Source organism: Pararge aegeria, chromosome 15 (genome assembly GCF_905163445.1).
Source record: "Pararge aegeria chromosome 15, ilParAegt1.1, whole genome shotgun sequence".
Lineage (NCBI taxonomy): Eukaryota > Metazoa > Arthropoda > Insecta > Lepidoptera > Nymphalidae > Pararge > Pararge aegeria.
Genome location: NC_053194.1, coordinates 14958173 through 15102351, shown reverse-complemented (window position 1 = coordinate 15102351; position 144179 = coordinate 14958173). Strand labels below are relative to the sequence as shown.

General features: G+C 35.9%; 1 protein-coding gene across 1 annotated transcript; it reads left to right on the top strand.

Moving 5' to 3' along the window:
• The first annotated feature begins 37039 nt into the window (after window positions 1-37039).
• On the top strand, window positions 37040-117670 carry LOC120629871 (spondin-2). Its single transcript, XM_039898944.1, has 8 exons — window positions 37040-37229; window positions 81328-81596; window positions 103644-103843; window positions 106673-106777; window positions 109328-109507; window positions 114619-114836; window positions 116149-116342; window positions 117220-117670. Exons 2-8 carry the CDS (start codon window positions 81410-81412, stop codon window positions 117429-117431), a joined length of 1296 nt encoding a protein of 431 aa, XP_039754878.1. The 5' UTR covers window positions 37040-37229; window positions 81328-81409; the 3' UTR covers window positions 117432-117670.
• Window positions 117671-144179: the final 26509 nt, after the last annotated feature.

Below are 144179 nucleotides of genomic sequence, written 5' to 3'. Positions count from 1 at the left end.
TTCAGTTGTCGCATATTTTTAGGAATTAACTGTTATTGTACTTTGAAATTGTAATTTGTTGATAGTAATGTTTTAATTTAAATTTTATGTTTTTATGTGTTATGGTATCTTTGAGTGACTTAGGTAGCTGATTAATTAGGTAAGGCATAATGTAGTTTAACCTTCTTTTCCCGTACAAGTTATTATATTTTGGTAGACAGAGTTTAGGATTATCAAGCCTACGGGCTGAATATGGAATTTGTGCTTTTCTTAGATTTTCATTAAAATATTCGTCAACTAGCAATGTCAGTTCTGTTTTTTCATGTATAGGAATAATTTTACAGAAAGCAAATATTTTACGGACATCTTCTTTAAAGGTTATTTTTATTTTATTTGGAGTTATTTCTTTTAAAATTCGCAGTTGTAGTGTGAATATTTGATCAAGGTGAGTTTTATAAGTTCTACCGTAGCTTGACAACCCATAAGAGATAATAGATTCGGCTAGTGATTTGTATAGTAATAAAAGTGTTTTATAAGGCATTTTGTATTTAATTAGAGAGAATTTAGCTAAAATTCCTCTAAGCCTATCACATACATGATTAACATGGTATTTCCACTTGAGTCGATCATCTATGACTAGCCAATGGCGCCACAGGTACAAGTCATTGGATCAATAGCGGTTTTAACATGAAGGCAATGGTGAGAATGTGCTATCAGTTTTGGCTTTGACTTGCTTCTGTTATGACTGGAGCTGATGTATATTAATTTAGTTTTATTGGCATTAAGCACTAATCCAACGTCGTGAGACCACTTTGCCAGTGAGTCAAAATCAGCTTGCAGTTGCGAAAGTGCATCTTCAACATTATTCCCTGCAGCAACAAGGCATGTGTCGTCGGCAAACTGATAAATCTCACACTTTTTGATGGTGAATCGATTATTTGTATAGAGTTAGTTGAAATGACGGGACATAGACTTTTCATTTCTCATAAGATAGAAAAATGTAGTTTCAAATGTAAGATTTAAATTGTTGATATTGGAAAAGAGCAACTGCTGAGTTTCTTGCCGGCTTCTTCTCGGTAGAATCTGCCTTCCGAACCGGTGGTAGAGTCACTACACAGACAGACTTGACGTTTCCAAAGTGCTTATATTAGGCCTACTTGAAATAAATTACTTTTAGATTTTGAATTTATTACCACAGGAGAACAAACGGTGTCTACGGGATTTGTAAAAAAAAAAACATAATAAACGCGGGCAAAAACGCGGACATCGTCTAGTGAGGATTAGAATTCCGAAACAAAGCGTCATCAATGATATTGTCATTACGAACTTTAGAACACCTTAAAGCGATGCTAACCTATTAAACAGTGGATGATAATAAAAAAATATTAAAAACCCCAAAATGTTTTAATATTGCTACCAAGATTGGATGAGGTCATTTATTGAACCGGAAATTTAATTAAAAATATGTTCTTAGGTGAGTATATTGTGAACTGTTGACCCGGTAAAGTAATCAACGCTAACCCGGATTTTCCATACTGATTCGACTCTACGTAATCGGCAAAAATCAAATTTCGGAAACCGTCACTCACGATCCGATTCCGAATTTAAATTCGGGAATCGGTAAACGAGTTGGAGATTAAAATTCAGCTTTCGCCAGTAGTGGCGAAAACGGTAATTAATCTTGTCTAACCCTTTACCGGGATGGCTGAATGTCGCTGGAAAATCGTTAATCTTCCGAACGTCCCATATCTGGTCACGTGTACAAATACTGTGTCAGTGCGGAAATATTATGGCGTGTTTACGCTCTCCACTTACAAGTCGAGCCTAATTTATAGCTCTGTTCTCGGAAATGCTGCTAGTTTTTTTTGCAAAATGGTTGAGCTTACTTACGGCAACCTTTCTTGTACTCTAAGTTTTTAAGTTATATCCATGTTTCCCTCTCTGTTGAAGCGGCGATAACCCTGAAATATCACCTGATTCAACGGTAAAGAAACAAAATCGTGAGAAAACCTGCACACCCGAGAGTTCTCCATTACGTTATCAACGTCATGTAAAGTCCACCAATCTGCACTGGGCCTGCGTGCATTCTCACTGTGGGAGGAAACCCGTGATCTGTAGTGGGTTCATGATGATGATCCTTCTATATCCCCATCCATATATCCACCATTACTTGACTGCAATCTCACCTGGTTATAAGTAATGATACAGGTGTGGTAGTTATATTAAACAGAAATCGATTAGGGGTACCTAATCGATTTCTACACAGCATCGTACCGAAACGCTAAATCGTTTGGCGGCATGTCGTTGTCGGTAGGATGGTAACTAGCCACAGCCGAAGCCTCCCAGACCAGATCAGAAAATATCTTAAATTCCCTCCTATAAGACCTCCACGCGTTCTCCACTGTGCCAATAATCCATAATCTTTAATATTAATAATAATATATTATATAGTTATATCTGCAAATGGCGACTGGGGTTCCGTGGCAATTGAGTGGCAGCCAAGATGCAGAAAGTAGTGTTGCTGGACTCGGCTAGGATAGTCCGCCGATTTCTAGGCCCGTCGCCCTGACCCCCGGCCGTCTGGTCTCCCCTGCCGGGGTGTAATAATCTCTATGTATCTAAGTAAGTATATTAATGTTGTTTTGACTCATTTTAAGTATTTATTTTGTACACGGGCGTGAGAGTAAATCTCGAATGTTGACTTTACAATGAATAATTGTTAAGTCACAACAATTATTCATTGTAAAGTCAACATCTCCTGAGGATGCTCCAGTTTCAGAGCGAAACGTGCGTAGAGGGTACATTCCGGGGGATCTGTTTGGTGTGGAGTATACGGATTGAAGTAATTATAAATTTCACCATACAGATTCTCCTGCTACTCGCGGAGTGCAGCAAATTAAGCTTAATTTTCATAATATACTCGTACCACCTTTCATTTAATTTCAGTACCAATAAAAATTAAATATCTATGTCAGCATTTAATATCAAAAAAGGTTAAGGCAAATTATGAGTTGCAAAGCAAAATTAGCAAGGGTAGGGTGTCGTAGTATTTATTTATTTATTTATTATAGAGGCTCCAAAACGTCTGGACCGATTTCAATGAAACTTTCAGGGAATCTGCGGATTGACCTGGCGAGTAATCCTGTAAAGTTTGGTGACGATCAGAGCACTTAGAGCTCTCTATTTTGAACTGTCAAATACAGCTTTTATTTACTATGATGATATTCTATTGTTGGGTGTACATTGGTGTAGATAATGATCTTCACCCGCTCGAGAAGAGAATAGAAGAAAATGAATACGGAGAGAAATAAATGATTTAATATATTATGAGACTTAAATTAAAAATTTTGTTAGGTTATAGTTTAAATAAAATAAAGCAAAATCTAGCCCGGCGAAGCAGGCTGGGTACGCTAGTATATTATGAAAATTAAGCTTAGTTTTCTAAACTCCGCGAAAAGCAGAAGAATCTGTATGGTGTAATTTATAATTTCTTCAGTCCTGATACTCCACACCAAACGACCCTCGGCAATGTACCCTTTACGCGCTGTTATACCATTCCGATGCTACCCATTAGCTGACGACGTAGTAAGCCCCTTCACTCCTCTGACCAACGGGAGACCTATTATATATATCTTAAGCCTATTTTTCAGTTAGTCTTAATAAAACATGGAGGTTTTCGTTATTTAAGTTCTATTTGTTATATTCTTTTGTTTAACTGTTTTTGATTTTATTTTATTTGTAGTATTAATGAATATTTTTTTAAAAAGACCTCAGCTACGCATTTTATAACAGCACGTTTTGTTCCAAAACCGGAGCATCTTCAGCGGACAATTATATCCCCGGGAAAAGGATAAAAATGTACCTTCTGCCACAGCTTTATCAACTCTCAGACTGACTGACTGACTGACTAACACTGGCGCATAAGTGGAAATAATATCCAAATAATATATGTGTAATTGTATAAACTTCTCCTTTTCCATGTTTCAGTAATTTAGCAGGTTGATATATTAATTATATCCCTTGTCAGGGGATACAATTTGGGGATATAATTTTTTATCCCCTGCAGGAGATGTTGACTTTACAATCAAAAATTGTTAAGTTAACTAGGAGTGGGTAAATAAATCCCTACAACCTTTGACAAACTGTAGTGCAACCGTTGAAAATACGACATAAATATTCAGTTAAGTCTGAAAACTTCATTCGGAATCTTCTTCGAATACTTTTTTCGAAGGAACTTTGTTATCCACTCTTTCAATAATCGAATATCAAAGCTTCGCAAAAAACACCTGAATATTCCTCCAATTTCACACGAGAAATTCCATGCGAAGCTTTAAAAAACTACTATCTCCGCTCTTTCCGTAAGTGACTTAAGTCACGAATTTCCTCAACCCGTAGTACGACATTGCTTACCTTACAAGCGTTGACAATTTTCGAGTGCAGACATACCTTTACGTTAGTGGAAAATGGGCATGGTTCATGCTTTAAACGAATACATTCTTGTTTTAAGTCCTTCTCGGTCTTTGGTCGAGGGTTTGCCGACGTACTCGGCTGATATTAGATGGGATTTTTTAATGTTGGTTTTAGAATCTTTTTTGAGCTAAGGCTTGCCATCTTGGATTAAAGCGTAGCGTTGGGTGTGAAACTTATGTCTAGTGCTCCGTGGACTATGTGCGCAGTGCGAAAGTATTCTCTCTTCCTGTAGCATCGCTAGGTTGGTCATTATGGTTGCCACTTGCACCTGCAGTTTCCAGTGCTGGGTGGGTGATCGTAGGATGAATATGCCAGCTCTCCCGCAAGTCCTGACCTTCTTATCTACTGGAGCAATGTGAGGTGAAGCAGCATTAACTCAATATATATATAACAAATATAAATAATATAGAAATAAATACATACACACATTATAGTAGTATTACCTATTTATGTATTATTTAATATTGTTATATGTAGTTGATGTAGTTTATGTTATGACATAATTTAAAGTTTCGCACTATCCCGTTTCCATAATCATTTATTTCCTTCTTTCATAATGGGTTGTCTGGAGGAGATCGCTTAAAGCGATAAGACCGTCTTTGCGCATTTTTATTTTTCTCATATTTCTGTTTCCTATCTTTATCCCTTAACTGTGTTCAAAAAACTATTCTACCACAGAACAGCGAGACGCCGTGAACGATGGCATTTTTTTGCTGTATAGGACAAATGAAGCGCTTTTCATCTAGGTACGAATTTGATGCGTACCGCTAAGACGCCTGGAACTCTCTTCCGGCAACGGTGTTTGCTGCCTCGTACAACCTGAATGCTTTTTGAATGAATAGGCAATTTCTAGACCAGCGCGCCCCAACTTAGACCTCATTATTGCTTTCCTCATTTGGTTCAAGTCGCAGCCAGCCGCGACTTGCTGCATTGTCTCCACCTGGCGTGGGCAGAAGACAAATGTATCCCTCGATTATAGCCACTCACAAGGGTTTAAATTTGCCTGTCGACCTGCCAAAGCACGGCCGCAGGTGAACGGAGAAGTATACAGCATGTAGACATTATCAGTATATCATTTTCATATTATTTCTACCCGTGCGCCGATGCTCGGAGAGTAGATAAAACTGTGGGAGGAGATATAAATTTTGTCCTTTTGACGTGGAGAAAATGTCTTCTCACAGCACAGGCACAAATTATATCCCCTGACAGAGAGATATAATTAACATGTCGACCTGCTAAAGCACGGGAACTTAGAATAGGAGAAGTTTACCCCCGTTTATTATCACACATATATTATTTGGATATTATTTCGCCAGTGCTTTTAGAGTTGATAAAGCTGTGGGGGAATATACATTTTCATCCTTTCCCCGGGGATATAATTGTCTCCTACCCATGCTACCCGTGCTGGGACTGTCTTTGCCCTCTAGTACCTAGTAGATACCTTGCCGTAAGTCTGTACATTATAGAGTTTAATTCATAAATGTTTCCTTTACAACAATTTCAACTTTATAACAATGGACATTTGGTGAATTTTACTTTATCGTAAAAGTGTTTCGATTTTCAAAAACTATCGACGTTTGTGAGTAAAGAGATCTCGTGCTACGCTCCTGATATTGAAGTATCCATGTTTACAAAATGGCTTCGAATAAAGTTTCTAACTGATTCCTATCGTGCCGGCGAACAGTGAGCGCGTATTATTATCAGATAACACGAATATTGTTTCTTGAAGACTAAAGTTCTGAGGTAGAGTTAGTTTATTGTACCATAAAATTGTACCACAAACGGGGTCTGGCTTATAGCTTTCTGGGGAGTTAAATTTAGACAAAATAATACTTCGAGCATTGGTTTTAACTTTGATCCCGCATGTACGATACAAACCAGCATTTTAACAGTACAGTTTCTACGATTCCGTTCGAGTTTGTTTCGATTTTTGTTAAAAAAATTTTAATGTATATTACCCGATTACTCGAATGCACTTGAACAGATTTGAAAATTCTTTTTTTATTTTATGACATACTTTCCCATTTAAATTTTATTAAAATCGGTCGAGCTGTTATTAAAAAATCAACAAAGTAGCAAATTTTTGTCTATAAAGTTCATTTTTTGGTGTGCACTAAGAAAAGTATTGATGATACAAAAAAAATATTAGTACTACACGAATAAAAGTACTCATTATTACCTACAAAAAAGCCTGCGAGGGAATATATCTAACTATTATATTTAGGTCACAATAGTTTGTGTTCTAAAATTTAATTTGATCGCCGGTAGAAACAAGTATTTTTAGTTGTTGTAGCTTTTTAGTTCTTGGGCGTTGAAATCGTTTTTTTTTTTTATTTATCAAAACCACTTTTTGATGTACAATTTTGCCAAGGTTTATTTTTTCGTTGACCTCGCAAAGAGTTCCCGCTTTTCTTTTCGATTTAAAAAGTACCCTTTGTACAGGGCATCCATCCATCCATCCATCTACAGGGCATAACCTGTCAGTGTTAAACTTAATTTAACTTAGCTTTCGCAATACTAGAGTATACTAGTATACCTAGAATCCTAGGGATGAAACACCCGGGTATTAATATATTAAAGCCTTAATTACCTAAGCTAAACCAGTCTTGGCAAAGTTTTGCATAAAGATAGCTTGCGACCGTAGGTCTTAATTGCGTGCTACGATATAATTACGTCTAGGTTACTAATTTCTAGGTACCTATAACTTCCTCGTTGATCTAGTGGTTAGCATGTTCCACCACGGATCCCGAGGTCTTCGGTTCGAATCCCGGGTTGGAATAAATAAATAAGGTATTGTGTATTATGAAAATTAAGCTTAATTTGCTATACTCTGCAAAAAGTGTCAAGTACTACTATCCCTAATGGCGACCCTGCCATGATATGAGGGGAAGTTGGACCTAATTGAAACGTATATTATTGTTTAAAGTAGAGGCAATACATCTTTATATAAGCATACCACAAAATATACAATGGAATTCGGCAAAGCAGCGCCTGCTTCTCTAAATTTCTAAATTTTTAGTTATAGTCCGGAGTTAGGCAGTGACAACCCCCGTGCTTTGGAGAGCACGTCAGGCCATCAGTCCAGGTTATTATCACTTGATTATGGTAAAAGTCGTTATACCCCATCAACCCGCGTTGGAGCATCGTGGTGGGTTTATGCTCCTTAACCGTTTCTCCTCTGAGAGACGAGGCATGTTCTCAAAGAAATAGAACGAGAAAATAGTTGGCATCTTAGTCCAACAAAAGAGACACTAAGAATACTTGTTATTCAAGGGTAAATTCAAAATTTAAACACCACCAACTTTCTATGTTTTGTAGTACATTATTTTACTAGTTAAGCCCTTTAATTTGATACGCATATTGGGAAAAAAATGTAATTCGCAATTATGTCGTGGTGCCCATCTTTGATTTGAATTTTATTATATTTTATAATATTTTACTAGTCCAACCCTTCCATTTGATACACAAATTGAGAGAGTTGTGAAAATATATATATATACTAATCCGCTATTTTGAAGCTGCAGCAATATGCCACAGACAGACACACAGACACGTTAAACTTATAACACCACGTAATTCTGACGACGTGGGTTAAAAAGTAACAGTTCCAGAAGGATTTTCGAAGTCTCTGGCAACGGCTAAACATACGCAACGAGCGCTGCTATCTATTATTTCAGTACCTATTCAAAATTCGAATAGGATTTCAAAATTCGAATAGGATCTCAAAATTCGAATAGGATTTCGTCATTACAATATAATGTGCGGGGTACAACTAAAGGCCTCCAATGTAAATAAAGGGAAAAAATCTACGTGAAAAAATGTATCGATTGTTTGCAATAACAATGTCCCAGCGTATGTTGCGGACGCGATCGGAATAAACAAGGGGTTTGTGTAAAATGCATTACCGGGCCGCTCTGCTTATCTATTTGTGAATAATTTAGCAGGCCGTTGTTATACTGAGTGCGTTGGGTGAGATTTTTGTGCGTATTATTTCAAATCAGGAATAAGGAGATTCGTAGAAGAACCAGAGTTACCGACATAGCTCGAAGAGTCGCTAATCTAAAGTGGCAATGGGTGGGGTACATAGCTCATAGAACCGATGAACGTTCTGGAATAGCGACCACGCAGCAGTAAACTTAGCGTTGGTAGACCCCAACGAGGTGAAAAGATGGTATCAAGCGAGTCGCAGCAGGACAATGACCTATGTCCAGCAGTGGACGTCAATTATGTTGTTTCTTTCAAGGGCAATACTTCCGGAAAGTTTTGCAGCCAAGCAGAATTTCCGTGTTCTGGTCTTTAGGATGTGATATCCGGTGTTATTACAGACACATATGGCTTAAAACCTACACCTCAGGCGGTATTTCCATAGAAGCCGAAAAACCGGGCTTGCGTTACAATCCCTTTTAAATTTTGTCCGACTATTCCGAAATGCAATTGACAAAATAATTAACACTTGATAGCAATGAGGATATAAACACAATTCTTGAACTTTTGCTCCACAATATGCCTTTCTCTATGTTACTGCAAGCACTACGTTACTCTGGCAGGTAGATTCGGCGGTAGCAACCAGCCGAACGGGGACTTAGAGATCATGACGAGTTAAATTTGTCCTTTGGCCTCAGGCACAAAGTGGCGATTCATAGGACGTGTTCTTTGCATGCACTGCGAAGTGTTGTTTTATTTATTTATTTTTCTTTAATTGGAAATCCAACAGGTGTACTAAATAGCTAACAAATTCGTTGACTTAAAACTAATAACAGGTTTCCAAAGATAAGTTTTATATAAACAAGGGTACCTGATAGAACCCAGCAAAAATGCAGCAAACTATAGCTAAAAATTTAGTTTACCTAGCATGCAACAGTTTATCTACTAAGTTGCGACGTACACTATTCATATTGCCATAAAATAAATCAATTTCGGGGTCATTGTAAACAGAAGTAAGAAGGCGAGAGACACGGTTTACAAAATAATTAAATCTGTTCTTAGATTTAGTTAAGGGTACGTGCAGAATCTTTTTATGTCTAGGTAATCTTGAGTTTTGTTTATAAGGGCTTTTCTACAGTTGATGGCCATCGATTATTTTTACTGTAAACAATCCAAATGTCACCTTTCTCCATATGTTTAGAGAAAGAAAAAGATAAATCATTCAATACCAAACTAATAAATTACCATCTAATACTTATCTATACCGCTTTATCCTCAACTATTCTTACATGAAATTGCTTCCTTCCTGCACAGAGTGCCAATAAACAACTATCGTAATATACAAACTAAATACCATCAAAGTAAGTATTTCCTCTAACAGCCTTACAATATCATCACCCCCATAGTTTATTATAGGGATAACATTGAAATTGGGATGTAACCCATACATTTCAAGTAAATGAACACCTCAGGGAGTCAATCGTCTCCGTTGCTAAGCAACAAGATGCTACCCCAGTTCTCTACTTGAAGGGGAGAAGCGGAATGCAACGTTAGCTTCTGTCAAAGTATTGGACCATTAGGTCTTCAAGATTTAATTATGAAAGTTGTACACATTCATTCCGAGTAATTGAATATAACACCTCAATGAGTCAATTATCGATGTTCCTTGGCAACAAGAAGTAGGAAGGTCTACTCGTAGGGGAAAACTGAACGGTATTTGGGTCAAGAGGGTATAAGAGTATAAATACATAATACAGGTGTCATTGCAACAGGTTTATGAATATTGTAAACGTCATATTAAGTTAAAACCATATCCGCTAAATATCATAAATCCGCGTTAAATACCGCTTTAAATTGAATTTTAATTGTTTGTATTAAAAAGTTTAGAATTAAAGGGAAGGAATGATCCTCTTACTGGGTTAATTGCAAAATTTAATCTCTAAGAGGAGTTTTCTTGTTTGAATGAGTTATTGTAAAAAACGTGAGGTAATATCAAACTTTTCGCATTTAACGTGAATGTCGTGTCTTCTCCGAGCTATGTTGCTTGACGTGATCCTTAATTGAATGAATCGGCTTGTTTATTTTGTCTGTGTTTGTTTAGGAGATAGTTTCTGCCTTGGCTCAGTTCGAGAGAGGCTTGGTTTGTTGTATAATTTGGTAATTAGTAGGTACAATCCTCTTTAGAGCAGCCTGTATAAACATGCGTTGCTTTTGAGAAGTGTCGAGGTTGTGGTTATGTTATTGGCTAAACTACAGGGTGTTCTGGATGTATTCCTTAGCAATTTATATGTTTGAGATATTCAATAGAGACTCAATAGTTCAAATTAAACGTTTGAATCCGTTGATCAAGCGGACAACTTTGCATTCCCGCTTGGATTTCTGGTAGCTTGGATAATTGAATATCTTCCTTATCCAATTAAAATTTTATATTTAAATTTAAAATTTAAAAAACACCGACTTTCGATATAGTCTACTTGTCAAGCCCTTTCATTCGATGCTGATATTAAGGGAGTTGTGAAAAAAATGTAATTTGACATTTTGTGTTTGCAGTCATCTTGGATTTGATATGTATCATAGTGTATGGTATTCTACTAGTCACGCGTTTTCATTTGATTTCCATACTGAGAGGGATAAAATATTTAGGCGACAGCCATCTTGGATAGATTTCATCAAACATAGCTAAGGACACTTTCTATTAATTCACCTTTCAACCAAGAAAAACAAAATCTAAATCGTTTCATCCATTCGAGAAATGCTTCGCCACAGACAGACACAGACACAGACATATCAAACTTATAACACCCCGTCGTTTTGGCATCGCGGGTTCAAAATTGAAAATGGTGTGCGAGATGGAACTGGCAAAATTGCTAAAATGTGAACGCCACAACCCAGTGGCGTGCATAGAGGGCATGCACAGGGTATGCAGATGATATAAAATGAAAAAGTCTCCAGTAAGAGTTAAAAAAAACTTAAGGATAGGTATTGTAAGCCTACCCTTAAGTATTTATAACTCGTACTGGAGATTTTCTTCATATTGTATCATCTGCATACCCTGTGCATACCCTCTATGCACGACAATGCCACAACCACAATACTTCGTTAGGGAGGTGGTCAAACACTGTAATACACACTGTAATACACACTATAATATAGCTCAGTAGAAGTCGCGAGCTTATCCCAATTTGTAGTTTACTTGCTCCAATTATATGTACTGCAGATTAAAATGGGAATCGTACAGTGGCTGTTAAGGCTCACTATCTCGCTCAATAAAGACGACTATTATTATTTATTTATCTACTCTAACTCATATTTAAGTATTTATGGTATGTTAAAATATGTATTAGATTATTTATTTTTTATATTTATCAATAGTATTGTTATTTGTGTAGTCTGGTTTATGTATTAATATGTAGTTATTCGTATGTATGTTCTACATAGTGTACCCCACCTATTCGTTTTTCTTTTTTGTTTTCCTAATCCTAAGGTTGCCTAGCAGAGATCGCTACTTAGCGATAAGGCCGCCTTTTGTATCCTGCTTCATTCTTCGTGTGTTTGTTCTTTTTTTTTCGTTTTCTGAGTGGTGTACAAATACAAATAAATATATCCTTATAATAAAACTGTAATAAATAGTTTTATATATAACAAATAAATAGTTTTATAAATATGAATTTTGATTATATACCTGCCAATTCCTTTTTAAATTGAACCTATCACTTAGAAGTTGCGACGGGTATAGACACGCAAAAAGCAAAAAAAAAATGCTGCGGGCCGCCCGGCCCCGAATAACATATTTTGGATTAAAATTGCGCGAGTCAGCTAGTAAATAAATAAATGGCGTGTTTCACCAATTAATGCTACCCTCTTGTCCCTACTTTTAAAATAAGAGGGAAAAAACATCTTAGAACAACGACCAAGTGGGCTTCTAATTAGGAATAACGAACAAAGAAATAATAAGAATTAAAATTTAGGCTGCTAATGCTATAGAATAATTAATTATTCCGTTACAAACGTCGAGTTTTAATAGAAAGCGTGTAATTTTACTTGAATATTAATTGGGGCTTAAGAAAATCATCCTATTTAAAATAATGAGGCCTAATTAAGAGGCATATATATCAGTCAAGTTAAAAAGATAAAACTCTTTTTAAATTGGTATATATGGCTTATACGGGGTTACTTTTCAAACATTCGTAATTTTTAAAGAGAAATTTTAGCATCTTTCATAATCAACGGTGAAATGGTAATAATAGATTTTATTAGTTCGAAAGTACATTTTTTTTCTTAAATTACTCTAAACCCCAAACTAGTCCCGTGTCTTGGGAGTTGGGGGTCAGTCTTCCCATATGTGCATAGTGATAAAACACAAAGAATACATATTTAGAGTTTTAGATTATCAACATTATGTTGTATATAAGTGTTTGTGTGTGTGTGAATGTGCGTAAACTATGTTCGCATTTCTGTTTTTATATAACTCCCACACTCAGTGGCGTGCATAGAGGGTATGCACAGGGTATGAAGATGATATAATCCAGAAAATCTCCTGTCAAAGTTATAAAAAAATTAAGAATATACATTGTAAGAGTTATTAAAAGCCTACCCTTAAGTATTTATGACTCGTACTGGAGAGTTTCTTCATTTTATATCATCTGCATACCCTGTGCATACCCTCTATGCACGCCACTGCCCACAGTCAAATACGACAAAATTACTTAAAGCCAGCCAATACCGTCTTGGTTAACCCTTGACTTAAATCCTTCAATCTCACCTGTTGGTAAGTTATCCTAAAATGTTAGCGGGCTAACCTGTAAGAGGTACAGCAGTTATAATAAACCGATAACGTTAATTATCAGTTTGTACCCGACATCGTACCAGAACGCACAATCTCTTGGCTTAGTAACTAGCCACAAGTCAAAATCTCCCATTAGACCAGACGAAAGAAAACTCAGAAATTATTTATTCAAATTGTCCCAGCCGGGGATTGAACCTGGGACTTCTGTCCTTAAGACCACAGCGCTCATCACTACGCCACAGAGATCGTCATGGCCATGGTTCCTAAATTAAACCAGTATGGGAAACATTTTAAAATGCAGCGCTCTAACCTAGAAGAGGTTCTATTACGTTTTATCAAACTTATCCTTATTCTAGATTAATTGCTAAAATTATGTTGTCTCCAGAAAGAAATTCCAAATCCCAAGTTTAAAATTCTTTATTCATAGAGGCCTATCACAAGCACCTATGAAACATTCATACAATTTATGTTCACATAATTGTAAGGTGAACGTAAGGTTTCACCATCAGGGGATATCTTATGATGTCAAAAGTCTATAAAAATGTAAAAACTGATAGAAGTCGCTTGTTTAAATCTATTAATTAAGACTTATTTAGGAGAAACAATGGTTGAAACACTGTATGTTCTACAACAAAGTACTTTCTAAAAATAGCATACCACATTGTTTACAACCTTATGACGTCACAAGACTGTAAACAGACAGTTAAACAATAAATAGCGTTTGTGACTACGTAACTTTGGCTCGGAAAAGAATTATTTTATGTAACAAATATCAGTTGTAAAATATATCATCATCAGGGAATCTCAATGATTTCATTTGGCAATTTCGTTTTACAAAACTGTGTAAGGTACAATATTATTATCATTTGCAACTTACACACTTATCGTTATTCTAATTTGATTGCTAAATTATATTGTCTGCAGGAAGAAATGAAAATCGGTCAAGACTTAAAAACGAGCAATGCTCCAACAATTAGTGAGGCCCTCTTGCCTCTACTTGTTAAAATGAGAAGGGAAAAAAAATCATCTGAAAAGAAAGATCAAGTGGGCTTGTCGTTTGGTATACCGAACAAAGAAATAATTAGAATTATAATTTAGGCTGCTAATGCTATAGAATAATTAATTATTCCGTTACAAACGTCGAGTTTCAATTGTTCGCGTAATTTTATTTGAATATTCATGAATTATAAAATTCAGCCTGTTTAGGATGATGAGGAAAGTAGACAGATAGCGTTAGGAATTAAGCCTATGTAGGATAATACAGCATGTATGCTATGCTAGTTAGAAAGAAAGAAAACAAAGTAAGAAAAATGATTTTTTTACATTACGCCACACCTTACAATATCGACGAAACCACGTATGTTATAAATAAGTATGAATAAGTTTACTACGAAAACACACATCGCCATCTAGCCCCAAAGTAAGCGTAGCTTGTATTGTAAGTACTAAGATGACTGATAACTATTTTTATGAATAATATACATAAATACTTATAATATACATATAAACAGTCAGACACTGAAAAACATTCATGTTCATCACAGAAACATTTTCCAGTCGTGGGAATCGAACCAACGGCCTTCGACTCGGAAAGCAGGGTCGCTGCCCACTGCCCCAATCGGCCAAAATTTCGTCGTTATGTGTGGAAAATGTTGCCAGCTCGGCATTGTGCTGCATGCGCCAGGACAGTTAGGACTTAAATTTCTCTTTCGAGGGCCCCGAGTCAGTTCCCCGGTACGTCTATCAAACTTCACGGAGTTACGTGCGTTTTAAACGATGAAATGTCACTTAATTTTACGGTGACTGAGAATATTATCGTTATGAAACCTGCATGCCCTACCGGCCCTTGACTGCTGCCTCACCTAAAGAAAGTGATGATGCGATCACCTGATAGAAATATTATGTGTATAAGTGTGTGTGTGTGTGTGTGTGTGTGTGTGTGTGTGTGTGTGTTTGTGTGCGTGTGGATGTGTTTTTATAACGGTAATTCCCACACTCAAATACGTCATTTAAGTGAGCCCCACTACAAAACCAGCCAATACCGTAACCTGTTGGTAAGTTTGGATAGAAGCAGGCGCTACTTTGTGGAAATCCATAATATATTATGAATACATGACTTATCAATTATTTATTGTAAAGTTAATATCTCCTGAGGATGCTCCGGTTTCGGAGCGAAACGTGCGTAGAGGGTACATTGCTGAGGATCTGTCTGGTGTGGAGTATACGGATTGAAGAAATTATAAATTCGCTATCGCTATTAAGCGATAAGGCCGCCTTTTGTATTACTACTTCTTTCGATGTTTCTGTTTTTGTTATATTTTAAATGTTGTGGTATACAAATAAAGAGTTTAATAATAATAAATAAATTACACCATACAGATTCACCTGCTGTTTGCGGAGTATAGCAAATTAAGCTTTATTTTCCTAATTTGTTGGTAAGTTGATGCCGTCTCAGATGGCAACGGGCAAACCTGTTAGGGGTATGGCATTTGTATAAAACCCATACCCCTAATCGGTTTCTACGCGACATCGTACCGGATCGCCCAATAGCTAAGCGGCTCGTCTTCGCGCGTGGAGTGGTAACTAGCCACATCGAAGCCAACCAGATAAAATTCAGAAATTATAAAGTCTATGAATGGTTTTCAGTGTCCTGGTGTTTATTTGTATATTGTAAGTATTTATGTTTATTATTTATAAAATATATTCATCAGTTAACTTAGTACCCATAACACAAGCTACACTTACTTTGGGGCTAGATGGCGATGTATGTACTGTCGTAGTATATTTATGTATATTACTAGCAGGTTAGCCCGTTACCATCTTAGCCTGCGTCGTCACTTCCTATCAGGTGAGATTGCAGTTACAGGCTATTCCAAAAAAAAATAACCAGAACAAAATAGTTCCAATTTTGTCATAATGTTAGATATTTTGTTAATTTCCCAGCACTATGCACTCGTAAACATACACTATTGTTCGTTTCATGGTACAACTAGAGAATTTCCCAGCGGACGCTAGCTGCCCCGGTCCGTACAGATTGCAAATAATGCTACTGGTATAAGCTTTAATATCTGGCAACAAAAATATCTGGTAAACTGCACTTGCATTTTACACCTTCTTAGGATTCCTTTGTAAAACAAAGAACCTATATACTTTAGAAATTGTTAAGTAAAAGATATGAATTGTCGTTCTAGAGGCGTTCTTTAATATATTGTGTCTAAGATGAAAATAAACCAGCTCACGAACAAAGTAGTTATTTTATTATTTCATTATTATGTATTACTAGATTTACTTATGACACTTATAGACTTATTCTAATCGGACAACCTTCCTCTGCCAAGCCGCACTTAGAATGCCCCTATCTTTTTCTTTTCCCCCCGTTGTAAACTTTCCCACCACCGCCAAAGCAATCCCACCGCCAACTCACGTTGACCAATCGGAAGAGAGCTAGGAATTGGCGGATAACTGACTTAACTAAAATTATACAAAAATACTAAAATTATTAAACTTTTAAGTCAATACACCATATTAATATTTAAAAAATAGACGTAAATGACTTTGAAAATGACATTAATAATTCAATTTATAATATAATTCAATGGTTGGATGAAAATAATTTAAATATTAATATTGACAAAACCAAATTTATTCAATTTGAAACAACTAATTCATATCAGCCGTTACTAAACATACATTATGACCAAGAGCCAATAGAAAACGTAGGAACTATAAAATTCTTAGGTATAACAATAGATAAAAAACTTAATTGGAAATCTCACATAGACACTACTTGCAAAAAAATTAACAAATTTGTATTCGCTTTACGAAGAATAAGTCAAATTTCCTCCATACAGGCTTCCTTGAGTGCCTACCATGGGTATGTGTCACCTATCCTTAATTATGGTCTTATTTTGTGGGGTAACTCAACAGATTTCGAGAGAGCATTCAGAGCTCAAAAAAAATGTGTCAGGGCAATAACTGGGGCACAGTTTTTGGATAGTGCAAAACCAATCTTTCAAAGACTCAATATTTTACCCTTACCCTGCATGTATATTAAGGAAATGTGCCTATTTGTAAAAAAGTATGGACATTACTTTATAACTAAAAAAGTACAGCAGGCGAAGGATTGTAGGCGGGGTAATAAATTAGTATGGCCCAAAGTAAACCTCACTTTATATAAAAGAAATGTTTATTGTATGGCAATAACAATTTATAACAAATTACCAAATACTTTAATTGACATACCTCTGCCTAAATTTAAGATTAAAATTATTGAATGGCTTATGCTTCATCAATTTTATTCAGTAGACGAATATCTAAAATCAAAGGCTTAAATTATTGTATTTCTAGGTTTATATTTTGGTTTACTTTACATTAATTAATTTTAAGTTGACATTGTAATTTAATTTCATAATTTTTGATACCTTAATATTCTGACATTTTGTATAAATTGGAAAAATAATTTTATAATTAAGGTGTTATTATAATTTGCATGCCATAGAATGGCAGATTGTAGCACGTAACTTATTATGTTTTAGTATAAAAATATATATAATATAGTAAAATTTGTTAACCTGCAATCACGCAAATAAAGATTTGAATTTGAATTTGAATTTGAATTTGAAATAATTACGAAATTAAAGAAATCATTACATGTGTGTTTTATAATAAAACAACCGACATGCTTATTTAATATGCAGATAATATTATTTAGTATGCAGGTATATAAAATACAGTTTTTGATGTATGCAGGTAGGTGCATCAGAAGGTTAAAGTCTAAGCTAGTGAATTAGGATTAGGAATTAGGATAATAATAACAATAAAGGACTTTGTTTAGAAAAGTGGGAAAAAATTATTTTATTGTCTCATTCTTTCAAAAAGTATTAAGTACTTACGTTTGGACTTTGTATCTTAATCTCAACTTATGATTCTTGATCATTACTTAAATAGTTTTCGTCTGGAAAGCGAGACTTCATTAATAGCTTTTGTACTTCGTTCCCAGACTTGTGTGGTGAGGAGAATAACACGTTTTATAAAATGCTTTCCAATGCATTTGCTGTTAAAATGGCTTTTATAGCACAGAATATGCTAACTGTAATATCTACGATCTCCGTTTTAGTGTACATCTACTGGCGGTTTCTCTCGAGTTGGTCCGCGTGTTAAATTCTATTTATTTATTCATTTATTCACAAGACACACCAGCAATTAATTGAAACTACATTCATAAAAAAATTATGTGTTAGAATTACAAAATATGTCTAGTGCCATTACAATAATCAATTATAGGTGTATACAGCATATCTTTGTTATATCCGGTCACAAATTGAAAAAAAAAAAATCACACTTAAATAAGTATCTATTTAACTAAGCATTATTAAATATATTAAAAATAATAATTTGAATTAAGCTATTATAACATATTGATTAATAATATTAAATTAAAATTAAAATTTATAATTAAGATTATTTATATTCAATTTACATACAAACTTTTTTGAAGCAATGTTTTCCCGTACAAACTTTTTTCCCAAGTTTGTTACAAACGTTTATCCCAAGTCCCAACATTAGAATAATCAATTTTGCGTCCGGTAACCCTATTCTTTAGGTTATTGCGAGGGATGCCTCTCTACTCTGACCCACGACGCTGCTCCAATGCGGGTGAATAGGCTATAATGCTGTGACCCGCTAATGGGCTGATACTGGTAATGATGATTATGAGATAATAGCGACTTTAAATGTATTCGTATTTCCCAATATATATATAACGTGTAAATGAAAACCGAAATAATACTTAAGAGGCTTTATTTAATGTTTCTGATAATTATATTTAAAACCGAAACGCTAATATTTTTTAAATAAACAATTGCCATAGTTTTTAATGAAAGAAATCAAATACAGCCCTAACCCCAAATGCAAAAGGAAAATCAAGTAACTCCTATCATTTTTTTAGGTACGCGTCGCGTAGCGTAGGTACTATGCACGTGTCGATCTTTTGTCTTCAATAGGGTTGCCATAAGTAAACCCTTTAAATTTTTAATTTGTTTCTATGGAAAAATAAATGGGCTTCTTTTGATTTAATATTTTTGCAGGGATGATGATTAAACTGGTAACAATCAATGACAATAACATGAAAATAGCAAAGATAAAAGAGAAAGACAGGAGATTGAAATCTTCTTGCAACGACCGCATCATGATTAAAATATAAGAATGTTTCCATATTTATTTGTATGTTGCTGTTTTGCTACATGATTTTTGCTACTTAGTAACTAAACCGATTTTGACTGAATTTGTTTAGTACCCAGCATCTTTTTATCTCAATAAATAAACGGTTACCGGGTTAAATAAATAAATAAATATACTACGATAATACACACATTGCCATCTAACCCCAAATCAAAGTAGCTTGTGTTATGCGTACTCAGATGGCTGATGAATATTATTATAAATAATATATGCATAAATACTTGTACGGGAGCTATGGTGATACGCTCGACCGTAACAATAGGAAGATCTTTCTCCGAGCGAGTGATAGTGCTCGGGGACCGAGGTCCAAACATTCATCTTTGGAAGTTGTTGTAGTAAATTTTTGGGAACACTTCGCTAGCGCGATGCAGGATTTTTGTGGCGCCATCTAGTTCGGTAATGTGGAGACCGCTACATACTTATAATAAGCAAAAGTTGAAGGAATGGTTGCAAGGGACAAGGGAAAAACAACTGTGACAATTTTCAATCAATGTTTCTGATTTTTAAATTTTTATACTCTAATTATTATTAAAATTGCGTGTTTTAAAATTGATTCTGTGTTAATTGCAACCAATGGTTTATAATAATTGCACGCCAGCTAATGGCCATACACTGTGACGTAATTGATATTTAAATGACATCTTTGTAAACGTGTGTATTATGCAAATAAAGATCTATCTATCTATCTAATATACCCATACACTGAAAACCATGCATGTTCATTATACACAAAACAAATGCATAAAAACGGACATCATTTATTTATTTTTATAAAAAAGGAATATAGACAAAATGTACAAATAACCTGAAACCGAACTAATTTTACTGGAGGTTGAAATAAATTCAACTAATTAATTGTGTTCGCTTGTTAGTTAAAAGTTCACTGACAGTCTAGTTACCACGGACATGCCGCAGTTTAATCATTTGATTAAATTTGTAGGTCGAACAACTGGCTTTTAACCATCAATTCTAAACTAACTAGGCACGAGTAGTCCACACTATTTTGTATCTAAAATACTAGTGGTTCACCGCGATTTAGCTTGCGTACAACTTCTGTTAAGTTTATCCATGCAAACTTTCATCCACTATTCTACATAACATAAGAAGTAGTAGTTTTTGTGACGGAGCTCGTACGGGGAAGAACTACCGCCGTGCTTATTCCCGCCGAAAGAACCATTGCTATAAATGTAGTCAGGTCTGTAGGGCGTCGTTGCCGGTGTGTTTATAGGTTGAACACCAACGCCTTAAATCCTAGTTATTACGACGGCCGAGTGGCGCAGTGGGCAGCGACCCTGCTTTCTGAGTCCAAGGTCGTGGGTTCGATTCCCGCAACTGGGAAATATTTGTGTGATGAACATGAATGTTTCTCAGTGTCTGGGTGTTTATCTGTATATTATAAGTATTTATGTGTTATTCATTAAAAAAAATATATATATATTCATCAGCTATCTTAGCGCCCATAACACAAGCTACGCTTACTTTGGGGCTAGATGGCGATGTGTTTATTGTCGTAGTATATTTATTTATGTAATATATATCCTCCTACTATTATAAATGTGAATGTAAGTTTGTTTGTTACGCTTCCGCGCGAAAACTACTTAACCGATCATCATGAAACTTCGAAAACGTATTCTTAGAGGTATCAGAAGTAACATACAATACTTTTTATTAAAAAGATATGTATTTTTTTTTAATAATATATAAATCATAAATCTCATGTATGTGTAGACTATGTAGCAGTACGCTGCGTCCCGAAATTTACCCGGGCGAAGCTGCAGGGCATATCTAGTATATAATATTATAAATGTGGGTGTGGATGTTTGTTACTCAATCACGCAAAAACATATAGCCTTTGCCATGGAAAAAACCATAGGCTACCTTTTATCCCGTTTCCTTACGATGTTCCCGAGGGAAAATTGAAAATTATTAACGAGCGAAGCGTTAGACCATTCTGAAGTCCACGCAGTAGTAGAAAAATATACAGATAAACACGCAGGCCCAAAACATTCATGTTCATGACACAAACGTAATGTAAACATCGTGTCAAAGAGTGGTTGCTCACACAAACCTATGAAGAAACTGAAAAGTTGCTTGAAGTTATATCTTAGTTCGGTAATATTCGCACACACACTCACACACACACACACACACACACACACACACACACTGTTCACAAAACGTTCAAATGATGAAACCTAGTACAAATATGATTACCAGCGTTACCTGCGAATTCATACCTTTGTTTTAAACGAGCCATATTTATAAGGAAAGCACTGTCGCCTAAAACACATGTTTATAGCTAGCTTAGGGACAGTTGATTTCTGTATATCCGTGTTAATTATAACATTATATAAGTTATACCTATTGTGCAGACGTAATTTAAATTGTACCTATGTTTTATTGAACAATAAACAAATATTATTTTTATATTATTAAACATTTTCTGGTTGTGGGAATCGAACCAACATCCTTGGACTCAGGAAAGCAGGGTCGCTGCCCACTGCGCCAGCAAGTTGCAGAACGGATTCCTTGCATGCCCTTCAAAGTGTTGCTTTGTTCATAGGCGATGGTAATAATATCAGGTAAGCCATCTTCATCATCTTCATCAGACTGGTGAACTAAAAAATAAATCTCACTGCTGGGCCTTGTGAACTTCAAAGCATATTATGACATGCTAGTGATAGGACGGCGTGAAAACGCCAGTTTATTAGGCTCACAGGTACTAATATTAATTTCTTGCTAGAAAAACCGAATACCCAACCGCTTCTGTTCGGAATGGGAATCGATCCGAGGACCACGTTTATCGTAGTCGAACATGCTAACACAAAGGTTTAATATTTTTTTCTTTTGTGTATCAAACTTACTACAACAAGCTAAAAAAAAATGGTACTAATACCATTTAAAAAATCGCAATATCGAATATTCGCTTGGCTATGGATAAATGTTTCCATTTCGTGAACAATTTACTTATTTTCTTTTTTTATTTACAATTTCAATTCACAATTTACTTATTACGTGAGATTAATTTGCATGTGACATCACTAAATTTAATTATTAATACTCATTTGATCTGTATTATATATTTATTTATTTATTCGCTTTTCCAGGGAAACAGACAGTACTATTACATAAGAGTAATGTCATATTTTTTATGATATAAAACAATGAAGTTTTCAAAACTTAGTTAATACATAAACGAAAAAATTAAGCAAAAAATGCTGAGAAATCAACTAAGTACCAAAACCGTACCGAAAATTGCGTGAAAAATAAATAAAAAAAAAGCAAAACTTTAAAGAGCTTTTCATACTATTTCGGAAAAATTGTTCTCAAAGTGCCAACTTGAACCAAAAGATTATTTAATTATCACAAAATGGTTGGAATATTACCGAACAACCAAGTTTCACGCAACACTAAAATTTGTGTTTTGTACCATTGAATCAATTAAATCACTGGAATGAGCCAACAGTCTTTGACAATTGGAAGTGTACTGTCAAACCTAATAGCTAACTTTAGGGTGTCGGTTTTTTGTGACGGTGAAATAATTTACTTTCAATTAAAATTTACTCCCTAACGAGCCAAAAGAAGTATTACTTCAAAAATAATTAGTTAAAAAATTATTCTCTTATTTTATAGTGTCATTGTCATTATGATAAATAGGTTTGATAGATTAGCATTCTCATATTATATTATACAATTTAATTTCAGTAACTTTTTTTTGCAAACATTTGCATGCCATTCGTTGTTGATTTCGGTTTGGTATTGCCTTTATTTTGATAAGATCTTCCTCTGTACACCTACAATCATTAATGTTTCATTTGCCAGCCGATTGGCGCAGTTTGCAGCGATCCTGCTTTCTGAGCCCCAGGCCGTGGGTTCGATTCCCACTACTGGAAAATGTCTGTGTGATGAGCATGTATATTTTTCAGTGTCTGGGTGTTTATATGTATATTTTAAGTATTTATGTATGTTATTCATAAAAATATTCATCAGTTGTCTTAGTACCCATAACACAAGCTACGCTTACTTTGGGGCTAGATGGCGATGTGTGTACTGTCCTAGTATATTTATTTATTTATTTATTTATTTGTGTTCATAAATGTACACCTACAATTATTAATGTTTTAACTATGGAAAAATAACGTTTCTTACTAATAATATAAATGTATGAATACATTCGAGCAATTTGCATAAAAAGCGAAATGAAATTACCAACATTTCGGATGCAAATAATCAACAGAATAACTTAATGTCCGGGGTAAAATGGTCCTTACAAACTTTAGACGAAAATTCTCTTAATGTTGTTCCGTGCTTCAACAACAAACAGTTTAAAACGAGTGCTGCTCGTATTCTTCGGAATTCTGAAGCTCTGAAATATTCGAGATGTTTTTGGAATATAGAGTTGACACATTTTCTAAACGCTTGTTGCTCTCGAACACACAATGAACCCAGGAATTTGTGACTTTTGGCCGAGCGTTCTAAACACTAGACCAATGATTGATTCCCACAAACAAGAATATTCCAAGCAATTACTATATTACAAGTATAAAGCATTTGTATATTCACCAGCTATCTTAGTACCCATAACACAAGCTACGCTTACTTTGGGGCTGGGTTGCGATGTGTGTATTGTCGTAGTATATATATTTATTTATTATATTTATTTGTGATTAGTTCAATAACACAATTTATCGAGATAGGTTTACATCCCCGAAAAAAATTCGTTAGTAAAACGTCGCAACCACTAGACAAAGAATTAAGAACGTACAGAAACCGTGTACACGACTAATATTGAAGCATCAAAAACCACTCCACTTTAGTAGTGTTTCTCGAACAGGCGGTTAGTTACTTCCCTCTTTTAATTTAGTATATTAAACTCTTATGTTCTATACGTTTAACGACCTCTCTGGCGCAACGGTGAGCGCTGTGAATTTAAGTGATAGGTCTCGGGTTCGATTCCCGGCCGGGGCAATTTGGACCTACCGACAAAGACGTACCGCTAAGCGATTTAGTGTTCCGGTGCGACGTCGCTTGGAAACCGATTAGGGATATATGACTACCATACTCCCTAACAAGCTAGCCCGCTACCGTCTTACACTGCATCATCACTTACCACCAGGTGAGATTGCAGTCAAGAGCTAACTTGTAGTGGAATAAAAAATAAAAAAACGTTTACCAACAAAAGGGGAAATTGGGAAATGTTTGTTAGGTAGCAACATTACGCGGGTATGCAATGAGACGTGCGCGGGGCGGGTACACTGTTTTTCGACACAATGCGCTGTATGCAATAATGGCTGAATGAAGGTTCTATATTTTCTTAATTCTGTGGTCACTAGAATTTAACAAACGTAAATAAAATCGAAATATTCCGAGCAATATCTGTATTACGAGTATAAAGCAGGTATAATTTCTACAATAATAATGGAAATTATTGAGATCATTTCATCCGAAATCACAGAGCAAAACCTACCAACGAGCCAAATCAACGGAATAAACGTCCGTTCCGTTGAATACTGGGCACAGTTTAATCGTCACAAATTAAAATTCGAACATTTCGGATGGACATTTTCAAAAAAACAAACAGATCGCTTTTATGAATTTGCGATTAATATCACATCAGTTTGCGGTCGATGTATGGGTTTACCGAACGAAATTTAAGTGCTTTATAAATTGGGTAGGGTTTGGGTAAGCTAGTACTGTGACTATAACTTATTTAGGCGTATTATCTAACTGCCTTGTTGGTTGTGTGGTTTGCATGCTCAACAACAGATGGGCACAGAGTTTGATACCTGGATCGGGCCAAGAATACTTATATAGGGTTTTTTTTCTGTTGAAATCTTCAGTACCAACCCAGAGTTGCTCTATTTACGGTGTTCAGCTTTATGCATCGGAGAGCAGTGCACTTAAACCAGATTTAGAGGCGTTAATAAAATAAACCTTATCCGCCTTGTGTTAATGCTTAAATTGGTACACACTTCTTAAGGCAGCTTTCTGGGCAGAGCGATTAGGATTAGCGACTCTGTTACAAGCCATATAAGGTCCACTTTCATTCAGTGTCATTTCATAACGATATTCGAAAACGTTCACACGATTGCGAGCATGTAAACGTTGTACTAAGGGTACAGGTCTTTTTCTCACGTTTCATTTCATTCATCATTATATTTTTAGTTCCTTAGATACTCGTATGACAACTTGATACGTACCTAACGCTCTAAAATGGCTCCACATAATATATCTTCGTCCTGCTAAGACAAAAAAAACGAAGAGCCTAATCTGTGATTCCTTCTCACATGTGCACGAGCAGCCCTGTGCTAAGCACGATCACCTAAAATGTCTGAGAATGGTATGATGAGCTACTGCCACAATGTGTATAAGCCTTTATAGCCTCCTGCAATATGAACGATTATAAAGAAAAAGTCTTAGAAGGATATGATGAGCTACTGGCACGATATAAATAAGCCTTTATAGCCTCCTGCAATGTGAACGATTATAAAGAAAAGTCTTAGAAGGATATGATGAGCTACTGACACGATGTGAATAAGCTTTTATAACTTCCTGCAATATGAACGATTATAAAGAAAAAGTCTTAGAAGGATATGATGAGCTACTGACACGATGTGAATAAGCTTTTATAACTTCCTGCAATATGAACGATTATAAAGAAAAAGTCTTAGAAGAATATGATGAGCTACTGACACGATGTGAATAAGCTTTTATAACCTCCTGCAATATGAACGATTATAAAGAAAAGTCTTAGAAGGATATGATGAGCTACTGACACGATGTGAATAAGCTTTTATAACCTTCTGCAATATAAACGATTATAAAGAAAAAGTCTTAGAAGGATATGATGAGCTACTGACACGATGTGAATAAGCCTTTATAGCCTCCTGCAATAAGAACGATTATAAAGAACAGAGCGATCTACAGTGTATTATTTCATAGAAAATTCACAAGTGCACAATCACACGGTGCACAATTATTTACGTCAGCCTGAACAAAGGCTGCGCAACACATACTACGTCACCTGCACCACCTCATTGTCCTTTGTGAATACGTACGGAATTTTTCATGCAAATGATCGTAGCCGTCGCGGCGGGCTCCTATGCTAATGTGTTTTGATCAAATGCAGTCTTGAAAAACATTATTATGTACATATTTTTGGGTGCTTTGACAAACGGTGATTGAATTATTATCAAAATGCTTGTTTTAAATCTCCTCTGAGTAAATATTATTGGATTTTCGAGGATTCTCGTGGCTGACTGACTGTGTTTAATATTTATAACCGTTAGAATTTTCCTTCTATATTACAGTTTAAATATCTCTGATCAAAACTGGGAGGTAATGAATATGCAATTTGTCTATCTACCTATTAAGATTTTAGCCAATACATATTTGAAAATTTAATGCATGTTCACCAAAATATATCTAAATTTAAGAGAAAATGTGACTGCAATAATTTGAACATCAGAAGCAAAAATAAACTTGCAGTGCAATATACTAGACTACATAAAATAGGTAATTCATTTAAAGGAAATTGTTTACAATTTTACAATAAATTACCAGTTTATATATTGGAGATTTCTCGGAAAAAGTTCAAAGTTTGTATTAAACGTAAGCTTAAAGAAAAGTCCTATTATAGTATTAAGGACTACGTCAATGATAAAAATGCTTGGGTGTAAATTATTGCTCTAACCAGGTTGCTTCTTTAATAGTTTTTAAAGGACAATGTGAGATGGTGATAACAAAAAAAAAAAACAACCGGCTAAGTTTGTTGTGGCTTCTTCTTAGACCAGGGCGCGTTTGGAACCCTCGTAGCTTTAGTTTTAAGTTGACGAATTTATTTATCGCCATCAACACCCTCCTATGTCATATTTTACATGTAATGTACGCATCAAAAGTGCCATCTATGTGCCTATTTGAATAAATAAATATTTGACTTTGACTTTGATCTATATCTATGATTTACTACGGTGAATACTATTAATTTAAACACGCAAATAATTATATGTGAAACAATACATATATTAACGCACAAATAGTAATATTGTAAATTGATTCCTTCATCATCACGTCAACCCAATACTGGCCCACCACAGAGCTCAGGACTCCTCCAGCAATGAGAAGGGGTTAAGGCCGTAGTCCCACCACGCTGGCCCATTGGTGGACTCCACACACCTTTGAGAACATTATGTAGAGCTCTGAGGATACGTTTCCTCACGATTCCTTTTTAACAACAATAAAAGCAAGAAAAGGGTTGCTCATAAAAGAAGAAAAATAATTCTTATAAGAAAGATACTGTTTAACAGGGTTATTGAAGCGGCTGTTTTCAGTCTACTACCTCTCATTTGCAGTTACGTCGAAAAACGGTTTAATTCTTAGCTTTAACTTTTGCAAAGATTTGCCTAAAGTAGTAACATTTCTATACGTCATATCGTGTACTTCAAATTCAAATTCCAATTCAAAAATATTTTATTCATGTAGACCTTATTACAGTCACTTATGAAGCGTTCATACATTTAACATGTTAGACTAATGTTAGTGATGGTGATAACTGCATTCGTTAACTTAAAACTAAAGCTAGGAGGGTTCCAAACGCGCCCTGGTCTAAGAAGAGTCCACAAAAAACTTGGCAAGTTGTTTATTTTTGTTATCACCATCTCACAGTCTAGTTAATGTTGAGCTATGAAGTTAGAGAAATTCATACCCAAGCTTTTTATTATACATGTAATCCTTAATATTATAATAGGATTTTTCTATAAGCTTACGTTTTATATAAACTTTGAACTTTTTGAGAGACATCTCAAGGATTTCATCTGGTAATTCGTTATAAAAAGATATACAATTACCCATAAATGTAATTCAAATTTTATGCAGCCTAGTTAACTGCACTACAAGTTTATTTTTACTTCTAATATTAATACAGTTACAGTCCACTTTCTTTTTAAAATTTGTTATATTTTATGTGTATGTCTTCTTTTTTTCATACAACGCAAGGTTTATATGTGACGTCAAAACTAAATTCTAACCTATCAAAAAAAGCAATTCATTATGAGCCAAATGTTCAAAATTATATTTTTAATTGCATACAAAACTAGCACATTTATATAAAACACTTCAATAAAATGAAAATTTGATCATAATAACAACAAAGAAACATTTCAATATCCGCATTAGTCATTTGTTAAACGTACAAATTACTGCCAAAAACACAATAACAATAACACAAATTAGAGCATGAATGGCAACGGTAGGTTTTACAGTTAGGCATCATTCACACCAAACCTATACCTAATACTACACGTATCAATAAGATGTCAGATTACATATTGAAGTATTTAAAAAAAATTGATCATCATGAAGGAAAGTTGAATGAGGTGCAGATTCGAGGTACCGAAAGAATCTGCACCGTTACGTTGTTGAAATACCATCAACACGTACGAAGCGTTTTGCTTCTTCTTTTCCGGTCCGCATCGCAAAGGCCTGGAATGCTCTCCCATCTTTCGTCTTCCCCGGCGCCTATAATCTGGGTACCTTCAAATCAAGAGTGAATAGGCATCTTCTAGGCAAGCGCGTTTCATCATAGGCTGCATCATCACTAACTATCAGATGTGATTGCAGTCAAGCACTTTTCTATATATTAATAAAAAAAAAAAGGTTGAGCGTTCTTATAAGATACGATAAGAGTCTAGGCCATGGTATTAAGACAGTGAACGAATTCCTCAGTAATTCTTTCACCTTTAAGGCAATTATGCTCTGGAACAATCTGCCTGCTGAAATCCGTGGAAGTAAATCCCTTCCGATATTTAAGTGTCGTCTGAAGGACTACTCCCTCTCTTTGAGTGATGGAATTTGAAGTAGATTCTTTATATTCTTTCTTTTAAATTGTGTGTTAAAATCTACTTATATATATTATGTTTGTTATATATTTACATATATTATGTATATTTTAAATTTATATAAATTATATATGTATTTGTATAATTTTGGTATTTATGTATCAACACTCTTGGCACTATCCCGTTCTCTTGCTGTAAGTCCTATCTTCAAAGGTTGCCTGTAAGAGATTGCTTGCAGCAATAAGGCCGCCTTTGCATGTCTACATTCTGTACTGTATACTCCTTACTGTTTCTTTTCCTGTATGTTATACGTACAATAAAGTGTTTCTTCTTCTTCCGAATTCCATCAAAATCGGCGCAGCGGTCCTGCAACAAACCGGTCTGTTGATTGTTTACGTTTGGTCCGCGGATAAATACATTACATATTTAGACGTTAAAGTTCCTTCAATACACAGGGTATGCAGATGACATAAAATGAAGAAAATCTCAAGTACGAGATACAAATATTTAAGGGTAAACTTTTAATAACTCTTACAAAGCCTATTTTTAAGTTTTTTAGAACTCGTACTGGAGGTTTTCTTGATTTTATATCATCTACATACCCTGTGCATACCCTGTATGCACGCCACTGCTCCTGAGTACAGGTAAGTGATATTGAAGGAACTTTAACGTATAAATGTGTAATGTATTCATCCGCGGACCAAACGTAAACAATCAACAGACAGGTTCGTTGTGTATCTACATACCCTGTTCATACCCTGTATGCACGCCACTGCTGCTGAGTACAGGTAAGTGATATTGAAGGAACTTTAACGTCTAAATATGTAATGTATTCATCCGCGGACCAAACGTAAACAATCAACAGACAGGTTTGTTGTGTATCTACATACCCTGTTCATACCCTGTATGCACGCCACTGCTCAGCAGGTTAACAATAAATACGTTTAAAGTCTCACCGTACGTTCGGTGTAGATGATGCCTTAGAGCATGATCAACTCCACCATTTAGTTCGAACGTTACATCAAGCACTATGTGTTTCAGTATTTACTTGCCGATAAAACCATTTTCACACATCACCGGACACGTAAACAGTTAAACAGCTACATTTGCACCAGGCTCGGAGTCAGGAGAGGGTTAGGTTCAAGTTCTATAATAGTACTAGCTTTTGCCCGTGGCTTTGCTCATGTTAAGTAAAATTTTTGATTTGGTAAATTTCTACTACAAAGGTTTAAAAAGAAGTCTTGCTGCTAATAGAAAAATATGAACGTATATTACTTAAAAAAATCATATTATATCTTAGGTATAACTTGAAAAATAAATTGATAAATGAAGGATTTTTTACAAACTTTCATCCCCTATTTAACCCTCTTAGGGTTGGAATTTTCAGATATAAATAAATAAATAATAAATGAATATACTACGACAATACACACATCGCCACCTAGCCTCAAAGTAAGCGTAGCTTGTGTTATGGTAACTAAGATGACTGATGAATATTTTTAATGATTAATTTTATGTATATAAATACTTATAATAAACACGTAAACACCCAGACACTGAAAAACATTTGTCAGTTGTGGGAATCGAACCCACAGCCTTGGACTCAGAAAGCGGGATCGCTGCCCACTGCGCTAATCGGCCGTCAAAATCCTTTCTTAACGTAGGCAACGTTGTAATAACTACATAGTGGTTAGAGCTTTAATAAGAGTTGTGCGTTGATAGATCAGTCAGTCAGTCAGTCACCTTTGCCTTTCATAGAAGATTAATTGATGGACCAAGCGAATGGCTCCCCTGATCATCTTGATAATCCATTACCCACCCCCTACAGAATATAGGTCCTCTCACAGAATAGGAAGCGTATTGGCCGTAGACCACCACGCTGGCCCGGTGCAGATTTGTAGACTTCACACGCCCTTGGAGCATTACGGAGAACTCCCAGGCAAGCCGGCTATTTTTTCACCATTGAAGCATGTGATATTTAATGGCGTACTAAACTAAAAAAGCACATGACTCCACAAAGTTGCATTTGCGCGTGCATTCGAACTTGGTCCCACAAATAGGAGCCCGAAGTGATAACTACTAGGATTGCATTAAGAGAACTCGATATCAAAATAATATTTAGACGCCGAAGCCGTCCCTGGATCGTATACATAAAATTTTATTCGAACGATTATCGCCGAACAAATTCGGACCGGACTGAATAAAATAATCCCCAACTCTTAGCCTATTTATTTTATGCATTCCAGACGAATGATTTTTCACTCCAAGTTAATTTACAGCCCATTATATTAATTCTGGGTTCGGGATGAATGGTTCTTGGGTGTCTTTTGTTATAAAATTGAATTTCTTTTATAACTTTCAGAATTGGACGCGATATTTCCTTTGGATCGGATGTAAAGTAAAATAAAATCACATTGACCCACGATATCAGAGGTTTGAGACAAACGAAATACATATTCATTTTTGGATGCACGTAAATATTATTTACTATTTAAAAGTCGTCCTTAAATGGTGGTGTTATCACATTGGCGGCGCTGGATCCCACCTCGTCCGATGTGAGTCCTCAAGCACGACAATATTATGCTCGCAATCGTAGAGTCCTTTTCGAGTATCGAAACATTGTATCGCCAGAGTAAAATGGAACTTAGTGGTATTGTTTGAAAGCTAAAATTTGACTACAATTATTGTTAAGCTGGTGTTTTTGCAAATTGTGTATAACAGTTTTTGCGACTTCGTTTTCCACAAAAAGCTCATTTATTTTCCTACGAAGTCATAGAAATACGATTTGACTTTACTTGATTAATTTTTTTATAGTTATAATTAACGTACCAAAAAGTTCACCTGATGGTAAGTGGAAACCATCGCCTATGAAGAGACAGGGCAAGGAACAAATCCTATAAATTGCCGCCCTATGATCATCAACCAGAGACGTTAATGTTGAAACAGTTATTCTACTTGGCGACAGTGTTTTCCTGGACGAGTTCTGATACAAAAAGCTCTACGACTTAACATTTCCGCGCGTGTAAGTCTTAGGCCAAGGGTTCTGGAGTGTTAAATCAAAAAATTATTCGGTTTTGAATACCTAAAATTAGATATCCCACTAACTTTTCGTGCATTTTTTAGTATAGGTCCATTATATGCTTTGTTTGCCTGGTGTAACACTCGACTCACTGTCTCTTTGACTACAATACATTGCATTTATCAAAATTGGTAGCCGCGACATCGCTAAATTAATTTCGGATTCTAAAAGCATTTGGGATGGGTCGATTCGCACTTTTTTGCTGTAGCTTTTGTCTTCCTTTTGTTTAGCCCATTGATTGTTCTGGACGCGAGCATGGAACAATGTCGTTCTCGGAGAACTTAGGCTACGTTCAGATGGCGATATATTTCTCTCCATGACATCGGTGTGTAGCCCTAATGCCATATTACACTCGTAACGTATGTTTTTAGAGTACTGAGGGGACAAATATGTAATGCTAATGTGTTACGCCTGGTAAGCCTGCGTGCGCCGGAACGGTATGTTTGGCGGAGGCACCGGCCATCGCTGCTGGCGGTGCCGAACGGGCGCACCAAGCTACTGAAGGAGGCGCCACTGACGCGCGCATACCCTCAATGTGATAGCCGAGAAGACGGATTTATTTTGTTGCACTCTGAGTGAACTCACAAATATAGCGATTTGGATTTTATCATATACACTATAGTTATATATATTATTAAAATTTACACAACATACTGCATTGTCGTATTAGGATAACTTTTTCCTGTAATGACAAAAATGTAAGATGGGAATAAATAAATATTAGTCCCTTAGTATGAAATTAGTATACTCGCAATCGTAAAGTCCATTTCGAGAATCGAAGCGCTGGTACGCCATTGTAAAGTAGAACTTATCATGATTTCATAAGAGCTCTAATTTGACCATAATTAAATGAATATACAATGACAGTACACTCATCGTCATCTAGCCCCAAAATAGCGTGTGTTATGAGTACTAATATAGCTAATGAATATAATATACTTAAATACTTATAATATACAGATAAACACCCAGACACTGAAAAATATTCATGTTCATATCAACCCATTACAGGGCACATTACAGGGCACGGGTCTCCTCCCACAATGAGAGGGGACTTAGGCCGTAGTCCACCACGCTGGCGCAGTGCGGATTGGTGAACAATATTATAATATTATTGTTTATTTATTTTTATTTATTTATTAGCTTTATTTTTATTTAATTATAGCTTGAAAAGCTAATGTAATGCCGTATTTTTATATCACATAAACCAATGAAGTTTCCACAACTTAGTTATACATATAATACGATAACATTAACCACAATTGCTGAGGAATAAGTAACCAAGGAATAATAACCTATCAAGTGAAAATTATACAAAAAATGGAAAAAAAATTTAAATTAAAACAAAAATGAAAAACAAAAACTTTAAAGCTTATAATACTTATTTTGCCATAATACATTTCCTAAAAGTGCCAATTTTGACATGAAAAATGTCCGTTTCACAATACTTGTTGTTGAAAGCATTACACGCACGAGATAAAAAGTTATTTGCCGAATACCTTGTTATATTATATCTCCTATATCTTCTAGGAAAGCAAGGAATAGATATTTGTGGAGAACGCTTGGGGAGGCCTATGCTGGAGAGCAAGACAATCAAATAACCGGTGTCTAGTATAAAACGTAATTTTGTTCGAAAACAGTTCTTACTTTGGAAATACTAAGCAGAAATAAGTTGAAATATAATTTTTAAGATTGTTAATAAAGGCTTTTACTATATTACTAGCTGACCCGCACAACTTCGTCTGCACCTTGAAAAAAACCTAGAAACTAATTGCAGCGCTACCTACCAGGTGGGCCTGTTTTATTTCCAAACTATGTTATTCGCGGCCTTACGTGTTATTCCCTTCGCAACTTCTAAGCGATAGGTTCAATTTGAATATTTTAAAACTGAATTTGCAGGTATATAATCAAACTTAATATTTATATTACTTTATTTCTTTCGCATTTATAATATTAGTATTTATTGATGTTACGCATGCATTCGATCGTTGTCCCATATGCCTCGCGACTTGATGGGCCAATCGGCCGTCAAATCGATTTCAACCGTCGATTGTAGGATCCTAGTGGTTCAGCAAAGAAGACCGACAACGGTTCCTAGATAACCGAAATTGGAGAACCAATCAGTTTTTTACTATACTTTCGGAGAAGAGTACATTTCTGTACTGAGGATTTCAAGATACTAAACCCCGTAACAACACAGAACTCTCAAAAACTCGCGCGAACTGTTATCATAATATATGCTAACCTTTATTTAGTAACAATGGGAGAGTTTCGTATAAACAAACTTGATAAATTGGTAAGTACAGCGAGGAAAATAATTATGTCTGATACTCCACAAAATAATGCACTTTTATACAACAACATTGCTGTGCAAAACGAGAACAATCTGTTCGCATCAAACGAACCGGAAAGTTTCATACAAATTTTGCAAAATAGAAACAAATGTAGGGCACATTTAAACCTTTGTCGTGAAAAAACCTCTTGACAATGCTTTATGTTTTCTCTTTTATTTTGTTTTCTTTATGTAATGAATATTGCGGCATCAACTCAATTTTTTTAAAGTCCCTAGTACCTAAGTATAATGAGTGAATGACATAACTCTTATTGTACACCGCATAAAAATACAGAAATAAAAATCATGTGGCATTCGTTCGCACACGGCAGAAGTTAAACTTCTGAAAAGCCTACGAGAGATTGAGATGGAAATGGAAATAGAGTGTCTGGAGTATTCATCATATCAACCCATTACTGGCTTACTACAGGGCACGGGTCTTCTCCCACAATGAGAAGGGGTTAAGGTCATAGTCCACGTATTGGGGACTCCACATACCTTTGAGAACATTATATAGAACTCTCAGGCATACATATTTCCTCCTTCCTTTTTCCTTCACCGTTGAAGGAAGTGATATTTTAATTACTTCTAATCTCGAGTATTAAGTTAACAATAATAAACCTTATTAATTTTTTATGTTTTTGCCTCAAACTTAATTATTTTATATTTTAATGTAAAATATAATTTTACATATTATTCAGTTTCTATGTTAACTAAAATAGGAAACAAAATGTGTAATGTATTCTATATCGTTATCTCCTATACATTTATGTTTTGTTACTCTATCTCCTATACATTATGGTTTCCATGGTAACTGAAATAGGAAACAAAATGCGTAATGTATTTTGTCTCATTCTCTACCGCACATTCAAATGTATCTTTCATTATCGTGACGCCTTTTGTTTCATCAAGTATCAAATCAATACGTTCTAAAAAAAAATACATATATATCTTAGTAGACCACCCTGTTGAAATACAGGCTTCAAACAAATCTCTTAAAAGAAGATCTGAGGGAATACCTACCTTGCAGTAGCTGTTATTATTCGTAAATATTCGTTTATATTCTATAGCCGTAAAATATGATCTAAGAATGTTCAAAAACTATACTTAACACACGAAGCTGCATTGAATTTAGTACATCATTTTTCTCACGAAAAAGACGTAGTTATAGTTATTAGATACTACTTTCGGTTGTTAATGAGAAAGTTTGGATTTTGTATTCCAAACCACAACAATATAACGTATTTAGCAGAAATGGTGAAGCCTTTAAATAATACATAGGCTCGATTTATCCCTGAAAATCCAAGAGTTCCCATAGGACTTACTATAATCGAGCTAAAATAACAAACAGGCAAAGCGGTCAAATGCTTCGGGAGTGATGTATGCGTATTTTGAACTCAAGTGGGGCCCAGGTAGAAATAATATTTCTAAAATCGAAGTCTAGTCTAGACTATAGAATTGAAACTTCGATACGTTTCTGTTCGAAACTTGGCACACTGTCATGTGTCTAGATCTTAAAACCAGCGTTTAAGTTTCAATCATACAAATAATTGCATCAATACAGGCCCTACAAACATATTTTAGGACTATGCTAGGAGATAGAAGCAAGGAAAGCACCAGTAGTTTTTAAGTCGGTGCCAAGCAAAATTTAGAAAATTACTAATTAAAATTTTTTTTTCATGGTCCTAAAAATTACAGGGTCTGTATTGATGCAATTATTTGTAATTTTGATACTTAAGCGCATGTATTTAGATCTCGACACATGACAGATTAGTTTTATAATAAAGTCGGTTGTTATTAAATTTTTTTTTAATTATATTTGATTAACCAATACACTACGCATGTTACTTTCGTATTAAAAACGGCTTTTATCAGTTCTGTGGCAATCGGGTCTCTTGGGGGAATAAAGGGGTACCCTAAGGGTACTATACCATAGAAGAACAGAGACCCCACATTATCTGAGTTGCTTGTGGCGTTACATTGAAATTCAAAACTAATATTGAGTTTTGTGCAAAAGTTACCACAAATATGTATAGAATTATTGAATTGATATACATAGTCAGAAAGTCAGTCAAGAATTAGTAAAATCTGCAATTTTTTTAGGACAAAAGCGGTGTTATTTAAACGTGCGATTGTACTAGGATATTATGAATCTAAGAAGTCAATATAATTACTTAGCTTTTGACACTTGAAACTACTAAAAAGCTCTCCACAGACTCACGCAGTTCTGTTATCCTATTACACGTAGCCCACAATAAACATCTAATTCTTTTCTGCGCACCTCTGCACCCGTTTCTGTCCTCTTCTTTCCTATATAGCCCATCTCTTTCCAGTAAAGTTCGGGTTCGGAGCATCCACAGACCACAGCTCCCAGTTTTGCTAGAGAGCTCGTAGCGTACGGACGTGGTTACTGTACGTTCTGTTATCGTGTACACGTTTCGGGCGTGTTTTTACCGGGCACCTTAATGAAAAATTGATGGAAAAGCGGTCCTAACGACCCCTCCTATGCTCGCTGTGTATAGACTGTGCTCTAATTGAATATTGTGCAAGGATATTGATAACATGCCGGGTGCAATGTGAATGGTGAGTGTTACGTTACAGTGCCAATTACAGGTGGATATGATTAAATTGTGTTTGTACATTTTTATTCGTTGAAAACGTCGCATGTTATCGATAAGTTTCAGGGAAATGCCCGTAATATTCTTTAATGCTGAAATACCAGTGTTTTGACCTAAATTATTCTATGTTGACAATGGTTAATAATATTTATAGAAAATAATAAGGCTTTATAATTACTTATTATAACAATTTTCCTATATTCATGTACCTTTGAACAAATACATTTTTTCATCGTCACGTTTGTACAATACCAAAGTATTGTTGGTTTTTTATAAATATATATTATTACGACACGACAAAAAAAAATATTTTCGAGAGAACTACTAGGCCGATTTTATTAAAAATTTTGGTGTTATGTAGGTTCATTTTACGCTTATTTAACAAGTTCTACCTACCGGCACAAAGGGATGCTACAATACTAGTACGGTTACGTTATCAGGATATTTTTGCGACAAAATAAATTGTTGTATTGGTCTGAAATCTGGACGGCATTGGTTTGAAACCGTCTTATTAATCTATTTACGTACTGTCTCCTTGAATAAACTTTGAGAACACATGATTATTCACGTATAGTTAGTTTGTAAACAACACATCTTAAAACTAGGCTATCTTCCCACATAACAAACCATTTATTACATCGATGTTTTTATCATGGGGAAATCCCCGGGGATGCCCTGCGCCACGGGGAGGCGCGGAAATTATATGAGACTCTTACTGACTAACCCCTCACGGCGTTCCAACTTGTCACCTTAGACCTAGGCCACAAGAATGCTTTCACTCTCTTCCACGACCCAGCTAACATCGATAGTATCGTTTTTTTATTCTGGGGCTATCCTCATAAATATCACCGCGCCGCTAAGAAGCTTGAAGGTTATGCCAGACTAACTAATTAAGCTCCCATGGTGTTCCAACTTGTCAGCTTTGACCTAGGCCATAAGAATGCTTCCACACTCATCCACGACCCAGCTAACGACGATGGTTACGTTTTTTATTCTGGGGAAATCCTCATAGAATCATACGTGTGACAGGCACGTCGGTTATGAAGGACCAACCATACCAACTAAAACATAGGGTACTCCAACCAACCGCCATGTGTCTGAGCAACAATTTATTTATTTATTTATACTCTTTATTTGCACACAAATAAAAATACAAATAAAGAATAAAAGAAAACACAGACAGAAGAAGTATACTTATCGCTTTATAGCGATCTCTTCCAGGCAACCTTAGGATAAGGAAAACAAAAAGATAACATACTGCAGGTGACAATAACACTTTCGCACTAATCTCCTTTCAGCTAATTTCGATAGTACTTATTTTATCATATTTATTTGTTCTCGTCTGGCGGTAGGTTCGATATTGGCTAGTTACCGCGCAAAAAACGTACAGTCAAGCGATTTAGCGTTTAGGTACGATGCCGGACAAAAAACGTTTAGGGGCATGGGTTAAATTTAACTGCTATACTTCTAACAGGTTAGCATGCCGTGTAAAAACGATTATGGGTTTAATGTAACTGCTATACCCCTAACAGGTTTGCTCACTGCCATCATCGCTTACCACAAGTTTTAGTAGTAGCAGAGCTTTTTGTGACAGAGCTTTTCAGGGAAGTACTATCGCCATGCTTATTTCTGCCGCTTAGCGGCATTGTTGCAATACTGTGTTCTGAAGGGCGTAGTTGCCGGTGTAATAACAGACACACAACACCTACGCCTCAAATCGATGGTCACAGGGCGGCATGGTGCAGGACGTACTCCTTGCTGTGAAGTGTTGCTCAGTTTATAGGCGGTGGTTTTTTCAATTATCATCTGCTTGGTCCGTAAAATATTACTATAAAAAAGATTTAAAAAAAAAAGACTGCGGGTTACTTACTTGAAGTGAAACAAAAAAAAATCTCTTTAAATAATTCGACAAGTATTCAGTTATATGAATAGCATATGAAAAATAAGCTTAATTTGCTATAATAATATATCATGGAATTCCGCACAGTAACGCCTGCTTCTATCCAATAGTTATGATAGCCTAAAGCTGAAATCAACAAGGGAACTATTATTTTCCTTTTTACACCCTTTCGTGACAATAAACAATTTTGGTGCTTCACATTGTTGTACAAAAGTTCACAGTTATAATCCATAGTAAAATTGGAAATTTGAAACTGGCTCTGTGTCTTTGTTTGTTATAATATAATTCAACGGCTGCCCTGATTTTGATAAAATTTGACACGACATGAAATATAGCTTTCATTCTGTATACGAATAGAGGTTTTATCCCGGGAAGGCACTCGTGAACTGTTTCAGTGGGATTAAAAGAAATACACTTCGTTACGTTATGTACGCTTAAAAGCAAAAGCTATGTACAAACATGTTCATACATGTTTGTACATGGCTAGACGTACCTACATAAGCTATTCTGAGAAAATTCACGTTTCCCGTAGAATTGAGAAAAACTTATTTTTGTTTCGCTTATGTTATGCTTTATTTAATACATACATGCATTTTCTCCATTAATAGAGTTTTTGGTACGTAGGTCAGAAGATCTTAGGTTTTTCTCTTATGAATTTCCCACCCAAGAAGCTCACTTTATAGGCTCAATACAGTATTATTTTGAAATAAGAGATTTAAATATCTTGATCTCCCTAAAATAAAGATAACAGTTCTAAAACAAGAGTTTCAACAATATTAATATAATAATGATTTGTGGTGCTAAGCGCTGTGAGATGGGGTTGAAAGCAAAAACATAATATTATGTTAACCATATTTCTGACTTAATGGTTGTCCGATTAAGTTAAATTTTCTCGAAATGGCAACAATGACCATTACCCATAACGAGAATTTTAAGTAGGTATGTTTTCTTCATTTGAAATAAAAATAAATCTGGCCATTTTAATTTTATTATAACAAATTTGCATTGGTATTTCCACTTAGTCTAGATTCACTTTTTATTTCACATTGAACGCGTCAAAACGTTAAACCAAAAAAAAAAAAAATTGCAACGAAGGCGTCACATACCTACTGAAATCGAATTCGTTTACGTCACGCTTTTAATCAATTATTTACTGGCAATGGTTACTGTTTCGATCCTAGAGTGTAACTTTGCCACAAAAACGCACTCACTAGAGAAAGCTTGAAGTTTATTTGTACAATACAATCTAATATGAAATGCAAAAACTGTCTTTTTTTGTTTGTCTTTCCTTCCTTTACGTCCTTATTAAGTAATAATCAGCTTGATTTTTGGTAAAGAGTTAGTTGAAAGGAACGAGAGAAACTTAAGTACGTTTTATTCTCTCCCAAAGGATTTGAAAAAAAAAACGTTTTAAACGCGAACAAGAGCTAGTTGCAAAATAAAAACTATAGAAACTTTAATTCTTTAACCTATTTTGACGAGAATTTAATGAATTTACTTAGAACACCAATTATTTTTTTGGACCAAGTGCATTCAACTTTATACGGTAGATTCTTTATTAATCAGTATTTACTCTATTAATCAGTATTCGCCTCATTGTTTCTATGTTTTTGTTAACTTCAATTGCATGGATAATTTTGACTTTCTTGATTATCTTTGAAGCTGCGGTGGAAGCGTATATAATAAGTTCGGCTCTATGCTATCTCTATTTTATATCTTTACCCAAAAAATACAAGTTTATATATACAAATGTATATTTATTTGAAGTAGATATTTGCTCGTCTACTATTCACTTTTAAAGATCGAATTTTTACACTTCATACAATTGTTTAGTAATCTGGGTGTACGATTTGGGATATTTTAATTCGGTGGTTACTGTTACGTGCCTTGGAAAGTACGCTGCACGCCAAATTAATGGTAATACACTGTTTCAATAAACAAAGTTATATTGTAACATCTGATTATCTACGTGTATTTATGCAATACATCTTATTATTGTTAATAAGCCGCCAGTCAAATTTGCCCTTGACTGCAATCTCACCTGGTGGTAAGTGATGATACAGATTAAGTTGGTGTCGGGCTAACTTGTTAGTGCATATTGCAGTTATATAAAAAGAATCCCTCTGAAAAATAGGTTAACTTGCCAGAATACACGAGAACAACTTCAGCAATCTTTAAAACCGGAGACAAATATACCTTGTCATGCGAGGTTAGAAGGTCATCGAATAATCCATACTAATATTTAAAAAAACGAAAGTGTGCTTGTTTGTTTATCCTTCCTTCACGCTCTAACTCAGTAACCAATCTACATGATTTTTGGCATAGAGTTAGTTGAAAAGACGGAGAGTAACTTAGCTACTTTTAATCCTGGAAAAAATATCGAATTTCCAGGGATGCTTTACAGGAGTATTTGTATTTCTACACCCAATATCGTACTTCCTTCACGTTCTAACACAACAACCAAATGATTCACCGCAGTTTGCACCGCAGACAGCAGCTAGTAAATAATAAACAGTGGGCAGCGAATCCGCTTTCTGAGTCCAAATCCGTGGATTCGAATCCCACAACTGGACAATGTTTGTGTGATGAACATTAATGTTTTTCAGTGTCTGGGTGGCTATCTATGTACTATAAATATTTAAGTTTAATATTCATAAAACTATTCAGTTATCTTTAGTACCCATAACACAAGCTACGCTTACTTTGGGGCTAGATGGCGATGTGTGTATGGTCGTAGCATATTTATTTATTTATTTTATTTATTTCTTTAAAGGCGAGGGAAGTCTACCAAGCCACACTTGGCCAGCGTTTTTTGTTACACTACAAGTTAGCCCTTTATATATATTATAGTTTGTTGAAGGAAATCATCGTATGCATACATGCTTGGAAGTTCTCCGCGTAACGTTCTTAAAGGCGAGTAAAGTCTACCAATCTGCACAGCGTGGTTGACTAAAGGCATACGGCCTAAGCCCTTCTGGGCTTAGGCCGTATGCCTTGCCTGCGAACCTTCTCACAGAATGAGAACATTGGGACTAGATGGCGATGTGTGTATTGTCGTAGTATACTTATTTATTTTGTTTTCCGTAAGTCCACTACCAACCGCACCAAAATACTATTGCGAGCATTGCTCAGGTATTTGAATACCTAAACTCATTAGCCGAAATCATCAGAAAATATGAAATGTTTTCAGCACTTCTTTGAAATGTCAATGACATACAGGTATTTGCTATAATGTGTAATAGCGTAAAATATCTTTGAAATGAGCGGGACACCTATTATTAGTGCCCGTTTTTTGTGAACATTTTTGCAGTGTTTGTCAGTAGGTGGCTTTACTCGTTTAAAGAATATTAGCAATGCTTTTCACGTGACTAATGTTTCTGTTTTCCTCTCCACTACAGAGTTTTCCTTATAAAGAAGCAACAGATTTCTTTTTATATTATATAAGGAGTCGTGTGCTTACGTTTATATTAAATTTAAATCATATTTCGCTGACAGAAAATAACGTATGGAAAACCTGCATGCCTTAGAGTTCTTCATGTAAAGTTCTCAAAGGTTTGACAGCCGATTGGCGCAGTTTGCAGCGACCCTGCTTTCGATTCAGAGCATGAATGTTTTTCTGTGTCTGGGTGTTTATATGTATATTATAAGTATTTATGTGTTTTATTCATAAAAATATTCAACAGCTATCTTAGTACCCATAACACAAGCTACGCTTACTTTGGGGCTAGATGGCGATGTGTGTATGGTCGTAGCATATTTATTTATTTATTTTATTTATTTCTTTAAAGGCGAGGGAAGTCTACCAAGCCACACTTGGCCAGCGTTTTTTGTTACACTACAAGTTAGCCCTTTATATATATTATAGTTTGTTGAAGGAAATCATCGTATGCATACATGCTTGGAAGTTCTCCGCGTAACGTTCTTAAAGGCGAGTAAAGTCTACCAATCTGCACAGCGTGGTTGACTAAAGGCATACGGCCTAAGCCCTTCTGGGCTTAGGCCGTATGCCTTGCCTGCGAACCTTCTCACAGAATGAGAACATTCTGTAAGAAGGTCCGCAGATCCTCTGTAGAAGGCCGGTAATGAGTGAGATAGTGATGACGTTTGCAGTGTTTTTAGTGTCTTCATCTGACGTTATTTGTTACATTTCTCAACAATGGAATTATAAAAGGAGAAAACAAGAAAATTATAGAAAAAGCCAGGATTTATTTTTAAAGTACCGTCTTTCTTGTAAATACGTTAACAGTTGTCAGTAGGTGCCTCCTTTGTTTACAGAATATTAAGAATGCTTATCACGTGACTTATGTTCCTCTTTTTTCCTTCAGCACACAACAGGAAAATTATTATTATTAACGAACCCATGGTTTCCTTCGCAATGAATGGGACATTTAATATACATGTTGGTTATGCAAGTATAATTATTTCAGTGTTTCACAGTAGATGATTTCATTTGACGCTTCAACTTAGAAAGAAAAAAACGTGAGAGCCGTCACCGGACGCCTGGCAGGTGTGAAACATCGAAATTGTTTTCTTTAAGTTATTGCAGATATTGCATTATGAAAAGATAAAGCATTACGAATTTGTTCCACAAATAAAAAAAAACAACCAAATGGATAACCACTCCTTTTTGTAAGTCGGTTAATAATGACTGTTTTATTACAAAATTAATATTCATTTATTTTTTTATTATGTTTATATGTATTTTATAAGTATTTATCTATATTATTCATTAAAAAAATATCAGTCGTCTTAGCACCCATAACACAAGCTACGCTTACTTTGGGGCTAGATGGCCCTGTGTGTATTGTCGTAGTATATTTATTTATTTATTTATTTATTTTTATTGTTACATACGCAATACAAAAAATTCAATCATATAGCATGGCGATGGGTCGCCACGGCCTGTGTCGCCACGCCAAAAATCAGGTTTACCCTCCGCCTATAGATGTTTCACATCAAAAACAACAAATTGTAAGATATATTAATTTTGAAACTTGTTCACTACTATACAATTCATTCCATGCGTATTTCTGCCGCTAAGCAGCATTGATGCAATGCTGTGTTCCGCTCTGAAGAGCGTGGGTGCTTGTAATTACAGGCACATGAGGCTGAATACCTATGCCTCGGCTTGACACAGGGCGGAACGTTGCAGTACGTGTTGCATGCCCTGCGGAATTTGCTGTATTTTTGGTTTTGCGGCGTTGGTTGTCCGCTGACAGCCAGGTGAACCATCTGCTTGGTACGTCAATAAATACTACAAGAAAAAAAACATAACAAACCTATTATAGTGGCTGTGGTTATAATTTGTCATTGCGAGGGTGTTACGAAATAACAACTCGCACCCACTCTCTGCAACACGTACCAAAGTAGCGGCATATAAAGCAAATAAGCGATAAAACTATCCAGTTTAATAATGAAATAACCGAGTTAACCCGAGCCTGGGCGGTGCACGGTGGGGCATAAATTTCATCACCCCCACCTGTCGTAGCGACCACCGTTTCCGTAGAATTTGTACATTCTACGTCGCTACGTCATAGCTACGCTCCGTGGAAGTTAAACTTACGTTCACATTGGTGCTAATTAATTACTATATACAAGGTAACTTTTTTAGGGTTAAGTTTGACCTTTTTTGTAAAGCGTTTTTGCCAAGTGGTTAGACCTTCAGCATCCCGTTCGTAGGGTCGAATTCGATCCCCAGCACGCAGCTCAAATTTACGGATTTATTTCTTTTTTAATATACATAATTTAAAATAGCACACGCTTAAACGGTGAAGGAAAACAGCGTGAGGTTTTTGTACCATTCTTAAAGGCTTGTGACGTCTACTAATCCACACTAGGCCAGCACGGTGGATAACGGCCTTCTCATTCTGATAGGAGACCGTGTCCTATAGTGGGTTGTTTATTGGTTCATGATGAATAAGCCTTTTTGTATTGCCTTAAGCTTATAACACCCTGGTCGCAGTGGAATATATAATTGCGGTCTAATAGGAGGCTTCTAGTTACCTTACCGAGAAAGACATGCCGCTAAGGGATTTAGATGGGAATGCAGTCAAGGGCTAACTTATAATGAAATTTATATCTTATATCTTAGACCCAGTCTGCTATTGAAATGTTATGTCTGTTGTCCATCAATTTTCGGAATTACAATCCTTTTTAATTGATACCGGTACGCCAAAATTATGTCTGAAACTTTTATTTTAGAATAATACTTTAATAAGCGATGGAAGTAAACAAAATATTTCACATTTGCTAAAAGTGTGACAGATCGATAAAAAAATTGATAATTTTAGTCGGCGCCGAGCCACTTTAGACTTGCAGCAATCTACGACTAATTTTAGTCCTTCTGAACGCACCTTACTGTAGCTATTAAATTTCTTTGTATACTCTGTATACCTATAGCTGGTTGTGTAGCACTGTTTGTTATCCATATTGTTTAAACGTACATAGCAACATGTATTAAATTATGCTTTCTTTAGTCTAGTGGCTAGCATGAACGACTACTTATTTATTACTAACTAGAGCAGCGTGGTAGGTCTATACCCTATAACGTTCTAGCCTACGAATAACGAGGGAATGATACACTCGACTAGACTCAACACTTCTCGTCCTGCACAAAAGCACTGCCTACCCTGAAACTTTTATGTTTTTATTTTGTATGTAATTGTATATATGTATGTATTTATTTCTATTTTATTTATATTTGTATTAGTTATTTATGAATTATTGTTATATATACGGCCGACTGGCGCAGTGGGCAGCGACCCTGCTTTCTGAGTCCAAGGCCGTGGATTCGATTTCCACAACTGGAAAATGTTTGTGTGATGAACATGAATGTTTTTCAGTGTCTGGGTATTTATCTGTATATTATAAGTATTTATGTGTATTATATTCATAAAAATATTCTTCAGTAATCTAAGTACCCATAATACAAGCTACGCTTTCTTTGGGGCTAGATGGCGCTGTGTGTATTGTCGTAGTATAATTATTTAAATAAGTATGTAGTTGATCTAGTTTTTAGGACATATTTTTTAAATATTGCACCATCCCGTTTATCTAATCATTTATTTTCTTCTTTCAACAAGGGTTGTTTTGAGGAGATCGCTTAAAGCGATAAGATCACCTTTGCGCATTTTGAGTTTTGTTGTATTACGGTTTCCAATATTTATTATATGTATCCCTTAATTGTGTGCAATAAAGAATTTATCTATTTATCTAATTTTTTTTTGTTTTAATAATTACGGACTGTCGCTGACAATTAAATCAGAATAGGCTTAAACACACTGGTCTTAAGTAATTCGCAAGTTCCACTTAAAGTCATGCGAGTTCAAACGAGTTAACTGGCAGACTGTCAAATAAGTTAACAATCCCGCTACGTTATTGCAGTGTTTTTGCTAACGATGGCAACGAACACACGGGCAGTCCAACTAATAGCGTTGCTTGCTACAGGCTCTCCTTATCTCACTAGTGGAGTTACAACATTGTGTGTAATTCTGGCGCTATCTTGCTCTTGGCAACCAGATACGCTTTTTTTTACGATCGTCCTTATACAGCTTGTATCCCTATGTAGCGATAAGGCTGCCAAATCGTACCTTCTACCTTACTTGCTCTATCGTTTATCCATTTTAATTGTCGATTTTACTGTGGTGTAGCGAAAAGTTTATTCGAACACATAAGTGAGCAGCGAATAAAAGTTTTTAATCACATCTTAGCGTTAATAACTGGGAACGACTACAAAGCGTGTCGACAGAAGTCCGTCATCAATCCCCTAAAAATCACGACCATCCTGGCGCAACGGTGAGTGCTGTGAATTAAAATAGGAGGTCCCGAGGTCGATTCCCGACGAAGGCAATTTGGGAATTTATTAATTTCTGAATTTTGTCTGGTATGGTCTGGTGGGAGGCTTCGGCCGTGGCTAGTTACCACCCTACTGACAAAGACGTACCGCTAAGCGAGGGATTATGGTAGTTATACCACTAGTAGGTTTCTACGTGATTTTGCATTGGAACACAGGTTAGCCCGCTACGGTCTTAGACTGATAAGTTATGTACCAAGAGGGGAGATTGCAGTCAGGGGCTAACTTGTAGTAAAATTTAAAAAGATCACAAAAACATCCTAATATGCTCGTTTAAATATATTAGATAGATTGATAAATAGTTTACATTATATTTTGCAAACAGTAGTTCTGTTTAGTTCCTACCTCTTCATCGTACTACTACAATTTAATTACGTCAATATAAACAAATTAACTTGCGAGCGGTCCAAAAAGTTGACTTCTGAACTACGTGGGTGTAGTGTTTAGTGTTTTGCCAACGACTCTCATAAACATATACAAAAATTTATCTTTTAAATATACTAGTTTAATAGATAGTTTAGATATATTTCCCAGAGTACAGTTTAGTTTAGTTTTTCCCTCGTGATTCTCCTTGGAACTCAAAAATCTACCTAAATGGTGTCAATTTTATTAAGTTAAAAGACAATGAAAAAGTTTACTGTAACTAGTGCAGAAACTACGTTAGTGTTTTAGCGTTTTGCTGACCACTCTTATATACATACTAGCGGACCCCAGCGCCATCTGTCGGGCTGATTTGTGAATCTAAACCATCCAGGGTGCCACCCAAACGCATACCGAAAAATTCATTCAAATCGGTCCGGCCGTTTAGGAGGAGTTCAGTGACATACACACGCACACAAGAAATATATATATAAAGATTTAAATATTGCTCCTTAAATATATAAGGTAGATATATGGATCAGTTGTACTTCGCAGAGAATTGTTTAGTTTAGTTCTTCCCTAATGATTCTCCTTGGAACTAAAAACAACCTTAATTCATCATCATATCAACCCATTAACGGCCCACTACAGGGCACGGGTCTTCTCCGACAGGGAGAAGGGGTTAAGGCCGTAGTCCACCACGCTGGCCCAGTGCGGATTGGTGGACTCCTCACGCCTTTAGAGAACATTATGGAGTACTCACAGGCATGCAGGTTTCCTCACGATGTTTTGATAATTAAACTAACGCAATAATTATTGCTTGCAGCAATAAGGCCGCCTTTGCATGTCTACATTGTGTACTGTATACTCCTTACTGTTTCTTTTCCTGTATGTTATACGTGTAATAAAGCGTTTCTTCATCTTCTTCTTCTTCTAACGCAAGTGATATTTTAATTGCTTAAAGCGCTCATAACTAAGAAAAGTTAGATGTGCGTGCTGAGATTCAAACTCAGCCCCCTAGAAAGTGAAGTCGAGCTCCTACCCACTGAGCTATCACCGCTTAATTATCGTATACCTTATGCAGGTTATATTTCGCAGAGAAAAGTTTAGTTTTTCCCTCTTGATTCTTCTTTGAAATCAAAGAACAAACTAAATTGCGTCAATATAAACAAGTTAACTGGCGAGCCGTCCAAAAAGTTAACCTCCCCCTGCGTTGTTGCAGTGTTTTCGCTAACGACCGCAATGAACACACGGGCAGCCCAACTAATGGAGTTATTTGCAGGCTCTCCTTATCGCACTCCGACGAAATTACAACATTCCGTATAATTACGTACATTCTGACGCTATCACGTTACAAGAATATCCTTTTATGTAAACAACTTCTAACAACTCTTTCTCTTACCCTTCAATCTATCAACGTAAAATAATCAAAAATAAAAATTCGAATACAACCAATGAGATATAATAATAGAAAGCAATACTGTCTTGCACCCAGTATCTTAGAGAGTAATTTTAGTGCGCGCAACATGAAACTTCTTATTCTTTAATGCGTAGGAACGTTCAAATACCAAGAAGATACTTCATTATAGTCATCATAATGTTAAACAGGGCACCGGTCTCACCTTTGAGAATATTATGGTAAACTCTCAGGCATGTAGGTTTCTTCACGGTGTTTTCCTTCACCGATGAAGCAAGTGATATTTTAATTGCTTTCCACGCACATAAATTAGAAAATTTACGAGCTGCGTGCCAGCGTTTGAACTCGCCTCCCCCTATGGCAAAAGTAGAAGGATACTAATAGTATTAGAAATATGAACTTTGTTCACTCCGCGGCTAATTCAAGAGAGCCTGGCACTCTACCCATATACTATACATACTCATTGCTTTACTCAGCAATTTACAGGAAATAAGAAATGATTAAAATATCCTATACTGCTGCTCCATGAAGCTTAATTTCCTATACTCCGTAAAACGCCAAAAGCTAAAAAAAGGCTGTTACCTAAGAGTAGTTCAACTAACATTTATTATAAAACCGCAATTTATAGGAAAAATAATTGATGTTAAATCTTGTAGTAAACAAATAACAATAAAATGACCCATAATACATTATTGTAAACGACTTTTCACAAGTGGGTCAATACCAAAGTGGGTTCCATACATTTCTGGCGTTGTCCTTTTACAAATCCTCAATGATAAGAATGATACATTATACCTTCAGTGTATAGACAGAATATTTATTTATTCTTAATTTTTAACTATAAATGTTTTATATTAAATTATTTACTTTTGTGAATAAAGAAAAAATATTATTTTTAATACAATTGAAACACTGATGATCATGTTTTCTATAAACAATAAGGCTTGGCGATAAAAAGAACCTACTCAAGGCGTCGGGTTTTTTAATATTTTTAAAACATAATAATAATAAAATTCCACTCGACTTGACCCTAAAATGGAGATAATAACTCAAAAGGAACAACCCTAAATCACTGTACACGGCAGAAGTTAATGGAAATGGCGCGTTAAAGCATTTTTTCGCACAATTGAAAAAATATTTCGAAAGACATAAATTTTTATGAATAAAAAAAAGCTTTTGTCCCAGTGATTAACGTGGTATTCGTGCATTGAGTGCAGTACTGCTGGACTGTTTCAGTATTGTTTGAGTTAAATGCAGGCAACTGTTGTTTTTTTTATATTTAAGCCCCGATGCAAAAAGTCAAAAATAAAAGGGGTTTCGATTTGACCGAGAAACGTCCTCGATGTATATAACAAATATACATTTTTGGTTGTCTTTTATTAATTTTTTTAATCATGATAATTCTTAACTATGCAGCACTTTATAGGACTACTACTCGTAGCTACCAAAAAAGGCTGTTGCCTTCGTCCGCGTTTGTTTTTGTTTTGTAGGAACATTTTATTTGAGAACCGCGTTCCATTCATTTTATTTCTTAAGTATTAATTTTGTATTTAATCTGATATTTCCTTTTTTTGTGTTTTTACTTTTAATTAATTATTTAAATGTGACTTGTTATTTAATGTAGAAAATTTATATAATCATTAACGAATAATTTTCTTCATCTTGGCAGGATATTTATTTATTTATTTATTTACATGTGATACTTATAAAATTTAATTAACACCTATGTAAACATGTTCCATATTGAAGCAAAATATAAAATGTATTGATTGATTCAATTTAGATGTATGTAGTGCTGCAGATATTTTTAAGTTGAATATTCTTGTGAAATAATCGGGTGTAGTTTTTAATGTTACTCCGTCACACTTTAGCTTTCTTTTGGCGCACAAATGGTTGCAATCGGACGAGTACTTTCGGGGCCTATTCGGTACAAACAAACAAAGAGGTCAAACATTATTTCCTCTTTAATATAAGTATATAAGTATCATCATCATCATCATCTCAACCAATTGAGTCCACTGCTGGACATAGGTATTTTGTAGGGAGTTCCACAATGCACGGTCCCGGGCCGCTTGCCTCCAGCGGCTCCCAGCGACTCGCCTGATGTCATCTGTCCACCTCGTTTGGGGCCGACCTACGCTGTGTTTACCGTGCGGGGTCGCCATTCCAGCACCTTAAGACCCCAACGTCCATCGGTTCTCCGAGCTATGTGTATAGATATACATAATTTAAATTCTATTTACATAAAAATTACATTTCTAAAAATAATTATAATGATGATTTTTTTTTGGTATATTCTATGTTCTCGTTTATTTATTTATTCTTTAAAATAATTGTTTTATAAATATAACCTCAAATAAACTATTTAAAACTAAATAAAATCTAAAACGTCCTCGACACCACCGCAGCGAGGCACAGTTCCTAAGATGCTGGCAGCATTGCCCCTTTTATTTATTTAAACTCTTTATTTGTACAACACTACACAGCTAGGAAAACAAAGGAAGAATAATGAGAAATACAAATACTGGAGTAGAATACAAAAGGCGGCCTTATCGCTAAGTAGAGATCTCTGCTACGCAACTGAAGGAATTACGTACAAATGTTATAGAAAATCATAATTTTATTCTTTTTGTATTAGTGAAATGAAATGAAAAATTAAACTTTTATTTCATTTGATACCGATATTGAGGCATTGGTGAAAAATATGTTAAAACAGCCATATTGTGGTGGCGACCTTGGACCTATTTTATCAAACAATTCTAATAACACTCCCGACTAATTCAGCTTTCAAACAATAAAAACAAAATCCAAATCGGTTCATCCGTTCGGGTGCTACGATGCCACAGACAGACGCACTCACACAAACACGACAAACTAATAACACCCCGTTATGTTTGCGTCGGGGGTCAAAAAAAGTTGCCGTCCGTTTAAATTTACAGAATAACCTGTAGTAGGGGTGGCGTCAGGAGCAGCAGAGCTAATTGTGCGGATAAAAGTGAACACAGGACCGGATAGTCGTATAACCTGAGATTGCTCCTTTGATGTGGGGGCAACGCCCTTGTAGGCTGTCACTTACAGAAACTCTACCCTATTTTCTCGTGAGGCTGCTTTAACTTCCAAGGATGTGTGTAGACAACTAGATACGTAGCGAATAATTGCGACTAAAGAATTCCAGTAACTTATGATATCGCGTGTGTAATTAACAAAACATTAGTAATCATAAATAAAAAGTCGATATAAACAACCGACTTACTAGAAACGGACATAAATTAGTGATATCTGCATTTCGTCTGAAAAAGTACAGAAATCCTTTGTGGGGATGGTTATAAAATGATACCGAAGGTAATATTAGATCCACCTTTATCTAAGTTCAAACAATATATTAAAACACATTAAATCAATAGTTTTTACTACACAATTGATGAATTTATTAACGACAAGGCTGCTTGGAAGCATTCCGCTCTCATCTCTCACAAGATGAAAAATTCTAAAGATTGTTAAACCGTATAGTGATGTTGGAAAAACGGGTCTGCTGAGTTTCTTGCCGGCTCTTCTCGGTAGAATCTGCCTTCCGAACCGGTGGTTTGACTACAAACCGACTAACTTGGCGTTTCAAAAGTGCTTATAAACTAGGCCTACTTGAAATGAAATGAATTTTGAAAACAACTGGCTTGAAGATGGTAGCGGGTTTAGAGTGCATGGTAGTCATGCCCCAATTGGTTTGGACGCGACATCGCACCGAAACACTAAATCGCTTAGCGGCACGTTTCTAATCATAAACTTGCCATGTTGTGAAATGACTATTTGGTTTGTGATTAAAACTTAAATAAAAAAGCATTAATATAGCTGTGCCTTGTCACATAAACGCTGTGTGGTTTGAGACAAGGCGAGTAACCTAGTTGTCGTTAACTCGTTAATTATTTTTACTCTAAGTTGATCAATAAAAAAAATATATATAAATACCCCTAACATATCCATAGTTGTAGGTTAACGTACCCAAAGGGACCCTAAAACTGTGAACATGTTAGGGGTACTTATATTAAAATTCATACTCCTTACCGATGTTCTGCGATGGACCAATGCTGATTCGCACATCGAAGAACGCAGGTTTTGGGTAATAGTAGAGTATATAATGCACTGTCATATCCTCCTTAGTCGTTCACTCTTGACAGAGTGGTCGTGTCAGCCAAAGAAAATGTATCATCGTCAAGATGATACATTTTCTTTGGCTACAGCAACGATCTTAAGCGTTTCAGGAACATATGACTATGGAGGTTTATTTCATTTATGTGTATGGACTTGCATATACATAAATGAAATGTCTGTACTTTTCAACGCTTTACAGATTACCTTCTCTCTTTCGTACATCCTTGATGAAAAGAAACGCGGGTCCCATACCTCAAAAGGTAAAAGTCGAAGTCTTACAAGATGTAGTATTAATATTGCGTAAGGGGCTTACTGGGGAGAGATCAAACGAAGTTTCGCATTTTCGTTGTTTGTGTAGAAGTTGCGTTCTCAAAGGGAAAAGGGCAAAACAGTATTCAGGTTCTATATTTCCGAATTGGTCTTTATATATTAACAACAAGCTTTTGCCTGCGTGCTTCGTTCGTGTTTTTTACAGAACCGTTGATAAAAAAACGTGTGTGTACTTATGTACACGCGTTGAAGAAGTTGTACTTCTTTTGAGTAAAAAGATAAAAATCTTTCCTAAAGTTAACTTATCCTTATTCTACGTTTGTAGAAAAACTACACTAACAATAGAAAAAAGGTATTTAATACATTGAAAGTTTTATTATAACGCATTACCTAGTTAAATAAAGTTTATTTCACAAAATATTTCTACATAACTAAAGTCAATAACGTCATCGACCTAATTAAATTGGGGCAACCGAGTTTCACTAAACATTAAAATTAAGGATTTTTGTACAGTGTAATCACCGGAATGATCCCGCAGACTAAATAGCTTCAGGGTGTCGGTGTTTTGTGACGGTGTGCGCGCGCATCGTAAAAAAATACTCGCATCATTTTTCCCAAATGCGCCAAAAGAAGCATAACTTCATATAGCCTATGTTACTCTTCTTCCTTTCAACTACCTCGATTGGTGGCTTAGTAAGGGCGTTAGGTAACGACAAAACAAACAAACACACATTCGCTTTCATAATATTAGTATGGATGGTATACTTGACTTGAGTTTTAATCAAAGCACTATGTTCTTAATTTCTGGTTCGAATACGGATTTTTAAAATAAACACGATGGTATATGAAGTCATATTAGCGTTTACCGTTTAATCACGTTTCAAGATTCAGCTTTACGAGAACCTACATGTGTTTAAAAAGTCTTACTGGTTATAGCTGTTGCACTATTTCGACAGATATTTCGTACGTTTGTAATAGTAGTAATTTCCGTGCTTTATTCATTAAGTTACAATAAGGAGTAGAATAACAGTATTTTGACTTTTGAGTTTAATTTTGTCGGAGCAATATTATAACTAAATTTAGTGTAAGAGGTCTTACAGTAAATTCCATTACAATACGCTGTAGTTTGTAACATGGCGCTTAAGTTAATTATGAAGGCAAAACGATCCTCACCATCCATTTCCCTTAACCCTTAATACCTTTACATAGTGTAAATGAAATACCTACCTGTAAGTTTCACTATAAGTTCAGGGAATTACCAAAGTATATCAGATGGCCGATTGGCGCAGTGGGCAGCGACCCTGCTTTCTGAGTCCAAGGTTGTGGGTTCGATTCCCACAACTGGAAAATATTTGTGTGATGAACATGAATGTTTTTCATTGTCTGGGTGTTTATATATATATTATAAGTATTTATGTATGTTATTCATAAAAATACCCATAACACAATCTACGCTTACTTTGGGGTTAGACGGCAATGTTGTGTATTGTCGTAGAATATTTATTTATTAATTAATTTTGACATATGTTAGAAAACGTAGGAATGGACTAGAATAATACTCGTTTTCAGTTATTATAAATTATTATAAACCCAAGTTATTTTCGAAAAGAGGTATGTGTCCAATAGAAGAATGTTAATAGGCAGATCATGATGACTACACACAAAAAATACAGTTGAATTAAAACCTCCTCGTTTTTCGTGTTCAGCCAAAAAATTGTCTGTCATGTTAAACTTAAGTATGAATGTATTCATTCCCGTAGATTCATACGCAAATAAATGTTTCCACCAAAAATGTAGGTTTCGTTTCATCGTATTTCAAGCGGCAGTGTATTCTCATCACGTTTGACGTAAACAATAAAGCGCTTTTAGACGAAATTGAAAGTGACTCGCGCTGTAAAACGTACGCGAATAAAGCGCTGATGTGTTTAGGCTTTCGTAGCTCCTGCTGAAATGTGGACCTATTTTTAACCGATTATAAGAGAAAAGTGTCTCACAAGACACGATCTTTCGTAGCTCTTGCTGAAATGTTAACCAAATTATTAATCATTGGATAGAAGCAGGCGTTACTATGCGGCAATCCATGTTTCATTGCCATTGCCAAAGATCTGTTTGGTGTGTAGAGTATAAAAATTGAATAAATTATCAATTCAGATTATCCTGCTTTTCGCGGAATATAGCAAATTAAGCTTAATTTTCATAATATAACTTATTAATCGATTACAAGAGAAAAGCGTCTCACAAGACCAGTTTTTTGAGCTCCTGCTAAAACATAGTCCTACTTTAAACTTCAAGAGATAAGAACTGGTCTTATGAGATAAGACCAGTTCTTTGTAGCTCCTGCTGAAATGTAGACCTACTGTTTAGCCGACAAAGGAAAAGCGTCTCAGTTTGAACAGTCTGTCGTTTTTGTCTCTCCAAGGTTATGGTTTTAAATTGATAAGCAATGTTACAATGGGATTTTTCAAACATAGAACCTAATGAAAGATATCTCAAGGATTTTATTCTGCAATTTTAATTTTAAAAACAAATTTACAATTTCCTGTGAATTAATTACCAATTTTGGGTTGCTTATTAACTCCACTGCAGGAATAAACTTGTATTATGTTTACTCCGTGGTGAAAGCCCAGAGGTTGGGACTTCGACTTCACTTTCGGGGAGCAGAGTTCGAATCCGAGCACGCACCTCAAAGTATTTCAATTAAGCAAGTTGAATACCCTTGCTTCAACGGTGAAGGAAAACATCTTGAGGATACCTGCATGCGTGAGAGTTCTCCATAATGTTATCGAAGGTGTGTGGAGTCCACCAATCTGCACCTGTCCAGCGTGGTAGACTACAGCCCAAAAACCTTCTCATTCGGAGAATAATGCTTTGTAATGAGAAGCAAATAGTTTTTGCCCAGCCCATAATCACCATGCTGACCGGTTTATGATCGCAGTAGATGGTATTAGTAGCACAGACGATGCTGCTGCTTGTTCTTCATTTTATTTTCTTAGTACGACACCCACGGGAGAAGGAACGTGTGGTGGTGGACTACCTATTGAATACCAAATGATAAATATTAAATGATAAGATATCAAGTATCACTGCATTCTTCTCACGTTCATAGTAAACAATAACGAGCTTTCAGACCAAATTGAAAGTGACTGGGGCAGTAAAACGTAGGCAGTAAAATGCGTTTACATTCTTTAACATACTTTTGGCATTTGACGCAGGGAATTTAGACGCAAAACTCTTATAAAAATACCACAGTTTATTAATTAAAATATTAGTTTTTTAATTAAAAATTATAGTATTACTTTGTCTGATCGCGGAATAGTTACTGACAACCTACCGATAAAGATATACCGAGCGATTTGGCGTTGGGATACGATGTCATCATCACCATATCAACCCAATACCGGCCAACTACAGGGCACGGGTCTTCCACAATGAGAAGGGGTTAAGGCGTAGTCCACCAAGCTGGCCCAGTGCGGGTTGATGGGCTTCACACACCTTTGAGAACATTATGGAGAACTCTCAGGTGTGCAGGCTACCTCACTATGTTTTCCTTCACCGTTGAAGCAAGTGATATTTTTATTGCTTAAAAAGGCTCATAACTCAGAAAAGTTAAAGGTCCGAACTGGGATTCGAATTGGCCTCCTAGCCACTGGACTACCAACGCTTCTTGGGATACGATGAACCATGTCAAAAATATACACAAATATTTACGATAATATTATAGTCTTGGTATCATTTCCTTCGTAAGAAAATTTGGTACTATTTTTACCTAACCTATTGCTTATTTCGAACTGATCGATAGTGCAAGATTATTTCTGTGTATCTACTTCGGTATCAAATGAATGTTCTACTTATGGACTTATTTGACAGTAGTATCGAAATGGGGCCATTTTAATAAAAACTTCGAAATGGCGGATGAGTACTAGGTTCTCATGAATATGTTAGAGTTGTAAGAATGATGTCTTAATGGCGGTTACGGAAGATTAGGCTGCATATGAGCTAAGTGTCTATACCTACCTTATTTATATATTAATAGGTGCAATTTATTAACTATTTAATTTATTTTTTGTATTACTAATGTAATTATTTTTGTATGCTTTTGAACAAAAATGTCTTTATTGACATAATGAAGCAGTTAGTTGGAAAATACTTTACTTGACATCAATAACAGTCCTTTGCAATACATTCATATTCACCAAACCACCCACCCATCGGTGCATAATTGTATTTTTTCTAAATAAATTGAATAATCCTATACGGGCTATACCACATTACATGATATTAATTTATTTTCGACGGCCGATTGGCGCGTTTTGCAGCGACCCTGCTATCTGAGCCCAAGGCCATGGGTTCGGTCCCCACTACTGGAAAATGTTTGTGTGATGAGCATGAATGTTTTTCAGTGTAATCAGTGTAATTTGGGGCTAAATGGCGTTGTGTATATTGTCGTAGTATAATTATTATTTATTTTTTCCTAATGGTAGATTAAAACTTGTATGCAACTATACGTAATTAGTCATGGGGCTTATTCCGTAGGAGTTGCATAAACAGCTATTTCTGTTTTAACGAGTACAAAGTTAAAGTACTCTGGTATTCAAAGACAATTCCCTTGTATGTCTATTCGTATATTTATTGGCAAAAGCAAAGAAGCGTCGCAGAAATCCCGATACCTACCCGCGTTCTGAAATAGACTTCAAGTAGGTCACAGTTGTCGGTAGCACCAATATGTTCTACTGCGTACGAAAGGTAACAAACACAAAAGTCATAGGAAATTCACCTTTATTTTTATTAGCATAGGTTCGGGTGCTAGCAGGTGTGGATCTTTGCGGTCGGCTGTACGCTTGTGTGCACCTTTGAACGCTGAAAGCACGTTTATTGATAGAGTTATAACCGCTGTTCATATAAGAGCTAGTAAACGATATATTTTTCTGAGTGAAAGTAACTAAGGGAGAATTTTGAGGTAGAAGTAAAACGCCGATTCGATCTCTATTAGGAAATTTATGATGTATTTTTATGTACTATTATTTTGGCTATTCTTTTTACAGTGACAATAATTTTAACAAACTAAACAATGAAAACTTATATAACATACATGATTATTTTGAAATAAAATTTGACTAATAAATAGACATTTCTAAATTTGACTCATATAATTAGACATTTTTGAGTTGACCAAGAAGTTGACATTTACCTAATTTTACTATTAAAACTAAAACTAAATGAATTAATCTTAAATACAAATAAATTGCCTAATTGAATAGATTTGTATCCGTAAAAAATTTTGCACGCCTTTATGGCAAAACATGTTTTGATCAATTGATTGATATTTTGCACCTATTTACCACATATTATGTAAACCATGTTTAATGCAAATAAATGAAATATATTTTTATATTCTATCATTTATTGATTTTCATTTTTTTTTTTAATTCTTAACAATGCTTACAAAAATTAAAAAAACACTATTAAAAATTTATAAGAAAACAAAAAAAAAAACACCCTCCGCTTGCGGGGCTTTTGAATGCCCAAGCAACCGGTGGTCAGGGCTCCAGAGTGAGGAACCTTCTCACAATACGCGCCGTTTCAAGGACTACTGCCTTCTGTATCCGACCCTTGATCCAACAACCAAGCGAAAGCTTCTTAAGATGTTGGTCGAAGCTTCTCGCGAGAAGACCATTGACTGAAACGACGATCGGAACAATAATGGTCGACTCACCATTCCACATGGCGGTAATCTCGTGAACAAGGTCCAAGGACACCTCCTAAATAGTGCCGCCGTGTTCCCATTAACCTAATACGTAGGTGTTAAGGCTCATGCGCCTGTAATTACACTGGTCACCACGTCCATCCGTTCGGAACAAGGCAATGCTTTCCTAATTCTAAGGTTGCCTGGCAGAGATCGCTACTAAGCGATAAGGCCGCCTTGTATTCTACTTCTATTTTTATGTTTCTTTTTTTCTTGTTTAATTCTTAATGTGGTGTACAAATAAAGAGTTATAATAATAATAATAATAATGCTGCTAAGCGGCAGAAATAAACGTAGCAGTAGAACAATCTAGTACTAAGTAATCAGTATTCATTGGCCTTTTCGCACGCTCATTAATACTTCATGTTTAATGTTAGGTATTTTCTTGCCTTTATTGAAACAGCTGACGGCCGACTGGCGCAGTGGGCCGCTGCCCACCCTGCTTTCTGAGTCTAAGGCCTTGGGTTCGATTCCCACTACTGGAAAATTTTCGTGTGATGAGCATGAATGTTTTTCAGTGTCTGGGTGTTTATATGTATAATCTAAGTATTTATGCATATTATTCAAAAAAAAAAAATTCATCAGTTATCTTAGTACCCATAACACAAGCTACGTTTACTTTGGGGCTAGATGGCGATGTGTGTATTGTCGTAGTATATTTATTTATTTATTATTTATTTATTTAGCTACATTTAAAATAAATCAGTGTAGGTAGTAAAGCGTTGTGTTTAGAAAAAAACCACCATTGCAAAGCTGTTTTCGCCCATCCGATTCAAACTTCATATCCAATATGAAAAGTAGCCTTTCTACTGCCTTTATCTCTCTAAGAAAATGAATTTTGCTGCTCCAAAGTTTAGCTCGGTAAAATAAAGTATATGCAAAAAGAAAAACAACAACTATGTTTGAGTTATAGTATCATTCAAATAATCATCTGATATCAATAAGAGGTTATAATTTCGAGGTCACAGATAAACACTCCAATAAGATTTTGTATTGATTTTTTTGGTCGACTACAAGTCAGCCCTTGACTGAGGTGGCAGGGGGTTTAGTGATGATTAAGATTTTAGAGGGCTACCATGTTACCCCCTATGGCAGCTTTAGTATTAAAGCCACAACTATTCGAGTAGAGGGTCTTAGCTCTAAAATATTTCTCACTAAAATTACCGACAAGCTTTTGTTAAAATAAAGCAAGTTTGTTTGCTATGTTAATACTTTATTAAAAGTTATTTCAGAATATCAAACAAAGGCTGTTTTAAAGACAAAGCCAGTCAAAAGACCTCCCGTCAAAAGACCTCCCAGCAAAATACTGCGGTGGCGAAATAACTAACACGACCCGGTTGCGGTTACGCGCTTTTGATGCGGAATTTTTATCATGTATCCAAAAGCGAATATAGTATAAGAGATAGGTTTCACTTATATTTCAGTTAGGAGGTTCGGTGGTGGCTAGTTACCACACGACTCACAGAGACGTGCTGCCATGCGATTTTACGTTCCAGTACGATGTCGCGTAGAAACCGTTTGGGGGTATGGGTTCAGTGGCGTGCACTGGTTTTCTTACCAGGGTATGCATACAGCAGGGAAATTGCATAAAACGGCAAAACACCTCTTATACGATTTATATATCAATTTTAGGGTAGGCAGTGCTTTATTGCATGTATGAAGTGCACGCCACTATATGGGTTTAATAAAACTGCAATGGTCCCTAATACGTTAACCGGCTACCATTTAAGACTGCATGGCAAGGGCTAACTTGTTATGAAAATAAAACAAAAAAACTAAGCAACCATAAAAACACTTATGCGCTTAGAGTGCGCGCGAAAATGTAGTCATGTACAGGTACTTGAAAGTACTTAGAAACACCAGCTCTATGCAGCCTACTTTCCACAGTTTCAGAAGTTCAATTTTTCAATTCTTTTGTTAGGCGAGAGAAATTGAGGGATTATTGCACTCCGCGAACTTTGCAAGTTTAAACTTCAGGCCCAACTGTGGCACGAGAAAAATGGCGTCGGATAAGGCGTGCCGAACTTTGCTATGCAGAAAATTGTGGATAGAGTTTATCATTTTGCTATAAAAACTAGCTGAGAGTAGCATTTCATATATTTTTGATCTTCTTTTTCCTATTATGTAATAATACTTTCAAGTTACTTTTTATTGTAAAATTCGTTATGAAAATATTAAAAAAATACATTCTTTTTATTTATTTCAACATTTTTGTTTTTCTTCTATATTTAAAACATACTTTACACCAAAAAGTAATGAATAGATTGGTGAGGCAAGTTAGGAAAAATTGAGTTTTTTCTATTACGGCCATGTTGTTTCTATCATCATAGCACTATCATCATATCAACCTGATATCTACAAACATCTCACGAGGCTTTAGACTGCATTATCACGTTCCACCAGCCGAGATTTGAGTCAAGGGATAACTAGTATTTAAAAATAATGTTAGGACGTCCAGTGGTAGGGGTAACTAGTATTTAAAAAATTGCATGCACGTCCAGTGGTAGGGGTAACTAGTATTTAAAAAAATGCATGCACGTCCAGTGGTAGGGGTAACTAGTATTTAAAAAAATGCATGCACGTCCAGTGGTAGTGGTAACTAGTATTTAAAAAAATGCATTCACGTCCAGTGGGTATGTAAAGGGTAAGCACATGTTATAAAATGAAGAAAATTTTTAATAACTCTTACTAGAGATTTCCTTCATTTAATATCATCTGCATACCCTGTGAATACCATCTATGCACGCCACTGTGCACATCGTACGTTTTGCCACTTTTGTATCCAACAAACGCTGGCTGAAATAGTTTACTTTCAACACTATATCTCTTTGCAAGGGCGTTGTCTGCTTGTAAAAAACGGAGTACGCTCTAATCGTTAGGCTTCGATAACAATTGGACATTTCTAATAACAGAATATAACGCCCCAGTTTCTACGCACATTCAATAATGAACGCTAGCTCATAACTAATAGAGTATATTATGGACCACGCCACGATTCAACAGTTGTTTGTACAATTGTAATTTATTCATAGGAAAACTCACAGTTGAATGAATTTCTCACAACGCCGAATGTCGTAGGGTGTGTTGGTTTTTTTTTATTTCGGTTTTTTGGTTTTTTAGGAATTAACACGAGCATTTTTATTATTTTTTGGGTATTTACCTAGCCTGTTCATTAAATAGTTGATACAGTTACTTTAAATATCTTGAATTAGGCTAAAATTCACAAGAAGTTGAGGTTGGGTGAGTTTGTTAAAGTCACATATTATTTGAAATCCTAGGAACAGTCTAAACGAAATACGAGCATCCGTTATCGACTGAGGACAATTTTAGGTAAATGAACGTTAGCCGGGTAGAATATATATATATATATATATATATGTTTATATTATAAACATATATATATATATATATATTCTACCTAACGATGCTTTCCTTCAATGTTAAAGCAAGTGATATTTAGTTGATTTTTAAAACGCACATAACTCTGTAAAGAGAGGGGTACTAGGTGAGGATCGAACCGGGTCTCTCGACCTGGAGGCCTATCAATTAAATGTAACATTTGGATATTTTAGACTAGTGATAACGACTAAGACACCGGGAGGTATCTTTGCATCTTTCGAGTCCATACAGGAAAATGCTGTCGTATTTGTAGCGGTCTCCACATTACAGAACTAGATGGCGCCACAAAAATCCTGCATCGCGCTAGCGAAGTGTTCACGAAGAATGTCTAACTTCCAAAAATGAATGAACGGACCTCGGTCCCCGAGCACAATCACCCGTTCGGAGGAAGATCTTCCTATTATTACGGTCGAGCGTATCACCATAGCAGTACAGTATTCATATCAAAATACCCACCAACTCAATGTTATTAACATTGATTTTAATGAAATATAATTTTAATTGCTTCTTGAAAACTATTTAATACTAATAACTTACTACTATTAGGTATTATAACTACTAAGTTTAATATCAATTTAATAAAATATCTAGCAAAAATTAATTTATAGTTATCAAAAGTTTACTTATTTACCCACTTTATTACTGTAACACTAGATATTTCAGTTTATTACTAAACTGTTACATTAGCTTACTTAATTTCTTATTTAGCCCAATGGCTAAGTCTAGCTATCTAGCTATTTTTATTTTTATCGCAATAGCGATAGCATTTTGGGTTCTATGCCCATCAGTGAACAGTTAGACGGCTCATATTTTTTGTAAATATGAACTTTGGTTTATAATTAAATTATGTGTTTACTAATTGTATCAAGACGTAACACTAGATATATTATTATATGGAAATAATCAGCTACCGATTGGCAACGCCTGGACTCCTCTCCAAGTCTCGATGGTTATAATACCAGCATGATGCCTTACTGAACTGACTAACAGAACACTGCAGCCGCAACGCTAGCGCTGTAGACCGGCTGTAATGCTAATCAAATTATTTCTGTGTGCAAGAAGAAGAATTCGACTTTAATATGCGGTACAACTCTGACACGAGTGGCTAACCAGCGTAATCTAATTTGACTCATTAGACTCGAACATGAAAAAGCTTTTACGAGCAAATGATGGATGTATCACTAATGGGCTGTTTAATTAACTACAATTAAAAAGGATTAACTATTTCAATTGGACTACGGATTTCAGTCGAAGCCCTAAACCTTTAATTTATTAGGGCTGATATACAGGTCGACTTGCTCAAAGAGTACAGAAATATTATTAAGGTCTAATTTATAAATTCATCGAAAAATCGATGCACCCGAAATGTGGTGCTGGCGGCGACTGTTTCGGATTCCTTGGACAGCTTTTCAAAAGTCAAAAAGAGGTTGTTGTCGACTGTGCAGATACAAATCTTCAAGGTCTTTAGACATATAACTAGGCATAAACACTCCTTGGAACAAATCGTTGTCCAGGGGAAAGTGGAAGGCAAACGGTCACGCAGTCGATCACCCACGCGTTGGACAGACATTAAAAGTTGCAACACAAACCTCCATAGTACAATGTTCCCGAAACGCTGAAGACCATAACAAGTGGTGGCGCATCGCGGGGGCTGCCGACCAATCTGTCAAGAGTGAGTGACTAAGGCGAGAGAATTTATAAAATGAAATGCACCGAGAAAATCAAATTCTGCGAATTGACTTGGAGCAATCGTTTTTTTTTTCCATCCAGCTCACCATCCGTCCATCTTCCCTTCGGTGAGAATGGTGTTACTTATGATATAAGGAACGTATAGACCGCTGCACTAATAGGTAAAATCCGTTTACAAAGTCTGTCAGTTGGTCATTTAAAACATTATTGAATAGCTTATGGAAACTTAAAATTTCAATTGTTTAACCATCACGGTTAATAAGATGCATCTTGGGGCAGACGGACAGATTGACGGATGGACCTAGGTACAGCGGAATCTTAGTAACAGGGTCCCTCTTTACCTTTTGAAAATGAAACCCTTAAAAATATACGGCCTAAATTCATCTTAGATACTTTTAAGACCGGTAGAACAAATAAACAGATTTGGATAGAACAAAAAAAACAAAATCAATGGCGGACGAAGGCGTAGATAAGGGCTCTAAAATAATATTATGCTTAAAAATGCGATGGTCTTATAGTGGAAGCCTAGTGGCCGATTGGCGCAGTGAGTCCAAGGTTGTGGGTTCGATTACCACAACTGGAAATTGTTTGTGTGATTATCATGAATGTATTTCAGTGTCTGGGTTTTTATCTGTATATTATAATTATTTACGTACATTGATCATAAAAATATTCATCAGTCATCTTAGCACCCATAAAACAAGCTACGCTTACTTTGAGGCAAGATGGCGATGTGTGTATTGTTGTAGTATATTTATATTTATATAGGTGGTAAGATAAAGCATCGTGAGGAAATCTGCTTGCCTGAGAGATCTACGTAATGTTCTCAATGTGTGGAGTCCACCAATCCACACTGGGCCAGCGTGTGGACTACGGGCTTAACCCTTTCTCATTGTGGGTGACCCGTGCTCTGTTGTGGGCAGGTAATAGGTTGAAAAGTATCTACCACGTGTGGTAACGTACTCGAAAACACCGTTGAATGCGAGGAAAACTATTAGCAAGTCAATACATAATATCAAACAATCTAACCCTCATTTATCACAAAAGCGAAAGGATGTGACAGTAACACGCTGATAGAAAATAGTTACAATATCCCTACATCTATAACTAGGAAAATCTAATTGGACTTCTATCGAACATGAAAATGCTTTTACGAACAAATGACGGACAGTGGCTAATGTCCGCAACGGCTGCGTGGTTTTATTAACGAAACCTAAATCACGTATTCTTTTAGTAATTTGTTACTAGGCTTGCGTGTTGTTAGTTTTTATATTTGTTTCAATTTTTGTATTACGAGTACTTTTGATGAAGTTAAATCTTTTTAATGTCTTTTGGATAATGAGTTTAAGATGTAGTAAGATAATCTTCTTAATGATACTTCCATAAATTATTGCGCATCATAGCCTGAAGGGTCTGATGCCAAAATATATTGAGGGATGTGTCCTTCACGTGGAAAAATGTATTCGGGACTGTGTTAAGCAGTAAGGCAGAAAAGCTGAGGATGATGATGGGAAAAATTTTATGGGAGTATCGTTAAGATGATCATGGTCCCATAGAGAGTGATTCAGGGCACGCTACCAAAATATATTGTATTTTTAAGCTATTTATTTCTAGGCTCGCGTGTTGTTAGTTTTGTTTCAATCTTTGTATTACGAGTACTTTTGTTGATGCTAAAACTTGATAATGTCTTTTGGATAATGAGTTTTAAGATACTCCCATAAATTATTTCGCATCAAACTGTGAATGGTGTATGTGCTGCCAAAATGTATGGAAGGCTATGCTAAGGAGTAACGCAGTAAATCTTAGGATGATGATGCGAAAGAATTATGGGAGTATCATTAAGATGATCATTGATCATGTTCTCATAGAGATTGATTCAGGGCACGCTGCCTTTATATGGTGTTGTGTAAGCAATTTCTTACAAACAAGCTTGCGTGTTGTTAGATTTTGTATAATAGGTACGTACTTTTGTTAATATCTTTTGGCTAATGAGTTTATAGAGTTATTAAGATAATCAAATTAATCAATGTCTTTAATTTACTTAATCATATTTATTTCGTTTCAACATCTTCACCTTTTACTTTCCCACAGCTTGGCTCTGGCATCCTAGGAGAGAGTTATTCAGTTAGTTCTTTCACACTGCCCCAACAATGTATTGTTTCTTTTTGCAATTAGTTACTGGGATTGCGTGTTGTTAGTTTTTGTTTTAGTTTCAATTATTGTTCTCGTGCTACAAGTACACATTATATATCTTGTGTAAACCTTTTGGCTGACGAGAAATGGCTGAGAAATATCGGTAAGTATGTAATATCATCAGCTGAATTATTTCTTCAGCCTTTCGAAGCGGATAAGGATTCAAGCCTCTTAGATCTTCTACCTTTGTTTCATACCATTTATAACTTGGTACAATATGACTTCGGATCGGTTGTAGAGTCACTACAAATACACAGACATGACGACGATGAAGACATTCGCCTCGCATAGTACGCTTAGCCGGTTTTTATCATAAATATGCCACTGCTAGCGTTATGGGTTTATGCTCTAAACTTTCTCTACCCTTTTTTTCTACCCTTTTTTTGTAATTGTGACAGTGGTTACATATAAAAAGTATGGAAGTTTAATTAAGATCTTTGAGTCAAAAGACGCAACTATTGAACAGGCATAAGGACAGTCCAATACTTTGGTAAACAAGTGTTCTTAAACTATAATTACCAAACTTAACAAACGGGGCAGATTCCTTTTGTTTTTAATCCCATAATTATACGAGTAAGCGTCTACGTAAATACCTACCTATTTCAGCCGAAAGTAGGTAAGTAAGTAAGCCTTAGCTGGTTAGACTTAATACAATGAATTATTTAAACTTCATTACACTCTGTGTAGACGAAATTCAGAACTTGAAGTAGTTTAATACCTCATATTTATGAATAGAATACGAAAGTTCGGAGCAATGTATTTCCCTAGGAGTGCGGTGTTTCCTTGGAAATATGGCTCAGCGGTTTTAATTAAATTACTTTGTAATGCGACGTAGAATAGTCATTTTAGGTTAATCCAACTGCCTTATTGTTAGCAAAGTTTAAGAGGTACACTCTCATTTACCTCTATGCATATTATAACATTACTAATTATTTGATGTTGGTTATTCCGGAATCCATTGATATGAATATGAACTTCTAGGCTTGTCTATTTTGCGTACATTCATAGTTTTATGTCATACGGAATCTTGCTATTATATTATATTTATATTATAAAAAAAGAGCTGTCCGATCAGCATTCAAGCTTTTAAAGAAACAGGTATACTTACAGTAGCTTCGCAATATATTTTATTTGTGTTTATATGTAAAATATTTATATATATATATTTTGTATTTTATATTTGTATAATTTAAAATCTTATTTATTTCACCACCTACCTCTTTTCTATGTTTTTTCCTTTTACGCCATTGGTTGCCAGGAAGAAATCGCTATGTAGCGATAAGGCCACCAAATTGTACTCTCTTTATATGTATTTATATCTTTGTAACTACTTTTTTTTTTTCTTTGGTGTACAATAAAAGTGTATTCATTCATTCATTCATTCATTGTAAAACAAAACATTAATTTTTATAACAAAAAGTGGATACAAAAAATCTACTTACTAGAAACAGTCATAAATTAGTGATATCAGCATAGCGTCTTACGAAACTGAAGACCTTTGTGGGGCTGTGTATATGCTTTTATAACATGATACCGAAGGTAATATTAGATTTACCATTACATAAGTTAAGAAAGGTTTAGGTTACTATACTATTGATGAATTTCTTAATAACAAGGTTGCCTGGAAGCAAGCCGCCCCGCTTTCATCTCACACAATATAGAACAATGATAGTTAAATTGTAAATTTATGTTGGTAAGCTAGTACATAATATGATTAACAAATATAAATTAAACGAATATGGTATATAATAAAATACTTTAGTACACAATAAATACTAGAAAACGTATTATTTTATATCTATCATTTATTATTTTTCTTTTTTTTTTTTTTTTTAAATTATTAACAATGCTTAAGAATAAATTTATAAAAAAAAAAAAAAAAAAACTTCCACCCTCCGCTTGCGGGGCTTTTGAATGCCCAAGCAACCGGTGGTCAGGGCTCCAGAGTGAGAAACCTCCTCACAATACGCGCCGTTTCAAGGACTACTGCCTTCTGTATCCGACTCTTGATCCAACAACCAAGCGAAAGCTTCTTGAGATGTTGGTCGAAGCTTTTCGCGAGAAACGTTATTATTAAAAGGACTGACTTGCGTAAGCTGTAAGTCGGTATAACTAGCTTACAAAGTTGTTTTATTACAAAGTTAATATGACAGCAGTGCTGGTTTGCGCCAGAAATAGCCATGGTGGTAGCAATTCCCTGGACATGCTCTTACGAACAACTCTACTATTAAAATCTTGATTCTTTTTGACGGCAGAGTTGCGCAGTGGGCAGCGACCCTGCTTTCTAAGTCCAAGGTCGTAGGTTCGATTCCCACAACTGGAAAATATTTGTATGATGAACATGAATGCTTTTCAGTGTCTTGGTGTTTATCTGTATATTATATAATATATTGTATCTAAATTCATGAAAAAAATACAAAATATTCACCAGCTGTCTTAGTTAGTACCCATAACACAAGCTACGCCTACTTTGGGGCTAGATGGCGATGTTTGTATTGTCGTAGTATATTTATTTTAATAGAAGAAAAACGAAGTTATAGGCAACATTCAATTTGTAATAAAACACATTATTCAAACGTCAACCAGTTATTAACCTGCCTACAATACGGAGTCATCTTTTAATATTCTATCAATTTTCGCCTAAATTATACTGTAGCTGAATTAAAGTCCCAATTCAAATGTAGGCCGGTCCGCAATGCACACAAAATTAAGCTCTAACATCCTCTTAATTAATCCCATAATGCTCTGCCAACGCAGAATGATAAATTTTCCCGGCGGGTACGTACAATGGAAAGCTTTCAAAATGTGTGTTTTTCTCAACATCGAGCAACGTATATATAATCATTTAGACCTACCTAACGCATCGCTCAGAATTGAAGTGGTGATGGCGCATTAGGTAGCTCGACCTCACTTTCGGGGGGCCGAGTTCGAATCCCAGCAGGCATTTCTAACTTTTCTAAGTTATGTGCGTTTTAAGTAATTTAAATATGCTTTGCGCAGTGCGGATTGGTGAACTCCACACACTTTTGAGAACATTATGTAGAAACTCTCAGGCATGCCAGGTTCCTCACGATGTATTCCTTCACCGTTAAAGCGTGCGTTATTTAATTGCTCAAATAAAAAGCGCACATAACACTATAAGTTCGAGATATCGGCAAATTATCGATTTATATTTAACCCAATTTACGAGAAACTACCGTCTCGTAAATCCGGCTACTCGTAAACTTATCACGCGTGAATACAGCCAGTGAATGAAGGCTCATTAAAGTTATGTATATTTGATGCGGGAATTGATATGGGCAACTGAAATTCGCGTAACGTAAAGCTTAATTATAGCGCATTTATCATCATCATCATATCAACCCATTACGGGCCCAACACACGGGTCTCCTTCCACAGTGAGCAGGGGTTAAGGCTGTAGTTCACCACGCTGGCCCAGTGGAGATTGGTGGACTCCACACACCTTTGAGAACATTATGGAGAACTCTCACGCATGCTGATTTCCTCACGATGTTTACCTTCACCGTTGAAGCAAGGGATATTTAAATTACTTAAAACGCACATAACTTAGAAAAGTGAGAGGTGTGTGCTGGGATTCGAACTCGGCCCCTGGAAAGCGAAGTGTTACTCACTGACCACCAGCAACAATTATCACCGACCACAATATTTTTTCTCCAAAAAATGAGTGCATCGCTGACACTCGTTATAGGATACTTCTTACGACACCAATCGATTACGAGGTACCTACAGTCAATGTTTCGAAAGTTATAACACCTGAATATGGAGATCTCTATTATTTTACGTGTTTGTTTTATTTCACATAATTTTACTGTATAATAAAATGTTTTCTGTACTGTTAATGTGGCAATTGGTATTTTATCCGACACGCCAATAAAATATCTTTATTTACTCAGTACACGTTATGTTTCTGTTACATAGATCACAGTGTAAATGACGCGCAAAATTCGTATGCGCATAATATTTTAAAGATATAAAACGATATTTTGTGTGTTTGTTTATTTGTCACCTTTGTTCGGCTCAACAGCCGAATCTTGTCGAAATTTGGCTAAGGTATATTCTTGCATTCGGAAAATGGACATACGGAAAGGAGTGGCGACTTTGAGGCGGATATAAGGTATTTAAGACAAGGAAGATGCTGCGAGTACCTATTTTAAGAGGCCTAAAAGACGAAATCTCTTACAACAACTACAGGAATATAAAATTATGACAGACAGGCAATCATAAGATGGTATTTTTTCCATTTGTTACGAAACCTTGAAACTTTTAAAACAAAAAGAATTTTACACCAAACCATATTCTAACATGATTTAATTTTAATCACGTTTTGATGTACCAGTGGATTTGTATACTGTATAAATTTCTTTGTGACATAATCAAAATCATTGTCAAAAACATGACAGAATGAGAGGCGTTGATTGATGTCAGGTGTCATAAAATACCTAATTCTAATAAAGAACTGTATTTCCCGTAAGTTAACTAGCAAATTGGTGATAAAGTAAAAAATTACTTTCACATACATAATGTATGACGTACCTAACTACCTACCCTATACGTTACAAAAATAAGTACCTAAGTATTTTTTTATCATCGCATGACGGGATGTAATGATACGGTAGTAATTACATGGAAATATAATTACGAGTTCATATAACGACACAGGGTCACATAAAAAATGTCTTGCGTTTAAGTTTGAATATCCTACACATATTTAAAAGCCAACCAAAGTGTTAGTGAGAATACTAAGAAAATCTTACTTTCATCGTCATCATCATATCAACCGATTACTGGCCCACTGCATAGCATGGGTCTCCCACACATCAGAAAGGTTCAGGCCATAGACCCCACGCTGGCCCAGCGCGGATTAGTGGAGTCATTATTAAAAAATATGTTTAGATCTTGCTGGAAAACACTATATTTAAAGCACAACACCCAGATAAGTTAGCAGTTAGCATATATTACAAACCTGGGTGGTTTTCTGATGCTAGCTATAAGTATTTTTTTTTGTAAACTTTATATATGTAAATAAATAAATATGAAAAAAAAAAAAAAAACATTTTAATTCTAACAAAAACCAATTTTGCTATGCTTCAAAGTACCAGGAGTTTATCGTCTCAAAACGTCTCAAACCTTATGGTTTTGAATCTCATAGAACTTTAGGAAAGTTTATTCGTAAAAAACCCTCTTACAAATACCTATGTTAACGCACTTACCTACACGATATTAGATTAGATTAATTTAGACCTTTGATATGGTTTTAGACGACCTTCAACTAATTAGGTCAGTACGGAGGTTTATTTTCATCGTGGGATTTACCTTTTACTAATGCTATCAGTTGTGATATCAAGTCGTGATAGGACTTCGAGTTCACTTTCGAGGTGCCGAGTTCGAATCCCAGCAAGCATCTCTATGCGTTTTAAGTATGCGTTTTTAATGAACGGAAACATCCATAATGTTCTCAGAGATGTGTGTGTGGAGTCCACCAATCCGCACTGGGTCAGCGTGGTGGACTACGGCCTTAACACCTTCTCATTGTGGGAGGAGACCCGTGCCCTGTAGTGGACCAGTAATGGGTTGATATGATGATGATGATGTTTATTGCTATCAGGCCGACAATCAGTTGGAAATAACACAGTTGGAAATAATACATCTAGGTTTAACACTATTGATGAATTTTTTTAATGACAAGGTTGCTTTGAAGCAAGCCGATCCAAATTGTCCGTAGAACCTGCCTTCCGATGCGGAGGTAGAGTCACTACAAAACATACATACTTGACGTTTCAAAGGTGCTTATATTAGGCCTTGTTGCAATAAATTTAGTATTTTGAATTAAAAATCATGTTCTTTCTAAACAGTAACATGGTGTAAGTGTTACAGTAATTTTGAAATGTGACAGATATGTTAACAAATGAACGAATATTTGTCATTTAAGATATAATTAAAATTATATTTGAAACACAGGTAAACATTGTGTCGGTGGTTATTTTGACATAAATACGGTCTCCAATGTACTTGTCTTGTTTGAGACCCAGACAAAACAAAGATACCTTCAGGTATCTTAGTTGATATTAAAAGCTTCACAAGAATCGCCCTTAGGTATCATCCCTTTGTTTCCACAACGCGTATACTTTCGCGCCGATCACGTGTAAACGACCAAGCGAGGGCGCCGCAACGCTGTGGGAAAAATGACAGCTGACATGGGTCAAGATTTCTTTGTAGCAGCTATTTCCTTTTAAACCTTCGAAAATGTTACGACTGATTATATTATGATGGCCTGGCACAGTGGCTCAAAATGCTGCCTTATAAGTAGGAGGTAATTAGGGAATTCATAATCTCTAAATCGGTTCAGGAACTTTTGCAATCGGTTGCCTACTGATCATGTTTAAACAATGCACAGTGGAAATTGTTCACGGGTCGATGGAAAGGGTAATAATATAAAAAGGGTACTACTTTAAGGTTAGTGCGGTGCTGTGGCGTGCACGGGGTTTTTGACCAGGGTATGCATAAATAAGTAAGATGGCACGAAATGATAAAATTCTTCTCCTTTATGAGCCATTATGAAATTTTAGAGTAGGCAGTGCTTTTGTACTTGTATGAAGTGCACGCCACTGGTGCGGTTGATACCTTAAGTGGCATATGCCGACGACAACCCGCAAATGTAAAAATTTGGGGTCAATAATAATGAATCTCCTTCAGCGTGTATTTAATTTAGGTGACCATATGACCATGACCCAGGGAAAATACTTAAGCATGAAGGTTTTCTTACGTTGTTTTATTTATTTATTTCATTAGATATACCAACGATGCACTGTATTATCATTACTCATTTTAGATTATAGTTTATTGTCCGAGTACAGTTATCACTTACAGTATACACAACATTGATGTGAGTCCGTTTAAAAATAATAAAATTAAGTTAAAAGCAAAAATAGTAAGAATAAAAGAATTAATATTAAACAAATGAAAATAATGATTAAAATTAAACAACACTGTTAAAGCAAGTGATATTGTATTGCTTAAATATTAAAAAAGCACTGACTACTTACCGTTGAGTCAGGATAAATTACAATGAATGAATGAATACACTTTTATTGTACACCAAAGAAAAAAAGTAGTTTCAGAGACAGAAATACAAAGCAAGAGAGTACAATTTGGTGGCCTTATCGCTACATAGCGATTTCTTCCAGGCAACCAATGCGTAAAAGGAAAAAACTTCAATCGAAAAAAGGTTCAATCTGTGATCTGCGATCTGAGATCAGCGGTGAGACACTGGGATGTTGAAGACGATATTGATCTAGAATTCACTCGCTCGCTCATTTCACTTTTTGTAAGTTAAGTCCACGGGCTGAACAAGCATACTAACATCCTCACACACCGTATTCTTTAAGAACCTTTATTAATAAAAGTAAATCAACTTTCTTTTGAAGTTAAAAACAGAACCTTAGAAATAACGATTACCTTTAAGCTTCTACACGAATTGGTTGAGAGGTTGAACACGTGTTAGAATTAAGGGATACATTTCGGAGCAAATAGCCGCTTTAATGGAGCTCAATGACCTAACAGTGATATCTTTGGTTGCTTATTGGAATACATATCTCAATCTATCGAAAGATAGTAATAATGAAGAAGATTTTGTATTTTAGTTTGAACTCTTTAATCTCTGGAACGACTAGAAATATTCGAACAGTTTTAGTATTTTTTACATTTGATTACCTGGTCAATTTTCGAGGCAGATGGTTTACTTGGTTATAAAAGTGTATATTATGAAAGTGTTTGATTCTTTAATGAAATTTGGTATAAAATTTTTAGGAGCTCTTAAAAAATCTGATGAAAGATTATTTGTCGTGACGAAGAAGATACTATCAATTCGATGAATAAAATATTTTTGATTTTTACATTTGCTAGCTTAATTCTTGAGAAAAGCGGGCGGGGCCGCTTTGTAATTCGGAGTATATTATTAGGGTATTTAAAATAAAATAGAATCAAAAGTAAACAAAAAGACGTAAACAGTTGTAAGTGTACTCTGTTTGTGACAGTTTCTAAAAAAAACTGCCAATAAAAGTACCCTAAATCTATGTAGCACATGGGACGCGTGCGGTGAAGATGTCGCTAGTTTCACGCTTTTTGTTCAACCAAAAAAAATATACACATGAGCTATATGTATACACAATAGCTTCACATGAGCTATATGTATACACAATGACACAATGACGCATGTTTCCCGCTTTTGGTTCAAACAAAAAGTTCACATTTTCACCTAAATAAATAAATAATCTACGACAATACACAAATCGCCATCTACCCTAAAGGTAGCTTGTATTATGGGTACTATGATAACTGATGAGTATTTATTTTTTATAAATAATATACATAAATACTTGTAATATATAGTTAAACACCCAGACAAAGAAAAACATTCATGTTCATCGCACAAACATTTTCCGGTATTGGGACATCGAACCCACAACCTTGGACTTGAAAGCAGGGGCACAGTATTCAAATAGCTCATGGAAAGCGCATGGTGTCGGTGACACGAGTTTCACGCTTCAGGTTCACCCAAAAACAGCGCGTCTAAAAAGTTTTCACTTCTAAAAATTTCGCGAATTTGAAATAATGTGGAGTAAATAACGAAACATGATAAAAGTTCACCAAAAAGCTTACTCAAAAGAAAACCTGAGGTGTAAACAACAATTACTTATAAGCTTCTACACTTTGTTCAGAAGTTGAACACGTGTAACGATTCAGGCATCATTTGGGAGCAAATGCCCGCTTTAATGGCACTTAAAGCAATAACAAAGAAGTTTTTGGTTGTTTATTTGAGTATAGCAAATAAAAATGTAGATTTAGCCATAAAAATAATGAGGTAACTTAACTATTATAGTTACATGTCGCTGTTGCCGCTTTTATAACGGATTTTTTACAAATCCCGTGATATCCCGGATAAAAAGTAGCATATGCATTTCATCTAACTATGCCAAATATCAAGTTGGTCAGTAGTTAGGGCGTATCAACCCATTGCCGAAGCACAATAGGGCACGGGACTCTTCCCACAATGAGAAGGGTTTCCGTAGTAGTCCACCACGCTGGCCCAGTGAGGATTGGTGGACTTCACACGCGGTTGAGAACATTATGAAGAACTCTCAGGTATGCCGGATTACCCGCGATGTTTTTCGACGCATAGGAATTACGAAATAATTAACATATATTTGTTACAGTGATTATATAAAGTAGGAAAATAATTAAACTTTTGATAACTCTAAATTCATATTGGCCAGATATTTTATTAAATTGATTAGGTATTTTACTAATACGCTAATAATGATTATTTAATTAATAGATAGTTTTCAAGAAACAATTAAAATTATATTTGATTAACAACCACTGTTCATGACATTGAGTTGGTGGGTATATCGATATATATACGACTACATTATCGATACACTTCAGTCCTACATGGACTCGAACGATGCAAAGATGACTCCCGCTGAAACGTTATCATATTCTTTCGCACTTATAATATTATATTTGGAATAGGAATGTTGTTTTTATTCTTAGTTGATATAGTATTTGAAACTATGGTTTAATATTGTAAGCTCACCAACTGATTTGAAATTGACGCTAGCTTGTGTGTCATTAAATTCAAACATCTAAATGTTTTCGACGTGGCGTCATAAACAGTTTTAGAGCATAGACTCACCATGCTGCTCCAACGCAGACTGGTGGGCTTTAACGACTATTAACAAAAGTAAGTGATAATAACCGGGACCAACGGCTTAATGTACTCTCCAAGACACTTCTTTATTCCGGGCAGGTACTGAAATTCAAAATTCAAAATTCATTTATTTCAAGTAAGCCTACTTTATAAGCACTATTGAAATTACTTTACAAGACATGCCATCCATACTAACGGTGCAGTTGTATTATTTGTCGTATGTACTAATCTGTTTTTGTCGTCCAAGTTCCTATTAAGTATTTTATGTATTGAATTTAGTGCACAATAATGTTTTTTTTATTCTTTTTGTCCATAAAAAACCTGCACAGAAATACAGATCTATTTGTTCCGAGACAGAAAAGATAATTCGTGCGTAGTAAAAACCACACAACGTCGTATATTACTAAAATATATAGGAGAAGGAAAACGCGTCTATCATGCCCGTTTTACCCGCAGACATGGGACGACCGCAAGAGATTTATGATGTCTACTGTCTGCGCCATAAGGCTCGATGTTTAGCCATAAACACACCCACATTACATAATACTGAAAAACTATTGCAAGATAGCTTTTGCACGCAGTTTCTTTTGGGATAATCTGCGAATATCTCTAAATTCCTTAAAGAACCGCAAAGAGTCATACTCACCCAAAGTTAAGAACATACAGAAACCGTGCACACTATTAAGTATCAAATACCAAAGTTCAAGTTTTTGGTCTGGTGGGAGGCTTTGGCCGTGGCTAGTTACCACCCTACCGACAAAGACGTGTCGTTAAGCGATTTAGTGTTCCGGTGCGATGTCGCGTAGAAACCGATGAGGGGTATGACGACCATGCTCCCTAACAGGTTAGCACGCTAATATCTTAGACTGCATCATCACTTACCACCAGGTGAGATTGCAGTCAATGGCTACCTTATAGTGGAATAAAAAAAAACACTCCACTGTAAAAGTGTTTCTCGAACAGGCGGATAGACATTTACTTTTGTAGTTTTCAGTTTTTTTTCCTCTAATGTTATAAACGTTAACGGTAACATGGGGGAAATGGGAAAAGTTCCGCGGGTGTTAGGTGAGATATGCGCGGGACATTTTTGGACACAATGCACTTTATACAGTGTGTGTTTGTCTGTGTCATTGTAGCATCAACACGGATGAACCGATTTTGGTTGTGTTTTCTTTGTTTGAGAGGTGAATTAGTCGGGAAGATGTCCGCTACCACAAAATGGCGGATTACATTTCTTTTAACGATTCCTTCAATATGGGTATCAAACGAAAGGGCTTGAGGCAAGGTAATACTATATATCAATATGATAAATTTTAAAACCTAGATATCCGCCACCACATAAAGGCATATTTTTCCTCCCCTCAAATGGTTATCAATTTACATCTTTTATCCTTTTTACGTTCATACTATTATATAAAGTAATAAACTTTGTGTTATTTACAAACCAAATACAATGCCGTCATCTCAATTGGCTAGTGAGATTATACAATGTATAGTAGTAGTCTGACAGTTATTATTATTTAACTCTTTATTTATACACCATTATGAAGTTTTATGAAATAAAAGAACAATAGAAATAAAAAGACTGAAGTAGAATACAAAAGGCGGCCTTATCGCTTAGTAGCGATCTCTGCCAGACAACCTTTGGATTAGGACAAGATGAGCGAGAGCGGACAGGTAGTGCAAAATTGTCTATAGTTTCTAAGACAATTTTACGGAAAAACACAGGCTTTCAATTTCATGCAGACATGAATCTGCACGCAGCACAAATTGGGATTCCACATTTAAACTAAAGCATAATATCATTGAATGCGACAGTATTGAAAACTATGAATGAGAACAGCCCATAAACCGATATCCCATGACGTTAACGTGGGGTCAATGATCCTCGGTTTATTTCAGTTCCTTTGAGGTGCGAAATCGTTAGAATCAACAATGTCAACCGAAGCTTGTTGAATAGCTCTCCAGACGTTCCAACTTATTAGCATTTACGGCCAACTTGAGTCGGCCTTAAAAATTACTCAAACCGTGTCTCAGAGATTAAGTATGTGTTATTTTATAGCATAAAAGCTATATTTAAATGGCCTACCACGAAACTTTCTAAACTTAACCAATATTTGAATGCAGCTTCGGATTAGAACAAAATTGATCTAATAGATTACAGTTTGTATTTGTACCAATTTGCATGGAGAAGATATTGAAGCTAAAAATATAAAAAGGCAACTAAATTAAAATTTCAACTGTTTAAACTATTGCTAAAACCAATGGCGGTGTTCATTTTATTGGGCTAAATTGCTGTCGTCGCCAAAAAAATCAAAACCAATTTAAACCATTAACTAGATACTAAAATGAATAGTGCAAAACGCGTTAACGCTCCCGTATTTAAACCATGCTTATCTACAAACCTAAATTATTAGAAACTACTCGTACTTCTTTTTTTTATTCCACTACAAGATAGCCCTTGACTGCGATCTCACCTGTGTTGATGCAGGTGGTAGCGGGCTAACCTGATAGGGAGGTTGGTCGATTCTACGAGACATCGCACCGGAACACTAAATCACTTAGAGGCACATCTTTGTCGGTAACTAGCCACGGCCAAAGCCTCAGACCACGACCAGACCAGACCAGAGAAAATTCAGAAATTATGAATTCCCAAATTGCCACTTGCCGGGAATCGAACCCGGGATCTCCTGCCTCAATTCTCACCGTTGCGTCAGGGAGGTCGTCGAACTCCGGTGCGATGAAGAGGTGGCCCAGTGGTTAAGACTTCGACTTCACTTTCGGGGGGCCGCTAAACCCTTCTCATTTTGAGAAGAGATCCGCGCCTTGTAGTGGGCCGGTAATGCGTTGATAAAATTGTGATGATGATGACTCGTACTTCCTATTTAATACGAAGGAACATGTTTGTTGGAACGTCTGTAGAGGTGCGTTTTAACAATCTCGGCCCAGGCTCATCAAAGTCGGTGAGCATGTTTGTTGGAACGTCTGTAAAGGTGCGTTTTAACAATCTCGGCCCAGGCTCATCAAAGTCGGTGAGCATGTTTTTTGGAACGTCTGTAGATGTGCGTTTTAACAATCTCAGCCCAGGCTCATCAAAGTCGGTGAGCATGTTTGTTGGAACGTCTGTAGAGCTGCGTTTTAACAATCTCGGCCCAGGCTCATCAAAGTCGGTGAGCATGTTTGTTGGAACGTCTGTAGAGGTGCGTTTTAACAATCTCGGCCCAGACTCATCAAAGTTGGTAAGCATGTTTGTTGGAGCGTCTGTAGAGGTGCGTTTTAACAATCTCGGCCCAGGCTCATCAAAGTCGGTGAGGTATGACCATTTGCCAGACGGTAAAGTGAAACGTCTTTGTATAACAATCCAGATGGGATTAAGATTCGAGACGTTTTAATTAGAACCCCGCTTTGAATTGCGACACTTTTAGATTTCTCTGTTTTTAGGTTAAGGAATTTTTACTGTACAGACTTGTAGCGGTGATGGCCTAGCGGTAAGAACTCCGGCTTTACTTTCGGCCAAGTTCGAATCTCAGCACGTATCTCTAACTTTTCTAAGTTATGAGCCTTCTAAGCAATTCATAACTAACTTGCTTATGGAAAAAAACGTGAGAAATACTGCATTCCTGAGAGTTCTGCAGATTGTTCTCAATGGCGTGTGACGCCAAACAATCCGCAATCGGCCAGCGTGGTGAACTCCTTCAACCCTTCTCATTATGGGAGAAGACCTGTGCCTTGTGGGCCGGTAATAGATTGTTAATATGAAGACTGTTATGTTCCTATTAGTTAAATAGCTAATTCATATAGATTTGTTAGTTTAGTTTCGAACAGTACTGTTAATTGATATCAATTTTTTTTCCCTTATTGTAAATTAATAGCTTTTCCCGCGATTGTATCTGCGTGCTTTCGGTGTTTCCCGAGCAATAATTCCGTGGTCAGTTATCACTCCCGAGTTAAAACGTATCCCATTGGTCTCCAAGATGTACCCATATCATGTCTACTCAAAATTTCGTCCGTATCGGTAGAGTGGCGCAGTGGGCAGCGACCCTGCTTTCTGAAACCAAGGCCGTGGGTTCGATTCCCACAAGTGGACAATGTTTGTGTGATAAACATGAATGTTTTTCAGTGTTTATTTGTTTATTATAAGTATTTATGTATATTATCCATAAAAATATTCTTCAGTCAGGAGCGGTTTGATTTAAATTTTCCTGACCGTACTTCATCTTGAACTGAGAATTTGTTGACTGTATCAATCTCTGGACCCGGTGAATCGAAACCGCGACCTCAAATCTAATTACACTTTGGACTGCGTCATAAACCTAACGTACCGATGCTCCAGAAAGTAGTCAGCTACGTGACAATACAAAAAAGAAAATTTGGTTGACCAACAATTATTTAAATAAAGATAGTCAAGATAATCCGGACATGATTTATGTGGTTTTGAAAGCGCATTGCGTCAAGCGAAGATCGTTAAAATGAAACAAATTTGTTTTCTAAATACTTTATATCTAAATAAATTAGAAGTAGACACACTTTATTTGCGCCCACAGCAACAATATTGCTCAGAAATGAAAAGCAAGAATGTAACATGGAGTCATCATCATCATCATATCAACCCAATACCAGTCCACTACAGAGCACGGGTCTCTTACCACAACGAGAAGGGGTTAAGGCCTTACTCCACCATGCTGAACCAGTGCGCAATGGTAGACTCCACACACCTTTGAGAACATTATGGCGAACTCTCAGTATGCAGGTTTCCTTACGATAAATAAATATAGAGGTGCGTTCTGGGATTCGTACCCCCTCCCCCCCCCAGCGTTAAAAGCGTGTTATGGGATTGTTGAATTTCAGACCTAATAAGAAGCCTAGTCTATATTTTTTAGCGCACACAAAGGTTTTATTACATCAAGTCACCTATGTATAACTTATGATTGTAAGAAATAGAAAATTTTGTGACAGAGCTCGTCCGGGGAACTAAATGTAACCACCACACTTATTTCTATCTGTGTTAATTGTCTCAATGTGTAATCTTAGCCCTGCGCAATAGTTTTTATTTTTTTGACTTTGCCGATTTGACTCTGTGACAGAGCAGGTTAAAATTTGTTGTAAGGTCAAAAGTATAAAAGTAGATATGACTCTACAAAATATGTGGAACCGAGGGTATTTTTGTGAAACACATAAACAGTGGGTCAGACCGTCTACGCGTGGCGACGCACATTGGACGTCAAATCGACGTAGCCATTAATCAAATTTTTCTTTTAAAAAAACTCAATTTGCGTTCAATACTGCGATATTTATTTTGTTTAATTAACAATCGATTTATGCATATTTTTTGTATAATTTAAAATGTTGTCTCCTTTGTTCCAGAACGACGCAAATCGACGGCACTATGTATGCAAACACCTAATGTTGGGACAGTGTAGTGATAATCGATATCGGTATCGATAAAATGGTGTGGTTTGTGCTATTGCTGCCAGTGCTCGCGGCGGCAGCGCTGCCGCCCAGTGATTCTGACTCGTGTAACCCTGACAAGATGACAGTTTACCGAATGGTGTTGCATACCTATTGGACGCGAGAAAAGTTTCCGAAACATTACCCGGACTGGAGGCCTCCAGCGCAGTGGTCAAGAATTTATGGTGAGTTTGACTACTATGTAATACTTTTTGGAATAAGCATTGCTAGTTATATATAGGTGCCAGTGTTGTATGGAAACAACTGTATAAATAGAATTTGGACAAAAATGCGAATGAATATTCAGGTAATGGTATTGCAGTTCCCGTAAATGAAAACCGTAATAATACTTTACAGGCTTTAGAGGTCGGTACATTATGTACTGTCTCTGAGACTTATCTGTGAAACCGAAAACCTAATAGTTCTAGATTAAACAACTGCTATAGTTTTCATTGAAAGAAATCAGATACAGCCATGATCTGATGAATCAGATACAGAATACTAACATCATGACATGCATAATTCACAACATTTTCATGACACGCGTCCCGTAGCGTACCTACTATGTGCTTGTCGGTCTTTTATCTTCAATAGGGCTGTCATAAGTAAAAACTTAGAATGTTTTGATTTTTTTTGTATGGAAAATACATACTTCTTTTGATATCATATTTTTACAGGGTGATTCCTTATGAAATATACTTATACATCTTTTAACATTATTTCGTAATTCCGTTACACGTTGAATAATATAGTAACGATATTTCTCATTGATAAAAAGTATCCAGCTTCTTTTTCAAATTTAAATGAAGTGGAATTTCATTATCGGACATCAAAAGACGTAAAAAACGATACTCAGGTGACGAAATAAGTGCAGTCAAAGGAAATCCAATTTATTTTTAAGCATCCGCATTTGTTTAGCTTGCCCGGCGTTCCAGTCCGTTTAAAAATAAATCTTCTTCTAATAATAGCCCATTCCAGCCGTAATGGCTTATGAGGGGCTACTTAAGAGTCACAATATATAAAAGTGTCGCTATCGCGAAGCAACAATTTTTACAATAATAAGATTGACAAAGCGATGGTGGCTCAGTGGTTAGGAATTCAGTCTCCTTTTCGAGGAAACCGAGTTTGATCCCAGGCACGCACCTCTAAGAACCTCTAAAAGGTGTGTGCACTCTACCAATCTGCGCATGGTCAGCGTGGTGGAATACGAACGAAACAGTTCTTATTCTGATAGGAGTCTACGGAGGATTAGTCGTACGCTGCTAATCGCTGAACTAAAATATAAGTAAAGTTAAAATTTTAAGATTACTACACAAAGTTTGGCCAAAATTAAACACACATTATAACCTCTATAGTACAAAAATAATTACTTAAATCGGTTATAATTTGTCGGAGTTATGGTGTAAAATCGTCAAAAACTTTCATCCCCTCTCCCAAAAGAACCCAGTTTGTTGTAATAGAAAGTATCCTATATTAATTCTAACACTTCCAAAAATATGTGTACAAAGTTTCATGAGGACCGGTTAAGTAGTTTTGGCGTGAAAGCGTAACAAACAGACTTACATTGACATTTATAATATTAGTAGGGATAGGGATTGGGATAGGGATAGGGATAGGGATAGGGATTAACTTGTGCTCATTTACAGTTACTCAATTAAATATTTTATACCTAATCATCTTACATTTCCCAGTTTGAATGGAGTCTCGCTCAGACGTCCGAATTTATTACGTGACCCAAAAACTAAAACGTTCTCAAAGAGGGCGATAAAAAGTCCAAAATTACAATTGCTGGTAAGTAATATATTTTCACGGCTGTAAAATTACGCGCTCGTTTAAGATTCGAGCAACTCGAAAATCGCGTTTTTATAACGCTGCGGTACTGCGGTACAATGTAGGATTTTTCTTTTGTTGTACTTTTTTCGCGGGCATATTAATCGGATAATATTTTAGTTAGAATTCAAGCCTTTGCCCACGATGTCCAATTCATGAATTGGCTGTTCTGGGTTGTTAAAATATGAAGTACCAGGGCGTCCTGGGCATAAGAACCAAATACAGGGCACGGGTCTATTCTTAGAATTGGAAGGGTGTAAGCCGTGGTCCACAACACTAGCCAAGCGCTACATGGCAGCTAAATTACCCTTAATCGGATCCTACGCGACATCGTACCGGAACGCTTAATCGCTTGGAGACACGTCTTTGTTACCGAGGTAACTAGCCACAGCCAAAGACTCCCATTCCGGCATCAACTTTTTGACGTGACAACGTCTTATAATTCCGGCTGCACGCACGAAAAAACATGACGTATGCGGCGTTACCTCGCTCTGAGGCGTTCCATTCAAGGCTTGAAGTGCAAGCGAGAGCGCGGAACGAGCGACAAAGAGGCACAGTCGGCCTCCGCGTTCGACATCTGTCTCTCTCCCACTTGAGTGAGCGATGCGTCCACGTGGACAGCTTCTATACTGCTATATGCTTATATAATAATACATGTTTTCGGTAAGGATGAAGTGCAGTGAAAAGTGAATGTGGTGTCAATTGTTTATAGCAACGATAATATCTATCAAACAAATAAAATTAAAATTTTCTTTTGAAAAATGTAACCATTCCAGTATTTTCTTTCGACGTTGTTACGTTCAACTATCGTCAGTAAGCCGACTTTACCCGACAGATAACCAATTTTTTTTTACAACGAAAACTATTAAAGAGATTCGTTTGTAAATCTTTATTGAACTGAAGTGTAAATATTTCATCACACTCGTGATACTACTGCGGTGGTAGTATACTAGAGGCTTGGCACCGTGCCAAAAACAAGCGCTAAAATAGACACTTATCGATAGAGACAGGAAATTAGATCCTGATACAACACTATTGTATTTCGGGAAGTTTAATTCGGAAACGTCAGAATGAATGAGTACTTGTGGTAAGGGTTCTTTATTGCGTTATTTGGAGCAACTCTTTTGATTTGACTTCTTACATTTCTCTTGTACTTATTGTACGTAGTTTAAAATAATAAAAATACGACTGCAGAATACTTCACGTATTTTTCATACTTGAAAATGGAGCCATGGAGCTGACATTTTTTTAACTTAGTTTAAAAAAAAACAGCCAGTTTCACTTTGAATGATGTAATAGTTCTAACAATAACTGATACGGTTCTTTATTGCGTTATTTGGAGCAACTTTTTTGATTTTGACTTCTTACATTTCTGTTCTACTTAATGTACGTAGTTAGAAATAATAACAATACGATTACGAAATACTTCACGTACTTAAAAATGGCGCCATACATTTGTAATATTAAACTCATGATTCTACACTTGAATGTAGCCATGGAGCTGAAATATTGAACTTAGATTTAAAAAATTGATCTAGTTTCACTTTGAATTATGTAATAGTTCTAACATAACTGATACATCTAAATTTGTTGAGACATGTAGAAGCTATTGTGGACTTAAAACACTCTTCTTCTCTTCTTCTTGTTCTTCGGACTGGGCCGTTTCCTTCGAACTTCCCCGCTGATGTTGCTCGCTACTCCAGCAAGTCTAACTCGTTCCAGAAGCTCGTAATAAACACTAAAACACTCATGTTCGACACACAAAGATTTTCTGGTTCTGAGAATCGGGCCCAGGGTGCCAATCGAATCTCTTGTCAATAAGAAAACACCAATCAAAATTACGATGTGATTGTATAGTCATCTCGGTGGCTATCTACGTTACGCAATCAATCAGACAGCTAAATGATTAACACTTAATTGATTATCTTCCATGACTCACCCACAGCTTTTAGAAAAAAACTCACCGAACATTTATCGGTGAGTTAAATTTTGTGTTAAATTTTTTTTATTTTTTGCAAATTAAGTTTATATGACGCTTTGTCAATGCTATGTGCACTTGTCATTGACGTGCATATCAGTCCATGTGTTCGTGTGTGTCCTATGTTTAAAAAACGTGTAATATGCATGTTGTTAGTGCTCTTAAATAAATAAATAAATAAATAAATAAATAAACACTGCCTAACCCAAATACGCAACATTGAAAAAAACATTAAACATGCCCAAAAGGGATAAAAACCCGTTTTTAAATCGTTCAATGAGATGGTGAAATATACACACATAAAGCCATAGTAATCAAACCAAACATAACACCCCTCTTTTTCAACGCTGCGGTAACAAAAGTTTGCTTTGGATAAATTGATTGTTTGTAATTTATCAGTTAAAGCTCTATTTGTTACCCTACCATCAAACTCCCTAATAGAATTAGTAAGTAAGTACCTATCAAAGATGAATAAATGAAAATATTCCCTGCAAAATCCTATAAAGTTGGTAAATGCTTTGAAGTTCGACGAAATCTCTTTAATTACCGTCGAAGCAAAAATAACCCCATTACCCTGCCTCGAGGGGGAGACGCTATACGCAATTATCTCGGCAATAGCTATGGACCAGTGGGCCGAAAAAATATACCTAATGTGAGGTTCCACTGATGTTTGTTGATTGCTGTTAATAATATGATACCAAATATAATTTTAATTGTTTCTTGAAAACTATCTAGTAACTAAATATTAATTATTAGGGTATTTGTAAAATCTAATCAATTGAATAAATATAAGTATGAATTTATAGTTATCAAAAGTTAGGTTATTTACCCACTTTATAAAATTACTTTAAAAATTTACAAAAGATCTAAAGAGTGGTATTTTTATTTGTTATACTATTTTATTATTTTCCTGACAAAGAGAATTAAACCAAAAATTGCCGACGGTTGCATTATTTTTAATAAAAAAGCATCTGAATTAGTTTCTTTTATAATAGTGCTATTTTTGAACGGGCTTAAAAATAGGCGAGGTTCTCAATTATGCTATATGTTTTTTTTAACACTTTTCTATCAACTAATTTCTCATACTTTCTAAATGCTCAACGTAATATATATATGTCAACTAAACGCTAAGTTCTCACCGACCGTTTCCAATTCGATTGCCAGAAGATAAAAGTGAACAGATTAGTTTGTCACTTCAAGCCGATTCTGACACAATAAAATATACGAAGAAATACTTCCTTACAATCATCAAGCTCCATAATCTAATAAAAAACCCATCAAAGATAAATAAAATAAGATATAACTTAGTATCTCAAATTAAGCTGTGAACGAAATTAGCATTAAGCTGTCGACGAAATCTTCTTAATTACAGCTGTACTAATTAAATTCGAGTAATAATTCGTCGATTTAGCACTAATTTGTCGGCGATCCGTATTGCAATCTGATGCCTAATCGGGAATCACATTGCATTGGATAATTGAATTGTGATAGATCTTCATCTCTGACCTAAATAATGCGCTTATACAGGCCACACTAACCAACACTAATGTCACACACGAAAGACTAATGAACAAATATATATATAATAATATATATATTTGTTCATTATATATATATAAATATAAATATAAATATATTCATTATCTTAGGAACTGTGCCTCGCTGCGGTGGTTTTGAAGACGTTTTTAGGTTATATTTGTTAAATTAAACTTAATATAAATATACATCTATATTATATACTACATATATCTATATTATATTATCTATTTATACTCATGTTTATTATAAAAGTTTACTTAATCGTGTAACTGTACATCGGAAAACTATTTAGGTAGTTAAAAAATATGATAATTTGAAAATATATTCATTTATAAATATTTTTGTATTATAAATTCATATTAAATTAATACTATTACTTTATTTAATATTCAAATCATTGTTATTAATTTGTTATATATATTTTTGTTTCATCTATTATGTATCGCGATGACTGTATTTTCCTAATTTCACGTTGTTGTAATGGGTCCTAAGGAAGGTCGCGACACTCGTAACACAAGTTACCTTAGTGCGAGTGTTTAAGCACTCATTTGTACACAAATCAATAGAGTATCACTGTGTTCATAAGGAGATATCTGCTGTATACATTTTTGTATATAAAATAAATAAATTATATTATTATAAATATCTCTATCATTTATTATTTTTCTTTTGTTTTAAATCATTAAGAATGCTTAAAAATAAATTAAAAAACACTAGAATTAGAAAAAAATAACTTAGCCGGATATTTTTTTTGCTATCACCATCTCACATTGTCATTTGAAAATACTTAAGAAGAAATCTGGTTAGAGCAATAGTTCTCATCCAAGCTTTGTATCGTTTACCTAATCTTTTATACTATATATATATTTAGGACTTTTACTGACTTTTACTGACTATAAGCTTTTGCTTTATACAAACTTTGAACTTGAAAAGAGAGACCTCCAAGTATTTATTGTAAAATTTTATACGATTTTCTTTAAATGAATTACTTATTTTGTGTCAAGTTTATTTATGCTTCTAACGAACAAATTATTGCAGTCACATTTTCACTTAAATAAATATATGTTTTTGTGAACATGCTTTAAATTTTCAAATATGTATTAGACTGTCATTATTTTAACATCTTTAAATTTATCTCTCAAATCAAAATACACTATCAACTAAGCAGTTAGAGGCTTACAAATCTATTAATTTGACGGCCGATTGACGCAGTGGGCAGCGATCCTGCTTTCTGAGTCCAAGGCCGTGGGTTCGATTCCCACAACTGGAAAATGTTTGTGTGATGAACATGAATGTTATTCAGTGTCTGGGTGTTTATATGTATATTATAAGTATTTATGTATATTATTCATAAAAATATTCATCAGTTATCTTAGTACCCATAACACAAGCTGCGCTTACTTTGGGACTAGATGGCGGTGTGTGTATTGTCGTAGTATATTTTATTATTATTTTTATTATTTTATTACTAAGAGTACAGAATACTATATTGGACGAGTCTAATGTCTACTGCAAAGCTTACCGCTCGAAGTCGTCAAGCTCTCTCTGAAAGACTTATTTTTATTTCATTTCACTCCCACGCTCAACAACTTGTGAAAGTGGAGCGCTTTCATGGAACACTATAGCAAATAATGTAACAGTAGTTACTGAAGTTACTAATGAGGCTTATGCGCACTATTGACTTATTGCATGCGACTAAAGCCTGATTCACATTATTTATAATAATAATTTTATTTCATTTATTACTACATTCGGTAGGCCGATTTACACAATGGGCAACGACCCTGCTTTCTGAGTCCGAAGCTGTGGGTTCGATTCCCAAATCTGAAAAATAGTTAGATCAAACAAACATTTGCAATGAATGTTTTTCCGTGACTGGGTGTTAATCCGTATGTTATAAGTATTTAGGCGTATCTATACTAATATTATAAAGAGGTAACGTTTGTGAGTTTGAGACGGTGTAAGGGGTAATTTCTGGATCTGCTGAAACGATTTTTCAAAATTATTTCATCATAAGAAAGCTGCGTAATTATTCATCATTACTTTGAGGCTACATTGTGATGTGTGTATTGTCGTAGTATCTTAATATATATAAATCTCCTGTCACGATGTTTGTCCGCGATGGACTCCTAAACTACTTAACCGATTTTAAATTAAATTAGCACACCGTGAGCAGTCTGGTCCAACTTAAGAGATAGGAAAGCTTAGATCTTTAATTATAGTCGCAATTTTATTTTATTGCAAATTATTTGTCTATAATTAATTGACAGTCACATGTTATATATAGTACTATACTCATTTAAGGCTTAGCGATTCTGAATACTTTAAAAACAAAATCAAACGCAGACGAAGTCGCGGGCAACAGCTAGTATTTATATATATTTGTTCATTCGTTCACTCATACATTCATACGGTCATATGTTATTAAGGCTGCGATCTCCTTATAAGCATTTTAATACATGCAACAAACAGGTCACACTCTAAAATAAAAAGATAAGGCTAGCAAAAAGTACTTAACAACTCATCGAGTTTAAACATAATTTAATCAACAAACGGTTTATTTTTGGAGTATTAAATTAGAGGGGACTGATAAACAAACAAGGGCTGCTTCTGGAATTATTTTGTAACTTTCTTTACGGGTTTACCAATGGGGGGTGGTTGTTTTGCCCATAATCACCACGATGGGAAGGTGGGCTGGTGATTAAAGTAGATGGTTCTAGTAGCACAGAGAAAACTGCTATCCGGTGGGAAGGAGCAACCGTTATTTTGCGGAAATCATGATATATTATGAAAATTAAGCTTATCTTCCTATACTCCGCGAAAAGCAGGAGAATCTGTATGGTGTAATTTATAAATAATTTTAAAGTCTTGACAATTATTCATTGTAAAGTCAACATGTCCTGAGGATGCTCCGGTTTCGGAGCGAAACGTGCGTACAGGGTACATTGCTGAAGATCTATATGGTGTGAAGTATAAGGATTGAAGAAATTATAAATTACACCATGCAGATTCTCCTGATTTTCGCGGAGTTTAGCAAATTAAGCTTAATTTTCATAACTGTTATCCGTTGCCCTCGCCTCGTATTACACCCGCGAAAAGAGGAAGGGAGGTGGCAACTTTAGTCTGATCTACCGTCACCACACGGTAGAAAATAGTAGCTAGCAATAAATTACCATACATATTTAATTAATAATTTAACTCCACAATTAATAGCCTACGAGATTAAGCAGCACCTGTGCAATCAAAATATCGTATGTCGCCGAAATTGCCTGCTTGATCCACTAATGCCTTCAATTTACAAATCTCGGAAAGATCAGGTGACGGGGAGCGGCCCACTCTCCCCGTAGGCCCAGAGCTAGTGGAAAGTTCACGAGGTTTATGACAAAGCTCGATTTTTTATGAACCTATTCTTAAACTGTGGGTGAAATTTGGTATATTTATGAAATGCATCGAATATTAATCCTTCATTAGTGTATAATCATTAAAATTAAGTTATTGATAGTGTTACGAATGGTCAGGCCAGATAAAATTATTTTAAATTCTCGTCCTGACTAACGCTTATTTAAAGTTTCTCTGCCAAATGCTAATCCATAATACCATTTTACTTGTACTAATACTTAAAAAAAAATGTTAGTCACAGTTAGTGTCACTTGTAATCTGCAAAATTCTACCAAGATCTAGCTGTCTGTACAAAGTTTGTTTTTGTTTATTTCGCTGGAGCCGTACTTGGTTAGTTTTCAGCGATCCGTATTGCAATCGGCGACGGTCAAACAGACATATTTGCAATTGACTTTGACTATAGGATGGGTTAAAAGAATAGCTCGAATTGCTACATGTCCATACTAAAGAAAAATAAAGTTTATAATCATCTTAAACCTTAATTATTTAGAGGGCAAACCGTCGTTTATTATAAAGTCCCCTATCAAAACTTCCCACGAACTCTCAGCCTATAGGTAGGTAGGCGTAAACAAACAATGGCTTATCTCTTAAGATATACAGTTTATATTCAAATAAAACTCGCGGATTATTCTGTCAAAACAACGATATTTACATAGCCACCTCTAAAGCGTTTCTGTTTTGTTATTTGTTAATCGTTGTTATTTGGGATTTTCGGATTTGTTCCCACAGAACGTACATTTTTAAAAGCTTTTTGTGATATTAAAGTTAACCGATAAGTTAACCGATTTTTGTACCGGAACGCTTAATCGCTTATACATTCATCTTTATATATATATATCTTTATTTATATATATATATATATATATATATATAAATTATATATAGAATTTAAGCAACATTCAAAATTCATTTATTTCAAGTAGGCCTAATATAAGCACTTTTGAAACGTTCGCAAGCACCGGTTCGGAAGGCAGATTCTACCGAGAAGAAGCCGGCAAGAAACTCAGAAGTTGCTCTTTTCCAACATCAACAATTTATATTTTACATTTTAACATTCTTGTGAGAGATGAAAGCGGAGCCGGTTGACTCCAAGCAACCTTGTATTTAAGAAATTCATCAATTATATAGTAACCTCGCTGTGATAAATGTGTTTTAATATATTCTTTAAACTTATGCATTTGTAGGTCCAAAATTACCTTAGGAATCATATTATAAAAGCGTATACTTAATCCCAAAAATGACTTCTGTACCTTATATAACCAATAATAATATTTAAGAGAAAACAAAGTAGGAGTAATCATCAAATTACGAGTCACCTTCTAGCGAAGTGAAAAACGTTTGAATAATTGTAGTTTTAAATTTTCCTAGTGTATCGTTAAACACTCATTTTTAGCGCAAAATTCCTCATACTATCTACTTAGCGACGGTATTGAGGAGTGGTAGCCGAGATTAGTCCTGTAAAATTTTTTGGTGAACAGTGGAATAGTGTACCGCGGCATACGTTGCCATTTATTTATTAATTTATTTATTTTTATTTGGTAACTATGTAAGACCCATCTACAATATAACATAACAGAATAATTAAAAACTAAACTAAATTAAAAAAAAACTTACATTATAATATGCAATATACAAAAAGTTACAAATTAGAATTTCTGCGTCCAGGCAGCCCTACCCTAGTGGCGTTTAATATACAGCTTGTAAATTGGAGAGTCGTATCGATTTTTTAGTGCTTTCAGAATGCCGTTACTGCTTACCCACGTTCTTTTCATCAAGGATGCTATTCGTTTTCCTTTTTTTCGTTTGTATGAGCTTATGTAGAAATACCATGCCATGCCTTTGAATGGGTTGTGGCGTGTCTAAGCCCCACTTACACACAATGCACTTTATGCATGCACAAAAGCACGGCCTGCCCAAAATCTAAAAGAGTTGTCATTGAAACGTTATTAGAACTCTAAAATGGTCTTAAATCACTTTTCTGTAGCTTGTAATACTCTTGCATTCTACTTCTTTCTATATGTTTCTGTTTTTATTATATTTTTGTATATGTTGTGTTGTATAATAAAGAGTTAAATAAATAAATAAACAGGTTTAAACAGTTTAGAGTTTCATTGGGAAATGTCCTCGGTATTTCCCTTCTAGTTGGGTATTTACTTACCTGATTAAAACCCTGGGCACGTCACCTTTAGTTGGGTTTTGTTTACTCTGGTCAAAACCCCAGTTACGCTACTTTTAGCTGGTTACTGACTACCCACCTCCACTAAGTTCTAACATTTCCCACCCCTACACGCCTGAGCTCCACCACAACCTAACTGAATTTATATAAAACAAAACTTTTTAAAGGAATAAACAACTCTTTAGCAGTGATAGCTTAGTGTTTAGGACTTCAATTTTGGGGGGCCGGGTTCGGATCCCAGCACCTCTTACTTTTCTAAGTTATGTTCGTTTAAAGTAATTAAAATATCACTTGCTTTAACGCTGAAGAAAAACATCGTAAACCTGCATGCCTGAGAGTTCTACATAATGTTCTGAATTGTGTGTGGAGTCCACCAATCCACACTGGGCCAGTGTGGTGGACCGCCTTAACCCCCTTCTCACTGTGGGAGGAGACCCGTGCCCTGCTGTGGGCCGGTAATGGGTTGTTTAGATGATGACGAAAGTTTTAGAAATATTTCGCCCCTAGAGCTTCATCTCAAACGCTGTAACTTTTATATTATTTGTGTCATATTAAGTTTTGCTAGCACATTTGGTATTACCTGTATCAATATCAAAATAACACTTTTAAGAGGTAGCCGTTTTTTCCTGTCCGCAAGGTAGGATCTCAGGGGTATTATAATATAAGTAGACGTGTAATAAAGTTTTTATCTATCTACGTGCTTTTAATAAATTCTACCTTGCCTTGCTAATCCCTTATGTACCAACTATGTTGAAAGGAATACTTGATAGGTTTCTTGAGCGAACTAAAATGATTGGAGTGTTTTTAATATTTACTTCGTCTAAGTGATTACGAAGCTAATACTCCTTATATGAATATGCATGTCAAGCGATAAAGCTAATCACGTTACGCGTTTATAATTAATAAGTATAATTTTTACCTGCGTTACAGTTGCCAAGTTAAGGTTTTTGTATACCTAAGTGACGGGAGAATCCTCCTGAGTGTTATCTCAGCAAAACATTATTGTTTTCGTGCAATAAAACGATTTTAACTTGTGATTGTGGTGTCGCAACAATTTTTTCAATCTTTTTTTTTTCGTTTCACCCTCATATGTGGTCGATAAGAGTAATATGTGTCACGGAATAGTTCGAATCTGCCTTGCTGCTTGTTTCTTGGACCAAGATCGAACCCCGGTGTGAAAGGACGCAGATTTTAAATTTTAATATTTTTTATTCACATTTTAGTTTTTATTTTTATTCTTTTTTTTTTTCTCAAACCTTAATTTTACCATGAACTGTAGTGCCTGCAACTCCAGTATTTCTGTCACTCAAAAGCGCGTTAAGTGCTCTAACAGCGACTGCTTGCTACTATACCATTCGGAATGCGTTAACTATGACGAGATTTCTACCCATCGATCTAAGTGGATTTGCCCAACGTGTGTTGCCAGCCGTCCTAAAGAAGATAATAGTAATACTCCAATATCTAATAAGGGAAAAGGTATTCAGCGTGCTGAAGTGTGTATTATTTGTATTTTTTTTTTACTATGCACAACCTGCAGTCTGTTTTCCTACTGTTTTCCTTATCCTATGGTTGCCTGGCTTTCTCTGTAATGGGTTGATATGACGATGAATTATACTATGATAAACGGAAGTAAACTTTCTTATTCCATGTTCCCGTGCTTTAGCATGTGGACACATTAATTATTTCCCTTGTCAGGATATATAATCAGGGGATATCATTTTTGTCAACTGCTTGAGCTAGCCCCACTGGTGGCAACTGTTACAGTTCTCCGTAGGGGTAAAAGAAATAGATTGGTAGCATAAAGTAAGGACAAACAAACATACTTTCGCATTCACCGAAATGCGCCCGCAGACTTTGACAATTGAAAAGTGTACACTGTCAAACCTTATAGCTAAATTCGGGTGTCGGTTTTTTGTGACGGTATGCGCGCGCATCGTAAGAACTTACTGTCATCATTTTGCCCTAACCAAACGTCCTACCCAAATAGTGCAGGAAGAGAGTGCTTAGAAATCATCGTCTCAAGCCTGTCTATATTCGTCGACACACCTGCCTGTTACATTTCTGAAAGCGCCATACAAGATCACCTTACTACGAGTTAGTCATACAAGACCGAATAGTCCACATATTATTCATACTAAATCTTGGCACGGCTTCAATACTCACCGAAGTGTCTACGCCATTAGTGCTAAAGTACATGGCAACTAGAAAAGTTAGATGTTTGTATCGTGTATCATCAATGGTGGTTCCCGCTTTATTTAAAATTCACCATCATCGTAACACCAACCCATTACCTATCACAGCCGGTTGGCGCAGTGGGCAGCGACCTTGCTTTCTGAGCTCGAGTCCGTGGGTTCGATTCTCGCAACTGGAAAAATGTTAGTGTTATGAACATGGATGTTTTAAGTGTCTGGTTGTTTATCTCTATATTATAAGTATTTATGTGTTTTAAGTGTCTGGTTGTTTATCTCTATATTATAAGTATTTATGTGTATTATATTCATAAAAATAAACATCAGCTATCTTAGTACACATAACACAAGCAACGCTTACTTTGGGGCTAGATGGCGATGTGTGTATTGTCGTAATATATTTATTAATTTATTTATTTATATTAAGGGACTCACTACAGGACACGGCCGTAGTCCACCACGCTGGCCCAGTGCGGATTGGTGGACTTCATAAACATTTGAGAACATTATGGAGAACTCTCAGTATGCAGGTTTCCTTGATGGCGATGATGATGAAGTATCCCCATCGCTCTTTAATTTACATAAGATGCTTTATTTCTGAGAAATTTTAAGACGTTGATGATTAAAAAAATCAAACGCCCACATCGTGTTACCTTTACTGAGAACTTCATCACTTGCCACCAGGTGAGTTCGCAGCCAAGTGCGTGAACTGTCGTCGATAAAAAAAACTTAAGGAAAAATTAAAGAATGTGTTCGAGTGTTTGAGACTTATTGTTATAAATATCGTTCTTACGTTTAAAAAGATGGTGCTTATGCATTACATTGTTAATCCGCCGCGGCGGCGGTCTAGGCTGTTATCACAAACGTGTACAGCCTGCCAACCTGCATTGCAGAAGCGTGATGGGTCTTTGCTCTAAAAGCCTTATTCCTACGAGCGCGTACGCTAGGAAGACATCGACCTAAGGGCGCGTCCTGTGAGGCTCGTAACTCGACTCGGGGTGACGTTTGGTTATTTTGGTTTCGGCACATATTTGTCAATAGGGGACCTGCCAAGGCCGAAGCCTTCCGACAGAGCATGCATTCCTGAACTGGTCATGCCAGGGATCGAACTCGGGACTTCCAGATGCACTCACCATTGCGCCACGGTGGTCGCGCGCATAAACACAATGACGCAGATAACGGCCTGAAGTTATTTGGTTCTTTGGTTAGTAACGGTTGATTAAGGAGGGTATCTATATATATATATTTCTTGTGTGCGTGTGTATGTCACTGAACGCCTCCTAAACGGCTGCACCGATTTGAATAAATCTTTTTGTATGGGTTTCGGTGGCTCCCTGGATTCTCTCTGCTCTCTGGTTTAGATTCACAAATTAGCCCGACAGATGGCGATGCAGTCGGTATCTAAGTTATTTATCTATACTGCAACTTAACGGCTGATTTACTCAGGTACGAGTCTGATGTTAAAAATTCTTTCAGCGTTGGATAGCCCAAATATAGAGTATATATTATGACGCTAACACTAATAGGAGCATAGCACCAATGAAGAATTTTTCAAAATCGGGCTTTGCGTAAACAGTTAAAGTTTCGATAAAATCACGTGTGAAAAAGTTTTTCCCTCCTGCTTCCTCCTTATCCCTACAAAAGTACTAGGACAGCATATGTCTATATTTTAAGGACCTGACATGATAATTATTTGAATGATTCAGATGGTGTATTGAAAGCAACTAAAGTTATTTTTATGCGTGCAGTTGTAAGCGTGTTTATCTTTTTAATGTTTACTTGCATAAACTGGTGAGGATTGTCACGATGTTTACATAACGGGGTGAGTCACCCGGTGTGATGAACTCCCGCGCTGCCAATTGGCGCGGCCGCCGACACAAGAATAAATGCACAGATAAATAATTGTTGCTTGCAATGTATCACAATTGTTTTATTTCCACGATCGAGAGTATTTACGAAAAGTTTGCTAACACAAATACCGCACCATTGATATTGGGAAGACCATTGGCGATTAGTCCAGCCAGAGGGCGCCAAACATTGGCTCCAAACGGCCGAGTGGCGCAGTGGGCAGCGACTCTGCTTTCAAGTCCTAGACCGTGGGTTCGATTCCCATAACTGGAAAATGTTTGTGTGATGAACATAAATGTTTATCTGTATTTGTAAGTATTTATGTATATTAAACAAAAAAATTGTCATCAGTCATCTTAGAACCCATAACACAACCTAAGTTTACTGTAGGTCTAGATGGAGATGCGTATATTTTCGTATAGTAGTATATTTATTATTATTTATTTTATTAAAAACGAACTGTCAATAACCCTACGTTTTGTTTTTTGTAGTGCATTTTCCGATGCAAACTATTTTTTTTATTATTGTGATATCATACTAAGTGGCGGCCGTCTCTACATTACCTAAGTAGATGGCGCCACAAAGATCTTGCATCGCGCTAGCGAAGTTTTTAGAAAAAATCATGATTCAACTTCCAAAGATGAATGGTCGGACCTCGGTCCCCGAGCACGAACACTCGCTCGGAGGAATATCTTCCTATTGTTATGATCGAGCTTATCACCATAGCTCTCCTACATAAGTGATATCAACAGACACAGCCCCAGACTGGTGACAACTGGTAATGAGATAATTGTTTGAGCTGATGGCAAAGCAAACTTTATATTACACGGGTTTCGTCATTATCTCTTTTGGAAATATATTATATCTTACGTAAATACTTCCACCAAAAACTTGCATTTATTTCTATGGCTATAGCTGTCACACTCCTCAGTTTTAACGCTTGGGTCCATTGGACGCAAACAAAAATGTTGGGTATTCCTTACGTAATACGGAATCGTAAAAAGGAGTACAAAATTACTCTGCAAACAAATCCTGAAAAAATATAATACACAATTTTCGCAAGATCTATGCGAGGACAACTTTCTCATTCAACATCTTGTTTTAACTTTCATTTAAAAGTTGATTGTGTAGTGCAATTTATTGTGATCTTTATACTACTACTGCTGGAGTTGGTTAAATCACTTTTATACTTTCTACGTTTTTTTAATCAACATATATTTTTACTGACTAATAGAGCGGTAATAGTCACGTGGTTAGTGCTTCGGCATCCATTTCGGGGGGCACCCAGTTCGATTCCCGTCATACACCTCTAACTTTTCGGATTATGTGCTATTTTCTATTTACGCAATTAAAATTTTGCTTATATTATCAAAATTAAGCTTAATTTGCTATACTCCGCGAAAAGCAGGAGAATCTGTGTGGTGTAATTTATAATTTCTTCAATCCTTATACTCCACACCAAACAGATCTTTTGACCGGGGGATGCTTTATAATCGACACTGAGTCCAAAACAGATTTTTAATTAAATTTTTGTCTGTCCGTCTGTCTGTCTGGGCATCACGTGATAACTATTTAAATAAAATTTGGTATAGTGGTAGCTGATATATCGGGTCAACATATAGGATACTTTTTATCCCGATAAACAATAAGTTTCCTCCGGGAAATGTGATCAAATATTTTATCAATTTTACTTCATAGCTCCGTTAAAATTCGACCAATTTTATAGTTCTTTTTTATTTGAAAGTGTATACTATCAAGCATGTTCTGTCTAATTTTAATGAAGATCTGATAAATATTGTCGGAGATAAAGGACATAACTCTTCACAGATAACAGCCAGTCGCGAGGCATATGGGACAACGATCGAATGCATATCATCCTACTAAACACTAATATTATAAATGCGAAAGAAATAAAGTGATATAAATATTAAGTTTGATTATAAACCTGCAAATTCAGTTTTAAAATATTCAAATTGAAACTATCGCTTAAAAGTTGCGACGGGTATAGAATAACACGTACGGTCGCGAATAACATAGTTTGGAAATAAAACAGGTCCACCTGGTAGGTAGCGCTGCAATTAATTTCTAGGTTTTTTTCTAGGTGCAGACGAAGTTGCGCGGGTCAGCTAGTATATTAATATAAAAACAGAATATCTGTCTGTTACATCAGAAAGAAAGAGTGTACAGCTCAGCATTTGCCATGCATTATAAGTACATGCATGACACTGATTTTCAGTTGAGACCCGAGTGACTATAGCAAATGAAATAGTAAAATTAAAAAAAGTAAAGCAGGTAATTTCCTCTCTGTAACAAAACCATTTTTGTGTTAGGAACTCTAGTAGGTTGTAGTAAATCCTAGTCATATGGTAATCTACATTTACCACTAGTGATAAATAGTTATAATAGCCCGCTAATCTGCATTTGAGTAACCTGGTGAGTCTATGCTTTAATCCCCTTTCTGTTATGGGAGATGATGTCTATGCCAAGGTATGGGATATGAATAGTCTGAGGACGATGGTAATGATATTGAAATACTATATAATAGAAGCTTAACTTTTTTACGGTAAAACGTATGAAAACACGCAATTACAATTTGAATAACATTTTGCAATTTGAATTCGTTAGGTTGAATTTCGCGATCAAAGTTACGTACCTACTTTATTGTTAAAGTTTATATTCGGAATTAGCGATGACATTGTCTGTGGTCATTCCAATGAAACTTATTGGACTTCATTTAAATACAATGATTGACGTATATAAAAAGTTCTCTATAAGCTCTGACCTATATTGACTTATCAATCAGGTAATTAATGTCCCCTTCCTTTGTCCAATTATTCCTTTGGAAAAATCCGACACGTCACTCCCGTTTTTTTTAATCCGGTACAAGGGAGCCCGGCTTGGTTGCAATATTATCTGGGTAGTATACACTTAAGATGGCCAAGGTCTTAATTTTGTTAGCGTTCTTTCTCCTTACTATACTTAAAGCTGTTTAGACTGCCGTAATAATTATTTTCCAAACCATTGCGTTTTTGAGCCAAGATATTCTTCTGCGCATCTCTTGAATGAGGTGGCAGGAATATACAAATAAGAATGGCACCTGTTAGAGGTATGGCAGTTAATTTAAAGCCATACCCCCAGTATCGTAACGAGACGTTATGTGCCATGCTTATTCCTTCCGCTAAGCTGTATTTTTCCATTGCGGTCTGAAGGCCGTGGTTTTGGTGTAATTTCATGAACATGAAACTTAACACCTACGCCTCAAGTTGATGGACTCAGGGCAGCACTTTGTAAGACCTGTTGCATGCCAGCGAAATGTTGCTCCAGTTATAGGCGATGGTTTTCATCTTACCACCAGCTGGCCATTTTCTCGGTCTACTATTTAAAAAAAACTCTTTTGAGATGTATCATCTAAGTAAGTAATGAAATTAAAAGAACTTGGTACTATGATAACGAGGCAGTTATTATTGAACTGTTGGTTTAAAAACAATTTGATCAAGACACAAGAAATAAATTCTTTAAGAGCCAGTAGACGCAGTGGGCAGCGACCCTGCTTTCTGTGTCCAAGGCCGTGGGTTCGATTGCCACTACTGGAAAATATTTGTGTCATGAACATAAATGTTCTTCAGTGTCTGGATGTTTATCTGTATTATAATATACATTTATGTATATAATTCATAAAACAAAAATTTTCATCAGTCATCTTCGTATACTTAACACAAGCTACGCTTACTTTGGGGCTAGATGGCAATGTGTGTGTGTTTAAATGTACTGGATTAGAATTTAGCATGTGAATTTATTAGCGCTATATGTTATTTTATTTCTGTATCACCGACTAGTTTCGTTATTCTCATTAATCCGATGCGTCATTGCTCCAATTTGAAATTACACTTGCTTTGAAAATACAACAATAATTTACTTACTGAACGAAAACTGTAAATAACTAATTAATTAATCAGTGTTTTGCTGTTTAATGTTTATTTATGTCCAAGCTATTTGTATCTCATCATTATTCATTTACCGACCCTCTACAGAGTACGATTCAGACTCGTGTCTCGGGAAGTACCTTAAGCTGTCGGTTGCACCTGCAGCTGTTCTCTTTCCGGTCGCTACTGAGCAGCCTTCTCTAGTCCTTCAGTCTCATATTTCGGATATGAGACTGAAGGACTAGAGAAGGACTTGTGCAAACACTTGTGCACTATCATTTCTCCCGCTTAGTTAGATAATCTCTGGAGATTGGCCACAACGACCGATATTGGTCGGGGAAGCTGTTTTTGTTTCATAGGGCACGGATATCATAATATGGGAGTCTAGTCAGAGTTCATACTCCTTTCCGAACATTGACGGCCGATTGGCGCTGTGAGCAGCTACCCTGCTTTCTGAGTCCTAGGCCGTGGGTTCGATTCCCACAACTGGAAAATGTTTGTGTGATGAACATGAATGTCTTTCAGTGTCTGGGTGTTTATATGTATATTTTAAGTATTTATGTATCCTGTTCATAAAAATATTCATCAGCCATCTTAGTACTCATAACACAAGCTACGCTTACTTTGGGGCTAGATGGCTATGTGTGTATTATCGTAGTGAAAAAAAAAAAAAAAAATTAATGGAGAACACTCGGACATTAAAGGTTTTCCGTTCGATGTTCTTTTTAAGTAAGTAATATTAAATAGCTGAAAAGAAGCAGTGATAGCGCAGTGGGTTGGACTTCAACTTCACTTTCGTGGAGCCGAGTTCGAATCCCAGCACGCACCTCTAACTTTTCTAAGTTATGTGGGTTTTAAGCAATTAAAATATGCTTCAACGGTGAAGGAAAACATCGTGAGGAAACCTGCATACCTGAGAGTTCTCCATAATGTTCTCAAAGGTGCGTGAAGTCCACCAATCCGCACTGGGCCAGCGTTGTGGACTACAGCCTTAACCTCTTCTCATTGTGGGAAGAGACCCATGCCTTGTAGTTGGCCGGTGATGGGTTTGTAAGATGATGATGGTATAATAGCTTAAAAAGAACATCCCTCGAAAAAGTACAAACGTACAAACCGGCAAAGACGCGGAAAGATCCAGAATGTTCATAAAAACACGTAGAGCTCTCTTCGGACAGAAACTTGTAACAAATTAGACTAAACAATCAACTCTAGAATTAAACGGAAGAACAAGATGTAGAATGAGAAAGTTTTTCTCGCGAAGATATCGGCCAAATTGTGTTTTATATATTTTGCTAAGATTTGCTTACCGAGCAATTTTGTAAACCCTTTTGGGGTTCCGTTACTTATAAGCAGAAAATGTACCTAAATCTTTTCAGTAAACCTTCCTACGACCTTCTATTCGATGTGATGACGACAATATTGAAAAAGTATAAATAATTAAATAAGCCATTTAATCCCGAGTAACATATTAAACATCGAATTACAAAAAAATAAAGAGTTACCTACCATAAAATTATCAATTTACTAATACTGTAATTTGTAATACAGTATTTTTGTTTTTGTAACTATATTTAACAGCATAATTTAGTACGGTAATAAAGTTATTTATTATTATTATTTATCTATAATTTTTTTTCTTTTTTTTAATTTTCAACAGATTAAATTATAAAAGAAAAACAAAAACAGTATTAAATATGTATAAAAGAGAACCACTTGCGGGGCTTTTAAGTACCCAAGCAACCGGCGGTCAGGGCTCCAGAGTCAGGAACCTCCTCACAATACGTGCCGTTTTAAGAATTATGCCTTCTGTATACGACCCTTGATCCAACAACCAAGCGAAAGCTTCTTAAGATGTTGGTCTAAGCTTTTCTCGAGAAGACTTTTAACTGAAACAACTATCAGATCAATGCCTGTTGACTCAACATTCCACATGGTGGTAATCTCGTGAGCAATGTCCAAGTATTTTGATACTTTTCCTTTTCAGCTTTTACCAAGTTATCATCATTTGGGATGATAATGTCAACATTGAATTATTATTATAATTATTAAATGTTATACATTACTGAGGATACATTTAGGTAAGGTTAGTTAAGTCAGACTTTGTAAGGAACCCGCGAAAGCGACTCGGTCAATATCGGTTATTTTTTCCCCTTTTTCTCGCCCTTTCACAGTTCATCCGAGATTTAATAAAACTTCATTAAACAAGCACCCGCGGAGAAAATTTTCATTTTGATCCTATTATAAATCAACTTTATATCAGCTAATGAAGGTTTATTCAGGTAAGCTTTAGAGTTTACGTTGTTATAAAGAGGGATTTTAGTTTATACAAATTGATCTTGTCCTTAAATATTTTATGTGCCCTTAGCCATCAGTAAAAACTCATAGTAAATTCCTCTTTCCATATAACTGATAATGTTTGTAGAAACCCTTTCCCTGCATATTAAGAAAGCCTGTATGTCTGATAGCTTATTCAAAAATTATCTCAAACAAAACCACAGATCGGAAGAAGATTTTATATCCACGAAAGATACAGTAGATACAAGGTTTGCTCGTAACGTTGAAACCTCATCCATTTTAATCGGTTCAAAGCACAATCTGAAGAAGTTATCTGTATAAGGTATTAACTAAATCATGCACCATCCACAGATATTCAGCCTAGTCGACGAATTCTACTTATGAATTCACGACCGATCCCAAAATACCAGATTTGTGCTGGTGGTGTTTTTTGTGGCAGATCTCGCCCGGGGAAGTAATACTGCTGATTATATTTATGCCGCCAAGTAGCACTGCTGTGTATGGGAATAGCTGTTGGTGTAATTACAGGCACATGAGGGTCCACAGGTTTATGGACATAGGGCGCCAATTTGTAAGAGAAGCAGAACTTCGCAGAGCATGCGAAGTTCTACTCTTTTTATAGGCTACGCTTTTCCGCTTATCATCAGGTGGGCGATCTGCTTGCTCCGTCAACTTTTAAGTAACTTCTTTAAAACTACTGTAAAAACGTAAATCTTACAGTACATCATCATCACACCAACCCATTACCGACCCACTACAGAGCACGGTTCTCCTCCCGCAATGAGACGGAGGTAAGGCTGTAGTCCACCATGCTGGCCCAGTGCATGCATTGGTGGACTCCACAAACACCTTTGAGAACTTCATGTAGACTTGCAGCTTTCCCCACGATGTTTTCCTTTTAAAAAACAGGTGCGTGCTGAGATTCGAACTTAGCCCCTCGAAAGTGAAGTCGAGCTCCTACCCAATGCGCTATTAGCGCTTCTTACAGTTAATATTTAGTAAATACAAAAACATTGGTAAAAATACACTTAAATAAATGACTTATTTGTCCGCAGGTGTATCCCACAGCAGGTCGAACGTTTTGTTCCGTTTGGGTAGACGGGTGTCCGCCCCCGTACGGCAGTTCGCCGAAAGCGGCCGATCAGATTCGCTTGGCTCGAGCCCAGGCACGCTGGATGTATTTGGAGCACCAGCTATCAGTCAAGGCGCAGGCAGAACTGAAGCGGAGTTCTTCGTAGACGGAAATCACTCTAGAGTAAGTTTTCGACTTTACTTACTACTCTATTACAGATCAGACTCGTTTAGCATGTTGAACTTTCGTAATTTAAAAGCAATCGATCTGGCTTAAATACTGCTAGAAGTCGGATATAAGTATTCCAGAGAATTAAGAGAAGATAAAATTTGTCAGCTCCCTTAGAGGATCCCAGACATCTACCATCACCATTTTCAACCAATTACCAGTTCACTACGAGGCGCGGGTTTCCTCTCGGAATGTGATTAGTGCAGGCAGTAATCCACCGTAGCCTTCAAAGGTGGACTTCAAATGCCTTTGAAAACATTGTGGAGGTCTCAGGTATGCAGGTTTCCTCACGATGTTTTAAAACGCAAATTAGAAGCCCGGAAAGTTAGAAGTGCATGCTAAGGCTTCAACTTGGTCCCCTACAAAGGGAAGTCGTAGTATTTACCACTAAGCTATCACCTCTCGCTCTATCCCAGCCTTAGTGATCTAAAAAGAACCCTGATATTAATACCAACCCCATGGTATTAATAAACACAACTGTGTTCAATGTGTCCGAATCGAACCCGAGCAAATCAGAAAGTCAATATATTTAAACACAATTTAAACTCTACTCGTACATGAAAACCACTTAATTGACGTTGATGAGTTAAAAACATTAAAGCGTTCCGAACTAACAAGCCTTTATAGATAAATAAAACGCAATTATGAAAAACCGCACGCGACCCGCGATAGCGAAATTCCGCGAAGCGATTGCAATAAACAGACAACAATGAGCTCTCCAATAATTTCACAAACGGATTGGCGATACGTAAAACGGTTTGGTCCCCTCGAAAATATCGTATTTCAACACTAATTAATGCCCGGGACAGCAAACAACAATTACGATACGTCAGACGACATAAATAGTAAAAAACGGGCAAGTGCGAGTTACATTTGCGTTACAAGGGTTCCGTTTACCTTTGACAGTAATGCCTAAGCATAACGCATATCGTGAAATAATAATTTACAAACCGCATAAGTAAGATTCTATAACATGCATTACAGATTTCTAAAACCTATTGATAAATAAAATCCCATTACGAAGCCTGTACCAAACGCACTACATTAGATTTCCCCAAATCGATTGTAATAAACGGGAAACAATAAGCGCACCTATACTTCCACAAACGGATTGGCGATACGTAAAACGGTTTGGTCCCCTCGAAAATATCGTATTTCAACACTAATTAATGCCCGGGAGAGCAAACAACAATTACGATACGTCAGAAGCACGAATAGTAAAAACCCGGCAAGAGCGAGTCAGATTCACGTAACGAGGGTCCCGTTCCTGGGTCCCGAAGTTAATTATTTCAATAAAATAATAATTTCGTCAAATAGTTATTGTTCAACCGCTTCAGAAACACCAAACCGCATCACGGTGTTTGAATAGGGTATATTGCTAATTTCAACATTTTGCTAGTGGTGTAATTTTTTTCCTGAAATAATCATATAATTGCATAAACATTTCAATTCGCAAATTTTATAATTCAATAAGTCGATTACATTTTTGTAGGTAACAATTATTTGAGATTCTCACATTTGCACTTGTGTCCTTGTAATCAAGTTTACACCCCCTATATATTAATTTATTATATTGGACAAGCAAAATTATGCGTACATTTTAAATAGATAAATTGCAAATTTTCAAGTCGCATTTGCGGCTACTAAAAAATGGATATAACAATATTTTACATGTTACAAATACAAGTCGCTCAATGAGCGCTCGTTTTGATCGTATTGGTAACAGAACCCTAAAAACAGTAGACAATTCAAATCGAGCCGTAATAAAAGGGGAATTTATCGGAGCTTCCATCGCGGGCATTTTATTGCCAGTTGAGACTAATTTCGGTTGTTTACCGCTTTACAGCGAAGTTTTTATGTGAGTCCATTTGTCAGCTGACGCCATACTATTGTGGGGTCAAAAGGTCGAGCGAAAGGTCATTGGCTAAGAGCTTTCATTCCATAAAAACAGTACATTACGTTAAACTCTGGTACTACTACTATACTATAAATACCATAGTATAAATACTGGATACTATGATCATTATCAAACCCATTACCGGCCCGGGTCTCCGCTCAGAACGAGAAGGGTTCAAGTCGTAGTCAACCACGTTGGCCAATTGCGGTTCAGTAGTCTTCACATGCCTTTTAAGAACCATAAGCAGAAGCTCTCAGAAGTGCTGACGATAAATAAAGTGATATTTTAGTTGCTTAAATTAAAAACGCACATAGCTCGGAAAATAAATAATAATAATAATAATACTACTATATATAGAACTGATGGACGTTGGGGTTACAATGAGGTGGAAAGACGACATCAAGCTAGTCGCTGGAAGCCGCTGGAAACAAGTGGCCCAGGATCGTGGTTTTTGGAACTCCCTACATAAGGCCTATACCCATCAGTGGACGTCAATTGGTCAATTGGTTTGACGGCCAGGGACACTGCTTTCTGCGCCAAAGGCTGTGGATTCGATTACCACAACTGGGAAACGTTTGTGTGATGAACATGCTAGCATGTCTGTGTATTATAAGTATTTACGTGTATTATTCATAAAAATATTATTCAGTTTTAGTACCCATAACAGCTACGCTAACTTTGGGGCTAGATGGCGATGGGTGTATGTCGTAGTATATTTATTTATTTATTGAAATTTATGATGATGATGGAGTTGTATCGCAATTGTATTGTTTCATTAAACTATGTCCGGTAGATTGCAGTGCTAATTTATTTAATTAAAATGTAGAACTGTATTCCTTTGTAACATTAAATCAAGTGCACTAGATTAACTTGCCCTAATTTCCCAGGTATCTGTAATGGCACGTATGATCCCATCTCCGGACTGGTTCATCGGAGTAGACAGCTTTGATCTCTGCGTCGACGGAAACTGGATTGATAGCATCACTATTGAGGTAAGTTTTTTTCTGACGCTTTCTACTTTTATACCCACAACGGAAAAGACGGTTGATTGTCTTTGTTAATTCTTTACCACATAGCTAACCTTATTCAATACACAGTAAGTGTGCTTTTTGAATACCGCGTAAGCTCGAAATTTTTATTACTCTAGGGTGAGAAAACTGATTTTTCAAAACTGAGCGGACGTAATTTTGCTACGATCGCTTAAAGCTTGATTACTTTAAATCAGTTTTATAAGATACCTTGTTCGTAAGTTCGTATAATAAGGTTTATAGCCCTAAAACAAAGGGGGACAGTTCTTAAAGTAATAGGTATCAACTGTTATACGCCCACCTTTTCTTACTCACCCTACCCTTACCCTGTAGATACCGATAGCACCATTGAATTCAACCTATCATCTGGATTTTTCGAACTAGATTGATTTTAACTTTCCGCGATGGTAGTATGAAACCTTTTTAAGTTGAGGCCATTTTTTTTTATTTAACTATTGCACTAATTTTAAGGTCAATCTTCTATGTAGTTATGTGTAAAACTTATGTTTGTTCGAATGGTTCTGGATCATTATCAGTACTTATTTGACCATAAATATTTCATCATCAGTACTTATTTGACCATAAAATGCTCTTGCTATGCCGTTTTGGTAGACTTGGGGCTGATTACATCGTTTGCTTTGGAAACCAACCACGTTTAGCTACACATTTAAATGTTCAAATTGTACTCCTGAAGCCAGTTTACCGCGTAAACCTAGTTTAGATTTTTTTATCGCGTTTGGTTGCAACGATGAAATGCGACCTTCACCGATGGGCAAATAAATGCCAGCTTTTGGGCTAGTAAAGTTGATCATTTGGGACAAGGCATTAATGAAATGTTTTGTAGGTATCTGGTGACATTAGGGCATATGTTCCTTATTTACTTTTTGAAGTTATTGTGACTTATTCGGTATTATTGACATAGCCGTATTACTTTCTTAGTTTTTTTATTTAAATCAGCAACACTGATCAACTTCATAAATGTTTTAACAGTATTTACTTCGCCTGAGTGGATTGGTTTTCATGTGATAAAAATAAGGCCATATCACTCTTTGGTCATTTAACTATATTTTTACATAAAAAATAGCAATCCGAGAGTTTGGTCAACCTGTGCGTTAATGGAAGTCAAACCAATAAACACACTTTAATTATCTATTTTAAAACCTAAAAAGATCACTTAAAATTTCTTTATCCTATTTAAATCAAATCTTCATATTTTATACTAAATTGTTATTTCTCTTACTCGGCAATTGAAACTAAATCCACAACTTTCGCCGTCTCTAATTGCTCGTAGTTTTGTAATGGCTTCGCTTGATTGCTTTATTTTACGAGTTAATTACTACTTTCTCAGTGTTTTACCTGAGCAAGAGATAACTATCAACAAAGTTAAATTTATCGGGCTGGACTGAATTGCTTCGTGTCTCAATGTTGTTAATAGAATTGTTGACGAAATCTTAACGGGAGGATTCGAACGTTTAAAAACACCTGATGTTTTTTTTGATTGTATTGTATATAACAGCTAGTTATCCTTGAAGAAAACGGAGGGGGCGTTAACCAAAAATTTCACTAAAGGTTTTTGAATAATTGGAAGGTGAAAAAATCAAATAATTGCTCTACGTATTTATTTATTAGCATAGATTATATATAAGGTAACCTAGCTGTATCACATTGTTAGGTCACCTCGTCAATTGTGGGTAAGGCTGCTACCAATTTCCAAAACCTTTATAGCAGTTACATTTTTGTACCTTTTGGAGTAGAGACGATGGGAACGGGGGGAGGGGTCGAGCTCTTTTTAAAGAGCTGTCAAAAAGGGTTAAAGTGTCTACCGGTGATCCAAGAGCGGGCACTTACCTTAGCAATAGAATTAGTTTACTCATCAAAGGGACAATGCTACCAGTATCTTAGGTACTTACTGTGCCTCGCTGCGGTGGTTTCAAAGACCTTCTTAGATTTTATTGATTTAATTTTTGTTCATAGGTTGTTTTTGTTTATGAATAAACCTTCATAGCAGTTTAATTTTTGTATCTTTTGGAGTAGAGACTTTGGACCCTGGGACCGCGGACTTGAGCTCTTTTTAAAGAACTCCAAAAAAGGGTTAACGTGTCAACCAGTGATCCTAGAGCGGGCAGTTACCTTGGCCCAAGAATAAGTTTACCCATTCAAAGGGGCAATGCTGCCAGTATATAGGTACTGTGCCTCGCTGCGATGGTTTCGAGATTTTATTAAGTTTTATATTGGTACATTAGTTATTTTTGGTTATTTTTGTTTATGAATAACTTAACTTAATTAAAAATTATATCAGTAATAAATAGAATTTCGTAATATTAAAAATATTTTCTTATTAAATTAATTATACATAACAAAGAATATATTTACAAAATATGTTAATATGCAATGGCGTAGAGGGAGCAAGACGGCATAAGAGAGCGTCATGTCGTTTGTAGTGACGGCATACATATCAATTTTAGTGCCAATAGATGTCCAACATCACGAAGCTCATCAGGAAAATGGTTTTAGGTGGACCCATTAGATGCAGGCACGGACAACGGGTTCACATTCACGGCGCCCAACTGGCCAACGGCTCCGCAGGGGGTAGCCTACCGCATCACCTCTAAGTACCCCTCCCACCCCGCCGGCTCTTTCTTCTACCCCCATCTGAGAAGGCTTCCACCAATCGCAACTTTTCAGTTTATCAAGGTAAGTTCTTATGGCATAATTTGTTCTATGTATATTTGTACTTCCTTATAACTGCCTTTTAATAAGATTCTTATGCCCGTTTTCACTAACGATATAACGAAAGTCACGCCTATTCTAACGAAATCTCGTTAGAATAGGAGTGACTTTCGTAGGCATACATAAACTGTTCACTCATAGTTATCACCTAAGAGTTGGTAAAACGTTTTTTATAGACATCGCCTTAAAAATTAGGCATTGATTTAGGCGACGCCTAGGTTTAGTGTAAGCTCGTCTAGAGAAGTACTACCGCCATGTTTATTTCTGCCGTTAAGACCGGAACACATCAATGCTTCCTCATTGTGTTCCGCTCTGATGAAAGTTAACGCCTTATCTAAGGAGATTCCTAGTCATTTATCAACCATAGCTATCACCTAAGAGTTGGTGAAACATTTTCTTCTATAGACACCGCCAAAAAAATTTGGCATTGTTAAATTCGACGCCTAGGTTTAGTAAAGCGGCCATTAGTATTCGCAAATAAGGTTCAAATAATACATATATATGTGGCGCTTTTTGTGACAAACGTCGTCTAGGAAAGTACTAGAGCCACTCTTATCTATTTATTTTATTTATTTATTTATTGAAACAATAATACAATATATTTCGTAAATTCTTCGCACCCTTAAGCCTGTATGTGTGCAGTACTGCTCACTCCTCTTAAATAGCAGATTAGATACTTAGATACTAAAATAAAACTAAACAACAGTTATCATGCTCGCAGTATTTGACGGCCGACTGACGCAGTAGGCAGCGACTTTGCTTTCTGAGTCGAAAGCCGTGGGTTCGATTTCCACAACTGGAAAATATTTGTGTGATGAACATGAATGTTTTTCAGTTTCTATATGTTTATCTGTATATTATAAGTATTTTGAGATGAAGATGGCGCTGTGTGTATTGTCGTAGTATATTTATTTATTTATTTATTAACATAGGTATGCGAGAAAATATATAGTTGGTAGGGTATTTTGCAACTTAATTAAACAGTATCAAAACACATTGCGTAGTTCGAAGAAGTAAGCAAATGGAATGCGAATGCCATATACAAGCTGTTCCGTATATAACCGTATCGGTGTGTTAAGCGTTTTTGGTGTATTGTATGTATTTGTCTTAATATATTTAAAATAATTAGTAACTTATCCGGATATAACTTCTGCCAACAAGCAGGATTGCTGTGTTCCGGTCCGATTAAAATGGTTGCCGGTTTTACCGGGAAATAATGCTAAACAACACATTTATCATAACCCACAGCTATGGATACAGGACAACACTTTGTAGGACGTCTTGTTGCTCAGTTTTTAAACAAAGGTTACACTCAGGCAGTGGCGTGCATAGAGGGTATGCACAGGGTATGGAGATGCTAAAAGTGAAGAAAATCGCCAGTACGAGTTATAAAATCTAAAGGATAGGCTTTTTTTAAACTCTTACAATGCCTATACCTAATTTTTTTATAACTCGTACTAGAGATTTTTTTCATTTCATATCATCTGCATACCCTGTGCATACCCTCTATGCACGCCACTGCACTCAGGTGAAATACATCAATAAAGTCGAACCATCTACTTGTTTATCGGGATAAAAAGTAGCGTATAAGTTGACCCGGAATATCAGCTTCCGCCAAATACCAAATTTTATTTGAATCCGTTCAGTAGTTTTCACGTGATGCCCGGACAGACAGACAGACAGACAGACAGACAAAAATTAAATAAAAATCTGTTTTGGACTCAGTATCGATTATAAAGCATCCCAAAATTCTAAAAATATATTAAATGTACAGAAATCTTCCAGTTACAGTTCTATTATAAGTTTAGATACTATTTCCACTCGTGCGCCAGTGCTCTGAGAGAAGAGCTGAGAGAAGAACTGGGAGAAGATAAATTTTTATCCTTTCCCCGGGAGATTATTGTGTCCTGCCCATAGCCGTGCTGGGAATAGAAAATACACGAGAGCGGCCACATCGTGATTGTCGCGTTTTATATAGAAACGTTCTGAAATTGAATCTGGTCATATGACGCTCTTAAGCGAATGTTGAATCATAGTATAACTCAAATACACTTTTTTGTACTTTTGACAGGCAGATTCAGTTTTGCAAGGAGTAATCTAGGCTCGTTTTTAGTTTACTCTACGATTATAAATTCACGGGCAACTGCTATTATTAGAATTGGAATAATTCTGTATAATTTATTTACATGAGTTGACTAGCATTAACGTGAATATTTTAGCATTCAACGTGTAATACGAAAACACAATGCTAATAATATTGCTTTAGGCACTTTAGGTCTGCTAAGTGGACAATGGACATCAAACGAAATGCAGCGAGCCGCTAAACCAAATAACATAAGTTATGCTTAGATATAAAAAAAATCTACAGCAGACTATCGTTCTGCTAGCAGTCTATCGGTTCAACATTATCATCATGTCAACCCATTACCGACCAACTACAGGGCACGGGTCTCCTCCCAAAATGGAGAAGGGGTTAAGGCCGTAGTCCACCATGCTGGCCCAGTGCGGTTTGGTGGATTCCACACGCCTTGAGAACATTATGGAGAACTCTCAGGCATGCAGGTTTCCTCACCTTTGAAGCAAGTGATATTTAAATAACTTAAAACGCACGTAGTTTCGTCTATCGGTAAGACGAAGAGAATTACGCTAATACTTTTAAATCCATATCCATTGTATCTTTAAATCACATTTTTCACTGTAATAATAATTGTTAAGCCAAGCAGATGGCACACCTGTTGGTAAATCGAAAATAGTGCAAAACTTTGCAGAGAATGCACGGAGACAACAGCCCAGTATCCATCAAGCAAAGGTGTAGGTGTTAAACCTCATTTGCTTGTAACTAAATCGGCAACTGCACCTTTAAGACCGGAACACAGCAACGGCGGTAGAAAGAATTACAGTAGTATTTCCTCGGACGAGCTCTGTCACAAATAGCTCTACCTGTCATCGACTCTATACATCATAGTAACCTATGGGAATACGTAAATAATGGGTTTGACTTAATTAGTTATGTTGTTAAAATTGGAGTGGCGGGTGATAGGCACTAAATTATTGTACCTATTAACGTCTGTCATGTTAGCATTGACTAATGAATATTTGATTTCTCTTGAGACTACTAGTTAAACAATTTTCAATCCGATTACTTGATTTAATGACGGCTTATATATTACTAGCTGTTGCCCGCGACTTCGTCTGCGTTTGATTTTGTTTTTAATTGTGGCATTATATTTACTTGTAAATCTAAAAAAAAAGTATTCAGTATCGCTAAGCCTTAAGTGAGGGGTCTGCTGCTGTCCGTTGAGGAGTTCTGTCTCTATCTCCAACCACATTCATCAGATCTTCACAAAGTTTGGGCAAAATTAAACACATATTATAACCTCCATAGTAAAAAAATAATTATTTAAATCGGTTTTAATTTGTCGGAGTTATGGTGTAAAATCGTCAAACACTCATCCCCTAGCCCAAAGGAACCGAGCTTAATGTCAGGATAAAAAGTATTCTATATTACTTCTAACACTTCCAAAATTATGTGTACAAAAATTCATGAGGATCGGTTAAGTAGTTATTGCGTGAAACCGTAAAAAAACAACTTATTAGTAGGGATTATTATTTTATAACAAATAATCAAATTAAATCTTTGAAATGTCTCTCAATAAGTTCAAAGTTTATATAAAACGTAAGCTTACAGAAAAATCCTATTATAATATTAAGGATTACTTAAACGATAAAAAAGCTTGGGTGTTAATTGCTCTAGCTTAATATAAATTTACTGGGAGATGGTGATAACAAAAAAAAAATTACCTCGCTAAGTTTGTTGTGGGCTCTTCTTAGACCAGGGCGCGTTTGGAACCCTCGTAGCTTTAGATTAAAGTTGGCGAACGAAGTTATCACCATCCCCTTACAATTATGTAAACAAATATATATGTACGCTTCATAAGTGCCTGTGATAGGCCTACATGAATAAAGAAATTTTGAATTTGACGTTATCGGCGCAGTGGGCGACTGCTTTCTGAGTCCAAGGCTGTAGGTTCGATTCCCACAGTTGGAAAATGTGTGTGTGATGAACATGAATGCTTTTCAGTGTCTGGGTGTTATTTTGTATATTTTAGTATTTATGTATATTATTCATAAAAATATTCATCAGTCATCTTATTACCCGTAACACAAGCTTACTTTGTTCTAGATGGCGATGTGTGTATTGTCGAAGTATATTTATTTATTTATTTAAATACCTAATAAATAAAAGTATATGGAGCGGTGATAGCTAGCAAGCGGAGATCGAGGTTAGGACTTCGGCCTTTTGATCTTCTTGATCCCCGGAACGCACCTCTTACTTTTCGAATCTATGTGCGTTTTAAAAATCGAATATCACTCGAGGGATATTCGATTTTTAAAATACACAGTGAAGGATATCCTTGTACCTACATTATTTTGCATTATGAAGTTCATCTGAGAGTTCTTCATAATGTTCAAGACGTAAGAGTTCTACACTAATTGGCCAGCGTGGACTAGGGCTTCAATATACCCTTCTTATTCTAAGAGGAGACCTGTGTCCTATAGTGGACTGGTAATGGATTGATAATGATCACAATTATGATAATGATGCAGTATATGAACATGTTGTATGAATTGACAGCAATTAAATAACAATTATTTACTTACCTTCTCATTTTACACTTACGAATAATAATAATAATAATCATTTATTTGCAAGAACGTTTGTACAATATAAAGATGTTGGTAAACAATATAGTTATATAGTCTCTCTCATCTTGTCCTAATCCAAAGGTTGCCTGGCAGAGATCGCTACTAAGCGATAAGGCCGCCTTTTGTATTCTACTTCTGTCTTTGTATTTCTATTGTTTTTTTTATTTTCCTAACTTCATTGTGGTGTACAAATTAAGAGTTAAATAGTTATTTTAGAGAGCATAACATTCTACTAAATTAATAGTGTGCAAATTTGGTTCATTGGATATTAAAAAAAACAACCTTAATTAAATGTCAAATTAAATGTTAATTATGTATTAGTTTTTTTTTTTTTTTTAATATTCTTAATTTTCTATTCTGTCCTTTAGCTCCGCGAATACGAGCTCTCCGAAGTATTTCACCGCGACAGCGACGACCGACGATACGACGTTCTACAGATCGACAAACTAAACCACAACAGTATAGATGTGCTAGACGGCAACCGAGCTCTGTCCATCGCTGAGGAAGTAGAACGGGCAGAAGCACCAAGAATTCACTCTGATGGCTCTTTGACTACACCGGATAGTGGCTATTCTTATTATTCTATGTAAGTATTAACTAACCTCCACCTCGCGCTGCAGTAGTTCTCCTTGGTATTACCTATACCACTAAGATCTCCTCAGTTTTTTATTGAACTGGTACTGAAGATGAGCTGATACAGAGATATCAATTTTTCAGCATAATTGTCTTATAATTTTTAAGTTCCTTTATAATAGCAGCAATATTAGTAGTTTTTTTCGAATCTATGCAAATTAATGTTGCCATCCCACAGGGATCAATTTTGACGCCCACGTTGTTTTCACTGGATATCAATAGCAATTTACCTCAAATATAAAATTGATTTGTTTCAAGTAGGCCTAGTTTATAAGCACTTTTGAAACGTCAGTCAACCTCGCTGGTTCGGCAAGAAACTCAGCAGATTGCTCTTTTTCAACATAATTTCACAGTTTCACAATCTTTAGAATGTAAGCATGCAAACAAGCATCATACTAGCTGACGTTGTAATGAGGATGAACAAGTCGCACTTCACTGTCCTCTGCACAGCTAGAAGGGCATAGAACTTTTGTATCTGACATTGAGACACCCCTTACGTCTTAGAATGGGATACCCAAAAAATTGTACAGTTCTTCTGTCAAAGATATGAACTGGAATATATTCCAGTCTTACTCTTACCCAGATCAACTTTGATAACGCAATACACTGTTACAACTACCCTAAAATAGACTTTTAAGCTAGGGAACCTTCAAACTCATTTTACTTTGAAGATTAATTTGCTGTCTCACCTTAGCAGTCTCCACGATGAAAACTATTTATATATGCAAATTTTTACCAAGATAAGTTAAGCGTCTATGCATATGTAAAAATTGTTATTTTTTTAAATCTAGCAATACGCTTTGGCCAGCAACTTTCCCAGGATTATGTTCTATACCGTGTTCATCTTTAGGCACCAAGCTACATGTGCAAATTTCATCAAAGTTTAGTCCACGACTAAAATCATTTCATTTATTTGCAAAAATCATGTCAAATTATAGATGTTACAAAAAGTTACACAGAACGATGTTCAGCCCATTTAAAAGCATGCAAATCTTATCTTAAAAATAATTTATAACATTCAGATTTTGATTAATTACAATTAATTTCATTAAAGCTATATAATTACAATTAATATTTAATTACTTATGTTTTAGTTTAATTAGCTCAGTTTATTTTGTTTATGAACTGTAGCAAAATATGACAGATATACATAACTACCAAAAGTTACTCTATCACATTTGTAATATTAGTCTGGATTTACTCACAGCAACTTTTCTAATCCATGCTACATTAACTTACACTAACGTTATTAATAATTTCATCAGAGTTCCGAGCACAAACAGCACGACAACCACGACAGAAGAACCCCGATCAGCAAATGAGCTGCCAACATCTGGGCCTACAGCAAGCGAGCGATCAGCATTAAGAAGTCTCGCGCGCAGATACCGAGCGAGAAGACGTCGCAAGCTGCGTGGAGACAGCACCGACCCGGCGGAGAGGAGAAAGCGGAAAAGAACGAGTAAGTAGGAATGAAATGAATACACTTTTACTGAGAGAAAGTATACTTTATTGTACACCAACAAACACATACAACAACGACATAAAACTACACAATAAAAATAAGATGTATAATTGGCAGCCTTATCGCTAAAAAGCGATCTCTGCCAGGCAACCAAACTGCAGAGGACCTAGAGATGTCAGGTGGGCTATGGGTGAAACAGTAATATCTTTTACATGCTTATATTTACATAAATTCCTATGTATATATAAACAAATAATAAAAGGCGATAAATAAGAAAAAAGGCGGGTAAAAGTCTACGGACTAGTCTAGTTTAAATAGGACGGAAGCGAAGAATTGACATAGAAGTAAAACAAATTAAAATCAAGCGGAGTAGCTATCTCTTCCGGGCTACTAATACAGAAAAGAGTCTTAATATTAATAATACGCTAGAAAGAAAGAGACAGACATTTAGGTTACAATAAGTGAAAGGTCTCGTACGTAAATACTTTTTAAAAAGCTCCAGCAAACGGTAAAGAACGAGTAAAGCGAGGGCCACTTAGCCGCGTCCAAACAACGTCCTTAACCTAGTGAAATAATAAGGAACGGGCCAAAATTAAAATAACTCTGGAATTTACGATGAAGCAAAACATTTTGAGGAATCCTGCATGCCTCAGAGTTTTACATAACATTTTCAAAGGCGTGTGAAATCAATCAATCCGCATTTGGCCAGCATGGTTGACTGCGGCCTTCAACTCTCCTCATTCTGATAGGAGACGCGTATCCTGTAGTGGCTCGGTAATGGATTGATGATTATATGCCAATATTATTTTAATAAAAATCTTAGTGCTTTTGTTTTACTTACCTTTTCATTTAAATATACTATCCTTGGAAACAGGACTGCTGGACTGCCGTGTATCGGAATGGGGCGAATGGAGCCCGTGCCGAAATGACGGCGGCTGCGTTGGTTCTGCATTACGTACACGAAGGATCATCCGTCGCCAACGCCCCGGTGGCAACCCTTGCCCCCCTACAGCACAATCACGGTGGTGCGCAACCAACTGCACGTCACCGCCGCTGCGGGAGGACTGGCGGAATAATCTCACGTAATCCCTATTTATTTGTAAGGCTTGTTTACACAGGACAATGCAATATGACAAGACAATATAATATATCACTGAAGAGTTGAACTCTCTCGACATTACTTTCCTGCCACGTTTAGCCTGAGTACCTTGAAGGCGAGACTAAATAACCGTTTTAGGCAAGCGTGCTCAAACATAGAAGTCAATATTCCATCGAGCAAGATCGTCGTCGAGTCTTTACCGGAGGGCTTTGCTTTAGGCAGTATAAATTTAACACCCATTCGACATACCTTGAAGTCCTAAAGATAAAGATAAATAATAATTCTGAAATAAAATGTCATCAATTTAAAAATAATACTTATTTAGGCGATGAAATTAACTAAAATAAAAAAAAAGATCCATTCAAAAGACAGGGACAGTAACCTTTTTATACCATAAATTACCTTATTTTCTTAAAACACTTCAATCAATTGTGACTTCAAAAAAATGTTGTCTGCCTGGGTGTATTATACTGAAAAGGCTAAGTTGTAGAACTTAGCCTTTCTGAAATCTTTTTAAGTGCTTCCCTTTAGATGGATGGCAGGAATTCTCAAAGGTTACTCTTGTCTTGTTCGAGTATTGTCCCAGTATGAACGCATCTTTAAACTTTAAACATGATTCCATTTTTGAAATTACATTTGTCTCTTTTTAATGGCCAATATTTTACCACATTATTTATATTCTATCTCTGTCGTTGGCATCTCTGTCCGTCCAATCAAATTTTGATTTCGATTCCTTTTTTGTTTTTCTTGTGTTTTCAATCTGATGTTCTTGAATGTAAATTCGTGGTGTGTATAAAAATATTGGATAAAATTCCTGTATAAAATAATTTAATAAGAGATGACTGTTGGTGTTTTGAGTGCCCTTGTCCAGCGTCGCTTTATAGATGCTTATCCGCGTTTTAAGGCATTATCACACTAGCGATTTGCGAATGCTTTTTGGTTAGAAAATTTGCGAACTAACTAGAAGCGGGAGTAAGAAAAACTAGTTGCATGTAAACAACGTCTTAACTGCATGTGTGTAAAAATCTCGGTGACAGTGAAAACACGAGTGTGAGTGAGTGAAACGCAGCTTTCATGTCCGCTATAATACGCCAATCTCAGTGCGTAGCCGCTGCATTCACTTCGAACAATCTTCTCACAGAAAACATGCTTAAAAATCGACAGTGTGATAATGCCCTTATTAGCGCATGCATGCATGCGATTGTAGACAAAAAAGTGTCTCCACAAGCTAACACCAAAACTAGTTTCCGACTACCGATCGCCATGTTTTATTCTTTATATTAGTTTACAGTATACCTGTCGATATGATATGAAAACAATATACAATTTCCAAGTAAAGGAAAGTTGTTAAATGAAATGGGTATGTGGATTATTAAATTCCTAACTAAATTTTTAAACAAATTGCTGTATGAACATTATTTTCACGATTTTTATTATGATTTCATACTGTTTGTAGTTTTAACTTTATCAAATAAAACTTTTATTACCGAGAGCAGCAATGAAAAATCCTTTGGCGATTAAAAACAGAAAAAGAGACTATGTACTATATGAAAAAAGGACAGCTATTAAAGAAGTGGCACGAAAGCTTACAGTAAGCGTTAATAAAATGAGAAAGCGTCTACGAAGCGATGGTAAGCGCGGACAGTGGCCATAAATGGTAGACTTTGATTGTTTGCCGCTGTATCTAATGAATGCTTTTTTTTTAATTTTTCGTATCTGTTTGTCAATTATGCTAATAATTATAAATGTTAGTTAAGCGTGTTTGTGGTCGACATCCAATTCCGATAAAGTCGCATAAATAAGTTGGGCCAACATTGTTGCGTTTTCATGTTCAGCTAGCGTCTGTGCTGTAGCACGACACAAACGCATTCGACGTATCAAAAGCATGCCATAAAGTGTGCATTCCAAAAACCTTTTGACTTCTTACGGAACACATTTGGAATGCGGGAGATTTTTAAAAAGCCTAGCAATAATATGAAATGTTGACTAGTGAATTTCTTGGATCGTTTCCCAGGATGCTGTGTTTCGATCAAGTAATTTGGTAGTCATTAGCTTGCTTGCGGGAAATGACACGTGAGTTATCAACCAATAAAATTAGCATGCTGTAAATGAAACGTGGGTGTGCAATAAAATGCGCCGTAAGAGCATGCGGTATCTAAGGACCACTGAAAATGGTCCACCAAATTTAAATTTACAGAAAGTTTTTTAGATATCTCCTACACATCAGACCATTATATGCAAAGTGCACCAGTGGGAACGAAGTTTTATTAGTTTTCGTATACACTGATTAAACTCTTTAGTAAGCTACGTAAGTTAAATAAACGTTAAGAATAACAAACGAATCTAAATCTGTGACTATAAAGCACAATATCCCAAATAAAGTTCACCGTGTATAGACACAGAAACAGTAAAGTAAAGCGTCCCTATTCACTTTTAAAATACATTATAATTAATTTCTTCCCAAAATTCAGTACAAAAATCGTAATTTCGTCGAAATGATAATAATTATCACGACTTTCGCGGTATCGGATGTTGAGCGATAAAATATGGGATGTGACAGATGTGTTTGCATCTCGAAATTATCAATTTGTAATTGTATAATTACCGTTATGTTACCCGAATTGTATTACGTAATAATTATTTATTATTGTTATAATAATAATGACCTAATTTAATTAAATTTATCACATCAATATATATATATCATTTATTTATTATAAGTACGTGGAAAACGTGAGATTTTTCTTAATCGATATCTAATTGTTTTTCACGCGAATTTAAATTACATTGGATATGCTCTGACACAAAAAAACTTATTCTTTTTGTTTGATAACTAAATATTATTTGTCAACAAGTTGTTGTTAGGACTGAGGAGCTGGGTACGTCTGGAATATTATACTTGAGTTTTATGGATAAAATCTTAGTATACCCTTTTCTTAGTACAGATGTGGCTAAATAAATTAGTTACTGTACATAAGTTTGACAAATAGGTCCGCTCACACATTTTACAGTGAACACATTGTATAAAATTAAAACAGAGCATATCCATCGATTAAGGTATTTGTTCGATTATATTTTCGTGTAATAAGGGCTAACACAGACTATGTGACTGTAGCAATCTGTACTTGATAGTTGCGTGATTCATCATGTATGAATTCTTATATATTAATTATTTATTATCATTATATTAGTTAGTGTGTAAATGATTTTGTCATTGGAGACTTTAAGAGCCACCTCATCTGCTTTCTTTGTGAACAAGTCGGTCAACGTTAATAATACTTACTTTAATGTTAAACAAATAAACAATAGTCCCGCGTGTGGTTAGTCAATTAGTAAAGTATCTCATGGTTAAAAATACATATCGCTTAAGTCTTCAAGTTTGTGACAGAAGGGCTTGTTCATAGAGACGTTGCGTCGAGTAAGTCGCATATTCGCGGCATTCAGCGTCATAATTAGCGTGGCATTGAGCGTTACGTTAAGCGTCAGCGTGTCATGTCACGTAAGGAGAGGGGCGAGCATAACAGTAAATACAAAAACGCTTGACGCGATTGCTGCGAGTAACGATATTTACATATTTAGGCAGATGCTTACGTTTTAATTGACTACACGTGCCACGTCTCCCTAAACAAGTCCTGATCAATAAAAAGTAGCGTTGTTTTAGGGCGTTAAGACTCCAAAGATGCAGCTTTTATTTTTAATACTTGTAAGTGTAAAAATCGCAGTAGTTTGTAAGTCTGTATTTAGGATAAGTGACTGTAATATCAAAGCCTTCTGTGACTTTATAAGTTTTATTCAAAATAATCAATTTAAATTTAGGAATAAAATAGTTTTTTTTTTTCAACCAACTACAAATATGTAGATTTTTGGCATTGAACATTATTTTTAAGACTCATAATAATAAACTGTTGACAAACCTTAAAAATATTTAGCTTGTTTATGCCAAAGAGTAACTAGGCTTTATTTCTTACCAGCACAAAATGATATCACTGCCCACACATTGGCTACTTTTGCCGAAGCAACTTTGTGCATGTCTAAACGTCTTAGCCATTTATTTAAATGTGAGTGCAAATCGCTAACATTTCAACAAACTCAAGACAATACTCATAGACAATTTAGCGATCCATAGTAGCTTTAGCTATTGTGCAAAGAGAGTAGCGAGTGTACGGTCAGCCTTATCCATACATCCATTAACTTTATATTAAGAGTTTAAATGTATGGACTGATTATTAAGTACATTAGGTAGTTTTATTTCTATATGCATTACAGATTTAAACACATTCATTAGTGTCTTACATTAATATGGAAAATAAAAAGTCTTTTGAAATATTATGTTTTTAGACAAAAGAAAACATTAAACTGAAATGAATCCGTTATCTAACTAAACAGTCTGTAAAAACCGTAAAAGCCGTTGAAGTTATTAAGTATTGAGAGACATTTCGAAAATACATTGACTTAAAAAGCGAGGTTCACACCAAGCGGATAAACTCGCGTGGTTTCTTTGCAAAGCTCGTGTGTTACTGTGAGATACAAATCTTTGGTAATTGTTACTTATGTATGACGCTAACATAAAAGATAAAAGAATATCATACACTTAATACAAACGATTAAAATCAAAAATAATAGGTACCTAAACAAAAAAATTGCGAAAAGGTAAGCGAATTGCTATCTAAAATGCTGTGTATTTTTTCATACCCCATTTCCAACGTTTATTGCAATTAATATAAATAAATATACAAATTTTGAAGTTAACAAACGTTACTTCGGCGTCAATGTACTCGTATATCAGTCATTTTATAGATAATATCAATAATCTAAACCGCTTATTCGTAGAAAATGCCATACGATAAAAAAAAAACTAAAAGTCATTTATTTATATGGACGACCAAAAGTCATACCAAATAATAACTTTTTAACTTGAAAACTTGCACCATGAGCTCCGATGCAAGTAGAATGTGGCTAATGGTTGCACTCGGACGAGGCAAGTCCACACCAGCCGAGCTGTTGCGCCGAACATTTGCCTCGCGAGACCATTTGCTTGGTGTGCCCCAGACACACAAAATATAGCATATATAATACAAAAATATCTGAATATTGTAAAATAAAGCCAAAACCTGTTAACCTTAGCGTAACGATTAATGAGTATGTGTATTTTTTACAATGTAAATTATTCTGATTTCAATAATAAAACATAATAATAAATTTTTTTGTTTTTTTTTTTTCAATTCTCCTTTACAGAGTCTTTAACATTTTCCACAGCTGATCGAAGCTTTATACTCAAAAAGCGGAATAAAGGCTCCTTTAACTTTTCGGAGTTATGTGCGTTTTTAATTTAACAATTACTTAAATATCACTTGCTGTAACGGTGAGGAAAAACATCGTGAGGAAATCTGTCTTTATGGGACTAATCACAAAGACGTGTTACAGTGTGAAGTCTACCAATCCGAACAAGGCCAGCGTGGTGGACTAAAGCCTCAACCTCATTATGAAGTTGGCCGGTAATTGGTTGATAATGAATGAATGAAAGAATTTTATAAATTTAAAATGTATATAAAAATTTTCGGACCCGACAGAATTTAAAATGACAATTTTTTTTATTTTTTAAATTTATAAAATTGATGATTCCTCCAAGTGTAGGTAAAAACACTAATAAAAAATTCAAAAAATATAAAAAAGCCATCTCTTGTTTTAAACGAGTCTTGTAATATGGACCATTGTAAAAGTAGATCGAAACCTAATAGCATATACTAATATACTAAAACATATACTAGCATATTATACTAATTTCGGCATCGACGGTAGGAGAGCCATAGCTTAGTGTGTGGAAGCGCTCAAGCGTTCCAATCCTGTCGGTTACGAAAATTTTTATATGCATTTTAAATTTATAAAATTGATAATTCCTCCAAGTGTAGGTAAAAACACTAATAAAAAATTATAAGAATGAATGAATAAATGAAAGAAAGAAAGAATTAATGAATGAATGAATGAACTTTTATTGTTCACACCACATAAAGTAAATAAAAAAAGAATGAATATGATTAAACAAGCTACTATAAAAAAAAAGGTATACAATGTACAAAGTGGCCTATGTCCATAAATCTGAGGCGTATTTTTTAAGAGTCATGTGCCATTAAATACAACAGCAAACACGCCCGTAAGACCAGAACATCACTGCTGCTTGGCGGCAGAAAAAAACATAGCGTAATTCCACAGATGAGCTCTGCCACAAAAAGCTCTACTGTTACTATTATATAAATAAAAAAATAAACTCCAACAATGCACACATCGCCACCTAGCCCCAAAGTAAGCGTAGCTTCTGTTATGGGTACTGAGATGACTGTTGAATATTTTATATGAACTATATACAAAAATACTTATAATATTCGGATACTGAAAAACATTCAAGTTCATCACACAAACATTTTCCAGTTATGGGAAACGAACGCACTGCCTTGGACTCGGAAAGCAGGGTCCCTGCCCACTGAATTTACTTTCTGAAGCTGAAACTTCTATATATTTTGCGACTTTATATCGCAATAAATACTTCAACAAACCAATAATGCCTGCGACATCGTAAGTTGAATAGGGCTCTTAATTCCGGGAAGCATCATTCTTAATTAATCTATAATCTCCAAAATATACCTACTCTCCAGCGTTAACAACAAATTAAAAACCTCTTTAGACATAATAAGCGAAAAGTTGAAATTAAATTTCTAATTTTGTTACAAACTGGACAACTTCTAATTAAATATCGTACCTAACAACATAAACTTTCTTTATTAGAGCGAAGTTTTGCAAATGTGTTTAGAAAAAAGAGCACCAATAATGGCGAGATTAAAAACATAAAATGGAACGTAACATTTTTAAGCGCATCTAAACGCTACTACGATACATTCGCTTCAGTTGAATATACACCCTATTCTTAAACCTTTTGGATAGAAATTAGAGCAGATAAAACTCCAGTCCTCTTTAGTAATAAGCAAGTCCCGTCGGTTACAGAGATAGAATCTTTAATTTCCCACGTTGTGTCAGATTCAGTTTTTTTGATGAAATTCTATAAAAACCTTCGGTGTTTTTATAGAATTTCATCGATTGCTAGCTAGCACTGTTATAAATGCTTCCTCCTAATATTATAAATGTGAATGTAAGTTTGTTTGTTACGCTTTCGCGCGAAAACTACTTAACCGATCATCATGAAACTTAGTACACGTATTCTTAGAGGTATCAGAAATAATATAGGATACTTTTTATTAATAAAGGTTTATTAAAAGTTTTACGACAGATGAAAAAATGTTTCGCGAAAATCTCATGCGTGACTATAGGTGTATACTATGTACGCTGCGTCTTGAAATTTACGCGGGCGAAGCCACTGGGCATATCTAGTAAGCTATAATTATGGCCTAGCATTAAGGCGTTTGTCTTTACATTGTCAATTAATCATACTTAGATCGTTATAGGTTATAGTAAAACTGTTTTAAATTGTCCATTCAATATATGAATGAATGAATGAATGAATGAATGAATACACTTTTATTGTATACCAAAGAAAAAATTAGTTACAGAGATATAAATACATAGCCAGAGAGTACAATTTGGTGGCCTTATCGCTACATAGCGATTTCGTCTAGGCAACCAATGGCGTAAAAGGAAAAAACATAGAAAAGAGGCAGGTGCTGCAATAAATAAGATTTATAAGTTATACAAATATATAAATAAAACATATATATATATAAATATAACTATAATATATATATATATATATATATATATATATATATATAAATATATTACATATAAATACAAATAACATGAAATTACCCATAATTAATGTATACTACTAACAATCATATACAACATATATAAATATGTAAATATATAACATAAATACCTATATAAATATATAACGTATGGTTACCTGAAAACTATAAACTATAAAAATGGTAGTACGAGGCGATTAAGGGAATATAACAGAGAACGGACAGCAGCGTCCTGTGTTTTTTTATGTATATAGGCTAGCGCTTGAATACAATCACACCTGACGGTAAGTGATGATGCAGCCTAAGGTGGAGCGCGCTTGCCTAGAATATGCCTTTTCGCTCTTGATCTGAAGGTACTCATATTGTTGGTACTGGGGAAAATGGAAGCTGGAAGGGCATTCATGATACTTGCGGTGCGAATCAGAAACGATAATGTAAAACATTTCACGAAGGGATAGTACGGGATAGAATGGGAGGGACCCCTCCCATTCGGAGAAGAGTTAAGTGCACTGTTATAAGCAATTGATAAAGATGATAAAACCGGATAAAGGTAGGTACTCTTTTTCTTTAAAAAATAAAGTAAGCAATCCTAATAGCACAAAAACATGTGGACAAACTAAATTTTTAAACGAATTCTAGGTTTAATTAGCTCTATGATACTGTAAGATGATTTTGTAGTGTCTCAGAATAAGTAAGCATTCCTAACTTATACTAAGGATCCGCGTTGCAGACGTACTATCGCACAGTACATGATGGCTAATTTAAATGCACCCTATGTTAAGGGTTATGATAATAATCTAGGCCCTACATTTTGGGTTCATTCCAATTTATTCTATAGCAGTGCAGCTTGCCAAGTTTGGCATTAAGTGTACTTTAATGGAGCACTGCACAAAACGTGTACACTCATTACATGGAATCTCGTATGTAATTAATAAACTTTTCATTCAAAGCGATAGTTTATAGCTTACCGTACTGAAAACAATAAGTACGCCTTCACGTGAGCTTAAATTCATGAATAAATACCTAATTTTATAGAAGCAGTGTCGCTTGCCAAGTTTGATATAGTATTTACTTTCATGAATACCGCATAATATATTAAGTTTACAGTTATTACATTGTAAATACACCAATAGGTATTAAATCAAATTTCACTTAAGGCTTTTTAGCTTTTTAGCTTTCCGAACTAAAAACAAAAAAGTTAAAAACGTTAAATTCAAATAGTTAAATAAAACGTTTTCTTGTATAGTATGAGTGTGGCTTGCCAAGTTTTGTTTTAGGTGTACTTCACAAAATACTCATAACATCGTAGCTACTAGTATAATTAAATTACTATCGTAAAATAAGCCATTTTACTATAGTAATTTAAAGTTACCAGTTATTAAAACCATAATTAAGAAGAAGATTGGTCGCTTGCCAAGTATGTTATTTTAACTTTTCTGCACAAAACATATACTTAGTAAGTGCACTCACTACATCGTAGGCATTAGTAATTAAGCGTTTCTCACTGAGAGCGATAATAACTTAAATATACAAGTAAAAACAACAAAACTAAAATTACAAAAATAAAAAACTCTTTAATTCTAGCAGTTTCGCTTGCCATGTTAGGTGTTCAGTGTACATATTATATAATCTGCTTTCTTTATTTTTATTGGCGTTTTATCGCCAATAAAAATATAAGTTATAAAAGTAGCCTTAGTTTAATTAAAATGAAAAATAAAAGACTCTTACTGTAGCAGCAACGGTTGCCAAGTTCGGTATTATGTGTACCTACTACACAAAACGTGTACACTCATTAGCCAGTCAGTAATTAAGCATTTCTTTATTTTTTTGGCGCTAATAATATAAATCTACCAGTTATTAAAGCCATAAGTAGGCCTTAGTTTAATTAAAATGAAAAATAAAAGAGTCTTACTGTAGCAGCAACGGTTGCCAAGTTCGGTATTAAGTGTACTGCACAAAACGTGTACACTCATTACATCGCAGCCATTAAGTAATTAAGCAATTTTTCACTCAAAGCGATAATTTATAGCTTCCCGTAATGAAAACAATATTGGGCTGCTACGCTGTGGTACAATTAAAATTAATAAGAGTTAATTAATTTACGAAGTCCCTTGTTGTTACATGGATAGACTGACATCAACGCTGGTCGGCAATGATTTAATGTAAACGTTCGTGAGTAAATTATTGCATCTATACAAACAAATAAATTTAATTCAAATGCCTGTGACTACAAAACGTTATGGACGTTATGAGAACTCTCAGGCATGAATGAATGAATGAATGAATTAATTAATTAATTAATTAATACACTTTTATTGTACACCACAGAGAAAATTTACAGAGATACAAATACAACAGCACAATAAGGTAGAACGTACAATTTGGCGGCCTTATCGCTAAATAGCGATCTCTTCCAGGCAACCAAAGGCATACAAGAAAATGTTATAAGAAATAAGTAGGTGGTACAACAAAAAAAATTAAATATTAGGACTTAAAACTAAATTAACATAAAAAAATAAATAAAAAAAAAAAAAACATAAAACATAGTATATACTAAACATAACATATTAAAGATATGTACAAAAATATAAAATATATTCCATACATATATACAAACATATAAACATACAAATACGCTACTATAAATACTTAATTAAAAAAAAAAATTAAAAAAATTCATAAAATAAAAGAACCCTCTAAAATATGTAGAAAACGAAATAAACAAAAAAGATTACAGTGATCATTCCCATCAATGCCCGGCCGATACAGACAAGTAGTGATCCTTCACTTGTTTCTTAAAAATGCCGATCGTTTGCGCCTCACGAATCTCTAACGGCAGGGCGTTTCAAAGTGTAACGGCCTGAACCGTAAAGGATTCGTGGAAAAAAGAGGATAAGTCCTCTTTTTTCAGACCAGGCACCTTCAGGATAAACCTCCTCGTAGAGCGAGCATCCTCAGGAGGCCCTGTGAATACAAATTTCTCTTTGAGATAAACAGGAGTAGAAGGATGGAACAAGATACAGTACAGAATAGAAAGAATATGCAAATTCCGGCGAAGTCGGATTGGTAACCACTTGAGACGAGACCGAAATTGGGAAATATGGTCATATTTGCGCAATCCAAATATGAACCGGATGCTAGTATTTTGAAGTCTCTCAAGCTTATTTAACTGGTCTTCAGTTAAGTCAACAAAGCTTGCGTCAGCGTAATGCAGCATGTAATGCAGTAAGCGGCATGCAGGTTTCTTCACGATGTTTTCCTTCACCTTAACGGTGATATTTTAATTTTTAAATTATTTAAATTCAAAATTTAAAAACCTCAGGCTTACTTAATATAGTGTACATTATTTGATACCTATTTTGTGGTGGCGGCCATTTTGGATTTGAAATTTGACAGTTGTGGAAAAATATGTAATCCGCCATTTTGTGCCGACGGCCATCTTGGACCGATTTTCATGAAACTTACCTAAGAACACTCCCGACTATTTCGTCTTTTAAACAATGAAAAAAAAATCCGTTCATCTGTTCGAGAGATACATAGCCTCAGACAGACAGGTCAAACTTAATACCACCATAAAAACACTTAACACTCACATTTATTCAATGAATTAATAACATGAGACGTAAGATGGGCACGAATAGACTCACGTATTCGTGCATAAAGGAGACAAAAGGGCGATTTCGCCATCAATCAATCTAAGAAGGGGATGGGATAAACAATGCAAATCCGCTTATTCATTTCACTGTGCAAATCCTCTTACAGGCGCCGTATTAAATCTGAAACTCGTGCAGCATAACTCGAATACCTATTCAAAACAGTCTTCATCATATTAGGTTTACTGAATTGTGTATACTATAAATTGAAAATTTAAAAAAACCTCCCGACTTTCAATATAGTTTTGTGTATTCTAGCCTGTAAAAGTATGAAACTTCGTAACAGTGATCACGCCCACCTCCAAAACTTAAAATTTACCACTGTTCACTAGATATTTATTAAGAAATCTAAATACATTTGAAAATATTAATCAAAATAAAAAAAAAGATAAAAAAACAATGATCAAAAATGTTCTCCAAGGTGTGTGAAGTCAACCAAGCCGGACTGGGCCAGCGTGGTGGACTACGGCCTTAATCACTTCTCATTGTGGAGTCTCACTACAGGGCACGGGTAAGAGACCCGTGCCCTGTAGTGAGACTTCACAATGAGAACCCCACCTCCAAAACTTAAAATTTACCACTTTTCACTGGATATTTATTAAGAAATCTAAATACATTATAAAATATTAATCACAATAAAAAAACAATGATCAAAAATGTTTACAAAGGTGTGTGAAGTCAACCAAGCCGCACTGGGCCAGCGTGGTGGACTACAGCCTTAACCCCTTCTCATTGTGGAGTCTCACAACACCCGTGCCCTGTAGTGAGAGTCCACTCCTGCAGTGGGCCGGTAAGGGGTTGATATGATGACGATGATGACAACTCAATTTTATTTTCACGCTTAATAACCGCCGTTATTAACTCTACGTTTCACACAACGCACAGACATTGGCACGGGGAAGGGCCCGCGCCGCAAACATTCCACTAATTAGAGCGTCCATCTGTCGCGCCTTATCGCCTCGTTACTGTTAATGATTGTTTCAGCTAATTGCTCGGAGCTTTACGATTGCTAGAGATAGCTACGGCGTTTCCAGTTGATCGCACATTGATGTAACAGCCGCATAAGTGACAAAATCCTAAGGTATCCTAGCAGAAGGTTGCCTAGCAGAGATCGCAGCAACTAAGCGATAAGGCCGCCTTTTATATTCTGCTTCTGTCTGTGTTTTGTTTAAATCTTCTGCTTTTTTTTTTAACTTGTAGTGTGCAAATAAATATAATAAATAGGTAGAGTCACTACAAACAGACAGTCTTGACGTTTCAAAAGTGCTTATATTAGGCCTAATTGAAATAAATGAATATGAATTTTGAATTTTAAATTATGAAAAGAGTATAAATAAAAATAAAAACTCTTGTTAGTAGCCTCATGAACAGTTAAAGCTGCACAATCTGCACAATCACAATAGTCATAAGAATCGTGAGAGCCGCAAAACAGTAGTCTAAAGAGTTACTATAGATTTTTGCTCAATACGTCAAATAATGGATATTAGGGTTAAATAGATGGGAGTTATTGTAGTTTATACCAGCGTATTAAAACTAAATAAAGACTTCTCTTCATTCGCACTCACGAGTACACGCAGATTTTACAGCTTATTAATCGGTAGATTTATGATTGCTCAAGATTGATGCAACAGCCGCAACAGTGGCAAAATGCTAAGGTTTCTAAGGTATCCTTAGGTTACTAAGCGATAAGGCCACCTTTTATGTAACGCTTTTGTCTGGTTTTTTTTTATCTTCTTTTGTTATTTTTTTAACTTGTAGAGTGCAAATAAAGAGTATAAATAGAAATAAAAAAAATATTTTTAGAAGCCACATGAACAGTTAAAGCTGCACTATCTGCAAAATAAGCAATAAGACATTGTGAGGTGCGTGCTGGGATTCGAACTCGGCCCCCCGAAATTGAAGTCGAGCTCCTACCCACTGGGCTATCCCCGCTACTGATGCGTAAAAGTTCCGGAGTGTTAAATATATAAATGAACCGTGCCAGCCGCAAAACAGCAGGAACTCAAGGAAGCATATATGCTTGTTGATTTATATGTATTAGTGTATCGAAATATACTCACGAGCTCTCACGAGCATTCACATATATTTGACAGATTTTTGTTTTATTTTGGGCATCTTTGACTGATACTGGGTAACTAATAGTGCAGTAACGACATCGCTTCCAAAACTAAACGCACCGAAACACATACGTATTTTAGTAAAAATGCACGAAAGAAGTGGCCATGCGGACGAAGGCCCTTGTGACTTAAGCTATTCGCATTATCAGTACTGAAAACTGTCACAGAAAAATGTTAGTTGCAAGCATTTATTTGTAAAACGTTTCTCAATAACATAAATACACCAATATAATTCCAGAAAGAAGTAGATCCAGTAGTTCTAACATTATGTGTTATGGATCGCAGCAACCGAACTAACACAAAACTTTTTACCCTAAACGAATAGACAGCATTTTTTCCGCCGAGGGCTTTGAGCCTCATGCGGATCTTATGGCAGTCTGCAATCAACTTTAAAACATCGGCTCGAACATCAAAGAGGATTTGAAAGATAAAGTCAATGGAATAATCTGCAAACAAAATACACGGCATTATTTTATTTTATTTTTATTTTAGCTGTCTTACAAAGTTAGTCTGCAAAGCAAGTAACAACTCTGTAGGAAGCCCTAGGTATCTGTCAATGGGTTGATGAAACTTGTAAGGACTTGCACGACCCTGGAAGAGTGGTTTGGCGTGAGTTAGCTTGAAGTGTAACTCCTACCTAGCCGTAGTAGACGCGTGGAAGTGAAAGAAAGAAAGAAAGATATTTTATATTTGCCCACATAAATGTATACAAAAATATAACTAACAAAAATACGAACAATTACCATGTCTGTGGGTCCCTGTGTGCTCACCGACGTGCTTGAGACTGCTGCATCCATGTCAAAACCTTAAACCTATAGGTACATAATGAAAATAAAAATTATAATGGAAGTGGAAAGCTTCGTTTCTCGAAAGCCGAGAGCCTATTTAGGTTCTAGCGAAGTAAGAAATAATAACCATATCTATCAACTTACTACCGGCCCACTGCCGGGTACAGATCGCCTTTTAGAATATCAGTTCGTATATTTTCGTGCCTTGAGAAAATTTTATAGAGGTTTCTGGCATATAGGTTTTATTTATTTCATTATTTATTTTATTTCTTACAATCACATAGGTGACTTGATGTAATGAACCTGCACTGATATTGTATGGACATTGCACTAATGTTAAACAAAATTATATAATTTAAGCGGATATGTGAAATTCTTCGCCAGCAGGTCGAGATACCGCACCATATCAGTCCCACCACCAGCTGACAAGCGGCGCATAATTAAGACAACTAACTGCTTATCTATTCTTACTCTAAGTTTTTAAATACTGGGTTACGTTTTAAATGTTCATCTTATTACAGATGATCACAAAGATTTTAACTGGATTTTTTTACTTTATCGTTTATGCAAATGATTATATGCGTACACAAACTTAACTCACACGCACTTTTAAAAGTTAGAGGTGCGTGCCGAGGAACGAACTGGTACACCCGTAGCAAAGGTTGAAGTCTTAACCTCTAGGCCATGAGCAATAATAGTAAATAAAGATTTTAAACTAAGATGTTTGTGGTTAATCAACATTTCTTAAATATAGTTCAACGGCTACATATCACGATAATATTTTGGATTTGTAGGTACTGCGTAGGTACGAGATGTCAAGTTGGATGTCACGGGCAGAATCTGACTACCCGCTTTCGTGTTCTTTTTGTCGGTATTTCACGAACTGTTCGACATACTACACTGACAACGTCACTTTTATATTGAGAAGCTGTACGATGCTTTCTTTGTTTGCATAATTCTACCACTAATAATAGTAGTTTGAGAGTATAAAACGGATTGAAAGTAGACCAATCGACAAAAATAGGCCCAGGATTTAAAAATGTGTGAAATAAAAATTGCTACTTTAAATTAATTCCGTATTAGAAAAACACGCTGGAAATGTTATTTCCACGCCTTGAATTTCAATGCACACACTTATACAGCTAGTGCATGCAAAAAATCCGTACTTTTGCCTCTCGTCGTGAAAAAAAAAAACTAAAACAATTTTACGAGCGCGGCACGTTGGTCGCGACCTATTTCTCTAGGGGCTAAAGAATCCTCTAATTAATGAGGTAACCGTGCCAGTACCAGCCTTTTACTGCATTCCTGTGTAGCTAACTATGCGAGCTACTCGGAAGTTCTTAGTTAGAATTTTATGGCCGCCTCGCAGAAAAAGTGCCACGTTAAATTTAAATTCGTCAGCCTAATTAATGGTCGAGCAGTTAACTGTGCAAAACGTTTGTTAAGTTAGTATTGGGAATAAATTTGCAGGGCTAACCCTGAGTTGGGAATGATGCGTCCTTACCTAACAGTCGTGCCTAGAACAATACTTTAAATTATTTTATAATTTTTAACGGAGCTGTGATAGCCCAGTGGGTAGAACTTCGACTTCTCCTTCGGGGGACCGAGTTCGAATCGCAGTACGCACCTCTATCTTTTCTAAGTTATGTGCGTTTTAAAAAATCATAATATCACTTACTACAACGGTGAAGGAAACCATCTTGAGGAAACCTGCGTGGCTGAGAGAATGTTCTAAAAGGTGTGTGGAGTCCACCAATCCACACTGGGCCAGCTTGGTGGACTTAACCGATTCTCATCGTGGGACGAAAACCGCGCCCTATAGTGGGCCAGTAATGATTTGATATGATGATGATGACTGTGGTTACTTACACAGCATCATAATACTGCCTTTCCTCGTTTAACATCTCATCATTTAAATTAAAATTTTACATATTGGTATGTAAAATTAATCAAATATAAAATAATAAAAGCTTAGTACGTAAAAGCCTTAGTAGGAATCCAAAGAGGTCAATCAGTCAACAAAAAAAAAAACCGTATCACATTCGTCAAGAGTTATGTTTTTAGAAAAGGAGAGCAAACTTTTTATTACTTCTTAAGCAAAGGGATCAAGGTACATTTTACTCTGACAAGTCTGATGTTAAATAATCGCCCCTAGAAACTATTAAAGTTTTAGAGATTTGCAAACTCGTACTGTGGTTACTGTACGCGTCTGATATAAGGATTTAATTATCATACTAACCGTACTCGCAGTAACAATTGATTTAATTAACCGTTGAAGCCAGTCCACTAACTATAACCGCGATAGAGACGGCAACGGATTAATAATAATCGCAGATTATTAATAACAATAAAGGACCCAGTTAGTTGGGTATTGTATTATCAGAGATGTGTCAAACATAATACTTTTTATCTTACGGTTTTTTAAACCCCGACGCAAATACAATTGGTGTTAAAAGTTTGTCGTATATGTGTGTGAGTGTGTGTGGGTGTATGTGTGTGTGTGTGTTTGTGTGTGTCTATCTGTAACATCGTATTTCGATTTTGATTCTGTTTTTTTTGTTTAAATGGTAAATGAGAAGGGAGTGTTCTTAGCTATGTTTAATAATAATCTGTCCAAGATAGTCACACTCACAAACAGACGAATTTCATATTTTTTGATAACTCCCTCAATATGGGTAACCAATGAAAGGGCTTGAGAAGGGCTTGGCTTGAAAGTCGGTGGCAGGAGGACAGACGCTCACACATGCACACGCACACACTCACACGTATACACACAAAGAGACACACACTTCAAAGTTAGAAGACCACGTTGTTTATTAGTCTGAGATTAAAAATACGATATTTTGTAGTGCGACATATGTTTAGTGTGAACTAACGCTGAATAGGGACAATGTATTTTGGGAACAGATATACTAAACTCAATAGAATTGCCCCTGCCAACAACAGTGACGGGCGACCCACGCGTCCGCGGCGGGGCCCTTTGGATAATGAATAAATAGGTGTGTTGTTTTATTCGCCCACTATTGTGGTTAATTGTTATTTTTTACACCGAACGATACGATATTTTTTATTATTCGTTTCTTTCTTTTAATATCGTGTTTTCTTCCGCATCGAAAGCTAAAAGTAGCTTAGAACCAGTAATCAGAAAAAAATGGAACCTACTTATTGGTTCTAATCCGTAAAAAGAGCACAATACCATCACCATCTTGTCCCAAAGTAAGCGTAGCTTGTGTTATGGGTACTAAGATGACTGACCAGTAATTTTATGACACATATACAAAAATACTTATAATTTACAGATAAACACCCAGACACTGAAAAACATTAATGTTCATCACACAAACATTTTCCAGTTGTGGGAATCGAACCCACGGCCTTGGAGTCAAAAAACAGGTCCGCTGCCCACTGCGCCGATTTTAATTTAATGACTCAAAAATACAAAGGCTTCGTGAGAGAATCAATCTAAGCTGTGAGATAGATGCAATAACCGGATCTCATCCTTCGGTACATCAATAAATTGCACTGAACTGATAATCCCCAGTGGCAACGATGTTGTTGCGAGGAATGGACACTAATATTTAATTGGTCTATAGGGTGGACTGGATATTGGGGCTATTGGATTATACGATGGACGCCTGCCATCACAGCGATATTTCACTTTACTAGCCGAATCTTGTGACTCCGTCCGCATGGGATTTCTAACTCGCCGTGAAACTGAGAAAGAAAGGATAAGAAATAAATTTGTAGCAGTAGAAAGAGGAAATTCTATCGCCATGATTATTTCTGCCGTTAAGCAGCATTATTGCAATGCTGTGTTACATTCTGAAGGAAGTGGTTGCCGGTGTAATTACAGGCTCATGCGGCTTAAGACCTACGGCTCAAATTGATGGACACAGGGCGACATGTTGCAGGACGTGTCCCTTGCATACCCTGTGAATACTTGCTCTATTAAAAGGCGATGGTTCTTCACTTACCATGTGGGCCATTTGCTTGGTCCAACAGTTATTACTAAAAAAAATAGGAACTTGTTGGTAATACACACATCGCCATCTAGCCCAAAAGTAAGCGTAGCTTGTGTTATGGGTACTAAGATGAGTGACGAATATTTTTAAGAATAATGTACATAAATACTTTTAATATACAAATAAAGACATATACACTGTAAAACCATATCTATCTCTCTTTTGTTCATAACTTATTAATTTTATAAATATGAAAGTATTTGTTACCTTCATTCGGCTTAAACGCTGTACCGATCGTAATGAAACTTTTTTGCTTACGTATTTTAGATGGAAATTTTTAAAAATAGGTTTTGTAACAACTAAACCTATCTTTACGAAGTTTTATATAGAATTCGAGCATCCTACAGACGCAAGGTGGCATTCTTTTCTAAAACACAGACCGTACCGACGAGATTAAAAAAACAGAACAAAGTCGTTACCAACAGCTAGTTTCACAAAAAAGTTAACTCCTCGAAAATTAGTGGAATTTATTCATTCCAGAAATTTCTCACAGCAAAGTTCGTGTAACTCCAATTGAAATTTCAATTTTTAGGACTTGCACTCATAAAAACGAACCCTAAATCAAGGTCTGAACCTAGCATTGTTCGTTACAAAACGGAAACCATAAAACAGCTGTGTTATCCACAAATCAGCGGCGGTTTTCTTTGCCCTCGTCATGTAATTGTACAGTCGCGCAATTCTCTACCTTATCTCGCATGTTTATAAGGTTTCATTTCGTACAAATTGATTACATTAAAGAAGTACTCGATGTATATTTTCGGTCTGTCATAATGTAGTTTATGGATCATTGTCCTCTTTGACTGTGCTTGTTATTTCAATAGTCTAAGAGCTATTCAATAATTTATGTTCCTGTATCACATTTATCGATCGATATCGGCTATCGGATATCGGATTTAACTCTGACGTTTTCATCACGGCCTAAAGGGTAAAAACAGCAAATCCGCCGACTTCTATTAAATTCGAAACGATTTAATCACTAAGCGATCAAAATATAAAAAACAATACCTAATATATTTTGCAAATTTTTTTTTATAAAATCTACTTTATTGATTTGATTGACACACCCAATGGTACTTCGGCAAACAGATATATAAAACAATTTCATATAGTTACAGTACAGGGTACTTAAAAAAAAAGTTAGTACAATAAGTTTCCCTTTATATAAAACCGCTCTCTTTGACAGATTTAGAACAATTCCACTGGCTGTTAGCTATTTTATATGTAATATATGTATAATTTACAGACTTTTATTGTTGTGAGTTCAACGTACAGCCAAAATTTAATTAAAGAAATGCGATTAAGATATAATTATATAAATCTAAACTAGATTAACAAAGAAAACTAAATTGAATTTATTATATATACCTGCAATCACTTTTAGTGATAAGGCCGCCTTTGCACCCTAGCACTTAGTACTATTACTGTTTTCCTTGTGTTTTTCCTATTGTGTTGTGCTGCAATAAAGTTTTTCTATTCAATCTAAAGTAGTTACATATTATTTTGAAGATATTTGTACACATTATTATTTTGAAGACTGTTGTTTAAAACAGTTAGTTTTAATAGTAAACTAGCTCTCAGACTACAGTGTTGAATTATTATAGAAAACAAGCGGACCTCAGCGCCATCTGTCGGGCTGATTTGTGAATCTAAACCATCCAGGGTGCCACGCAAACGTATACCAAAAAATACATTCAAATCGGCCCAGCCGTCTAGGAGGAGTTCAGTGACATACACACGCACACAAGAAATATATATATATAAAGATGGAATATGATGATTGTATGATTAAGAGCGCAGTTATAAATCCAACAAAAAGACAAAAGATTTATTGGCATGACGCGCTATATTGAATACTGTACTGTCTTTTTCTTAGTCGTGCACTCTTGGCAGAGTGGTCGTGGCTGCTGAGATGAATTTCATGGCGCTAGACATCACTGGATTGCACGGCTTCACGCGCGAGTCTTCTCCACTTTTGGCGGTTGGTAGCATGTCGAAAACATTCTACCACAGTTGTCTGGGTCAGCGATTTCACCGTATCTATCCACCGAGTAGGTGACCGCCCTCTTGCCCTTTTTCCTTCAACCTGTCCTTGCACCACCAATCGTTCAATCGACCCCTCATTCCTTGAGATGTGGCCAAAAAACTTGAATATGCGTAACTGCACCGTAGACGAAAGTCGTTCCTTGATACTGTACTGTACTGTATTAATAAATAAATATACTACGACAATACACACATCGCCATCTAGCCCCAAAGTAAGCGTAGCTTGTGTTATGGGTACTGAGATAGCTGATGAGTATTTTTTTATGAATGTAATACACATAAATACTTATAATACAGATAAACACCCAGACACTGAAAAACATTCATGTTCATCACACAAACATTTTCCAGTTGTGGGAATCGAACCCACGACTTTGGACTCAGAAAGCAGGGTCGCTGCCAATTGCGCCACTCGGCGGTCGGCCGGCTGCTGTATATCTTCGTACAGTTTGTTGTGGTGAGTAAATAATACAACTTCCGATAACTGTACTATTTTGTAATAATAGTTGATTGGCCATGCAGATGGAACACCTCAGTGTTATTAGAATACCGTCAAATATGCTTATAACAAAACTTTGCAGGAAGGAACACGTCCTGCATTGCCATCTTGTGTCCAGTGACATCAGACCAGTGGCGTGCATAGAGGGCATGCACACGGTATGCAGATGATATAAAATGAAGAAAATGTCCAGTACTAGTTATAAAAACTTAAGGGTAGGCTTTTTATAAATCTTACAAAGCCTATCCTTACGTTTTTTATAACTCTGCCTGGAGATTTTTTTCATATTATATCTTATCAAATTAAGCTTAATTTGCTATACTCCGCGAAAAGCAGGAGAATCTGTGTGGTGTAATTTATAATTTCTTCAATCCTTATACTCCACACCAAACAGATCTTTGGCAATATACCCTCTACGCACGTTTCGCTCCGAAACCGGAGCATCCTCAGGAGATGTTGACTTTACAATGAATAATTGTTAAGTGAAAAATTGTATACCTTTCTGACCCCCACCTTATCTATCTAAGCCCCTCCCACCTCATTAGTGCCTCTGAATATGTTCAATAGAGGTGAAGTTGATAAGTTTATTATGTAAATATTTCCGCAAAGTAACGCCTTCTTCTATCCAATATCATATTATATCATCTGCATACCCTGTGCATACCCTCTATGCACGCCACTGCATGAGACGTAGGTGATGTAATTACACCGGCTATCACGCCTTTCAGACAAGAACACAGCATTGCAACAATGCTACTGGGCAGCAGAAATAAGCATGAGGTCAGTACTGCCCCGTACGAGCTCTATAACAGGCTGGTGTACTCATTTTTTAAATTAAAATAAATAAATATAAATATACTAAGACAATACACACATCGCCGTCTGGTCCCAAAATAAGCGTAGCTTGTGGGTAAGGTAACTGATGAAGAATTGTTTGAATAATATACATAAAAACTTATAATATACATATAAACACTCAGACACTGAAATACATTCATGTTCGTCACACAAGCATTGTTCAGTTGTGGGAATCTAACCTACGGCCTTGGACTCAGAAAGCACTGCCCACTGCCCCAATTAGCCGTCCTTTAATTCTCCTACAAGTTAGCCCTTGACTGCAATCTTATCTGGTGGTAAGTGATGGTGCAGTCTAAGAAGGTAGCGAGCTTACTGTAAGGGAATTTGCCAGTTATATTTAACTTATCCCCTTAATCGGTTTCTGCGCGATATGGTACCGGAACGCTGTATCGCTCAGCGGTACGTCTTTGTCGGTAGGGTAGTAACTAGCATTGGCGTGCACTTCGTAGATGCACAAAAGCACTGCCTACTCTAAAATTGATATATGGCTCGTATATAAGTAGGATTTTGGCCAATTAATACAATTACCCTGGCAAGAAACCCAGTTCACGCCACTGGTAACAAGCCAAAGCCGAAGTCTCCCACCAAACCAGACCAGAGAAAATTCTGAAATAATAAACTATCCCTGCCGGGAATCTAACCCAGTACCTCCAACTTAAACGCATAGAGCTCACCGCTGCGCTAGGGGGTACTTGCCGTCAAAAACGTCGTACTGTACGTCTACTAGTACAGCTTGCAATAAGTTGATATGGTTTAATTATATCTGCTCTCGAATATATAATATACTAGCTGTTGCCCGCGACTTCGTCTGCGTTTGATTTAGTTTTTAAAGTATTCAGTATCGCTAAGCCTTAAATGAGTATAGTAGTATATAACATGTGACTGTCAATTAATTAAAGACAAATAATTTGCAATAAAATAAAATTGCGACTATAATTAAAGATCTAAGCTATCCTATCTCGTAAGTTGGACCAGACTGCTCACGGTGTGCCAATTTAATTTAAAATCGGTTAAGTAGTTTAGGAGTCCATCGCGGACAAACATCGTGACAGGAGATTTATATATATTACGATATCTTTAACCTGAACTTTACACGCTTTATAAAAGTTCGTAACAACTGGCCACGTGGATTATCTTACTTATAGACGTAAACTCCTCGCTACTCCGTATGTGTTGTAATATTAATTTTAAATACCTCCTAAACATTGCGACCCGATGACATACTGAAAAGGATAATGTTTATTTACAGATTATAAATATACATATATATGCCTCTTCCTTTTTTACATAATAAACTAACTATTTTTGTAAGGATACATATTTTATGCCTAAAAATTGAAACGATTGAAAACACATTTTAATGTTTGCCAGTATATGTGTTTTTGTTGTTTATTTATAAGAGATACGTATATACGCGAACTCACGGATGCTGGGGTCCCAAGCTCATAAGCTCAGTGACTTCAGCTTTGGTAGACCCCGGACTATAAAGTATATGTGGACGAACGACAAGCGAATCACGAAGAGTAGGATGCAAGCGGCATAAAACCGTGTAATATGGAACTCCCTTTAAACTATGGCCAGTAGTGGGCACTAATTATCAAATTCAAATTAAGAAATGTTTTATTCATGTAGACATTATCAAAGGTACTTATGAAGCGTTCACACATTTAACATGTTAACATGTTAAGTGATGGTGATAACTGCATTTGTTAACTTAAAACTGAAGCTAGGAGGGTTCCAAACGCGCCCTGGTCTAAGAAGAGTCCACAAACAACGTAGCCAGCTTAAAAACCGTTGATGATGCTAAGAATATTAAGGATGTGACACAGGATACTGTTTATACTGAAAAACATAGTAATACTACAAAGTGAGTTTCTCTTCGTAAAGAAATTAATTTCCACATTTAAAATATTAGCAGGTTAGTAAGTTGACTATTAATAGACCTTTAATGTAAATTTAGGTACTCGTAACCTTACCTGACTACTGATCTCTCAACATAAATTGGGTAATTTCCTTTCGCGTCAAAAACGAAGCTTTATCAAAACATGCGTCTCATCTGTCGGAAGTTTGGAAGCATTAATTAAGTATTTTTTGCACTTATACCTTTTTTTTTAAACTTGTTCTTCAGGTTCTTCTGGTAGACTTTAAGGTACAAATTTGTTTTGTGGGATATTATAATTCCAACGATTAAGAAATAATAATGCGTCAGGTTATGAGATACATACCGTAATACTTGACCAAGCAGCATAAAATTATGTTTGTGAGACAGGCAGGCAACAGAAATACTGAGTGGGCAACATTAAAATCCGAAAAAAACAAAAATGCTCCAAAGAAGTTTAGTCTCATTTTCCGCGTATTACCAATAATATCTGAAGTTAAGTTAGAACGTAAATATTCATGTGGATTTAGGTTTTATTGGGTTATTCATAGTGCCATTTTTGAGATTTATAGTCGCCACAATACTTTCGCTCACTTATTATTTCGATACCTAAGATACGTTTTATATTCCTTCACATTTGCACGTTTAAAAACTACACATTTTAATTTTTAAGGCAGTGTTCGATGGCAAACTGGAATTGGAGACTTCGCTTCGAAAACAACGCATCGATAGATGGACAGACAGCAAAACAGTCTAAAAGAAACGCAATGCTTATTTTTACTGCCAATCAGCACTGCTGTGTACTAGTTTAAATGGCGTGGTTGCCGGTGTAATAACAAGTACATGAGTCTGCGCCTCAGGTTTGTGGCCCTTGCATGCCCTACGATATTTGTATATAGACGATGAATTTTCACAGACCAAAAGGCAGACGTACCTACATACAGTGGCGTGCATATAAGGAATGCAAAGGGTATGCAGATGATATAAAATGAAGAAAATTCCCCAGTAAGAGTTATAAATACTTAAGGCTAGGCTTTTCTCAACTAGGATAGGCATATCCTACATAACTCTTACTGGTGATTTTCTTTATTTTATATCATCTGTATACCCTGTGCATACCCTCTATGCACGCCACTGCCTGCATATAGACCATTCCTACAATTTCCATTAACATTACAGAATAATTTCTTCTTTTTTTATATATCTATAAGCTTTTGTTTTTTTTTTTAAGCTGGGAAATTTTTTATGCATCCAATCCAGAAATAGCGCACCCGAAGCTGCACCGTTTCCGGAGGGGTATGTGGCACCTCCGGCACATGGCAGCCAGAATACCGACTACAACCCAGCGTTGTTCCTACCCGTCGCCTGGTGACTGGGTCACGGGAACCCTTGCGCAATCGTCCGCAACCAATATTTACCAGATAGTGCAACCCTCATGGGCGCAAAAATCTTCAATTATTAATATAGCGTAATAATATGAGATGCAAACATTAATGTATTGTTATTTAGTTCTTTTTTTACTTCCCATGAGATGGGCCCTATGCTTGCCCCGTCAATTATTTCATAAAAAGAGTTACAGTTATCAGAAGTAAAGCTTTATAGGCGATGGTTTTACAACTAACATCAAACGAGCCATCTGATTGGTCCATCAATGATTACTTTAAAAAAAGGATTCTCACAGTCGGAGTGACCACACGGAGCAAAAGGCTCTGGAATTTGTAAATCTCTACAAAATACCTATATCCAACTGTGAAAGTCCATTAATTGATATGACGATGAAGTTAAATATCTTATCATACGAATATTAAATCATAAACTGTGAATACAAAAACAACATTATAACATAAAAACTAATTCAAAATAGTGCCTCTACTTTAAAATCATGTTTTAAAAAGGACGCAATTTAAACTGACTCGTATATTTTCTTCTGAAACGGACAATCAAAAGAATGTCTGAATGGATGCCCTTTACCCTCGCTTATATTTCTAGTACGTTAGATCTCAAAATTTCGAAAGGTCTCTTAAATCGGGACGTGGAAACTAGGGTGAAAAAACCATTGAAACAAGGGAAATTCGCCTCTCATGCTCGCAAGTTTGGATTCATTTTCGCACGGTGCTTATTCAGATGAATCTCAGGTGTGGACGATTGAAAGGAAAATTATAACGAACCCGTTTCTTTCAGATTCGCGCTCCTGAAAGGGCGACATGTCTTTGATGCTCGTTCAAAACACAGCATTGATAAAACTAGCCCATGTAACACAGCTAGTGGCAACACTTGTCTATGCTAAGTAGTTTTCGATCGACGAACGTGTCTATGAACGTGTTTTTGACGACCTCCTTGTGCAGCGGCGAGTGCTGTGTTATTAAGTTGGAGGTCCCGGGTTCGATTCCCAGCAATGGCAATTTGGGAATTGATAGTGAATTTTGGGAATTGATAGTGAATTTTGGGAATTGATAGTGAATTTTGGGAATTGATAGTGAATTTTGGGAATTGATAGTGAATTTCGGGAATTGATAGTGAATTTTCTCTGGTCTGGTCTTATAGGCTTCGGCTGTGACTAGTTACCGACCTACCAATATGGACGTGCCGCCGCTAAGCTATTTAGTTCGGGTGCAATACAGACATTGGTACAATACGGCCGAGTGGCACAGTGGGCAGCGACAAGGTCGTGGGTTCGATTCCCACAACTGGAAAATGTTTGTGTGATGAACATGAATGTTTTTCAGTGTCTGGGTTGTTTATCTGTATATTATAAGTATTTATGTGTATTATATTCATAAAAAAATATTCATAACACAAGCTACACTTACTTTGGGGCTAGATGGCGATGTGGGTATTGTCGTAGTATGTTTATTTATTTATTATTGTGCGAGATGAGATGAACACGATACGTTTGTACGTGTACGGAACTACAAAAGACCTATGTCCAGCGATTAACGTCAATCGGTTAAAGTGATGATGTCCTATGATGTCAACCTGTTACCTATCTCTCGGAGTGGGAATTAGATTCTCCTCTTTGGAGGCCATTTAAGAAAATTATGGAGAACTCTCCGGCGTGCACGTTGTTTTCCTTCACCGTTTAATTAACCGTTTAAGCAAATGATATTTATAACTCTGTAAAG

Bases quoted from the DNA above. Each gene is read 5' to 3' on its own strand.
- LOC120629871 (XM_039898944.1), top strand. From the start codon at position 81,410: ATGGTGTGGTTTGTGCTATTGCTGCCAGTGCTCGCGGCGGCAGCGCTG. The intron at 81,597-103,643 runs GTGAGTTTGACT...ATTTGTCCGCAG, and splicing joins GCAGTGGTCAAGAATTTATG to GTGTATCCCACAGCAGGTCG. The intron at 116,343-117,219 runs GTAAGTAGGAAT...CCTTGGAAACAG, and splicing joins GAGAAAGCGGAAAAGAACGA to GACTGCTGGACTGCCGTGTA.